At 26.7% G+C, this 125,082-nt stretch overlaps 6 protein-coding genes, 1 long non-coding RNA gene and 2 other non-coding genes across 16 annotated transcripts in view; 4 read left to right on the top strand and 5 right to left on the bottom strand.

The window, feature by feature from the left end:
* The window catches only part of LOC114121022 (thrombin-like enzyme bothrombin), a 2,979-nt gene extending 2,265 nt beyond the window's left edge, over positions 1-714 (top strand). For 2 of the 3 annotated variants that reach the window (XM_027983164.2, XM_050205994.1), the window contains exon 4: positions 54-714. In XM_027983164.2, the coding sequence (XP_027838965.2) occupies positions 54-690 (637 nt within the window). In that variant the 3' untranslated portion in view covers positions 691-714. The remainder of the gene's footprint in view (positions 1-53) is intronic. The other variant, XM_050205995.1, reaches the window with a different exon arrangement.
* A 4,504-nt stretch (positions 715-5,218) lies between these two features.
* LOC126552042 (uncharacterized) lies at positions 5,219-7,577 on the bottom strand. Of its 4 annotated transcripts, XR_007605899.1 has the most exons (7): positions 7,191-7,577; positions 6,941-7,091; positions 6,488-6,805; positions 6,336-6,434; positions 6,151-6,235; positions 5,979-6,091; positions 5,219-5,353 (listed from the first exon to the last, which is right to left on the bottom strand). It is a non-coding gene; the product is annotated as an uncharacterized LOC126552042 (long non-coding RNA). The 4 variants fall into 4 exon arrangements; XR_007605897.1 differs by lacking the exon at positions 5,219-5,353 and having other exon boundaries at positions 5,551-6,091; positions 6,151-6,248; XR_007605896.1 differs by lacking the exon at positions 5,219-5,353 and having other exon boundaries at positions 5,551-6,091.
* Positions 7,578-13,132: 5,555 nt separating this feature from the next.
* On the top strand, positions 13,133-22,312 carry LOC114121008 (ATP-dependent zinc metalloprotease YME1L). 3 transcript variants are annotated; one of them, XM_027983143.2, is made up of 15 exons: positions 13,133-13,677; positions 14,434-14,553; positions 16,394-16,640; positions 17,074-17,187; positions 17,363-17,545; positions 17,812-17,906; positions 17,990-18,080; positions 18,529-18,681; positions 19,893-20,025; positions 20,091-20,193; positions 20,253-20,478; positions 20,558-20,709; positions 20,785-20,931; positions 20,996-21,157; positions 21,417-22,312. In XM_027983143.2, exons 1-15 carry the CDS (start codon positions 13,645-13,647, stop codon positions 21,546-21,548), a joined length of 2,091 nt encoding a protein of 696 aa, XP_027838944.1. In that variant the 5' UTR covers positions 13,133-13,644; the 3' UTR covers positions 21,549-22,312. The 3 variants fall into 3 exon arrangements, with proteins under 3 accessions (XP_027838944.1, XP_027838942.1, XP_027838943.1); XM_027983141.2 differs by having other exon boundaries at positions 17,074-17,229; XM_027983142.2 differs by having other exon boundaries at positions 13,134-13,677; positions 17,074-17,229; positions 17,824-17,906.
* Positions 22,313-30,803: 8,491 nt separating this feature from the next.
* LOC114121016 (uncharacterized) lies at positions 30,804-33,361 on the bottom strand. The gene is made up of 2 exons (XM_027983154.2): positions 33,193-33,361; positions 30,804-32,392 (listed from the first exon to the last, which is right to left on the bottom strand). Exons 1-2 carry the CDS (start codon positions 33,205-33,207, stop codon positions 31,451-31,453), a joined length of 957 nt encoding a protein of 318 aa, XP_027838955.1. The 5' UTR covers positions 33,208-33,361; the 3' UTR covers positions 30,804-31,450.
* Positions 33,362-49,274: 15,913 nt separating this feature from the next.
* Positions 49,275-91,284, top strand: LOC114121007 (muscle calcium channel subunit alpha-1). The gene is given in 41 exon segments (XM_050205587.1): positions 49,275-49,965; positions 62,145-62,488; positions 63,168-63,273; positions 63,355-63,494; positions 63,562-63,650; positions 65,199-65,351; positions 66,333-66,538; positions 67,644-67,747; positions 67,875-68,041; positions 68,433-68,529; positions 68,649-68,794; positions 68,904-68,977; positions 69,489-69,640; positions 69,709-69,919; positions 71,034-71,154; positions 71,909-71,994; positions 72,062-72,177; positions 72,238-72,320; positions 72,387-72,498; positions 73,159-73,288; positions 73,348-73,523; positions 73,573-73,675; positions 79,695-79,802; positions 81,448-81,500; positions 81,677-81,823; positions 81,890-82,091; positions 82,179-82,448; positions 83,368-83,451; positions 83,526-83,741; positions 83,850-83,955; positions 84,032-84,408; positions 84,524-84,728; positions 84,792-84,925; positions 84,995-85,096; positions 85,172-85,276; positions 86,775-86,813; positions 86,932-86,983; positions 86,986-87,031; positions 88,951-89,135; positions 89,646-89,773; positions 90,616-91,284. Coding segments are annotated over 40 exon segments (5,589 nt in total). The 5' UTR covers positions 49,275-49,965; positions 62,145-62,216; the 3' UTR covers positions 90,802-91,284.
* Positions 91,285-92,331: 1,047 nt separating this feature from the next.
* LOC114121030 (5S ribosomal RNA) lies at positions 92,332-92,450 on the bottom strand. Its single transcript, XR_003592172.1, has one exon. It is a non-coding gene; the product is annotated as a 5S ribosomal RNA (ribosomal RNA).
* A 2,666-nt stretch (positions 92,451-95,116) lies between these two features.
* Positions 95,117-96,640, bottom strand: LOC126552826 (uncharacterized). The gene has a single exon (XM_050207859.1). It carries the CDS (start codon positions 96,391-96,393, stop codon positions 95,440-95,442), a length of 954 nt encoding a protein of 317 aa, XP_050063816.1. The 5' UTR covers positions 96,394-96,640; the 3' UTR covers positions 95,117-95,439.
* Positions 96,641-99,563: 2,923 nt separating this feature from the next.
* Positions 99,564-99,682, top strand: LOC114121029 (5S ribosomal RNA). The gene has a single exon (XR_003592171.1). It is a non-coding gene; the product is annotated as a 5S ribosomal RNA (ribosomal RNA).
* Positions 99,683-104,422: 4,740 nt separating this feature from the next.
* Positions 104,423-106,141, bottom strand: LOC126552825 (uncharacterized). The gene has a single exon (XM_050207858.1). It carries the CDS (start codon positions 105,700-105,702, stop codon positions 104,746-104,748), a length of 957 nt encoding a protein of 318 aa, XP_050063815.1. The 5' UTR covers positions 105,703-106,141; the 3' UTR covers positions 104,423-104,745.
* Between the last annotated feature and the right edge of the window lie 18,941 nt (positions 106,142-125,082).

Raw genomic sequence — 125,082 nt, 5'->3', positions numbered from 1 at the left:
TAATAAACACAAATCATTTAGTCAAGATTTATATAATTCACGTATTGAAATAGTAATCCTATAAAAAACACATGGCAACAATATTTGTGTACGATACCAGGCGAGAATACGACTTGTGATGGAGACAACGGTGGTCCGATGATTTGTAATGGCTTGCTATATGGAGTATGTAGTTTTGCAATAAATTATAAAGGTGATATAGAAAACATATGTGGCAGTGAAAATCTTCAGACTGTCCACGTGTTTCTCCACTATTATAAAAAATGGATAAATTATGTTATAAAATCGAATATACTGTCTACATCGACCGCATCTAGTATACCAGACACTACGGAGTCACAGGAAACTACGGAGTCACAGGAAACTACGGAGTTACCGGATACAGAATGTCCAAACACTACGGAGTTACCGGACACAACGGAGTTACCGGACACAACGGAGTTACCGGACACAACGGAGTTACCGGACACAACGGAGTTACCGGATACAAACTTTCCAGACACTACGGAGTTACCGGATACAGAGTATCCGGACACTACTGAGTTACCTGAAACGCCGAGTACTCGGAAGTCTAAGACCAAAAAACCAAAAATAAAAAATAAAAATGCTGGAAAATCAATTACATCACTCCATAATAAACTGTTTACGATTTCAGCATTGCTAGTTTATTATGTATTGTCTTTTAATTAAAATTAAAATCAAATTTTAAACATATTTTTTTTTGTGGAAAATTAAATAAGATTACATATTGATTATTATTAAGTATGTTTAGTACTCGAATTTCTATATAATTATTAATTTAATAACGAAATGCTATTTTTTTTTTATTCTGATCGAAAAAAAAAGTAATATAGGTATTATCAAAGTAAGAATCAATAATGAATAAATATTAGTAAGTTTAGCGGTGGTTTAAGTTAATATATATTCTAAAGATTTAAAAAAAAACTGTTGATTGAATATTTTAATAAAATTGTTAGACTTATAGTTGTTATCATCTTTCAAAAAAATTGTAAAATCTGAAAAAATTGTAAAATAGAAATAAAAATCTAGTCACTTACAATTAGGACTTAAAGTCTATAATATAGATAGTATTTACTAATTAATATAGAATACAAAGATAGCTATGGAATATTGGAACAATAGCGGTAAAAAATTAAATATAAAAATAGTTTTAAAAAAATATATATTCAGAATACTGTTGTCTGTCTCATATAATCTAGCCAGATATAATTTAGCATTAATAAATGGTAAATTTATAACATACATATTATTAAATGTAGTTATTCGTGAAAATTAAAACACAATAAAAAATCATAAAGATAGATACCGGTAGTTATTTGAATGTCTCTAAAAAAATATTACCTGTCCAGACTTATTTTTCATTTAAAAACTTCAAAAACACTGCTCAAGGTTTTCCATTACTAACAAGCAGTAGCATAACCGAATGAATGCCTAACCATAATTTTTCTTTAGTGGAGGAAATGATTTCATTGAATATATAAATTTAGCTAGCGTATACACAAAAAACAATGGTATTGAGTTAAAAAAAAAAACAATAATAATAATAATTTACGTGTTCAATAATATTAAGAAAACAATATAGTCCCTTAAAAATGTATATGATCAATTTAATTATTAACTAATCTGAAAGACTGGAATTATTATGATTATATTTTATTTCGGTATTTATTTATTTTTTATTTGCATGCCAAAAATTATTTGTGAAATACGATTCATATAATACCAAAAATTCTATAAATATAAATTTTTATTTGTATACTAAATTAAAATTTCAAAAAATGAAACAAGCGAAACAGAACTTTATTATATCTTATTATATTTAATTAAATCGATAGAGGTATACGGCTTTATTATGGGTACTCGAGTATAGATATATATATATTATATATACTCAAATATACATATTATGTATAAATATGTTGGTGTTCGATTCGTCGGGGAATGGTAAACTCCTAGAAATGTAGCGTAATCTCCTACAAAAAATTAATACCGCTCGTATTGCTATAAAAAAATATCAGTCTTGCAATATATTAATTATTAACACATAAAACAAAAATTGTTTGAAAAATATAATAAAAATGTTAATAAAACAATAGTCATAATCATTTAATCCTAAAACAAAAATTGTTTGAAAAATATAATAATAATATTAATAAATCAAAAATCATAATCATTAACGTTTAAAAAAAATTGTAAAAAAAGTCAATATTTTTTGAAATAATGAGTGTTGGTTGATAAAAGAATCACATGTATAGTAGGTAGTGCGTATCGTCATTAAATTCCATTATAGATATTCAACGTCAACCTTGTAGTTCGATTTTGCATTCTGCAGCCTGTCTCCGTCGACTGCTGTTTATTTAATATATTTTAGGTATACATCATAAATATTATGCACAAATACTGGTGAAGATGACGAAATAAATATAAAAGCAGATATTTATTATTCAAAAACGATAACACGTTTCGAGTATAAAACGTAATCACGGTCGACTTTGACAATAATTGTTGGTCTTTACACTATGTACATAAGTAGGTATATAACATTGTAAATTGTAATCTCCCGCAGCATTATGGACTCGCGAACTGACGGAGCGTGCGATTGGATGATAATAAATAATAATATTTTTATTACATGCCGCGATTAACAGCAGTAAGTTGAAAATTTGAATGAATTTTTATAATAATATATAAATATATTTATATGTGTGTGTGTGTGTGCCTATAGCGTGTAAACGTACAAATAAATTATAATATATTATTAAATATTGTAATAATACTATATACTGCAAACGAGCGCAAACCCGTCACTGTAGTTGGATTCACGATATCTGTGCAGCACAACGCGGGTGTACCTATATAGGAGACGTAAAGATGATATTATTTTAAAGAAAAGTGGGTGTTCGGATGATGGAACGACAACGTATAAATAAACAAATAAATTAAAACATCAATGCGTACAACGTTATCTGGAATAAAATCGTGTTTATTAGTGATTTTTTTTTTTTGCCGTCCAATTCGTCTGAATTGTTATCCGTTTTGAGCCTTGGCATACGGACCACATTACTGAATACATAATTTATTATAATAATATTATTTCAATATTTGTATAGGCGTTAGTCGTATCGTATTCTACTCGTATTACCATACCTACACGTTGTCGAACTAAATGTCATCGCTTGTTTTTTTTTTTTTTTTTTATTAACGACGTGAAAAAAATAGATCCTTTTTGTCGTGATGAAACTCTCCGTCGTTACGCAGATAGCAAAGAATAAAATAATATTATTATACTACATTACAATTTATACCGATAACGGTTCTGCGTGTATGGTCCAAGTTCGGGTTCTCGAAACGAGATGCTGTGGTTTTTCTCGGGGCTCTTGCAGTGCCCTTCTAAACAACATTTTTCAATCCATTTCATCCTATTATTCTACACTATCCAACCAAAAATAATAAGTATAAAAAAAATATGTACCCAACTGCATGATTTATAGTGTGTAATATATATTTTTTAAGTTATATTTATACAGTGTAATAAATAATAATAGATACTTATAACTACACTAACTAGTTATTGCAATATTATTATAAATTATAAATAACATGATAGTTAAAAATAATATAAATTAATTGAAAAAATTAAAATTCCCTCGCCGTGTTTGGTTAATGTAAAATACATTGAACGTCATTATATAACTCAAACAATTTCAGTTTGAAAAGCAGTTAGGTATGTTAGGTAGTCTGCATTGGCCATTGACTGTATTTATGTATTCAATTTTTACTTTTATATATTAGCAATATCCATTATAAAAGTATAAAGCGCGCAAGTTTTTAAAACAAAAATTAATTTAATTAAATGATAATAAGGTAAGAGTGATTTTTATAATAAACCAGCTTAGTTTATAAATCAGAGATTTATCGTTAAACTCAGTCTTTTTTTACCATGAATAACACTGTTGTCTGTTATTGTTTATTTCATTTATCATATAGTAATATTATGACATGTAAAATAAGATGATCAGCTTAACATTTGTTTTATCTCTCCAACTCATAATATGCAACATGGCAGTAAAATCAACTTTGTGTTGTAAGCTTTAATATTGGAGTGAATTTAACCTGTTATTAAACTTATAGCTAATAAATGTGTTCTTACTTTGGGTTTTTTACGATATTTAAATTCTTGTGTTTCCCTTTATTGCTTAAATCATAGATATAATATAATATAATGCTTATGATTGAGTAAGTTTAAGTAAGTAAAGTAAGTTCATATTAAAACCAAATTAATTGTATGTTTTACTGAAAAGTAAGTCGCGAAACAGTTTGGCGAACTCAGTTGTATACAGCAACTATGGAACGCGTAATAAACGTTATAACGCGAAAGATCGGGATACATGTAACAGGAATGGATGTGGTGATCATTAAACGAGCAAATGCTGACACTCGCGACTCGCCGTCGCCGCCGTTTGCGTCGACAGTGTAAAACTGCAGAATAAGTAGCGGCTAGTTCATGCGATCCTGGTACCGTCGACTCCCGTTTCGTCAACGCGAATCGTCATCGAACACATTTTTCATGTAGTCGGGAGAAAACGAAAAGTGACCGCTGATGCGAACGCTCCCGTCGATATCTGTGATGGCTTTTTTTTCATATATATTATATATAACACATCTTTAAATCTTTTTATTTTTATTTAACAATTTTGTTCACTCGACCAATGCAGGTCCGTTTGTCAAAACGGGTAGGTACCGACCTATATTCAATTGAAAGTTAGGTTTAAATTTTCACTAACAAGTTAATAAGTTCATTGAGTTCAGTGGCGTATCTACTCATAGCGCACAGTGCTCGTGTTTTGCTCTCGCTCGCCTGGGCTCATTCGCACTCGTGCTCATATATAAACGCAGCTTAAGATTTCGTCAAGGGGGGAATGTATGTAAGAAAACATAATTCCTCGACGGGAGGGGGGGGGGGTACACTTACCATCACAACCGTTTCTAAAAATGAAAAAATATTGAGAATTTATATACTTACTATCAATATACAATAAGTTGGTACTTATTACTTATTACTTACACATAAATGTATAAAACTGTATTCTTTTGTTTTGATTATTTAATTTTATTTAATTAATTTTTTATAAAATAAAAAAACCCATATGAATATACAATCGGTGCACTCGAATTACATAAAAAAAAAAAATACAATACAATACGTAGTACCTATTAATATAAATATACAAATTTATATGTAGGAGTAGGACTAAAAAAATAAAAAATAGTGCACCGGCCAGTACTCCGAACTCAAGGGTCCTAGACACCAGGGCATCAATGTAGCTAGGTACTAAAGAAAGGAAACAAAAATATTATTTGTACAATGCATATAGAATTACTATTAAATATTATTATTATCGACATGTTATACTTATTATTAAGAATACATATTATTAAATATTATAGGCTTATTTTATTTTAACCTACATACTAATCTGTTGCACTTTTTAAAAGACAGAAAAATGTTCAAGAAAAAACCAAATGAAATTTATCTACATTTTAATTTAATAGTTTTCATATAAATCATTTAAAAGTAACACCTTTTGTTTTCTTATAAATAAAAAAACATTAAATAATTAAAAAGATATTTGTCATAAATAAAAATTAATTATTATAATAATCTGATTTTGAAATTTTTTGATTTACTGTAGCACTTCATTTTTTTTTGTTTGGCATACTCTCTACAATATAATTAAAATTCCATGCTAGTTCAGTTCCAACTGAAATATTTGATAATGCAAAGTATGCTATCCACGGAAATCTAAGATCGTGAGTGTCTACAAAAACATTCTGAATAAAAATGTTTGGATCACAGGCATGATTGAAATAACGACCTATGTTCCCACTGACCTTAGCATCCAATATATAAACACCATAGTCTTTATCTAAGTATTCTATTATGGATCTGTGCTTACTTTCAAATCTTTGTTGGATATTTAGCTTGGACAATTGGTGTTAGTGTTTTGTAAATTTGTCTTTAATGAAATTTTAAACATATTCACACTTGTCTTACTCTTGATTGCCCAACCTGGAGTACCATTAAATTATTAGATTGATTATTAAAATTAATAATTTATGAAAACATACATTATTTTTTATGAAACCAATACTAATTTTCTTGGCTTTTTAGCCTGATGATTAATTTTTTCTTTATTAATCCACTCCAATGGTCCTATAAATAAAAACTATTTCATATTAATCAAGTATTTAAATTATTACTAAATATAATACAGTTTTATTAATAATAATAATAGTGTGTTTTTCAACAATACCTCAGCATAGTATTTTTTAGGTACCTATGTTTTCAATCTTTTTAATTTTTTAAATATATGTTCAGGCGTAGTAGTGGAGACGGATAACGTACAAAATATCTTTAAAATAGAATAGATATTAGGATATAATATATATTAATATATTATATTACTCGTAGAATCACATTAGATGAGAGTTTGTAGTCCAGTTTTAGGCAAATTAATTTTAATTGATTTCTGTCTCCATAACATAAAAAATTTCCAATTGTGTATTACATTTATTTATTACCTCAATAAATTTCTGAATGAGATAAAAATCATTGTTGAAGTTCATTTATAAAATGTTCCAAATACGGTACCTAAAAATACAATTACCTATCTAATAATAATTTTCAGCATTTAATGTTAAATTTTTATCTGTTGACAGATTGTTTATCTTTTACATAATATTTTTACAGTCAATTCCAATATTCAATTTTTTTAGAAATTTCCTAAAAATATTTATTTAAATTGTAATATTTTAATAAAAGTAATAATAAACAATAAAGGTAGACATATGTTTACTAATTAATTATAAAATTGATTTTTAGACACTCTTTACTTTTAATAATTATAAAAATTTTTACCTGCGCTTGAGAAAATATTTTATTTAATCCATTGGTACAATTACATCTGATGGATTTTAATTCAGTTACAACATCTACTTCTTATAAATCTATTCTTTCTTTTTGCAATTGTTTTTATATGGGTAATCCAAATGCAAACATTAAACAATAACTAATAACATATGAAAAAAAAAAACATTAGAAACTTTTACTAAATATAAAACTATTTGTTTTAAAAATATATTTCAAAAAATTATGTTATTAGTATTACCTTTATAGTATATACAGTTATTATAAATTCAGAATCAATTGCTTTTATGTGTAAACTACCATCTGTGGCTGATCCTGAAGAATCTTTCCAGGGCGAAAATATAATGTCTAATGCTTCCATAACAAATCCAAGTAACTCAACAAGCTTTTGAATATTGAATACTTTGCAAGAATATGCGCTTGTATACCTTGTATAATATGGTCTAGCATATTACTCGCATCATCATACCCTTGGCCATATAAATTATTACAGTTATCAGTTAAAACGATAAAGCAGCCAGACTGCCAGTCATTACTTTCTTTAACAATTTTTTTTGACAATTATATCACTGCAAACTGAAATTATTTCATTTTGTATATTTTGAGGTATAATATATTTATTTCTTCCTTCTCTCTGTAATAAACTTTTTAAATATTTATCACCATAACTACAATTTACTTTAATACACCTAGCTTTAAAATTACCATGATTTATATCTTTATTATACTATTTAGTATCTGTAATATAATTGAATAATAAAACTAATAGTAATTTATAAAAACATAATAATAATAGTTGAGACAATCCTAGATTAAAGAATCATTTAGTTATGGAACACAATACATCTGATACATAAAAAGGACCCATTTATACTCTCAAACTTCAACCATGTTATATTCAAAAACTGTCTAATTACCTTTTTTTTTTTTTTGTGGTATCGAGGACTGGAGGAAGAACTATGGTGCCAGTACTTCTCCTCCAGCCCCATTGTCTAATTACCTACAAATTATTTTAGTTGTAAATAATTTTTTTTGATGTTTTGCCTTTTAAAATAAAAATAAAATAATTACCTATGTGTTATTACATATATCATACCAAAAAATTAGAGTAAAAAATTGCTAATGAAATGAAAATAATCATTTAAAAGATTTTTGAGTACTATAAAGATGTAATATTATGAATAAATTCTAAGTTAATTAAAATTAATTTTCATTTCTTTTATTTAAATAATTTATTTACTTGTTGAGGAATTGTTCATACAACATAAAATAAAATGAACAAAATTATAAAAATACATTAAAACTATATTGGCAAATAAACAAAAATTATTGTTTCAAAAACTAAAACTAAAAGTTTCTTCTTACAATGATAATTTAAAACAACAATTTATAAAATATAAATATTTTCTAAATATTCTCACTTCTCAGTGAAGAAAGAAAAAATAAGTATTTTTTTTTTTTTTTTTTAAATGTCTTTTAAAAATGGTTGTAAAACTACATGGAAACTAATAAATTGTATTAATGATAATACATTTTGCACCAAAAAAAGTTTACATCATAATTATATAAAAATATTCAAATACAATAATTTTAACAAGAAATCTTAAATAAACCATAGTTACCAGACTTTCATATACTAGATTTATAATGCAAAATAATATTTAATTTTTTTAATTAATGGATATATTACATAATACATAATATGTATATTAGTTGTGAACGAATAAATTAGCTTAAGATCTCTTTGATATTAATTAAAATTATTTTTAAATCATTCTGATCACATTCACTTTGACTGTAACTAACTGACAAAATAATAACAAGTATACATTTTTCATTATTAATCTATTTTATATAAATTATATACCTATATACTTTTTTACAATCTGTTAACTATAAATACTCCAGTTAAAATATTTCTTTGTATATAATACCTATATTAATTAGTTCTACACTTTGGCTATAAATAATATAAAAATTCTACAAATAATATTTATTAAATTAAACAGAAATTGTAAATGCACATTTTAATCTTTTTGTACCTACCATTTTTCTTTGATGACAAATCATATGGTATACCATTTTAATACAGTAGTATCGCTTATCCGGACTATTTATATTTCATACTTTTACTCATATTGTATTATTTATATTTTCAAGATTACCCATGATAATGATATTATCGTTTCGATTAATAACAATAATAATGTGTAGTGTAAAATTGTGAATCAATACACTTTTAATTTGTATAAATAGATAAGGTATTTTTTGAAATATATTTATTAGTAAGAAAAAGAATGTCATTCCAATTAATCCAGATTTTCAATAATCGGGTTGGAGTCCGGTCCTATCTAGTCCAGTTTAGTGAGACTCTACTGTAATATTATTTGATGTTATAGAACTAATTCATTTGTATACTAACACTACAAACTTCTTTATTTTAAGATGAATTTACATGTTTGCAACTATTTTTTATTTTATTGACACATTTCTAACATTTTTTAATTTGTTGCAAAAAATACTTATTATAATCTTTATTTTCATGTAACAGTTTAAACTTGATGTGGATAATTGGAAAAAAATATAAATAATTTAAACTCAATTAGTGGGTAAAAAATGTTTGTTGTATTTTAAGATCTATTTTAAATCAGTACTTACAGAGAATAATTTTTTTAATAGTTGTACTAAAATAATTATGTTATTAATCCTTAACTTTTACTTACATACATATTGAGATTAATTATAAGTACGGTTAAAAAAATTACATAAATGTATATTTATTGTTTAATGTATGCCTTTGTCTAACAATTTCTAAAAGTGATGCAGTACAATATTTTTGTTTCATACTTAACAATTTAATAATATCAAAAATTAATTTATAGGTGATTTTTAACACTCAGAATAAAACATTTTTTATATTTTATAAAACACTTACACAATAAACACAAAAATAATAAGAATATTATTAAATAATATTTGGATATTTATATTTGCTATATAATAAAATTGGTAATGTCTGACAAAATTAATTAATTTGTAATCAAAATATAAAATCTAATAGATTTATATTGACATTTATATCAATATCAAAAATCAATATATTTATAGTCACACAGATATCGTTCTGCATCACTAATATTAAAACTGTACTTCTAAGACTTATGAACTATAACTACTGCTTGTAATAGTCTGTTATTAAATTAAATATTATTAATTCAGTTTACTGTAAAAATTATACAAAATAAATCATTAACTTTATGTTTATCTTACATGAACACAACTATTAAATATTGATAGAACAATAAAGTATATACTAAGTATTAATAAATTTAAAATGCTTAGTATCTATCTACATTGAGCTAACAGTTCAGTGTAAAAGATATATTGTAAAGTCTGGTCCTTAATTTTCCACTAAGAATACAACTATTGTATTGAGCATAATATAAAATATATGTTTTTAATACAATGAGTATTTTTTTATTTATACATCATTGCATTTACAATAAATTCCATAGATCAGTGATGGTGAACCTATGATATGCTTGTAATTTAATAATACTTTTTAGTAACAAGCATAACTTTTAAAAAAAATACCATATTATATTATAATATATTTAAATTGTTTAATAATTAACCATCAAACTTATTCTTTTTACTTTTAAATTATTTACGCAACAGCCAACAAGCTATTATTTTAATAACATAATATAGAAAAAACTAAATTAATCAATATATATCACAAATAAAATGTAATCAACAATTTGTATTTACCTACAAATATAAAAATAGTTCACCATCTCTGCTTAAGATAGTAGATACTTATACATAATATACAAAATTACTTTAAATTAGTCTTCAAATATGATTATAATTTACATATAATATATATTAGTATTACTATAACATGTTTATTTATTAATATAAATATAATTTTTTATGGTTAATAATACATTATTAAAATAAAATTGTACTTTGTAATTGCAGTGTATTAAGAAATATTTTTTAGTATAATAAAAATAGTTATGAAATATATATCTAATTAAAAAAAATATATTTATCAGGATTCTACTTAAATAAAATACCTTGTTTTTCCAGTAGTATACTTATTGATTATAAAAAAAATATAGGTATTATTAGAATAATTAATTTTAGGAAATAGACATAAAGTGGGTGTCAAGGCATAAATTGTTTTTTCTCTTTGATCTACTCACAACATAAACAAAACAAATTCGCACAAAATAATTAATTAATATTTTTGTGGAATCACAAAAATTAAGAAGAATAATATTTTCGATGGTAGACATATAAATTTGTTAAAAAAATAGTCTCAAATCAATTGAATATAAACTTTAATTTAAAATTCAAACATAAAAAATATGCCAAACTTCAAAAGCATAAGAATAAATTTACAGGAATATGTTCTATTTATGCATGTAGGTCTGAAAAATAAAACAATGTTGTATTGGCATTCTCTTTATATAACTATGTGATATAAACTAATTAATTCAATAGCATTTATTTACAGATGTTTACAATTCTCATTATTCAAAAACTGTATTATAATGCAGATATTTGGTGAGATTCTAAATGAGATGCTTACATAATTTAATTTTAACTAATTAAGATTCTGTATAAATTATAAATATTAAATTTTTTGCTTAGTTTACCAAAAAAGTTATACTTAGCTATTATTTTAAATTCTGATAAATATAATCTATTTAAAAAAAAATTATTGTATTGCTGCAATCATAGGCGTAAACAGGTGAGCGAGAGGGGGCAACTACCTCCTTGATATTTTGTAAAATGTATTTATTAAGTATATTTAGTATCAAGTATCTTTAAGTATACGGTATATCAACATAAAATAAAGTTTTCCCCCCATAAAAATTGCCCAAGTTACGCCCATGGCTGCAATCTTTAATAAAATCTATAGATAGTCATAAATAACTAAAATGTTTTTCATATTTAGTGTTTTGTAAAAAGTATTGTTTATTGAATAACAATATTGATGGCATTAACTTACAGAAACCGAGGTAGGTAGTTGTTAATCATATTAGAGTAGATAGATTACGACCTAGTTTTTGGAAGAAAAACAATCTAGGTATTTCTGAAAATCTTAAACATGAAATTTGGCAGTACATAGTTTGAAAACAGATCTTTAGTCTTTACGAGTCTTTGACATTTTTGTAAGGAACAGTTTTACTTGTTCCTTTGAACACAAATTAGTGGTAGGTATTCTGATGTTTTGACAACTTAATCGGGAGTCCATATACTGGTGTAATTGGGCAAAGCGAAACTTTCATCAGGTATCTGTCTTTCGGGAGCCCGTTCTTGTGTGGCGTGGGCACAAACACGACCGGTATACTGTACATTTGGAATAACATTAGGATTTTCAAGTGGTACGTTTGCATGCATCGAATTCGTCTCATTCTCATTTACGCGTGAAGATCTGTTCAAAATTTCGCGAATAATATCATTAATATCGTTCGGTGGTTTGGGCCTCTTGTTATGGCCACTCGATGACGGTTGTGATCGTTTCATTGTCGTCGGACAACACTCGATCTCGTGGAACTTCTCAACGCTACGGCGATATCGGCGTCACCTCAATAAATATGGCGGGTCTCGTTGTCCGGTCGCGCGTACCGTGTGATTCGGTATCGCAGAGCGTTGCTCAGGTAAAATGTCCGTCGACGATATCGTATATTTATTTATCGATATCGATATTTCGTCGGCGGGATGTACGTGTTACGAATAAAAAATAAAAAAATTAAATTAAAAACCTGCACTCATAAGATCATCTCTTACACAGCTGCAGCAGTGCCGACGGACGACCCGCGGGCACGATACCGTTCGTAAAACGTATCCGAGCGACCGGGCAGTCACAATTGGCGAACAGCAGTTCGAGACGTTTGGGGCTTGGGCGCGCGGTCGGTGGTCGGTGCTGCCCGGTGGTTCGCGGGTACCACGAACGTTCGGTCGAGATAACAGAGAACGCGGTACGCACAGTCCGACAGCCGGTCTCCAGCACGTTTCTCCGTGTCATCGGTACGGCTCGCGCGCGCCATCTGTCCGCCGCGAAATAATCGTACTGCACGTCCGACGACGCGGCGATTACACCATTGTATTTCACTGTTACGGGCCGTGTGTTATCGTGTACGTGCGACCGTTCTTATCAGCTTCGTTTGGTAGGAGCGACAGAGAGAGAGTGTGAGTGAGAGAGCATTTTTTTTTCCGTTTTCATCTTTTACTAGGTTAACGCTTACGCGGAACGGCAAAAATATTATATTATGCTTGTGCTTAGCACAATAATTATTGCTCTTGCCGACTGCCGTAGCGACTAGTGACTTAACTCCCGCAGTCTGCACGCCACCACCGTCCCGTTCGTTTAATTTGTCGTACAAAATTGTATCTCGTGAACTTAAATCGTTTTTAACCAGTTTCGTCCGTGTCGCCGTCACGCGTTTTTCAGAAGTACCTAAATACCGATTGGTTTCTCTACGATTTCAGACACTGTGAGCGTCGCCGATTGAATGTTTCCCGTTGATTGTGAAAATACTATAGTATACTATAGTTTTCGGTCGTCCGCTACAATCAACAACGTTCAGTCGTTATAAACATATTATAACATTGTCTTGGTATTATTAGGTACCTAGGCTGGTACCCGCTACCCACTACCACTTAAAATATCTACAATTATGTTCACACTAGGATTTACCATACCTACACAGGTGAGTTGCGATAACCAAAAATATATAATCTTGTCTAATTAATATGAAATTGAACGTTATGTATCATTGGTTCAGTGTATGCAAGTAGAGAACAAACTACAACAACACTCTTCAGTGTTGGGCTATAATAACAGCCATTAGATGTTTTCATTGTTTACAATCGTCTTTCTCTAATTTTTCAGAACTGAATTAGTATAATAAGTGACTGAGCTTTCCTATATTTGAAGGCCCTATTTTTAAAAAATATGTAACTATTTGTTTGTTGATATTTTGGGAACTTATTTGTCTGAGGGGATTATAGTTCTCTTAGCCCGTCCCTTTATTCCAGCTCTGCTAATTTGTGTTGTGTTTAATAATTCGTTCAACAGGTACTTAAATGGTTATGGTAACAAAAGACTATAATTTCTAATTATTACCTTGTTTGTTGATTATAAAACTAAGGATATTATTTTAAGTTATACTATAAAGTTTAACTAATTGTTAGTTATTTAAATTCAATATGTAGGTACCTTGGAATTGAATTTTTTTTTAAAAAAAACAAAATATCTGAATATCCTAAATATCTACTTATTTACTTAGTGTAGTAAAATGTTGAGTAATATTATGCAATATCTACATGTATATATTATAATAAAAATACAACAAGCTAAAATTTGTTTTATTTGAGCTTTATAATTTTTCATTATTTATTAATGTTTAGGTTACCTAATAATAGCTATTAAATACTATTAAATATTATTCATTATATCTTTTTAGGTAGCTGCGGCATTTCCACTTAGAATCACCATTCAAGGCCAAAAATCTAATTTAAAACAAAATAAAATTGATGTCAAAAACAAAAGTGTTGAAGATATATTGCCAGACTATGCTAAATCGGTAATTATATATTATTTAAAATATTTAGTAATACTTGTAACTTGATAACTGAGTGCTCTATTAAACGTATGAAAAATAAACAATTTTTTAGTACACAATAACATAAAAATAATAGTTAATATTATACAGTAGAACCTCAATTATTCAGAGTAATGGTAGGGAGGGCTTATACGGATAAATAAAAACCACAGTTAATCAAAACTTTTTATTCATTTATTTATTTATTTAACAATATTAAGTGTATGTGTGTGTGTATGTATTGTTTTGTTATAAACTTATAAAGTTATGTCTGGGCTTAAAACATGTAATAATTAATCTTTTTTAACCTTATTTATAATAGAGTCTACATAATATGGTTTAATCAATTATTATTTTTATCGTTCTTAACCTATCTATAATACAATATTATGTACTGTAATATTTAAAAGAACGAGCACGATTAATAGAGGCTCTACAGTAATATATTTAAATATTATTAGGTGTATAGTTTGTATTGAGTAATACACTATAACATAACAATATAAACAAATACCAAATAAGTAATTATACTTAACGTTTAAATTAATTTATATTAATTGATTAAGTATTATCCTTTAATACAATAAGTCTGATTAATTTAATATGTCTACTGATACCTATAAAACTATTTTAAATTCTAAATGAATTGACTTAATGTATTGATTTTACAATCAGTTTTTTTTTTATATATCATCATCAATTTTAGAACATGCTAAGATTTTTAACTTTGAAAGTGGCTTTGATAGCAAATCAGATGCAATTGATACTTGGTAGGAAGGGGTAAGAGAGCTAAAATAAAATAAAAATTACAATATTTTTGTAAAAATAGGACAAATGGGAATTTTTATGAAAAATGTTGTTTTGTGTGTGTAACTAACAAATAACCGTAGGTATTGAAATTTTCATCATATGATTTTATTAGTATTTCCCATGTACGGTATGTATTTCAATTTTTAATCTTTTTTTTTTGTAAATATATTGGTAAAAAAATAATAGGTCAAGGAGTTTGAAAATTTAATACAAGGCTTCTTCTAAGCTATATTAGGTATTATAGCTATTTATAAATATTACCATTAAAATAAAAATTAAGTTTAAAATTGGACACAATTAGATATTTAAACTAAAAATAAATTTTTTTTTAAAAAAGTTTGAAACTTTATTGTATAATAATATATATTATTATATTTTATAAACACAATTACATTTTCAAACGCAATATTTTCAGTAAAATTTAATTTAACTTATTGTAGTCTTACTAAAAATATATTAAATTGAATAGTAATATAAATAGGTATAGGTATAATAAAATATACAATATATGGGCTAACAAGCTGTGTTCTCTTGACATTATTTTTTGTTAGTTCTATTTATCACTTTTCAAATTTTACACATACATTACATTGACTTACTCAACACCTTCTATACAACACAGCGGTTACCTACTTTCCTTTCATTTTTTCTTGAAAATTTTTATTTAGATAAATCGTTTCATGAAAATGCTTTGAAAAATAATAACTATAAAGATATAAAAGTTTCACTATTAAATTCTTTAATGTGTGGAAACAATATCTCGTTGTAAATCATTATTTTGAAGTGTGTTAGAAAGTATAAGAATTAATTTAACAATTACTTTTAGTTCTTGGTTCCTATTTTAATAATTATTAAAACAATTATAATTGTGTAAAAATGATTATTTTATATCAGAATATATCATTGTTGCATAAAAGAGAAGAGTAATATTTAATATTTTTAAAATTATTTTAAATCGTTTATAATTGTGTTTATTATAGTTATATTTCTGTTTAATTTGATATATTTTTAGCTTTTAGATAATATACCTGTTGAAAAAGTGGAGGAGTATTTAATAAACAGGCCCACATTTACTGTTCATTGTAAAATGAAGAAACATCAAAATATTGTACGTTTGTTACAAAAAACAGTGAATAAAAAACTTGGTCTAAAATGTCATCATACTATGAACAACACGAACAATCATATTTTAATTGTATCAAATACGCGTGACTCAACTGCTAAGCACTTCTTACATCGTCCTAGACCTTATTTCACAGGTAAAAGTTTATTTTTTTTTATAAATATTGATGGTATACAACACTTAAAACTTTAATTAATAATTCTCAACCATAATTTTCTATTTAACTTATATAAAAAAAAAACACAATATCCTTCTATTTGTTTTTTTTATTTATTACTTTACAATATAGTATATAATAGCTATATTATAGCTATTATATTAATTATAAAATAAAATAATGATTACACACTTGAAAACAACAAGTCTATGGTGTAACACAATTTTCAATGATTGACATTTTTAAATATTATAAAATCAACTTTAAATTATTGAAATAAAATTTAAAAAAACAGATATTTTTTAAAAGTCCATCAAACGCTTTTTTTTGTATTAATCTATGGGATTAAATTTGAATTTTCTAATAAATGCCATTTAAAAATGTAGGTACTAATATAAACTTTTTATCTTAGATGTTCAATTCAGAAGTTTTAAGACTGAACGTATTTCTAGTAAGGAAAATGATGAAAAAATGATAAATCGTTTAAGAGAGATGCTTTTACTTCCCAAAGGAAGTGATTTGAAAGGTACTAATTTACTTTCAGGCATGGAATTTAATAAATTAAAAGGTAAATAATTGTAGTTATGTGTTAATGTGCATAGGTATATTTTGTATTATTTTTATTTAATTTAAACTAATACACTTTTGAAATATTATAAATTAAAATTTATTGTAGCCATTTTATGTATATTTTTTTGTAGACCAATTAAAAAGTGAAAATCTAAATAAAGAAGAACTTGATAGATTAAAAATATCTTTTGCGGAAGGATATCTAGTAGCAAAAGACCAAAAGGGAAATACTACTAAATCTCAAAAATGGTGGAAAATTGTTCAGTCTTCACTTATAATTGGATTGTTAATTAGTTCATTGATTTCTATTTTTGGTAATACATAGTTATGATAATAAACTTAATTATACTTGTATTTATAGACTAAGAGTTAAGATTCATCTACTATTGTAACAAATTTACAAAAGAGCAGTAGTAAATTTGAGTATGATTAGAATAACAAGTAGTAATGATCAGTGATGTAACTGAATTTGCTTTGTCGATGAAAAATAATAAAATAATAAAAAAAAAAAAATGCTATTTAAATTATTTAGAATTTATTAGATTAAGTTAATTTGTTTTATTGATTAATTTATTTTTAGTGATATTAACAGGAACTGTGTTCAAGATTCAAATCACCAATCAAGTTGAAGTGAATTCTGAAGAAATTACAGTGACTTTTAATGATGTTAAAGGGGTAAATTTATTATTATGAAGTAATAAAATAAATTTATTTTAATGAAATGTATTTATTTTGGACTGTTTTATTTTTAATTTCAGGTAGACGAAGCTAAACAAGAGTTAAGAGATATTGTGGAGTTCCTAAAAAATCCGACTAAATTCTCATCTTTAGGTGGCAAGTTACCAAAAGGTATTATAAATATTTAAATGTTACATTCCAATAGTTATAATACTTATGAGTTAATGTTAATGAGTATTGAGTAGATATTGTATATTATTGAATACACATAAAAAAAAAAATATTATAGGCATCATTAGTACATATTATATAAATTTCACTTTTAAATCTATTATTAAACTTTTAAAATAAATTTCAATAATTTTTATATAAAGATATAATTAAAATAAACAGATTTTTTTTTTTTTTTTTTAATTTACTTATGTTAAAATTAATTGCCTTTTTATCATGAATACCATAAAAAAATTGTTATACAATATTTATACTTTAATATTGATTTAAAAAATATAAAAAATTTATATATTTGTGTAACTTAAGATCAATTTTCAACATAAGTATTATAATAGATGATAAAAATAAAATTATTTTCCTATTTATTAATAATAACTATAAATTAAAGGTGTATTACTTGTTGGACCACCTGGAACTGGTAAAACACTATTAGCTAGAGCTGTAGCTGGAGAAGCAGGAGTACCATTTTTTCATGCTGCTGGTTCTGAATTTGATGAAATTTTAGTTGGACAAGGAGCTAGACGAATTCGTGACCTTTTTAGTAAGCATTAAATATTTTATTTTATTTTACTCAAAAACCTTTTCTAATTTTTTAAGAGATTAATTTTGTTTTATTCAAACAATTATTGTTGCTATTTTGATTAAATTTACAGACAATTACTCACCTGAGAACTAACAACTAAAATAGAATTTCTTAACAATATGCCTTGAAATCATTTAATGTGACTCTATTGTTCTGCAAATATTAGTATTTCAATAAATGATGTAAATATTCCCATAATTATATTTATAGTAGGGTCCATTAATCCAAAATATGTAGTTATCTGAATAAACTTAGAATTATTGTGCCACAATATTTAGAGACTTGCACAATAAAAATCATTAAAACAATTATGATAGTGTTTAACACATGTATGTTGCTTAGATATAATTGAATATACCAATCATATTTGTCAGTTAAGTGTTGTATTACTTGATGATTGTTTCACACTACTATTATTTCATTTACATTTTGTAAAAAAAAAAATAACTGAACATTTTAAATGAGTAACTTGTATAATAATAATAAATTTTAAAAAATAGAGCTCGTATTAATGCAAAGTGCATTATTTATTGGGTGTTCTACGAATATATTAGACATTATATTCCTTGAACATAATTAGTTTCGTGTAACAAGCTAACAAATAATTCAAAGGTAATATTCAAAAGATATTATTTATTTTGCTTTAATAGTTTTTAGGTTATTTTTTATCTGTACAAACAAGTAACAATTATAACTTGGTCACATAGAGATAGGTACATCTTAATTAAATATATTTCCAGTATGTATACAGTTTCCAATTTTGATATTTTGGTTTTTTATTCTTCTTAGTTTAGTTAAGATGAAGTGTAATAAATAACTAAGGTTAAACCATAATTTTTCTGTCGCTTGTGTAATCGCGTGTTTGTTAAAATTGTCATTTTTGAACAGCATTATTCTGTTAAAATGGCCATTTTAGAGTATTTTTTGTTAATTTTTATGATATTTGAAACTGGGCCCTTGTTAAAGGTAATCTGAATGATCTCTTTTTCTTATTCTATTTGGATTAATGAGACTGTATTATAATAGTTTCAATATTTACATTATAATATTAATATTATATTGATATACTTTTTATTGTATATATCTGATTTTTTTTATTAATCAATTATTTTATATTGTATTGAATAATACATGATTATTATTGTAATTTATTTATTATTCCATTTTAGAAGCAGCAAAAGAAAAATCACCTTGCGTAGTATTTATTGATGAAATTGATTCTGTTGGTGCAAAAAGAACAAATTCTGTTTTACATCCATATGCAAATCAAACAATAAATCAGTTACTAACTGAAATGGATGGGTAAATTATTTGTAATCATATTATTTTTTTTCTACTAAGTAGTAAAAACTGGTTATTTCTCCTAGGTTTCATCAAAATCAAAATATAATTGTTCTTGGAGCTACTAATAGGCGTGAAGATTTGGATCGTGCCTTGCTTCGTCCAGGTCGTTTCGATATTGAAGTTGATGTAAATTATAATTTACTACATTGGCTCTGATTATTTTTTTTAATTAATTTAATTTTTAGGTTCCTCTTCCGGACTATGCGGGACGGAAACAAATAATAGACTTATATTTAAAGAAAGTACTTAGCAAGGATATTGACGTAGATCTGTTGGCTAGAGGAACTAGTGGTTTTACTGGTGCTGATATTGAAAATATGGTTAACCAAGCAGCTGTTAAAGCTGCCAGTGATGGAGCTAAAACTGTATCTATGAAATATTTGGAAATTTCTAGGGATAAAATATTAATGGGTTATTATTTTTATTATAAATAAATATAATTATAGTCTATGATTTTATGTTAATTTAACTTGTAAATATAAAATTTTAGGTCCAGAAAAAAAAACAAAGATTCCTGATGAGGAAGCAAATACAATAACTGCATACCACGAAGGTGGACATGCAATTGTTGCATATTTCACTAAAGATTCTCATCCACTTCATAAAGTTACAATAATGCCAAGAGGATCATCGTTAGGTCATGTAAGAATTATTTACTTCAAAATGACATTTTATAGTCTCTATTGTCCATATTATTCTTCTTAATTTATTTTATAGACTGCATATATACCAGCAAAAGAAGAATACCATGTTACTAAAGCAAGAATGTTGGCTTTAATGGATACAATGATGGGTGGACGTGCTGCTGAAGAATTAATATTCGGTCCAGAAAAAGTTACAACTGGTGCTTCAAATGATTTAAAAGTTGGTTTATTTGAAATAACTTTTATTAGAACAATATTAGCAATTTATTATTGATTTTCTTTAGCAAGCTACTAATATTGCGACTAGGATGGTGAAAGAACTTGGAATGTCAGATAAAGTTGGACTTCGTACACACGAGTCTCATTCAAATGAATTAATGAGTTTTAATGATCTAAGTCCAGCTACAAATGAACTCATTGATAACGAAATCAAAAGAATTATGCAGGTAATAATCTATTTATAAAATATACAGGCATATCCCATTTGAATTCATTAAAAATAAAACTATCATAAATTTTGTATTTCTAAATTTGTTCAACAACTCTTATTGAATTTTATTTCACCATAAATCATAATTTGTTTTTTTATTTTTATAAATCAACTATTGTTTAATAATCATATAAACTAATTAAACATAATATATATGAATTTATATGTACTATAATTCAATATTTTTAACTAATTAATGTTTTTATACTTTTAAGGAATCATATGAACGTGCAAAAAGTATATTAAATACTCATCATAAAGAACATAAGCTTTTGGCTGAAGCATTACTTAAGTATGAAACATTAGATGCAGAAGACGTTAAAAAACTATTAAGTAAAAAAGCATAATGATATAAAGTTATAATTTTTGTTATTAAGCTTTATGTTTTTCCTAATAAATAAATAAATAAATAAAGACAATGTCAAATTATTAAGAATAGAAATCCTATTCGCAATAATGATCATGGTTTTTTTTTTTGTTGTTGTTATACAATGCCTAAGCCATTATTTTAAGTTGTTATTCGGTAAAGTATGATGTTAACTGTAATTACTGAGTTAGATTTATTTTGGATTGTAAACATTTATAAATTATTAAATTTAATTATTATGTATTTAGTTTTTGACTAGATCTTTTAAAATATTATGTTATATATTTTATTTCTTATAAATTATTATCATTAGTTTATCAAAATTGACAAATTATGTTCACTTTTGTTTTATCTTGTTTTGTAGACGAATTAAAACAGTTAAGTTTTAGAGATCTAAGAAACATACTATAAACTTTCTAATAGGTAAACTTAAAACACACATATATATATTATTATTATTATGTTTTTAATGTAATTCCTAGGACTTATATCGTTTGCTATGGTTACCCAAGTTCTAATGTTTAATAGGACATTTTGAATTTTCCAAATGTAAACAATTCACTGGTTTTTAATCGTAAATAGTCAATTAGTTTATACTAGAATGTACACAAGTTAATCGGCATCGTTTAAATAATAAATTTAATTAATTTTTTTTCTCAATAACCAATCCAGCTAATTGGTCTGATCCTGTATTTTTTTCACGTGAATAAAAACAATGTTTAGTACAACATTTAAAAATTGTAATATTTGTCTTTATATGTTATTATAATATGAAGGAGATATCTGTTTTTTTATTTATAATAAATGATTTACCTAATTTAGAGGTATCTCCTGTAATCAAAATGGTTTATACTCGTAACATCATATTATTACTTTTACAGCTATTACTATATCAGTAAATAACTATGAATTTTCCAATATTACATTAAAATAAATTTATCTAAAACATTTTTGGTTTAGTATTTCTACCAGTCATTTATATTAAACAATTGTCTTTTTGCAAAAGGATTTCTTTACATAAAAATCTGGGGCTAGAGCTCGGATTTTAAAACAAAATAATTAACAAAAAAAAAAGCATACAATTGTTTGAAAAAGTGAAAAATCAATATATTTATTTTTTTATAAGGCATGACCAAAAATAAACTTAAACTAGGTATAAAATGAAATTTAAAAAATAATTAAAAACCAAGTATTTAGCTAAATTTTCAGTTGTGAAACTGATTCAATAATCAAACAAAATAATTTTATACATCAAAAATCAACACTCACTGAAGTGATTAGTGCATACTTCATACAAGCTGTTTCATTTAAACAAAACCCATAAAAGTGCTTGGGTTTTGTAGCAAAATAAATCCTTAAAAAATAATTTTATAAGTATTTAAAAAACAGCATTCATCAAATTTAATTTAATAAAAAAAACGAATTTATAACCATATTTTTGGTCAAGTTATTTTCGTTAAAGCTCATCCCATTTTGTGCTTATATATTTTTATATATAGAAAATTACCTTTCCACATCACATGGAAATTGATGCATATTTCATGTAAACTAAATCATTTATTTGTGTATTTATAATAATAAAACAAACAGAGTCTTTACACAAAATGGTTTAAATTACAGTAGTCAGAGAATACAATTGATTATAAAATAAGTATAGTACACAATGAAAAGTATTCAAAAATTAATGTGAATAATAATTATGAAACTATGAAGGTAATTAACAAAATACAATAAAAGAAGCTAGTGTAAGACAATACAAAATAAACTTAACTAGTTGAAATTAAAAGTACAGCTATTACCAGCAACCATAGTCGTATACTTTAGGGGGGAGGCGAGAGGAGGCAACTGCCCCCTTGATATTTTGCAAAATGTATTTATTGGGTATATTTAGTCTCTTAGTATCTTAAAGTATACGCTATATTGATATAAATTAAAGTTTGCCCTTCCAAAAAAAAAAAAAAAATTCTCAAATTATGCCCATGCCAGCAATCATTAACAGATTATCAGGAATATTTAATACATAATTTTTGTCAGAACGAACAGGATAAAATAGCTCAAGATTTCTAGTGTTTGAGGAATTTGTTTTAAAATTAACCTAACCAGGACAATCAATAAGTGGGAAATTTCGATTTTCGAGAGCAACTGTAAACGCCTAGTTTTAAGTAAAATAAGATTTAAATAATTTAAAATATTATCATATGAGCCATGTGGGGACCTAAATATGTTGAATTTAAAATACATAAATTGCAAAAAGTTATTTTGTACAGATTCAATATTATAGTTTTATTTGGACTTATTAGTCCAAATTAATGGGCATTATTCAAGATTCGAACGAACTAATGAACAATAAAGAATTTTTAAAGCAAAAAGGATCACAAAAATCTTAACATGACCGTTTGATAAAACCAAACCCATTGGCATACCCATTTTTTTGTATACCCATTGCTATATTTTTCATTAATTCATTGTGATAATAAACATTTAAATTAGAACCAAATATTATACCAAGATCTTTAAAATTATAATTTTAAATAGAATAGTTAAAGATGATTGGGCTCTTGATTAAATTAAAACACATAACTTTACATTTTTCTATATTTAAATACAGATTATTACTTTCACACCGATTTTGTAAGTTGTTTAAATTTGTTAGTAAATCAGTAGCATCTTGATTATTTTTATTATTTATAATAGCTTGGTATCATCAGCAAATAAAAAAAATTCAGACTTTTTAATAACATTAGGTAAATCATTTATGAAAATATCAAAAAGGAGAGTTGACAAGTGGTGGCATTGGGGAACACCAAATTAAGGAAGCTAAAATTTAGATATTTAACTATATGAAAATGGCCAGATGGAAAGGAGCGAAACCAGGAACGCAAAGAATCAGAAAATTCAAAATGCTGTAATTTATAAAACAATATTTCAAGATTAACATGATCAAATTCTTTCAAGAATTCTGTATAAATAATATCAGTTTGTGCACTAGAGTCAAATGAGTAAGTATTCAATTTTTCACTAAAAATAAATTAGTGTACGATAGTCAAGATGATATAAACCATGTTGATTTTGAAAATGGAATGGAGAACAATAGGTTGTTAATTTAGATGAAATTAAATTAGAAAATAGTTTAGGAATAACAGATACTTTAGAGATAGGTCGATATCTAATTTGAAATTGATGATGGGTCGTCTTTCTTAAAGACTGAGGATACTAGGAAAGTATGATACCTATATTTAATTGTCAAATCTTTTTCACCACTGAAAAGGGACGATTATTGAGTTGAATACGGTATGTCTTTAAAATGTCTTCGTTGCTTCAATGTTCTTTTAACTTGTTATTTTGATATCATTAAATGTTTGATCAGATTTAAGTTTTATTTTATAAAATCTTACTGTTAAAATTTGTAGAACACTGTACTAATTGATTCACATTTACTGATCAATCAATAATAATAATATTATTCAGGGTGATTCTTTTATCAAACAACACTCATTATTTCCAAAAGTATTCATGTTTTTAAAAATATTTTTTTACATGGTTTCAAATTGTTAAAAAAACAACATTTTTATAAAAAAATTATATTTTTAAATATTTTTTATCCTTATAATTTTTTATTTTTTTATTTTTTTGAATGACAACATAGATTTTTAATTTCATATTCCAAAGCAGAATAATTTTTTGAGTATTTAGATACATAGAAATCGAATTTAGGGTGAGTAGTTTATGAGTTATACTTATTCAAAGTTTAGACAAGCGGAGTAGTGGACAAACATTTTGCGGGGTAACCCCGTACCACTCCACTCCGCGGTTGTATAATATATGTATATTTTTTGTTTATTTAAATCAATGATATTATTATTTTTTTTTATTATGATAACTTTACAGTATTATTTTAGTTTCACAAATAATTTATTCGTCATTATTGAAATTGAATAAGTTTCGTTTCATTATATTAAATACAACAAAAATATAAGTATTAAAATTATTTTATCATTGAATTATTTATTTTAATGCACGTTCAATTTAATTATTAATCTTATTGCCATTTCAGAATCTCCGCTGAAAACTCCACTAATAATAATCATAAATTTAAAGATTTTTATTACAAAAATCTACGTAACAGCGATAATAATAATAGTAATAATAACAATACTAATACTATCACACTATAAAAATATATAATATGATAATTACTGTAAGAAAACCCGTTAATAGTTATATTGATTCCTTCTGAAGATAGACTATATCGAAGAGCGAGACTTTTGACACTTACCGTAGTGCCTATAGTTGCTTTAGTTTAAATTTTTCTCTTAAAAATATGATATAGGTACATAGAAATAAACTACAATAATAATAATAAAAAATGTTGTGTAAACAAAATAACGACCATAGGTATTAGGTCAATAAGTATATGATGTATTATACATCGACGATACCTACCTATTATTATATATGTAGTAAAATGTCACTTTCCAAACGAAGAAAGTTGGCGGACAAGCTGTCCACAGTATAGTGTAGCCTCTTATAATAATATTGCCGTGGAATTTATTAAGTAGAGGTATCCGCGTCCTACAATATCCTGCAGAACTTCAAAAATTCTAATCCCGTAACTATAATGCCATTAACTGCAGTTATATTATTTATTATTATCACGATTTCGGAAACGGGTAAGACTACGTTACCTAAAAGGTTATAGGTACTAGGACCTGGCTATCGACCTATGTACATTATACATACATAACACAAATTACCTTGTATCATAGTTCTTACACTACGTTTAAACGTATTTGTGAATAGGTACTAGGTAGGCTGCAGCTAAGTACTAGTTGATATACGAAGTTTAAGGTTTACAGAAAATAAAAACCTTGTAAATCAATAAAGATTTCTTATTTAAAATAATCATTATAGACTAAATAGTTAGATCTAAATAAGTACCTACAAGTCGTTATACCCATACTAACTACGCCTACTGGCTACTGTGTGTAGGTAACTAGATGCAAACAAAAAGATTATACCTATTTTAATACTTCACGCATAAAAATTTAAGTAGGAACTCGCTTTATTATATAAAGGTATTATAACAAAATATATAATTATTAAAATTTTAAAATCATATAATTTTAATCTCACAAGAGAAAATCAGAATATTTTCATTAATTATTCTTTTATCATTCATTCACTTGTCAACATATTATTAGCCATTATAGGAGGTATATCATAAATAGATTAAAAATACCTACCGATAACATTAAAAACTTTAGTCACATTTAATAGAACAATAAAATGGATGAGAGCGGGTAGCGCGTATATATCTCTCAAAATGCAAACTTGATATTTATGTCACTGAATCAGCAACAGTAAACTCGCTGAGTTTAATTAAATACATTTTTAAGCATCGGGTATTATTGAATTACAATTTAAAATGTTATGAATTTTTAACAGCAAATTTTTTCTGCTTTTTAAATAAATAAATAATTAATATGCTTTTTTATTTTTATTTATTGTTATCCTTTAAAATCCGTGCCCTACTTATTACTTATGAAGGACATTAAGTAATGTTCAAGTCTTACTTAAAAACAAAAATAAAATCACACTTAGTTCGAAAAAACTAAAAAAAGTCAATTTGAATTGTTTATTATAATTAATTTAAATAAAAATAAAAATATGTTGTTTATATAAAAATTATTTGTTGTATAATACTTTTTACTAGACTTACTAATTGCTACTACTTGTTAAATAAACTTTTATTCAAATTGCAATTCATTATTTTGAATGCCTGTAAATATTAATAATACGAATACTGTTTTGATAATGATTATACTATGTTTTTTTTTCTATAACAATTTGTGTATCTAGATTTTTAATTTAAATTTAATTTCTCCTCTCATTTGTACTTATTACCTATAGTAGATATAATTTAAATAAATGTAAGCAATTTTATAATCTCTTAAAACAACTAAATTATGCCAATGATAATAAAGAATAAAAGAGTGGTCAAGTAAATAACGCTCTGCTGTATAGTATGTCACTATAACAGATGTATTCAATTTGAATCCAATGATAGGTATCATTGTACACGAAAAACGATTCTGAACGGAGATGATTTGTCAGTCTAGGATATATTTTCCAGTGGATGGTGAAAAAGATGGTTTATGTTTTAATGACCTAAATACCCCAAAATTTAAATTCTTTTATAGTTATTGTAGGCCAAATTTATCGAAAATATTGTATTACATTTTCAACTTTTAGCTACTTATAAAAAAATTTTTATGAATTGTAACTACAAAATGATATTCATGATTCTAACGAATTGTTGTCAATATTTGAACTTCAAATGCTAATAAAAAAAAATTGAGCCTATGTATTTTTATATTGATATGTATATGTCTTATGGCTGGGAGTCATTCTGTTAATTTGTGCGACACCGAGAATGTTACCAGTCAAGACGGTGATTTTTTATATAACTATAACATATATATATAACATAGCATCCGATTGCTATGACAAGACATTATACAATATACATGTACCGATGTATTTGCATGTAATGTAGATACTCTTAGATTTTTTTTTAATCACTACAAGACTAACTTATGAGGAACTTTATATTAAATTTTCAAGTATTTTGACTCAGCCAAACAATTTTACCGACATTTATAAAAAAAGAAAACCAAACAAAAATGAATATTTCAATGCCTATAAATAGCCTTAAAATAAATAAAATATTTTGAAAATTAAATTATGCAAAGAAAAATCCAATCTAAATAACTGGTGAAATTTTCAAGTACCTACGACTTATGCTTTTTGAATAATAACAAATATTTAAAATCGTTTGAGGATAAATCGTTACCGTTACTCAAATTTAAAATTCAAACGCTTATCAAATTTTTCCTATATTGACGTTTCGAGTTTTCTCTATAAGTATTCAAAGAAGACCTATGCAAAAATTAGTGTTGAATTTTTAACCTTAAATATAAACGCAAAAAAATATATGATTTTTAATTACAAAATTACTTACATATTTTCGTGATTTTGACATATTTTATAAAAATTTGAGTTAGGTATATACACGCTTAAAAAAAAAATTGTGACTAACGATTTTTGATTTTTTTTTAATTATAATAGGAAATACGTATAAGAAACCTTTTATTAAATTTTCAAGTTATCAACATACTATGATGTAATTGTACATAAAATAATAATTTATAACATAATTGAATTTTTTCATTTTTTTTTTTTTATTAGTTGTGATTGATTCTTTATTAAAATAATACCCATTACATAATTTCATAACAAAAATAACGTAGCACCACCTTACTTTATATTTTTTCTCTTTGAGAAAAATAATTAATAGTTCATTGTTTTATTGTTTTTCCCACTCAAAAACTTATAGATTTTTCTTTCACGATAAAAATATCAAGATACGTTTTTTCTAGCGATAGGTTTATTTTATGTTGATCTGGTGCAAGATGAGTAAGCCTAGATGATAATAAGTTTAGAGATTTTCCTTTATGTCTCCAAAAAATATTTAAAAAACAATATACATAGTTTTTGTTCGTACCTATCTACATTATAAACGTTAGTAGGTTATAGTATATTATAGTTATAAACTTATAAATTATAATTTGACACTAGGTAGTTAGATAAACGGGATAAAAAATAGGTGTGTATGTATATAATAGCTATTAGATATTATACTTGATGTATCAGAAAATTATTTATCTTTACTTCTTTAGCAAAAAATGTATTGTTAAAACTTAAAATAGATAATATATGAATAATATATGATAATATATTAATTTGTGATAGCATAATATTTTAAATTAAAAGTGAGTAGTAACATAGGTACAATTGTAATTTGTTTTTTATATTTTGGTTAACTGTTTGTTTTTTATTCTTTAAGATGATAAATGATAACACACGTACCACTGGCGCGTATTTAGTCTCTATAAATTAGACTCACATAGACATTTTGCGTTTAGTAGAAGAGTAGAACCAATTTTAATTTTATATTAACTAATTAATAGTTTTATTGTTAAGTGAATTTTTCTATGTCATCAAATTTAATGCTAAGAACATTATTCAGTCTAATTATATGATGAATATAGTACCTACTCACTTTGTTACTGATAGTTTAAATTATTTTATTGTTCAATTAAATTTAAATTAACATTGGATATAAAACTATTCAAATAATTTCTAGCTCCATCATAACAACGTACCTATTTTCATTTTTATTAGAATTTCAATTTTTAAGTTAGTTACAAGCATTTTAAAATATTGTTATATTTTACATAATTGCCTATAGGCTATACTTAAAAAATAAAATTTCAAAAACAACTTACTGGCATATTTTTTACTTTAAGTTTGATGATATTATGATCAATATGATCTTTTAATTAGCCACCAATTCATTATAATATAAAAACTATAACGATACTAAACTCAAATTTGTGATACGTTTCACACCTATTGGAAGACGGTGACAACAAATGTAGGAGGAATATCATCTTAACATCTTATGATCCCGCAGTAGTTTTTATATATTATAATATTTTACATTAAATTACTTATATTAGTTCATTGTTGTTACTTGTTGATGTGTTCTACATTCATACAACGTAAAATTAGTAATTAAAAAAACCTTGAGATGTTCTAACAAGTTTGAAGTTACCACATTTATTTATAATTTATTTAATAATTTACCTATATATTGCGTAAACAGTAAACAATTTTTAACTTTTTCTCCAGTTGAACACGAATATTGAAAAACATTATACATTTTGGGAAACATTTAATTTTTAATGATCACTATGATATTATAACACTGTTATCGCGAATTTCCCACATAAGTGTATAATACATAAGTGTTAAACTATTGTTTAGTATTCTACGTCTTTTTAGAATACCTACTGTAGTGGAGTATCTGTTACTAATTTACTATTTATATGAATTTTAGTCTAATAAATAATATCGATCGTTATTTGAGGAAAAAGTCACAAGTCGTATTTGAAGGAGGGGTGCGTGACTGCAAGATATATCATTAATATTATTATTCTTAATTATTATGTATAATTAAGAATATTATGTAGATTTCCATTACCACAGTAGGTACGTTGGTAATATAAGTCTAGCAATTATGTAGCGTACCTACCTAATTAGTAACAATTACTAATAAGCAATAATTATTTGTGTATAAATTTATATATATATATATTGTAAATAAAAACAGTTTTATTTATGGTATTAAATTTTGTTTTTGAGTTTTATTGAGATAAAATGAAAATATGTTTGCTTTAGTAGTGCACACAATATTGTTATGCGCTGTACGTGCACATAACAATTTAATATAAAGTATATAATAACAAATAATAATAATAATAATACAAAATAATAATAATAGTAATGATGATGATGATGATAATAATAATATTGACTATTAAGAATACAAAATGAGTGTAATGTAATATATAATATTATAATACGTATTGCATCGTGTACACGACAGACCGCGATGAACCATATATTATTATATTATAATATCATACACTTCACAATAAAGGTAAGTATTATATGGGTACCTAACCCGTGATTGTGTGTGAAGACGTCGCTCGTCCAGTTGGTTCTCGCACGCATAATACGAATACATAATAATATAATATATTATATACAACGTACGTCATTTATAATATGTCGTAATAATCTGATTCGATGACTGACGAGTGATTAAATTGTGCTTTTGGGTTTCGGATTCGGCTCGGTTACACGATATATAGTATTATGGATAACAATACAATTTAGATTATAATATTTTTAAATAGAACGTTTTCGGCGTAAAGATTGCGACTACGTATGATGTGTTTATCATCGTCGTCATAATTATTTCTTGTATGAGTCGAACGAGTGACCGTGTCCGTAAGACAGACCGGATGACAAGGACGAGGACGAGAGTCCGTAAGACGATCCGTAGGAAGATCCGAACGACGGGGCGGAGTATCCGGAGTATCCGTATGAGGATCCGTAGGCCGGGGCGGCAGAGTATCCGTAAGAGGATCCGTAGGCCGGGGCGGCGGAGTATCCGTAAGAGGATCCGTAGGCTGGGGCGGCGGAGTATCCGTAGGACGAACCGAAAGCCGGGGCGGCGGAGTATCCGTAAGAGGATCCGAAAGCCGGGGCGGCGGAGTATCCCAACGACGAAGCGGCGGAGTATCCGATGGACGAGTAAGCTGGAGCTGCGGCGATCACTGGAGTTGGGACGGAGACTGGCACGTGTTGTTGGACCTCGACTGGGTACGGTTGTGGGACGGAGTATGGCACAGCGCGGCTGACTGGGTATGGGACTGGGTGTGGTACACTGACCGGCACGCTGCGGGGCACGTCAACGGGGTATGGGCGGTCGACGGTGACTGGGACTGGGTGTGGCACGCTGACTGGGACGGCTCTGGGCACGGACACTGGGACGGGGTGAGGGACGGACACTGGCACGTGACGGGTGACGGGCACGGCGTACGGTTGTGGCACGGACACAGGCACAACCTGGTCGGATTGGCTCACTTTGACTGGTACAGCTTGGGAAGCGTAGCTGGCACCGTAACCGGCACCGTAGCCGGAAGACAGACCATAGCCGGATGACAGACCGGAAGACAGACCGTATCCGGAGGACAGACCGGAAGACAGACCGGAGTAGGAGGACACTCCGTGTCCGTAGCCCAAACCGTACGACAAATCGGCGCTTCGTTTGTTGTTGGTCTTGGTTTCAGCAGTCTTGGTCACCTCTTCGGCTGCGCAGAACCCGATCAATGCCAAACCGACGATGCATGCCTGAAAAATGAAAAAAACCGTTCGTCGATTAGTTCTAAAGCGCTATAGTTGATCTCTGTGGTGCAGGAACGCGTATATTATGGAAATATAATGTGTGCCATGATAATCATATACTATTATACACGAACACGGTTGACGTTGGATCGGAGCTAGCATATAACCTACCTATTTATCGTAAAACTGGTGGAAATAATGACGATTATAATTTATTGATAAGGTATAAGGTGAAGCGAGTATTGGGGTTTGTATAGTTTCGCTGTAAGTATAATTTAAATCAAGCCCAACTCTGCGTCCCTGCGCAATGTTATATGGCCACCATTAAGGCCACAAGTCGATTGGCATAGAATTTAAGTCATACATATAAGGTATCAAGGAAGAGAGACGGAGGTATTATTTGAAAAAGGAAAGCTCTGGTAGGGTTAAACACATAGAGGTTTTTATACTCCGATTTTTAAATTCATTTTAAATATTGCCAGAAAAATACTCAAAAATGTGTGCTAAATCTTAACGTTTATACAACTTTTGAAAATATAGAATATTTTTTTAAATCGGAGTTTATTATTATACTACCTATATATGCACAAATGATACATATGTAGTGATCATAATTTAAATTAAATAAAAAAATCATCGAAATCTGGCTATTCCACGAGGCGTGAGAGTATTTCTACTGTACGAGACGTTTCGGCTTCGACACACACCTCGTGAAGTGTACCGTGAAATCGATGACTCTACCGGGCGATTCGAACTATCAGTATGAGATATGATAATGATAATAATTATGTGTGCTTTGGTCTTACCTTAAAATGAGCCATGGCTGTGTGATGCAGTTGCAGACGAAACGATGTATTACGATTTGTATTGTGTGCTGGTGACTGCGATGGATCCTCGGAGTGAACTGATGACAAACGATCGGCTGGCCCTGGCTTATATACCAGTCGTTCGTTCCCCGAAAATTGATAAATAGAGGTAAATCGTCCGATCGCAATTTTCGTTTTTGCCCCTCCCGCCCGTCCGGTGACACTTTCTCCGCATCGAAAATCGGTCGGTGTCGCGCGATTATATTATAAATTTACAGGATTACCTATACCTACACAAATACATAATATGATGTATACGTCGTTATTGCGAAACTCGCGCGACGACTTTTTGGCGACCAGTTTTTTTTCCCCGTCCGCAAAGAAGACGCCGTGTCGTATTAGAGATGTACGCGGCGGCGGCGGCGGCTGCGACGGCGGTCTTCATATCGTCGCCATCCCCCGAGACGCGTGTTAGGCAATACTTAATGTTATTTTGTTCATTATATGTTACGATGATCTTCACTCTCGGTCGATCTCGTGCAGTTTTTTTTTCGTTCATTATTATTATTATTATTATTTTATTTTATTTTATTATACCGCTCCAGAGCCATCACGGCCACCGAGATCGGCTGCAAACGCGCATTCCATTCGAAAACTATGCAACAGCGTTATGTGTCAAATAGTATTTTTTCAAACAATAGACGAAGTTTAACCGATTTTATTATATTATGATGTCGTCGTAGTGTTTGGATTTTTATCGAAACACACGTCGTAGGTACAGTAAAATACAAAGTGAAATATTTCTTACATTATGTGATTTTTATTCGTGGTCCTATTTATACATACGGTAAAAAGAACGACAGTTCAAACTATTTGTTTCAATCTCGATTGTAATATATAACGCAATTCAATATATTTGTAAGAAAAAAACATAATCTTCTTAGTAAATCGCAGCGAAACCGCAATAATCCATTTGAAAAACAGAGGTTTGTATCGCTACATCATGACAACACTATTATTAAGGGGATTTAAATATCTCTCGATTTACTCAATAATGCCTAAAATCAGAATTTTAATAAGTATGTTTGGTTAACATTATAAATAAAATAACCATAGTTAAAAAAATTATTATGTACTTATATTTTATCTTAGACAAGTTAATGAATATTCGTAAGTGTTTATTATTGAATTAAATTTTTATAATTTTTGATAAATTAAAATGGTAGGTATTATTTTAATTTTTATCCCTGGAAAATAAAACAGTCATTTGTTTAACTACTCTAACTAATGATTTCTCAAAATTTAAATACTTATTTTAGTAGTAATATATTAAAGTTTCCTGTCATAGTATTACTAAATAACTTAAGTATTACCTACCAACCACTGTTACAATAAGCAATACTATTAATTATTTATTAATTTAATGGCAATGATAATTTTATTTTATTGATATTTAATAAAGTAATAATTAAGTCATATTTTAAGTACTTGAGTAGGTAACTAAGTAGGTAAATAATACTAATTTTTCAAGTTTATATTAGTTATTACTTATAACTGATAGGTAATAAAATATAATAAAAATTAAGGTACAGTGTACACGTTTGTTGAACTCAATGCTAGAAAAGTTAAATGTTTTGTAAAATTTGTGGGAACAGCTCTTGCGAAATCATAATTTACAATTTTCTCGTTATATTATTCGATCAAATGGAAATAAAGTTATTTGTTATTACGCATCAACATTTGGCCGACAAATTAAATAAAAATATTTTTTAACACAAAAGTGTTTTATAGACTCATTAAATTTTACAATATACCTATAACAATTAGAAAAAAAAATCAAGTTTATAATTTGTTGTTTTATAAAATTAATAAAAATAAACAACTTTATCGAATTAAATAAGTCTTCAATTCGAATAAAAAATTATGTTATAATAATTTTAAAATTGAAAAAAGAATAATTATAATAAGACATCTGGCTTAGCTACTTAGGTATTTATGTGTTAAAGTTATTATAATAATTTATCTAAAACTAATATAAATATAAAATATATAAACAAAACAATATGATCTATTCAGACGGTTCAGAATATTGCTTGTATGTATTTAAATTGAGCTATTTGATAAAATAAAATAAGTTGGGGTTTAGATTAAATTACTACCTTTATGATATGTTTTTACCAAATAATATTATTCTATATACAGTTGTCCAGTCATATTCATTCGTAATATTTGATTAAATGAACAATGTAGTTTATAGTATAATATACTGTACTGTTCTTGGCTTAGATATGTACGTACTATGTATTTATATTAATATGATGATTGTAAAATGTTTACGCCAACTCGAGAAAAGTCTAGAAATATAGTTTTGAAGAAGGAACTATGCCAAGTTTTAAGCTTTTTATTAGAGTTAATTACTATTATTATTATTATTTAAAGAACATAATAACTACACATTTTAAAAATTGTATAAATTTATATACCTGCATAGGTACTACTTTGCTGGTAATAATAATGTTAAGTGTTAAAACGTATAAGGAAATACAGTATGAATGTTTTGAACTCAAATTGAAAATACAATTTGTTATATAAGTATAGGTCACATCCATGTTATTAATAGTTCAAATACAATAAATATTTAAATGATAAAAAATATAATAGAATATTACTAAAAGATTAACTTAGTTGTTTTTGCATTTCTAATAAGTCAAATTCACGTACAGATATGACATGACTACCCAATTAGATTTTCAACTGAGTACCTATGAGCATTGTTGGATTTTTTCTCGTGCCAGAAATTCGTTCCAAATATTTTTTTTATTGCCCAGTAATGAATCGACTAAAAATTAAATACGAGTGGTACTTTTGACAAGTTATTTTATAATTTTTGCAGTCATAATATGTATAAAAAAAACTCATTTAAAAAATGCTAAAACTGGTGCAATATTTAAGTACGGTATAGTTAAAACTTTTGACCACTTTTAGTTTAAGCGAACTCATAATAGTGCAATGAATATGAATGTAATGTTTCTAATATAATTTTGAAATGTAAAATAATAATAATTCAGTTTTGGCTTGTGCGAGTTTTTGCAGTAGGTATCTTATAAAGTTATAAATTTTTGAAAATATACTTGGCTTTATAGTAGGTACTATAGAATGGTATTTGGGTTATAGATATACCCATATACTATAAAAATATTTAATATATAGAACTTTTAAACAACAAAAGAAGTTATTACATTTATATTTTGATAGTTTAATACCTACTATTAATGAATTATTATGTAATCCGTTTTCGATAGAATACAATAAAGCTTAATACGGGTTGATATTATAAATCATTATTATAAACAGCCAGTATAATATATGGGTACGCAATTCATTAAAAACATTTTTAACTCGAGATCTTCTTTTATAATGGTATAATAATACTGTTTTCAATTTTTTTGTTTTCCGATCGTGTCTAATAAAATATATATATTATGAACGTTTCGTGTGTAGGTATTGTGTACATTATGTTCGTCTGTTTGCACAGTTATCAATATAGTATTAACTCGACGACGTGTATATTATATACATATTATAATATAATACGTATTTGTGTGTATAAAGTATTATATAAGTACCTACTAGTATTACTGTATAAACGCATTTTGCCCTAAAAAATATAACTCTATTATAGGAGGACGGAAGTAGTCGGCAGACGATAGGTACACAAATACACAATATATAGCTAGGTGGGTGCTTATTGGATCGTTAGATAACAAGAAGTATAAATTCAGGGAATTATCGTGTCCGTATAGTCCGGTTTTATTATAAGTAAATATTCAGAGTTGATTTGACATTTTCGTGTAATAGCACTCGTATATGTTGCAGGTGTTCGCTGTGACAAGAAAGTTTAAAAAACACTATCAATATTTATGAAATGCACACAAATGCGTACAAGTATAATATTATATATCATACCATCTATCTAATATACATCGTAATTTATAATGTATTTATGTTATACAACGACTGAACGATTGTAAAGATCTCTCTTATATGTAGGTAGGTAGTTATTATCTATTACCGTAGATATCCTAACCTATATATATATATATGGTGTATAATAATGCCTCTGAAAAAATGTACAATAAAGTTTTAATCGACTTCGTGCGTTTATAATATATTGATAATATATTAATATTACTCATTTTAAGTACTTATCTACAGTGCATACGAATGTAGGCTTTTAGTCCTTACAATAACTGACGAGATAGTGCACGTCAGTTATTATTTATTTTAGAAAACACAAAATGTCATTATTATCGCAATGCCGTTTGAAAAAAAAATATTGACCTTATATATTCTTATATAATAATATTCTATAATATATAAAAAAAAAAAAAAAATGTCACTCGAAACTACCTACGTTCATATTATTACGGATTCAATTGAAATACCTACTTTAGATTGGTTCAATGGCAGTAATTCCAGTTTTGAACATATTACCTAATTTATCGCATTTTTGTATACCGTATATGATTAAATATTTTATGTATACCTACAATGCTGAAGATTATTGTTATTATTATTATTTTAATTGAATGAATTTCAATTTTATTGTAATTAATTAAAGTAATTAAAAACTATTCGAGTGTGTGACCATCACCGATTCCCGAAATATAATATTGAATGTAATATTTTATGTCATAAAAATGTGTGCATTTATTATAAATATATTCATTTTGGAATGTTGAATCGAACAAAAAAAATCGTGTAACCTCATTAAAGGATTTAAAAATAAATTCGACCTTAAAAATAATGAGCAAGGCATATTGTAATAATATTTGATGTTCTTGTTATATTAATTTATATTTCAAGAAGTAATGTAGGTATAAAATTAACATATCTATAATCTATTCACCAATATTATAATATTACGTCATCAGACTAAATATATTATTATAACGTAGAAAATAGTTTTAATGCACAGAAAAACAATTTATTGACAATATGGACGAATTGTGAAAATTGAGATATTTAATTTATAATTTTGGTAGGTACCTATAATCTGTATATTTCACTTACGAATAAATCTTACTCTGTTTATAATATTATTATATAATATTATATAGACATCAGCTTACTAAGATGTTTCGAGCTATTATTATTTTAATATTTAATATAGTCTAAAGAGCATAATTTATAAATATCAAATACATAATAAATCATCGGTGAAACGATTTCTATAAGCACGATTTAATTCCTTAATAAGAACAACGTAAATTCGTAAAAATAAAGTGGTTTTTACATTTAAGTTAAAATCTTGTACAGAAAACATTTTTTTTTTTTTTATATTATTTGTATCATAATTTCGTAAGAGATGGTTTTAAAGAAAACAACTTTACCATCACTCGCATAATTTTACAAACGAGTTGCTATTATCCTTGTGCATTTTAAATGTATATTTAATGCTGTACACCTAAGTTATATCTAAGAGTTTCTTTTTAAACATGTATAAGACAAGTCTGTTAAATATAAACAATTTTAATTTTAAGTTCTTTTAAAATTCAAATGAACTCAATCGTAGAAAATATCGAATTTGATGACTCATAAACTTATTTTAGTAGGTATAGTTAATAAATGCAAGGTATGGCCTATTGCTCTATAAGCATCTAAAAATAAGTACAGCATTTTAATTCAAAAGATGGAATTTTTCTTTTTATTCAGTAAAATGGAAACCTGTCTTAGACAGAAATTTGTATTAGTCTCATGACGTGATTTCGTTTAAGACAGGTTTCACTGTATATAATATCTATTTAAATTTACTTAAATATACATAATTAAACAAAGAAAGAAATAAAAAAAAAAAAAAAATCAAATAATCTTGTTGTATTATTTTTTACTCTGACCAATGTTTTCGAATTGTATACACTTACGATTATTCATGATTCGAAATTATTTTATAAATTAATATCGATAAATGAAAAAATTATAAGCCACGATTGAATTTCTAAGCAATTAATACTATTGATAGGTAGTATTAATACGATAGTAGGTACTGTGTAATACTGTAATACAATATTATGATAACCGTTAATATTATGATGAATATCAACGCGACACGAAGACCACTGACAAATAAATTTTTGTTAGGTTTCCCATAAATTACTGTTTTTTTTTTAGGAAACAAAAAAATATCTCATTTCAGATTTAATTCAAATTTTGTTTCAATTTTTTTTTATAGGTAATCCATTATAAGGAAAAATAAAAACATTTATTTAGAACATCTGTTTTCAACGAGATAATAATAATTTAAAAATGGCCAAATTCACTTATCACCACTATTCACCCAATAATCTCACTCATCGATCATGGTTATAGACGTGTCTTTTGAATTATTCTACAGATACGACCAAGAGTCATTTTTTGGGTAGTTCCTTACAAAAAATCAACTTCTCCGTTTAATAATAATAATAATAAAAAAAAAAAATACAAAAAAATTAGTTTTGAGTTAATTTAAATACGCAGGTTTGACCATTGCAATAATAATTTCCAAACACGAAAACTCGTCCATAATCTGTTCATAATAATATAATATATAACATATAATGTTTTATAATATATTATGCAATAAACATATATTATAAATGGAACGCTGTATGGCTGTATAAACGTTAACAAAATAATATTAATAGATGAGCACATTCATTTTTATAGATTACGTGTACAAATAACTCGTTATTTTAATTAAATTTAAAAAGTATGTAGTTTTTATAGCCATTTAGATAATATTATACCTACATAATACTAGACATGATTTAAAAGACCTAATGAGTAATCTTTAAAAAAGAAATTTTTCAAACATTCTGGTTTAAAACTGTACAGGATTAGATTGATATTAAATATTTAGATATTAATTTTAAATTAAGTGGATACGTATATTATATTTTTACGTATGAACTACAAAGTCAAAATTTTGATGTGTATTTTAAAGTATTTAAAAGTTTTAAGTATACTAAGGAGTATTCTTTATTATATATAATTATTTTTATCATACGCAACTACGCAAGCTTATTATTATTTATTGAGATTAGCTTTAATTACAAAGCCAAAGCCATTAGCTTTAAACGTATTAAATCAAATTACCTGCAATGTAACCAACTAACCAAGACTCTCCATTTGCATTTTAAAAATAACTTTTATTTTTCAATATTCATATTTTTTTTTTTTACTGTGTTATTAGATGAGTAGATATAAATTAACATTAAAATTAAAAGCATAAGTTCACTGAAAGTGAGTAAATGGATTTTAGCTTAAAATAATTGTATATTCATAATTATATAAAAAAAAATATGAAGAAGATGAAAAAACTCGATTTGATTTTGTAAAATATATTCTACATTAATTTTAAAATCGCTGTTTTAGTTAATAATTAACATAGTTACGATAGACTATACATTATACATATTATAAAATGATTAATTACAGTCTTATATTTTATAATTATAATTTATTTTATTGTTTATCTTTTAATTATAGTTATACGCATGTACTTTGTTGTAGCTCTATTATCGATACTCGATAGATATCCTTTAAAAAAAGGTGTATATTATTTAATTTTTGGTCCAAAAAACAATTAATAAAATGTAAAAAAAATATATTGAATTCAAAGGCAGTAGACTAAACATGATCTAATTATTAACCAACCGTTTGATACCTTTTAGAATGTATATTTTAAGATAGCTTCTATCATTAAAAATTTAAAAATGTCATAAGTTCTCGGGACCATTGATTAAGACATTCTTGTATTTATAATATTTTTTATTTTTTTTTATTTTTTATGTAAAATCATAAATATTTTTATTGAATTTATCTAAAAACAAAAATATCTTATAACATTAGACCTATGCCTATTACCTATACCAATACCTTCAACGATGACAAAATTATTGTACAAGTAGGTAGATGACATTACTCCAATACAGAATAGTGCATAAATAGTACTAAAAGCGTATTTTAATTTTATGATTTGTATGGCATACAAAATATTTTTAAAATGTGTAGTGTGTACGTATACTAACACAGTATAATAATACCGTACGAATGAATAAAATTATATATTATAGTAAGTAGGTACCGTGCAATCTTGTTTCAAGTACTGTAGTATATGCATATGGTGATTATTATAATATGGAACATTTTTAAAATATCTGAATGTCGAATTTATATTTGTTTGTATATCATTGCTATTACAATTTGTCATTCAATTTTGAATTGTACGACCACATAACAATATAAAAAAAAAACCGAAAAATACAGTGCAATGCGACATTCGATATATTTTTTATAATAATATGTAAACCGTCCAGGTCAACACTTTCTAAATCAAATTATACTTTCGGCAAGTGCGCGTACTGATAATATTCAAATTTATATCAATAGTATTATATATTCTGAATAATATACCGTCAACTTGTCACTGAAGCTTCTCGATGTTATTTTCTTAGTATGAAATTCGTAGTTTTCTATTTATGTTAAATTTTTGATTGACGTAGTTGTACTTCGCTTGTTTATATTTGAGAAAAGATGTACGAAAACAGTGATGGACATTTACTATTAACGAAAAAAATATACACATAAATCTAATTTAATTGGATTTTGAAGTTTCTTCATAGAAATATGTACAACTAATGTATTTGAATTATTTTATAATATGATTTCAATGAATACAAACTGCAAGTACCCTTAACAGAACACAAATAAAAGCTTTTTTTTTGGAAAATAGTATTAGTAGTTTTAAGTTGAGTTTAATATTGATAGAATCTGAACAGTTTGAGTAATTTTTATCAATCGTATAGTTCCAACGTATATATTACATATAGGTAGGTATTATTAATTTGTCTAAAATGTAATATACCATCATAAAACATAAAATTATATTCATAAATGATAAGATACATGTTTTCAAAAGTTGTAAAAACCACAAAGTTAGTATATAATATGTTCATTGTTCATAGTGCGAGGTATACTGTACTTATATTCGTAGTTTATTTCAATCAATTTATCTAAAAACTTAAGTTTTACTTTGAAAAATGAAAGTAACAGAAACATTTTATTTGACCGGCGTGTATTAAAGAAGATCTATTGAAAAGTATAAGTAAAAAGTTTGTGAAATATTAATGGAAAAGAAAAGTTATAGAGTATAGGTATATTATTTATACACGCATATATATGTTATACGTGATCAGAAAATATGAACAATAAACAACTTTATTTTATACAATAACTCAAACGTAAAAAAATGTGAAAAATTATTAATTTTTTTTAACTTAAATATTGTATTATTGTATTATAAAATTAAAATAATTTTTTTCATAAAATCATAATATTGTCCGCAAATTTAATTGAATTGGAAAATGTTGAGAATTCGTAGTAGAATAGTTAATTAAAAAATGTTACAAATTCTAAAAGCATTTACACACTGAATATGTACCTGTAATATTTTTTCGGGTTTTTAATAATATGTCCATGTTTCTATTCAATGCTACTTGCACGAAACTAGTTATAGAGTTACCAGTTTCGATGTGGAAGTGTTACAGAAATTCCGGTGCGATATGGGAAGGACGTTAAGGAATGAATCAGACGGTATCCATTTAATGACAAGGTAAGTAGTTTGTATTTCCTTTGATGCACTACTAAGGTACTACTCATCGAATTAATTACTTGATTAAAATTTTTAAACCATAAATAGATGTTTTGTCTCATATTCTTAAATATTACAAAAAAAAAAATTTGGGTCTACACTTATCAACATTTATAAATTATTCAACAGTGAATTGTGCTTCTCCAGATAAATAAATGAAAACAATTGTTTATGGAAATAGTAGAAACCAAAGTAAACCTAGGTATTGACATTAAAATCATATAATATCGACCAGCATATCGGAATGAAAATTTAACCGATTTATGTTTTAGTTTAAAATATTTGGCGTATTATTGCCTATTTAAAACTCCTTGTAAATGATGATGCGTTTAATATATAGGTACCAAACAGTCGCGAAACTTTATTATTTAAATCGTATAAAAATTGATTATAATTTTAATTTATAACATTTCATGGTTGTAAATAAATATATATTATTAATTATGCACTGTATTAAATAAAATATATACATATTAATATAATTAATGACTTTTCAATAATTCTTGTTTTTTCATACAAGTCATGTAGGTACTCGGACAAAAAAATATCGTCGTACTTTTAAGTTTAAGTTTAAGTTTTATTGATTTTATAGTTTACTTGCTATGTAATCCGGTTTTAACCAAACTTAAAATAAATCTTTTATTGTATTATTGTTTTCCGTTTTTCTTTAGCTGAAATTTATGATACAGTGATTAATAGTAATTAATTAAAAGTAATTAATATCGTTAAGGTTGGTTTCGTCTTTACGTTGCCCGTAACATATATATTTTAATACGACAAAAATTTAAAAAATAATAATTTCAATTTGTTGGGTAATAAACTAATAAATGCATTTAACTAAACAACATTTTTAACTTGCTAAAAAAAAAATACAAAGAAAATATAAATTTCAAATTTTGAGGGGCATAAGTGTTTTAAGCAAATTTGTGACAAGGTTAGATTTATGACGTTATTATTTATTGGCGATTATTGAGAGAGGGTTATTTTTTATATTGTGGAGACTCCGTCATCTACTCATCTATAGTACGCTCTATAAATTCTAATTATATATCTACGTTTGTTGTCAAATGTCTCAAATGTCGAAGTGCCATTTCATTGTGCATCACGGGGCGCCAAATTTCTATGTACGCCATCGATGGTTATAATATCAATTATAATAATGGTCGGTAACACGATTCAACGGTTATGGACATTTGTGGCGACTACACCTCGTTAATCCAATTAGTTTTAACTCTTGACACGTGTACAAGGGTCATTCTCGATAGAAAATCCGTTTAAAACATTGGTTATTTGGTAATTTTTCGTACTTCAACAAATATAGCTTTCAAGAAAACTATGTAAATGTTGTTTCGTCTCATAAGAGTAATCCGAAAGTCAGTGGTAATAATGCGTCAAAAAAAAAAAAAAAAAAAAAGATGACTATATCTTACTACAGACAGGACCGTACACGTTTAATTATCAACACTGCAATAAATGTTCGTGGGGGTGGATTTTAGTTAGTGATTTAGTTATAATTTTTTGAAATTAAAACACACTCCACACGGCTATGCGTTAATTTGCTATTAATCATTATTATTTTTTTTCTTACGTCGTGTTATGTGTTTTTGATACATACAAATGTTAACTAGGCAACGATAATAATATAATATATTATAGTTTAATTCGGCATCTACGTCCGTATAACAATAATATTTCACTGTGTACGCGCGATGTCCTCCGGCAAACGGACTACGATCACTTCGGATCGATCGGCGGCCGACCGTCGCGCGATGCTGTCGATCTCATCCGCGGTCGCAGCCGACGGCGACGACAACGACAACGACGACGACGACGACGACAATAACTCCGAATACGGGTTGGTACGAGGCGGTGGAATAGTGCTGAAACGCGGACGCCGATCGACGGAGTTGCAGGGTCGACGGCTGCGGTACGTTGGCGGAGACGCGGGCGAAGATCGCGGTCCCGGAGAAAACGACGAGTCGGACGACGAGATCGCGGACGGAGCGTCGGAGTCGGACTACGAGACCGCGGACGGAGGGTCAGAGTCGGACTACGAGACCGACGGAGCCGGGTCAGACTCGGGTGACTCTCCTCTCAGGTCCGGCGACGGTATTAAACGCGTCGCCCTGATTCAGAGGATGAGGTGTATCTGCGTCAGTGACGGCGAGTCGTCCGCCGGCGAAACGACCGACGACTCGACCGCAGCTGCAGCGGACGGCTGAACGGGTCCCGCGTGGGCGAGCAGCGACGAGCGTATTTTATCACTTTTCAACCTTTTTTTTTCCCGTTTTCCTAACTTTTTAACCTAACCCGATCGAAAACAAAAATAAATAACCGTTTTATGGTATAAAGCGTTTTTTAATACTACCGCGACCGCGACATTGCAGACTTCCCGCACTGTATAGTCACACGCGGCGAACCCTGCTTTTATACAGGTATACTATATATTAAAAAACACGCGATAATATTATCGATCGATAAATTGGCATATCGTATGTTATATATTATCATATCTCAATTTTTCTCGATCAATTAGTTTTAGGAAAGAGTAATTGGTGCAAATATAAATAATTAAATTTAAATTTTGAAATATTTTCGTATATTTACGTATTAAATTACCTATTATATATATATATTATACGATACGTTGATACTGAATTATAACTATAAGTTAATAGGTAACAATGAATAATAATAAATAGTGTAATACTATAATTAGTATATTATGTGACAATGTTTTTGGCAAATATTATACTTAGTAATTATTGTGAATAAAAGAAAACACTAAATTAAAAAAAACTTAACCTACACACAGTGCTACAAGTGAATAAGTATATCTACCAACTATACAGCAGAGCAAATCAGAAGTGTTTTACGTTATATTATGTTATGTAAATTATTAACGTGAATGGAAAATTATAAATAAAAATGAGCTATAAATATACATGTCATCTCGTGAACAAATTGTTAGTTAAGTTTGTGACGTAAATAAAATACAAATGCCGTGATGCATAAACAATCACTCATATAGTTAAAACGAATCAATAGTGAGCTTATGGTCACTCAAACATGATTGGTCCATTAAATTTTAGTGAACCATTTAAATGAATCATTATTATTTTACGCAACTCTGTACAGATAGTATATAAGCGAAATGTTTACTCTAATTTTTATTAAACTATATAATATTATACATAAAAAAAAATATATAACATCAAATATCAATTAAACTGAATTTTAATTATTAGTGAATATTGTATTGAAGTTAAATACATAGAATAATAATAAAATATTTGATATAAATACAATATTTGCTAATAATTAAAATTCATTATAATTGATATTTGATGTTCTATATTTTTTTATACATAATATTATATAGTTAAGTAAAAATTAATAAAAATTTCGCTTAGAGTACAGAGTTGCATAAAATAATAATGATTCATTTAATGGTAATAATAATAATTTAATCCATCGTATTCTGTATAAATTATTTGAAATATTATATTATAATATTATAATAAAATAATAACTCATATAGTATAGCATTATAAAATTCAATGTTATAATATGTACCAAATATTATATAATGTCAAAATGAATTGCGCATCGCGTTCAATATTATTTATATATATTTATAGAGACTGTATTAATAAATGTTATTACTTTTTTGCTTATTAACTTTGTTTTGTATGTTTGCTTTTTATCGGGTGAATTATGATGATATTGAATATTTATACATGTTTTGTAAAGTTATCGTTCCGCTCTAATAAAGTGTATAAAGAGTATATAATACTGAATTTCCCTGCTATAATACTATACCCAGTCAGTTGTAAAATATTTATTTTACTCATTTATTTTTTATTTTATCAATTTTGTAATTGTATGATTTTGATAATTAATATAATCGTGCCTACATTTGGATTTATAGCAGTAGGACTCTGTTTTAATTCGTTTTGGCGGCGGTTTCGTTAAATAACAAAATATCATGTTGTCTCAGCACAATATTATTCTCGGACATTACCAATATTATATGGAATTATTTACTAAATTAGTAAAACATTTATTTTAATATTATATCTCTGTGCATTATGCTTTTATAATGTTGATGGCCATCTATAGACAGGACAATTTTTTTTTTATCAAAAAATAATAAATTACATGACTCATAAAATAATAAATTGGGACAATTTTTATTTACGTTGTGGTAGGTAGATGAGACTACGGATATATATAGGATTAATATACAAATAATAAAAATATATGTTAGTTTACTTGTAGGTGTACTAAGTAAGGATTATATTGAGCTACCTTATCTTTTAGCGTATTAAGTAAATGATTGAAAAACAAATAATTACTCGATTAGTCAATTCATAAATTACTTTTAAATTATTATGGACATATTATGTAATCTTGTAGATGTGTCCCCTCATGCGCGAATGACGTGTACTGCTCTTGTTGACAAAAACTTTTACCTTACAATAGGTTGAAATCATGAATACTTTTAACATTCTTTTATTCTAACATAATACACTCGTAACACGTACACATATATAGTATGGCCCACATTTAGAATCATATTGGTAATCAAGTTATGGAATTATTTTCAAGTATTAAAAATTTAATTAATTGTATAAAGGTAAAACAAATTTAAAACAAAATAGAAAATATACTTTTACTACCCACTCTAGTAATAATTACAAGATGAAAGATATGGCAAGTCGCCACTTTATATCACGCAGAAAACTTTAAGAAATATCAAAAGGTAACATTTAAAAGCTCGCTGCAGAATACTACCCACAATGTGTTCAAAAAGTTTTTGATATTATTAAACACGAATCAAATATAAATGAGATCAAATTTTTTCTCAATCTGAAACTGTGCAAAATGTGCTTTATAAGAGTTTTACTTAAATTAACGAACTAGAAGAAAAAATTAACGTCATTCTTGCAGGGTCTGAAGAGGTAACATTAAAAACAAAATAAAGTGATATATTTTCTCTAAAAGTACTACTCAAAGTTAATAACGTATTAAGAGGTCCGTTTGATCAAATTTATACCAAGACTCACTAATATATAATTGAATAAGGCCGTTTAAATACGTCCCAATAACTTCAGTTAATGTTAAACGATCATTTTCAATTCACAAACATTTAACGTCCATATATGAAAAAAAAAATGTTGAAAATATTGAATGTAGTATTCAATAACTATAATAATTAATTTTAGTAATAAAGAATTAAAGTGCATTTACTTATAGGTATATGGTTAAACTTTAATTTGTAACTTTTGTTTTAAGTTAAAATAAATAATTCTTAAATATTATACAATATATTATCTTTCACACTTTCATATTGTTAACTGAATATTAGGTACCTAAGCTAACATGGCATATTTCAGTAAATTTTTAGTGCGTCCGCGGGTGCTCCGCCTAAAACTACTATGATGTATTATAATATACGTCACGCTATATTTTATTGCTCGCGGCGATGTGTGACGGCACCGACGGGCGCGGTATAGGAGGATTAGAGGAGACTATAGCAGTGTCGTCGACGAAGTCAAGTCGGTACCGATTCGTTACAATTTCCATAGAATATGAAAATTTCGGAAAACCGACGAGGACGCGATGAAAAAAAAAAGAAATCGATAGACATACGATCGACCTCAGCGTGTAGGTACAGCTGGAGATGCAATCGCGGGGACGCTGCACGTTCGCGTATACGACGCGATGTTTGATTTCGATCGTCGACAAAAAGCAAACCATATACATTATTTTTATTTTTTTTTTTCAACGTAATATGCCTAATAATAAAATAAATAATATATAATGCGGTGCGCGTGCTGCGATATTTACCGCGGGCACTCGAGTCGACGGGCCCGGCGGCGTGCGGTATTTATAAACCGTCCGGTAGGAGTTTATTAATATATCGCCGTTTAATTCCCAATACGTCGGGACGCTCGGAGGGAGCCCGCGCGCGGACGTCGTTCTCGGTTCCAGACGTCCGTCTCCAGATCGGCGGGGACGCTCGGCCGTCCGTGGCGGCCGCCGTGGAGGTGGCGGTGGAGGTGTCGGTGGAGGCGCGAAGGGATGCGAAGTGCCGTGCGAGACGGCGGCGGCGGCGGCGGAAATCCGAAAAGAATTCGTCAAAACGTTACGGCGACGCGTGCGCACCGCGGCGCCGGCGACGGCCACCATCGGCGTCCACCCGCCCGGCGGCGGAGACGAACGGTCCGGAGCAGCGCAGCAACACGGCCGCTCTGTAACGGGGCCACCCGTCGCATATCGTAAACGAAACGGTCGCGCACGCGCACGGCGAGCGCGTTCACCCCGCCACCGCTACCCACGTCCTCCGCCGACGGATTAACGGCCACCCGATAGTTTTATTTAGAACTTTGCCGCCGCGCACTGTTGCGCCGACGACGACCGTTTTGCCGTTTGTTTTTTCGTCCCGTTTCTCTGTAGGTACCTCTACACGACATTAATACAAGTACACGAGATACGTCCTGCACGGTCGTTGCCGCCGCCGCCGATATAAAATAAATCAAAATAAACGATATAATATTATTTTCTTTTGCGAGGGATTTTCTTCATCCGGCGTTCGACAATGTAGACCGGCCGTCGATTTTACCGGGCCCCGACGACCCGCGACCGTCGTTTCGTCGAGATCCCGATCTCACGTCCAGCTTTTTTTTCTTTCCTTCCTTCCCTCCCGCCGTCGCCAATAATTTATAATATAATTCATTCGCCCGTGACGCGCGCCGACGATCATCTCCCGTGTACAGTAATAATAATAATAATAATATTGTCGTCAGCGCCCGTTGGACGCGATCGCGCGCGCGCACGTCACTCATCCGCGGAACGCTGCCGACGGTCGTCGTCGTCGTCGTCGCCGCCGCCGCCGCCGCGCACCCTCTACCAGCTCTTTCGCCTTCGCACGCTCGTCGCGATATCATATTGGACACTCGCCGTCGTACGATCGCCCGCGGCTGACGCCACTGCAGCAGGACCGCCGCCGGCTACACGACAACGACGACGACGACGGTAGCCGCTGCTGCTCCGCCAACTCGCCGTTCCGAAAAAGGGTAGGCCAAGTCGTGTGTTATTTATTAATTTTTTTTTTTTTAACTACTGTTTTTTTTTTCTTTTATTTTTACAACCACCGTAGTTATACGGTTGAATAATAATATCGTCATAGACGACGACGGCCCGCAATCGTTTCGTCCGCTTTCCGAATATCACATCGTTATCACACATATCGTACCTTATTATAATCACCTGCATCACGTTCGAAATGGAAGCCGCACACCGTTGTACTATTATAGTAAGACACGCGGACCGTATTATCGGGCATAATAATAATATTATACTATAATATATTGTTAGAAATTTCTCTCTGACGATCGTCCGGATTATATGGGTACCCTTCGCGACATCTTGACGGTTATATAATTAAAATATTACGATCGTTGTTGAACGTTTTACGTCGAGTGTAGGTCGAACGACGGGGAGATAAAAAAAATTGCATATTATGTACTGTCTGCCTGCCGCGGCGGGTTTCGACGATTTTCGTATGTTGTGCACACGCCGTGAGTCTCGGTATTAGAATTGTCGCGTGCGCATGTCCGCCGCGAGTCCTTTTTGAGCGAACGCGCCGAGTCTTAGTCGCTTTTAATTAGGTACTTATCTAATATAATATAATAATATTATATAGTGAAACTCCTCAATAGTGGACACACTCGGTCACCAACATTTTATCCGATAATTGAAGGTGTATATTAAGGTGTTAAAGGAGGTTTTGCAATATAACATACCTTAGGTATACAATAAAAATAATTATTTGCATATTCAATTATTATACATGTATCTATGATTTGATAAAATCTATATCTTGAAACATCAGATGATGTTTCAATATCGTGTAGCCGTGGAGGTACAGCAAAAATCGCTCGAGTAGCATAAATAATAATAATAATATCGTTTGTCTCGCTCCCGCGTTTTTACAGTAGTATACCCAATACCCACAATTTTGAATGTAATTGCACGATCAAATTGATACCAAAATAATATCAAATTTCGTCGATCCAACAACAACAACAACAACAGTATTAATAATAATATATAAGCTGCCATAACGACACACAATCGATCACTCTATACGCTTAGTACTTACATTTTTTTTTATGTTATGATCCGGAAAAGATTTTCTTTACTCACAGTTTCGTAATGTTTTATAGTGAATCGTATGTTTACGATTCTCACGAACGCTCAATCGTTTACTTTTTCTCCACTATATCCGGCTTATAGCCCATTGGTACCTATTTTTATGATACGAAGGAGATTGAATCCGCTTAAACGTAATTTTTAGCTATAGGTACTATGATCATCAAAATTCATGATATGAAATAAAAAATAATATAATTTATAAAAGACAAGAACAATTGGAGCTGTAAGAATGAGTGATATTTATATTATAGACTATGTTTAGTATAGGTTTGAGTACAAGTCAATGTTTAAGGCGTGCTTACGTTTGCTTACGACGTTTCATCACAATTATTTTTGAAGTTTTCTCAAAATTTATTCGGAAGTCAAAAAATTCCTGCATGCAACTTTTAAGTTCTTTTAGTGCCTCGAGTATGATTTGAGAAAAACCCTATATAAATTTGAATTCAATTTATCTTGCTTAGCTATAAATCTAACACACCATTATCTGCTACGTATCGTTATTTTATTTTTTAATACAACAATGGCACAAGTGGTTTTATTCGTTATTACCGATTAAACAAACTTGTAACTAATTTTATATATTTTTTTTAATAATATACATTCAAAATAAATGCATTAATTTTCACTTGTATGGCTCATTAGAGAATAATCAATTAGTATTTAGTTGAAATTCGTCTTTTACCTAACCTAACGTCCTAACCTATATGTATAACAACTAATAAGTGTCTAAAAGTAGTAATTGTGTGAACTTTATATTTTTGAATTTATTCTAGATAATATAAGTGAATGACTTACAATTATTTATTTATATATCAAATTATCAAATAAAGTTTATTAATTAAAAACAATAGTGCAGGTTTAAAGAAACTTGAAATATTTATAAACGAGAAAGTTTGTACAAATTAACTACCTATACTTAGAAATTATAATATTATTTCATTTATTTAAAATACTGATTTGATAAGATAATATATTTTGTCTTGTTCATTAATAAATTAATAAGCAATTGAGATTCCTTGAAAAATCCAGACAAAATACCAATATTAGGTAAATAGGTAGGCATTAGAAATATAGTTTGTAAAATAAAATAAATCAAAAAAATAGGTACATGGAACTATAATGCTTTTATTTTTAATTATAAAAATATTTAGTTAAAACCATTTTTCGAGTATAGTTTATACAAGTTAATAAGATAATGAAAGGCGTGTATTTAAAGTATTTTAATAGAATTTATTGTCGGTGCTACATATACTACATATAGCAAATAGTATTGATTATTGTCTAAAAAAAAAAATACAACAATATGGTAGATACCTATAAACATTTATATGTTTGGAAAATATGGGTAAATAGTAAATATACAGAGTTTTATACTGTAAGAAAACAATGTGGGTAAGTAATATTTTAGATTCTGAACGAAGTGATGAATGTATTGATGTTACAACGATGTGTGTATGTGTTTTTTTTATTTCTGTGTACAGCATAACATATCGAAATAATGCTTCAATTTCAAACTTTGGGGGTGGTTTTCGATGGCAAATTGAACATCTTTGGTGCATTATAAAAGTCAAAAGAAAACATTTTCCTACAGTTTTAAAAAAAAATCGGGAAAAGCGAAAAAAAAGTGACGGAAACACGGGAATTTTTACGCAAAACCAGTTTTCGACCGAATCGATTTTTTTATATGGTTGTAAATAAAAAACTAATAACTGTAAATACTTAAAATTTTCACTAAATGTTTATATAAGCGTTATCTATGTATACAGTTAAATTTTCAAAATATTTTGAAAAAATTTGGGAAATCAAAAAAACTTGAAAATTTAATACAAGGTTTCTTATGAGATGTTCTTATTGTAGTTAAAAAAGATCAAAAATCGTTGGTCAAAATTTTTTTAAAAGCGTGTTTAGTTCAAATTTTTACAAAATTTGTCAAAATCACAAAAATGTGCAAGTAATTTTGTAGTTGAAAAATTATAAAATGTTTAGTGTTTATATCTAAGGTTAAAAAATGCAACACTAAGTTTTCCATAAGTTTTCCTTCAAGTAGCTAAAGAGAAAACTCGAAGCATCATTATAGGAAAAATTTGAAATATGTTTGAGTTTTAAATTTCTATGAAATAACGTAACGATAACAATTTATCTTCAAACGATTTTAAATATCTGTTATTCAAAAAGTAGAAGTCGTAGATACTTGAAAATTTCACCAGTTATTAAGATTGGCATTTTCTTTACATAATTTAATTTTCAAAATATTTCGCTTATTTTTAGGCTATTTATAGGCATTTGAAATGTATAATATTTATATTTTTATAAAATAAATATCGATAAAACTGTTTGGCCTAGTCTTCTAAAGTTATCTTAAAAAAATTATAAGAATACGTCATAAGCTCAATTTTTTTTTTATTAGCATTTGAACTTTAAATATTGACTAAATTTTGTTGGAATCGTGAATATTTATAAATTCATAAAAAAATTTTTTATAGTAGCTAAGAATTGAAAATTTAATGCAAGATTTTTCATAAGTTTGGCTTACAATAATTGTAAAAAAACTTAATTTTTGGATTATTCCGGCCATTAAAACATAAACTTCCTTTTTCACCAACCACTGAAAATTATATCCTTAAGGTGATAAATTGTTTCCGTTCAGAATCGTTTTCGTATACTATGATACCTCTCATTGGATTAAATTTAATACATTAGTTATAATGATCTACTATACAGCAGAGCGTTACTCACTTGACCACTTTTTTTTTTCATATTTTGTCTATATTATTAAAACTTATTTTAGGAATAGTTTATCATGTAACTATTTTCCATTAAAATTGTATTATCAGTATAGTAGAAGATAATAATATACATTTTCGTCTAATACTAATATTTTTAATTTTGTCATTATCATAAAAAGAAAAATAGATTTGTTTTATTTAAATATTAAATGTATTGTATAAAATTCCCCAATAACAATGTTTACAATATTTCATATTATGCGTGTTTACGTAGTTACGTTATTTTAATTTAAAATAAGACATAGTTAGTTTGGAGTATATAACAATTAACTACCTATACTGCACAGTGTACAATACTTGAAATACTTAAAGTTTTTTTTTAAGCTCTATTTTAACTTAATACTTGTGATAGACATCATCTTATAACATTCAAATTACGATATTAAACACACTAACTTTGAGTATACCGGTTCTAAATTTATTTCTGTAAAAACATTTTATTTCTATGAATACTGTGCTATTGGAAATACGAAAAAATATTTTTGAACCAATTTAGTGGAAACGTACCTAACAAGAAGTACCACTGATTCACCGAATTGGTACCTACGTATAAGAACTATATTTATAAACATTTGATTTATGTAAAAATAATTATTAATTGAAATTCTATAATCATTTAATATAAATAGGTATACAAAAATATTATGCTTAGAATACATATTTTATTAGAATAATGTTGAATTTTGAATTAAAATAAATTATTTTCATCATTGATTTGTGTATAAAATTTAAATTCATTACGATTAATTTAGATTTAATAATAAATAATAAGACCCTACCTATCGGCTATATCTATAATTATCGTCGAATAATACAACTTTAACTGTAACGATAATATTCAATTTAATTTAAAATAATAAAATAATTTAATCATTAATTTGTGTTTAAGTATAAATATTACTCCAAGAAATAAATATAAAATTGAATATATTTCAAAAAAGAACTTAACGCATGACTCACTACCTACTCACTAGGCTTGCCACTTGGCAGCTGGCACAGAGTATTGACATTTTAAATCTGAAAGCGATGAATCATCACATTCTGAATACAATTTAATATGGAGATCATCCGCTGATGATAAAAATTGCATTGCATTTTAAAAACAATAAACAAAATAAAAATAGTTTATGAGAGATTTTCAACACAATTAAGGAATTATAATTTGATGTGGATAACTTCTATTAGAAATATCAAGTCTTCATAAATTTAGTAATTTTCAACATAAAATATTCTTTTTCAATCATTTTTTTTATAAATTTGATTTCAGACTCAGCGCTAAATGTGATGTTTCTATTTTAAAATTGGACAACATATCGAATATAAGTTCTGAAGTTCTAATTTTGAGTTTTTACATTTATATAAGTGAATTGATTAGTAATTTGATAACATATTATCAAAATTTTAATGAAAAAAACATTATCTGTGTTCTCTTGGTAGTTATTACAACATTAAAAATGTTGTGTTATGAGAATTTTTAAATTTTCATTATTTACATATTCATAATTTGTTCAATGTTAATGTATTGTAAAAAAATATGAAGAGGACAAAGATGTTAATACTTTTAAGTTTTATAATGATTCAATTCGCTTCCATATTTAAGCTAACAAAACAAAATTGAAACTGCTGAATGTACATTTTGGTATGTTGTGCATTAATAAGACAGACCACACATACGGATATGAGGTCCTCTTAAAATAAAACAAATATTATTTTTAGAACACTATTTAAAATATGGTTTTATTTTTAAAGAAAATTTAAAATTCGTTCAAAAGTTCTTAAATTTATGTTTTTTAAACAACGGAAGTATAATTTTTTTAAAACTAATATGCGTATTAGATTCTGAGTGGAGCAATAAATAATAAATATTATATTTGTGTTACAACGATGAGTGTTTTTATTTTTTATTTTTCCTGTTTTTATTTATTGAAACAATAAAAATGATTTTATTTTTATATTTGGTGTTGATTTTTGGTAATAAATTGAATTTAGTCAGAACTTTGAGGGATCAAAAATAAAAAAATAACCAAAAAAACATTAACGCTATAGCAATTTTTGATAAAATTATTTTTTTTTTGTTTGTTCATGATTCAAAAACGATAACCTTAAAACCTTATAACCTAAAACTTGACATTCTTACCAAGATAATCATAAGTCAAAATAACTCTTTTTGAGGTACTAATAGATATTTAAATTTATTTATTTTTAGTTTTTTCTATAAATATCCATAAAATATTCCAATTTTAAAGTGATATTGATTCATAGGTAAACTAAATTGGTATACTATTATAACATTGTATGAATTTATATTATTGTAGCTAATAAATAAATATTTCTATTATAATAAATGCAATATTTTCATAAAAATTAAATCAAATTTCCATAATACTAATAGTAACATAAACCAATTTAATGGCTATATCAAAAAACATACCGTGAAGTGAACTTAGTGATGTAGGTTGGCAGACCATCATCGCTCAAAATCGTTTTTCGTTTACAATGATATATCATTGTATTCAAATTTAACATATCCATTACAATGACCCACTCAATAACAAAGCGGTACTCACTTGTCTACCTTTTTGTTTTTTAAACTTATTTGTATATTCCTCATTAAAATTGTACGACTATAAAAAAAATAATTCAAACATAAATTCAAATATTGGAATTTATTTAAATAACTTAAAAGTTTAGTTTAAGGTCCTACCAATAATACTGTATAAATAATAAATTTGTTTTCAATGAGTACCACCTACTAACATTTTTATAATATATCATATCAATTGTTTTAACAATAATTTTCTATATTATTTCGCTGTGAGTATGGTTTTACATAAATGGTAGGTATTTACATTATTTCCACCATTTCATGTATAGGTACACGACTTTCAGAGTTTAATACTAATATTTCTGTGGACCTGTAGTAGTCGGTAAATGTCACTTCATTGAGCTCATTCATATATATAGTCGTGTTGTTTTTGAGTATCTCTAAATTATTATATGTAGCTACAAAGTCATTTAAAAAAATACTGTTATGAATTTGTGATGAACTAACCATAACTTAGTGTATGTAGTGTGGTTTTGTGGACTTTTCTTCATGTGAGTTTGTTTATGGTGAATCGATTTTTCTCTTACCTAAAGGCTAAAATAATATATGCACAGTCCTCAATATTATACTTCTTAATATCGCCTTAAAACTTTTAGATTCATCAATAGACACGCCCAGAAATTCAAGTCATGTATATTATAACTTATCAGTTTTCAGTGGTGCATTTAAAAGGGTGATAGAGGCAACCTCCCCCTAGGAGGTAGGTTTTCTATTTAAATCATATTTTATATTATTTTATAAGTCTTTATATTTAATTAATAAATATAATAATTCATTTCTTTTTTTTTTTAAATATTTTATTATTACATTTTCATGCCAAATGTGTACAAATTATTAATTATTAATTCTATCTTTGCCTATTAGTATTGCATCTGTCAAACACAGCTTTTTCACGCTTTACATATTTGATGGATAATATTATGTATGATGTCAATTACTAATATTTGATTTTAGATTTTTGATATGAATATTATCTTACATTCATCGTCAAAGAAAAAAAAAATAGTACAATATTGCTTAACGGGTATTTTATTACTTAATGTTTAAAATTCTTTAACTTTATCTATTGATATTATTGACACATTTTTAAGCATGAAATAAGAAATATAAATTAAGTTATTTTCTATTTATGTGGGTACTTTTTTATTAGGACAAGTTCCTTTCATCTAGAATTTAACACTTAAATACGCCATTGTCAATTTCAAATCTGAAATACTATAAATAAAGACGTACTGAAAAAATAATTAGTCAAGTAAAATAGTATGCGAATGAATATTATTCTCATATTGAAATAATTATATTCGTGATAGGTTTTGGCAGTACAGTATTAATAATGAAAACAATTTTAAATTCTGATCAGAGCGTAGAGTGTATTGATTTTACAATAATGTCTGCTATCTATTGTGTATTTGTATTTGTTTATTATTTGCAGTGGTACTGTGATAGGTTTATATATTACATTATTCTATATTTTACATACTTGGGTGTATACTGTATATGATATTGCATTATATTGGAATTCACTTAACTGATTTTTCTTTTTTAACTAATACATTTTGAAAATATTTGATACGTGCCTGCGAGTGCATATTGGCTTTTATCTTTTGTTATTTTATTTTCCTCATGCACACAAACAGTGTGTAACCAATTTTTGTAGTTTTCCATAATTTAACGAATATACTATACTGGTAATTTAACAAAAGTGTATGATATCAATACATTAAAAGAATATAATTTTGGAATTTCTAAGATCATTTGATAATGAGTGAATGTTGCAGTGAAGTCAATTATTGTTATTTTGTTAAAATTTAAAAATTACACTTCAAGATACTTTAGATTTTGATTTATTTATTATTTTGAAAATGTTGGTCAATTTTTCTGGTCTTTTTTAATACACTGTATAATATATTTTTTAAATTTTACCTATTTTAACACAACGATTATATTTTACACTGACTATATCTTGATTCACGATATTCTTTTCATCAATATTTTTGATTTAAATTACATTAAGATGTATTGTATATTACTGTACTACAACTATTAATCTATGGAGTTATTCTATACCGTATTTTACGATTCTGAACGAAATGAATAATGTATTGATTTTACAATGATTTGTGTGTTTTTATTTTATTTATGTGTACAGCATAACATGTCGAAATGATTCTTCAATTTCAAACCTCAGGTGGCGGGGAGGTAGGAAGGAATTTTCACCAAATATTTATATTACCTACCTAGTTATTAGTGTCATCTATGTACAGTTACATTTTCCAAATAATTTGTCTTTTTTTAAGTTATTTATAGACAACTGAAATTTTCGATTTTTCAGAGTAATTTTTTTTGAAATGTCGTTAAAAAATTTTGGGTGCCCAAAAAAAACTTGAAAATTTAATAAAAGGTTTCTTAAAGTTATTCTTCTTGTGGTTAAAAAGAAAATCAAAAATCGTCAGTCACTATTTTTTTTTATAAGCGTTTAAAGTTCAAATTTTTACGATATACATCAAAACTGTGAAAATTTACAAGTAATTTTGTAGTTGAAAATACATAAAATGTTTTGTATTTATATATTTAAGGTTAAAATAATCAACACTAAGTTTTCCTTCAAATAGCTGTATAGAAAACTTGAGACCCCTCATTATAGGAAAAATGTTATGAGCATTTGAATTTTAAATTTTTACGAAATTGCGTAACGATAACGATTTATCCTAAAATGATTTTAAATATTTGATTATTCAAGAAGCATAAATCATAGATACTTGAAATTACATTTCATCAGTTGTTTAAATTGACATTTTCTTTACATAATTTAATTTTCAAAATATTTCGTTTTATTTTAAGGCTATTTATAGGCATTTGAAATATTCGTTTTCGTTTAGTTTTTTTTTTTTATAAATATCGATAAAAAATTTTTGCAGAGTCAAAATACTTGAAAATATAATACAAAATTCGTTATAGTGATTCAAAAATTATAAGAATACATAGGCACAATTTTTTTTTATTAGAATTTGAAATTCAAATATTAACAAAAAATTGTCAAAATCATGAATATTTGCAAATTATTTTGTAGGTATAATTCATAAAAAAATTTTTATAAGTAGGTAGTTAAGAGTTGAAAAATTAATACAAGATTTCTCATAAATTTGGGTTATAATAATTTTAAAAGAATTTATTTTGGTGTATTCAAGCCATTAAAACATAAACCACCTTTTTTACCCCCCTCTGAAAAATATTATATCCTAGGCCGACAAATCATCTCCGTTCAGAATCGTTTTTTGTATACAATGATACCTATCATTGGATTCAAATTTAATACATTAATAAATTTTGCAGCAAAGCGTTTATCACCCGACTTCCCTTTTTTTAAATTGATTTAAAAAATATTTTAATTTATAAATAAGAATCTTTTTTCTCAAACCACATTTTCATTAGGTAATAAGTTTTATTTTTTATGAATTTGTTAGGTATTGTACTCTAATTATTTAAAAACATAATTTTTATACATATATGTTAACAGTTTATTGTTTATCTATTAATTTTCATACATATTACACATAATCAATTTTTTGGTTTATTACAATTATGATTCTATCTGTAAAAAAAGTTAACATTCATATAGTTATAACTTTATAAGTATACCATTAATACGTGTATTATACTTTATTTGTGAAACTCTGTCAAACAATAATTAATGAGAACTAACAAAATTAATAAAAAATATCTGTAGGCTGTCATTGACTAACTTTTTTCTATAATATCTAATATCTATATAACATTTAGAACTTCTCACTCAAACATAAAATTTTTACAAAATCAATAATAATATATTAAAATACTATTATTTATACACTTTGTAAAATGTAGTTAATTACATTTGTATTTTTTTTCCAATGACTGGTCAGTATAAATAAATTAGATATTAAATATTTTTATTCCTTTTTCGAACAAGGTTAATATTATAAAACCACAAATTTGAGTGTTTTGTCATTTATTTGATCGTTTACCAGTAACTAACACTTCAAGTGTGATTTAAGTATTTAGTTTATTATTAACCATGTGTTGAACATAATTTTAAACCTAATTTTTAAATTTTTTTTTATCCATTTAAAATTATATTTAGTCTCGTAGAAACTTAATTTTTAATTTAATCATGTTATGGTAATATTATGTATTAACATAATATTGATGTGAATTTATTTGCGTATGATAAACCTTTCAGGGAACACGATTGTATATATATTTTCCTAATAATAAAGGAATCCATTAATTACATTTTGATTAAAATAAACTTCAACGTTGTCAAATTTATAGTTACATAATTTGCAAAATAACATAAGCATGTTAAATATTTTTTTTTTTTAAATCTAAAAATATTGTAAGGTTAAAAATTAATAATTTGCACTCAATAATCTGCAGTGTCACAGTGAACTATAATTAAAAATCATCGTTAAAATAATTGTAAAATAAATATAATTTAATTAAAATATGAAAATACTTAATTATACTAGATACTTACTAAGTATAATATAGTTACTTATCATATATAATTTAAAACATTTTTCTTGAAATTTATATTGCCAATTGAAAATAGATAGGATGTATCAAAATATTTTTGTGAATTTTATATTTATTATATCTGTTAATTGATGTTTCAATCATTATATTAGATTCATTGGAAGCGACATTAAAAATCGAAAAGATCTATTTTATTATGGATGTGTGTTGAAATTGAACACGTTTTTTTCTTTGTTTTAACTTGAATCTCCATTAATATTTATATAATTACATGTATTGGTGGTCGGTGGGTAAACACTATAAAATTGGCCGTAGTACGTTTTTTACGAGCTTTCTGTACCGTTCGTTGTTCTTTAGATTTATTTTATTTTGTTAGTTATAATGGTTTTATACTTGTGTACCATTGTAAATTCGTACAATTTGGCTTTGGCAACATCACATAAAAATAAAATTAATTTAACGTACGGAATCGTGTTACGAAAAAAAAATACTGCTGGTTAGTAGCGTACGCAATCATACTCCACCCTTCGGTTATTATTAACTAATAATTTGTAATTAAAATCGATAACTGGCAGAAAATATCCACGATAAATTACATAAAATAAATAAAATACAGTATAATTTATACTCTGTTGCCAAGTATAAATATTTGAGCTGCTTAATGTTCCCACTTAAAGTGAAATAATAATTTAATTGTAACCAAACAATGACAAAATAAACTGTGCTAGAGCAAAAAAAATTATAAATAGTGTACCTTATTATTTTTTACACACTAATAAATATACTACATAAAGATAAATTAATAGAGCATTGTCAAATGCATCTGATTTTTTTTTAAAGAAGCAAATTGGACAAACTATAAAATAATTATTTTAATTATTTATATGATTTAAAAACGTACTTTCTTTGAATGTGAATATGATATTATGATAGAAAATCGACATATCAAACGAACCGATTATGTAATTATGTTATAATATTTTTTGAGGTAGACCACATTTTAGTTAACAAATAAATATTACCGTTATAAATTTAAAACAATTTTGAGAAAATGTTGTTCAATTAATATATAGGTATATTATAATTGAATAAATATATGATTTTATAAACTAATTCTATTTTATATTTATAGGTAAAATTGTGGAACATGACTTTATTAGGGTAATATTCATTACTTCTTTCTGTGTATTAAAAAAAAAAAACTATGAGTGTTGTAAATGACAACAATGCTGATCCTAACGGGGTGTCAAATAACAATAGTAGCAACAATGCCACCACAAACACCAATAATAATAACACCACCAACAACAACACCAACAATAACAATCCGGCGAACAATAATCAAACCAAACAGGTAACAAAAAGACCTATTCGAAGACTTGGAAAACAGCTCCCCGACAGACCGCAAAGAGCATTATGTTGCCTATCTCTCAAAAATCCTCTTCGGAAATTGTGTATTGGTGTAATCGAATGGAAGTATCCTTTTTATTCTTTACGTTTGTCGTTTACTAATCATTTAAAAAAAATTATTTCAGAATAATAATTATTGGTAATTACTAATATTTTAATAATCTTTATATATATATATCTGTATAGTTGCTGTATTGTGAAATTTTCGTTCAGATTAAATTTAATATTCAATTTTAGTATAATGTAATCAGATTATAAAACTATTTAAAACTTTTTATGAAAATATATTTGAAGAGTAGCATTTTTGTTGGTAGGTAATATACCAAAAATAAATAACAAGTCTAATATCAAATAATATAACTTTCAATAGATTTCTACTTTCTAGAACCCCTCAAAATGTGATTTTAATATTACGAATTGTTAATGATTAAACATTATTGAGCACAAATATTTAATACAGCTATATTAGAAAAAAATGTATTTATTAATTCACGTTTCATAGGTCTATTTTTGTAAATTTTATATGTTTTGGACGAAACACTTATGCAAAATTGAATATACTAACCAAGTGTCCAAGTTACATATATTTTCTATAATAGTACAAAATAGAATTATCGAAGTAGTATATTATTTAGTGTAGATGAAAAATTAAAATCTTCTAAAAAAAAAAAAAAATTGAAATCTTAAAATATGTATGATAACAATTTATATTTATATACTATATTTTCTTAACAAATGTATTAAGACCATTTGAATACTTAATTCTAATGACTATATTTGCTAATTGCGTTGCTCTAGCAGTATATACACCATATCCATGCAATGATTCAAACACAGTGAATGGTTATTTAGTAAGTACAACTAATTTTTAATTTAATAAAGACTTATACCCAATATACATTTTATTTTAATATAAATATTATGACTTTTAGGATAGAATTGAACGAGTGTTTTTAGTTATATTTACCGTTGAATGCATAATGAAGATTATAGCATACGGGTTTGTTGCCCATCCAGGCGCGTATCTAAGAAATGGCTGGAATTTCTTGGATTTCACAATTGTTCTGATGGGGTAACTTGGCTATGAATAATATATTTTGTAATTTAATATATTTCATTACTATCGTAATATTTTTCAGGGGTATCAGTATAATCAACGGATTTGATGTAAAGGCGTTGCGTGCCTTTAGAGTCTTAAGACCATTGAGATTAGTATCGGGTGTACCAAGTAAGCAATTTTATTTTACTTAACATTATGTACTGCAAATTAATTTTATCATTTAGTATACATATTATAAACAAAACCGTTCATGCTCAACTTCTTTTTATACTTTAATAATGAATAAATTCAAATTCTGAATATTGGAATTCTTATATGCACTTAAAGACTTATATAATAAGTAATTATAGTTCAATTGACAGAATCGTACATAACTGAAATTGAAAAAGCCATAGTAGTTCCAGTCCTTGAATATACATAATATAATTCTTGGTAAATATGTTTATTCAAATAGTCAAATAATATTACCTACTTTATATAATGTTGTCAGTTATTTAACTAAATATATTTCGGACATTGGAAAATAAAATTGATATATAAAATATTTAAATAATAGGTTTTCCTAAGTCTAATAACATGAGGTATTATATTAAATTTTCACTATTATTATAATCAGATTCCAATTTACCGATTCATAGGCCTAATAGAATTTAAAATTTTTAACTTTTTGAATCATTAAATAAAATTATATTATTTAATATACAAGAGTCAAGAACGCTATACATTTTCAAGTGCACCTACGCTGAATAACATAATATTTAGGTTGTATATTATAATTAAACAATCTAAAAAATATAAATAGGTATATATTTTTTTAAATAATCTAAATTTTTGATTTTAATAAAACTATATAATATTGAAGTTTTCACAAACACTTTCATGCTTTATGTTTTAAAATCTTGTCAATAATACCGTCAAAACTCAGGATTAAGGAATAAAAAAATATAGTCTCAAATACAACTAATTTTGTTTGCTTGTTGTTGGCCGTTGGATACCATAATATAGCCTTCCATAAATATGGCCTTGTGTACTCATAATATATAGTATATATTATTATATACTATAAAAAAAAGTCTCAGAAATTAATATTAGTGCATATTTTATGTATATTATTGTACATAATGTATAAATAAGAAATATGACGTGTTAAGTATTAATATTTGATGGGTTATAAAACAATTTTTGACAAGACGATTGTAAATGTTTTTGTTTGAACTTCATGTCAAATAAATTAAAGTAATTATATAATATTAGACTAAAATTTTACTATTTTCATTATTTTTTTATAAGACTCAAGTAAAAAGTGTATTCTAATGTCTGGAAAAATAATTTTATCCCATATTATTTTATAAGCTAGTGTTCAAAATCTCACATACTTACTGTTACAGTACAATACAGTATTGTAGGTACTTATTTCTTTTAAATTATTTAAATGCAATGGTATAATTTTAAATTATAGACATACCACCCAATGTTATAACACAATATAATTTATAATAATTAATAACTATCTAGTCTATATAATAGAATCTTATTTTTCACAAATCGTGACACAAAAACTTTACAACTTTATCAATTAGATATCAAATATTATATATATTACATATGTTTATATTTATATGTTGAAACTGTCGAATACATTTAATATACATGGGGGTATGCTTAATGAATAAAATATTAAAATATTATTGATACGTTTTATTTGTTTATTTACAGGTTTGCAAGTCGTGTTAAATTCTATTTTACGGGCCATGGTACCTTTATTACACATAGCACTTTTAGTTATATTTGTTATCATCATATATGCTATTATTGGATTAGAGCTATTCTCTGGAACTTTGCATACCACTTGCTGGGACAATGACACAAGTATTGTTTTATAAATTTATAATTATAATAATTATCATCTTTACTCAACTTTTTTATCATGTAATTGAGTAATTTAATTCTAGTATAGAAAATGTATTACGTGTAATATGTTTAATTTTTATTTATAAAAAAATAATTACTAAACTAATAACTTTATTTTCCATTTTTTGTTGATTAAATTTCTTGGTAACGGAATTAGAGGAGGACTTGAAGGATAAACACCTCAAAGTTCCCTAAAATATTATTGGCAGATATAAATAAACTTTTAGCTTAATGAAAGGGGCTACTGACAATGCAGTAAAATCTTATTAAATAATAATAATAAAAAAAAAAAATCATATTTCATGGTAGATACTAGATATACACGAAATTTGATATTAAAATACTCTCGATTACTTTCCTGTAGCTTTATATTAATGTATACTTTCATAAAGTAACAAAAAAAAAATAATAATAAGGCCAAAATAGGTGTATACCTTTACGGAGTAATTAACTAATCAGTATTTTTATTTATTTACATAATATTATATAACAATATAATATAGATGATAAAATTTTAGAATTGGGTAATATTATTACATATTAGTAATATAATAGTATTATTATGTGTACATATCGTAGTTGCTAAATATCAATTTCTAATCTATTAAATAGAAATTATATACAAGTAAGAAAAATATGTAGGCACTAATTTACTAAGAGATATAGATATTATAACCTGAATATAATATAATAAATTATTAATTATATTTACCTATCAATTAGTGACACAGTAGAAAAATTTTGAGGATAAATCATAACACTTGGCAGTTGGTCTTATTATCATTATTTTTTTTATCTAAATTATATGAAAAATGACTGTTTCTAACGTCTACTAAGTAAAGATTTTTTCATAATATAGAAACTCATAAAATATATTTTTTTAAATTATTTATAAAAAATTAATAAAAAATCTAAATGTAATTTTAATTTATATTATAGTGATGGATAGCCCTCATCCATGTGATGAAGGTAATTATGGAGAGATTAGTGGTTTTAATTGCGCTAGTCTTGACGGGAATTTCACCTGTCGTGGACCTTGGGATGGACCAAATTCTGGAATAACCAATTTCGACAATTTTGGGTTGTCTATGTTAACCGTTTTCCAATGCATTACTCTTGAAGGATGGACAGACGTTTTATACAGTGTAATAATTATTTAATATTTAATTATTTTACATACATTTAAAAATATTTATATAATAGAAATTAACTCAATATACTTTTATTAAAGTTTAGTTAATTTTTGCCGTAGAAATCATATAATTAATTATAGATTTAATAAAAACTTTATCATGAAATATAATACTTCATGTATTTTGACATGTGTAATATACTTATGTTATTAATTATAATACACAATCTAGTTTTATCACATGGGGTATACATATTACACATGCAACGTTTTATACAAACTATTTATATTTAATGATATGAATAGTTTAATGATAAGTTTTGTTAAATTATTATAGGAATTTGTTGATCATGTAACTCCACCAAATATATTTTTATAATAATCAAAAGAACTAAAAAGACCATATTCACGTTTTTATAATAAATTAATTTATGAAACACTATTAGTGTTTTGTTCGATAACCTAATTTTCTATAAAATAAAACAGTTAACTTATTTATTAACTAAAAATCATTATTCAAATATAACTAAAATCACATAAATATTAGATACTGATTTTATAGATCGAAACAGAATAAGGAATATAATATCTCTACTTATATGATATTGAACTATCTACATTCTACATGTTTTCATTCTTTGTAATTTTTAAAAATTACTTCTATTTTCAAATTTGCTTGAAAATTTTGATTTTAAAAATTTAAATATACATTATAAAATATTGGGTAAATAATATCTATTAGGTATTTGATTCATGCATTTTAATACATTTAAAAAAAAAAAATCGTTAAATGATGTTCTAAACCAATTTGTTAGTTTGTTTATTCCAATTTTTCCAAGACTCTCTAATTGTATTTTGAATACATTTTTTTCTCACATTTTACTAATTTTAAAAACGTGTTATTTATTTATATTTATTAGTAAATCTCTTTAATTAATTATTTATACAATATTTATTATAAAATTTCTTTAAAATTGTATTATAAAATATAAATTATTAAAAACTTCTGCACTATACAAATATATGTTAGCATAGAATTAATAAATTAAATTAATAATATTTGTTAGGTATATGTATTTTTAATTTAAAATAATATTTTGACAAATTATTATATTTAGATTGAAGATGCATTAGGAAGTTCATGGCAATGGATATATTTTGTTTCCATGGTCATTTTGGGAGCTTTCTTCGTAATGAATCTTATTCTTGGTGTGTTAAGCGGGTATGTTATATATTTTAAAATAAACAGATAACAACAGCTATAAATAATATGACTATATAAACTATAACTTCTAATAAAATAGTAAATATATTATAACAATATGTAAATTAATGTTAACAAATTTTAGAGAATTTTCTAAAGAGAGAGAAAAGGCAAAAGCTAGAGGAGATTTTCAAAAACTTCGTGAAAAACAACAACTTGAAGAGGACTTGAGGGGTTATTTGGATTGGATAACACAAGCAGAGGATATTGAACCTGACGCTGATGATAAAGATGAATCTTCTAATCAACAAGGTAAATTATTATTTCCAAATGTGTGTATAAATCCCATTACATTTTTATACCTTTTTTTCCCGTTCAAAAAAATGTAACTAAACTAAACTAAACTAATAAAACGTTACGGTGGGAACTGTTAACCACGATATTATTACCTGTTACCGTATTTTTTATTTGCTAATTTTAAATAATCCATACATACGTGAGGGCCTCGAATCGTCTTGAATAGTTGGTCTTCAATCCGTCGTATTCTCCTATTTGATCTTAATTAGGTATCCATTAGCATAAATTATTGCTTGCATGATGGTTGAATTATTTGATTTTTATGTTTTGTATTTTAAAAATTGAGTGGTAAAATTGTAAGCTGTGAATCCGTAACTCTTAGATTATTATTATGTGTTTTAAATAGATAATAATGCAAATGAAAACAAATCAACCAACGTGGAACGGGATGAAGTCGACTCAAGTAAATCGTGGTGGAAAAAGAAACGAAAAGACTTTGACAAGTTTCGTATTTAGTTTTATTTATTATGTCTAGTTTCGTATTTAGATTAATTTCATTAATCAAATTAAAAAATTACATTTATATCAATAATCCAAATTAATAAAGTACTCTTTTTTCTAGGATTAATCGTAGAGCTAGACGTGCTTGTCGTAAAGCAGTAAAATCACAAGCATTTTATTGGTTAATTATTATTTTAGTGTTCTTAAACACTGGTGTTTTAGCAACAGAACATTATAAGCAACCACAATGGTTGGATTATTTTCAAGGTACATAGTTTAATATAGCTGATATTATATAAATAAAATATTTGTTTAAGATTGATCATTAGTATAATGCATTATAATAAATATCAATATGTTTTTTTTTTACTTGTAGAAATTACAAACGTCTTCTTCATTACTCTTTTCACGTTAGAGATGTTATTAAAAATGTATAGTCTCGGAATACAGGTAAGAATATTTCATACAGTTATACACAAAATAATATAGGTATTCAATACATAACGTAAATTATAACCATGATAATAGTATTATACGTTTAGGAGTAAATGGGTTCAATTACTTAGGATTGGTGGTATAGAAGAATGGTGGTTTTAAGTATGGAGTAGATAAAATAAGATTATGTACGAATGGATGAAGTGAAGAGAAACATCAAGTATTTTGTACGACGAAAAGATACCGTTGAGATTAAAAGGTAGAGTTTATAAAGCAATTGTGAGGCCAGTCATGATTTAGATCGAAGAAGAGATGTACAGATAAAATAAAGAATTACATTAAAATGGATAGTATGAGTAAAGAACAAGTTGGGGACCTTTAGAGGTATAAGATAAAGGTGACCGATACCATGTAGTTGAGAGCAAAGGGTAGAACAATATACGAAGACACTTCGTGAATAATAAAAAAATATTGTAATTTTAAGAACATAAAACTTTTTGGTATCAAATTATTTTATTATTTTTAGGGATATTTTGTTTCGCTTTTTAATCGTTTTGATTGTTTCGTTGTCATTGGAAGTATAACTGAAACGATTTTAACGCGAACTGAACTAATGTTACCACTTGGAGTATCAGTGTTACGTTGTGTGCGACTACTCAGGGTTTTTAAAGTTACAAAGTAATATTTGATTATATCATAACAATATTAATGAGTACTGAATAATGTAATATTATTTTATTCAATAGGTACTGGAGGTCACTGTCAAATTTAGTGGCCTCGTTGCTCAATTCGATACAATCCATTGCTTCTCTGCTGCTTTTACTGTTCCTATTCATCGTAATATTTGCGTTGTTAGGGATGCAAGTATTTGGTGGAAAGTTTAATTTTGATGCCACAGATTATAAGCCACGTAGTAATTTTGATACATTTTGGCAAAGTTTATTGACCGTATTTCAAGTAAGTAAATAATATATTAATTATGTTTGTCCCTATACATTACATAATACACTAACGATACTCATAGTGTTTGAGAACTGTTCATTATTAAATACTAATTAAATATTAACTAAATAAGGCAACTCTGCAATTTCTACTCATTATATATAAACCCATCCAGACATGATTATTATGTTTTATATATATATATTTTTATTTAAATTTAATATTTAATGTTAGTATTACGATACTCGACAGTTATATTTTAGCAGTATTGCCGCAGTAACAAAATTTACATACGGACAATTATTATAAAAACATATAAAAATATCCTTATGGAGTACAATGAGGAAAAATCGTTTCTAAACGGATTATAATGCTATAGAATTACTTAATAATTATTATAAATCACAAAAAAAATTAATGTAATACCAGAAGATATTTTAGATCTCTTTTCCAAACAATAACCTAGGCGTTTACAGCTTTCTCTACAATAATATATTATATAAATTAATTTAATACATTTTAAGTTATTTTTCTATGTATTGTAATATTTCAATTGTTTCAAACTTTTAAGTTTAATTATTTTAGTTAAATTAAATAATAGTTTTAAATTTTTCATGTTAAAAAATTTAAGCAATACTGTATTTAAACATCAAATCCTAAAAATTATGTTTACAAAATTAATATGAAAAATGTTGAGACCCTTCCCAAAAACAAATCCTAGATCTATCACTGCTTAATACATATCTATAGAGTATTCTTAGTTTTATTTAAGTAATTTAAAATTTGAAGAAATACAGTCACAAAAAATGTACTACCGAATACCGATTTTTAAGTGAACCCAAATTTTAATAAAAATTGTATACATTTATTTATAACTAATAATTTTTTTTAACAAACCCTAATTTTGAATTTTTCTTAACTGTTAAGAGGTATATATTTAGGTATCTATAATCTACAGTTTATTAAATATATACAAAACATATTAGTATTAAGTATTAATCAATGTAAATATTTAATCTAGGAATAATTATACTTGAATGATATAAATCATAATCTATGTTTTTTTTATTATATTATTATTATTATTATTAATTCGATATTTTTTTTAATTTACTTACATATTTTTTAGATATTGACTGGTGAAGATTGGAATGTTGTGATGTATAATGGAATAAAAGCTTACAATGGTGTATCATCACCTGGTATTTTAGCTTGCATCTACTTCATTATATTGTTTATCTGCGGTAATTGTATCCTTTGACAAATATTAAAATATGTTCTATGTAATCATGGACTTAGAAAAGATTTGTATTAATTTATAAATAACAATACATTAATTAGGAATTTAATACTATTTACAGTTTACACAATAGATAGGCATTTTTTATACAATTGTAAATTAACATATAATTAAATTATTGAATTAAACTTTATAATAAGCCAAAAGGCTATAACTCTACGATACCTAACATAATGTTTTTTAGACTTTATAATACAAAATATTATGAAATAATTCTCTGTAATATGTGTAATATATAATTAGTATTTATTAATAATTTACTTTACGTCACTGTTTATTAATAAAAGCTTTTTGCTTACATCCAATGTAGACATACGAGAAACTTTATCCTTACAAACTTCCCTTCGGAATGGAAATCTAATTTTTACTTTTTCATAAGAATAGGTTTGACATATATATCCATACACATTTCAAAAGTGATCAAGGAACAACAAAAAAAAAAAAAAAATCAGTTCTATTCAAATTTATGATTTCGATTAATGTCTTAAACTTTTAAACATATCTTTTGATAATATGATTAATTTAATTAATTTAATAAACTATATATAATAGACACCTACCAAAATATTTACCTACCTACCTCTTATTAATTAGTTAAAATACAAAATATAAAGTTTGTGTGACTACCTATGCATGTCGCTCAATTATGGAAGAACAATTTTTTTTTTTAATTCAACTACCTTAATTATATAATAATATATCAGATATACTGCTAAATGTTTTCTTGGCTATCGCTGTGGATAATTTAGCTGATGCAGAGTCTTTAACCGCAATAGATAAAGAAGAAGAAGTAAGATTTTCAAGGTATTTTTCTCAAGTATAACATAACATTCATTAAATTTGTTTTTATCATAAAGCAACCTGACAAACAACAAAAATCTCGAAGTAATAGTCAATCGAAAGAAAGAGATAACGAATATCAAGGAGATAATTCTGAAGGTGTTTCTGCTGAGGAAGAACTTTCAGATGAATGGTATGTGACCTAATTTTTATTTTTTTTTTAATCTATCAAAGTTTTATATTTTTAATATAGTTCGTCAAGAAAAGACTACGAAAGTGACAGTAATATAAAAATCGATTTAGAAGGATTCGATTTCGAACCAAATGGAAATCCAGGTTAAATTATAAGACTGCGTCACTTTATAGCCAACAAGTAATTATAATGGTACTTATTTATTCTAGAAAATGAAGAAAATGAAGATGGCGTCCGTCCAATGGCAGAATTCAACAATGCGAATAAAGGAATGCCTATTCCTCCTGCTTCTTCATTTTTCATATTTTCACCTACCAGTCGGTAAATAACTTATTAATTGTATAATTTTTATTCAACTAGGTAAATATAAAAAAGTATTATTAGTATAGCGAACAATTGCAATAATATGTCACAGCGATAAATTTGAAGTTATTTTTTCTTTACATAACTGTAGACTAAAGAGAATTAATATTTCATTTTTACCAGTAATTTTCTATTTTATTTAAAATAATAAATATAAAAATATATAATTAAATTTAAAATTATAAAAGATTAAAATGTTGAGTGTAAACGAATTAACATTTTTAAAATTAAAATATAAAAATGTATTTTTTTTTATGTATTGGTATATTAATAGAGAAAATAAAAATTTTAGAATCTTACAACCACAAACTATTATTTTCAAAAATTAATGAATTCAATGTTAAAAATAAGCTACAAATAATACTTAAAATATAATATAACCGAAAATTCACCTAGCGGCAACTCGTCTAAGGATCAGCTTTAGACAGCGCATATTGCATATAGTTTTATAAACTAATAATATGTATTATCATTAACCCATATACGACATATAAAATAAAATTTTTCTGAAAATGGCATATCTATAACAATAACAACCTATACTTTGAGAAAATTTACTTTTTTTATTCAAAATTGATTATATTTAATATTAATGAGATATTTTTATAATTTGTTTAGGGTTCGAATATTTTGTCATTGGTTACAAAACCATACGTACTTCAGTAATTTTATACTAGTATGTATTATGGTTTCTTCAGCATTATTAGCTGCAGAAGATCCGTTAAAAGCAGATTCAGAAAGAAATAACGTAAGTAAAACTATACTTATCTACTAAAAAATCTTATAATTACATTTTTTTTCTCAAAGGTTTTAAAGAAATTTGACCATTTCTTCACGGCAGTTTTCACTCTTGAAATCATTTTTAAAATAATCTCATACGGATTTGTTTTGCATGATGGAGCATTCTGTCGATCATTTTTCAATCTCTTAGATCTTTTAGTTGTGGCCGTTTCATTGTTGACGGTTATTTCTAAAATGGCAAGGTATGAAATTTAAAAAAATTGAACAGTATATACTATTTTTAAATAATAGTACCCAAAATTTTAGCGCGGGACCAATGTCATTAGTAAAAGTCTTAAGAGTCTTGCGAGTACTCAGACCTTTACGTGCTATAAATAGAGCAAAAGGACTGAAAGTAAGTACAAATATTACAAAGAAATGTTTAAGGAATTTTTTTTAATTACAACATATTGTTAGAGAATGTTTCAGTATTTTTTTGATATTCTCTTTAATGAGTATTTTGTAAAACTACATTCCTTTTTCTTAGATATCTAAATATCTAATTTATCTAAAAAAAAAAGATGATTAATAATTTACGTGCTATTAATTTTTTATTATTATTTTAGTAGTCAGTGTTAAATATTTTAATATTTATGAATTCAAGGAAATATTTTAAATTCCATTGATGTATTTAGGTATTACTCATATTTTATGATGTAGTGAAGTATCATTGATTTGATGGTACACATAAATCATAAATAAATAGAATCAATATTATAGCGTTAAAGTTTATATTGATATACCTAAATACTAAGTTGTCATAAATAATCTGTATTTTGTGTAGTCAAGTTTTTGTATTTTAATTTAGAATGAGTATCTAATATTGTTATAGCTTATAAGTAACTAGAAAATAGTAGAATTTGTAATCATTAGTGTTTATGAGTTACCTAGTCCAAGTTTGTTATAAAACCTGTGCTATTTAATACATCTAAAATCATATAATATAGTTTAATAATAATACAATTCTTATTGCAGCTAATTAATTTTGAATAGTCTTCATCGGTTTTTTTACAATGCTTAAATAATAATAATAATAATAATAGCAATAATATATCGATACTGTTAATATTAATTTTAATATAGATCTTTATTCCAATTTACTATAGAACCTATATCATATAATTTTAGAAGCGCTTTACCTATTAATAAATTTGATACCGTAAAAATACTATTTTTTTAACTAAACGGGCAAACAATTAATAAATAAAATCATTTTAATTAAATATCATTATGTTATTGTATTACACAAAATTGAATAGTATAATTTTAAACGATATTATTAATTATATTGCAGTGTTTGAATTATGAAATCAAAATGTTTTCAAAATTATATTCTATATTATTTCTATATTATGTCTCACAATATTTCGTCCCTCTCTCATCCACCTACTATGCATATTATATGTATGAATTATGATAATTATAATACTAACTCCTTCTAACTTAGCCGCCTTGCCTTCCGTCAAAACTTAAAACTTACGTAACTACATAAATACTTAATGAAGGCTTAAAATTAATCTTTTAAAGCTACTACATTAATTAGTTCTATATTAATTAGCAGTCCCAAATTTCTAATAAGCATCAAAATTACTACTTTAATTTTTTTATCTTAAGATAAGTAAACCAAAAAATGATGATTTTGAAAAATATAGATTAGAATCACCGTGGTTCTATAATATTTTGAAATCATATTTAAATAATAGAATTATTAGTTATTAATTTGTAGTTACTAAAGTGTACAAGCACAAAATGATTCTATATAAAACAATCCAGAAAAACGATTCCGTGCAATAACCTGTTAAATCTCACAGAACTCAAATAAATTAGTATAGTTTATCAATCATACAAACAGTGGCGGTTATAAGGAGAGGCGATAGATGGTTCGCCCCCACCTTGGGCTCTTCCTTGATCATATTTTACGTTTTAACTGGGGATAGTACTTATATTATATTAATCTATCTGTTTTTCTGTTGTCTATGAATTTTGATTAGAATATGTGATAAACATACTGATTAACTTGGTATAGAAATCAGTGGATACACACCAGGGGTGAATAGGGCTATTTTATGTTACCAGGAATTAAATTTAAGGACCCAACATTTTTTTGCTCACTTCGCTCACTCTACATTTATAAAACAAGTATATCTTCCAATATTAATATAGATAACATTATACGCTTTGCTAAGCAAAAAAATAGGCATATGGTTTTATTATAATTATTAGGTATAAGATAAAAGTCACTAGTCAATACATACATCGTCAGACTTATTCGTAAAAGTTCTATCTCCATATTATTGTCTATTTTTCGGGAGGGACAAAAAACGTGTTATTGATTCAAAAATAAGAATATATATTTAAAATAAATGTGTTTTTTAAATGTATTTGATGGCTTTGTTAATATTATTTTTAACAAAAAAACCCAAAACATCAATAACACTCTTGTAACAGGACTTAGAACTATTTCTTCAAAAAAAAAAAAAAAAAATGGATAACATTTTTTAAATAAATGACATTATGAATACGTAACGTCGTAACCAATAAGTATAAAAACTAAATACCTAAATAATACAAATTAAGAACAAAAATAAAAGTTGATAAAATAATATTATCATTGACAACAGTTCATAAAAATAATACATATTTCTCTCTATGTAAATAGAACTTTTTCTTAAAAAACAAATCGTAAAAAAAAGGTATGGTTTTTTAGGAGAAAGAACATTTTCGCTCTATGTTGTATGTTTGTAAACACATTCACGGGAGAATAAGTTATTATTTTTGAGCTAGCATGCTTTTAAACGATGAGTTAACATTAATTTTATTTGAAAAATGCATAAACAAAAAATTGCATTTTTGGTGTTAAAACTTTTACGAATTAGTCTGATGATAATAGGGTATATCATTTATATCTTTTTTTTAACACATTAATATTATAAATATATAAACATTATATAACTATAATTCATATTATGTACATTGTATATTATAAGTTTATTAGTATATACTATTTATAATAATGCTCTGGGGGAGGGTTGACTTTATTTTCGCCCTCCCCTTGAACATCATGTATAACCGCCACTGCATACAAATCGTTACAATCATTAACTAAATACCATTTTTTTTTTTTTTTTTAATTAGCTTAAAAATTTAATTTATTTAATGTTTAAAAGAGGTGAATTTATTTAATAAATGTATTAAATTATTTTACCAATGATAATCTATATAATGTTTGGTCTCATAAACAATAGTATAATACTATTCATTAATTTGTTGCCCTTTGTGTACTCATTATATAAGATTAGTAGATGATATTTTTAATATAGTATAATATTTAAATTTAGTTTTTATATGTTTTACTATATGAAAAAAATTAAAATTTGCGTGAATAACAAATAAATATGTATTGAATAATTTCGGTCGGTGAAGATGTAGTCTTAACTTATATAACTCATATTATAATAGCTTATCTTATGAACTATCCAGCCATTTTTCGTAAAAGGTATTCGTTTTTTTTTTTGTATAGACATATAAAAATAATTTTTAGATTCTTAGATTCTGAACAAGACCATAAGTATATTAATTGTATATGTGTTTTTTTTTTTTAAATAAATTTGTATCTTGCCTTTTATAAGCTTTTCAAATTTTTTAAATTTTTTTCAACACATTTTGATTTACTTTTTTTCTTGGTTAAGAAGCTTGAAAATATAATACTGTTTCTTATAAGTTGTATTTAAATACCAGTTTTAAAAAATATAAAATTAGGCACAATTTTTTAAAAAGTATTTGAAGTAGGTACTGATTTTAAGTTTTAACAAATTTTGTCAAAATTGTTTTATAGTTGAAATATTACCTTAATTAGTTACAAATTCATTACTTGTACTTATTATTAAATAATCGTTTAGTGGTGCTTAGTATAATATAAATAGTATGTAATAGTAAAAATATTAAAAAAATAAAATAAATAAATAAAAGTAGTACTTACTATAATTAGTAATTACATTACATATATTACATTCTTTTATTTTAAATTTTTATTATTTTTATATGAATAGGTACCTACTTTTTTATTAAAAATATCTAGAATCCGAGTAATTTATTACATTATAAAATCTAAGCACCATTAAATAATTACATTATTTATTTAATTACCTGTATGATTTAACTATTAGATTAGATATTGGAATTATGTATGTATAAGGTATGAGCTTTAACCCCCTCCCCTGTGGACCCATTTAGGTTTCAGTGATCTATTCAATGACGTAATATACTTGAAGCTTCTAAATTAACTTCCCTTTGTTTTTGAACTAAAATATTCATTCGATTGCATTATAATTTATAATATTTTAACGTTACATAGAAATAGTTTTATTACAATTTTTGATTATGTTATCCATCAGATACTGACCATCTTTTACGATACTGTATTAATTTTATATTCATAAATATATTATATAATATATATATATGTGTGTGCTGATCAGCCATACTTTATGAGTTATAAGTTATAACAAATGAAGTAACACGAAATGTTTAGCATGTAGTGCAATGTGTCATTGTTGCGGTCAAAACGATCGGGAACATAGTGCTGGTAACATGCCTTCTTCAGTTCATGTTCGCTGTAATCGGAGTTCAATTATTTAAGGTACGACTGTTAGAGACATACGTACCCAAATTTGCGTTCCTTGTAATGTTATTGTATTGACCCACAATCCCTGATATCCTATTAAATTTTTTATCTAATGTCATTTTCCGAAACAAACATTTAACCATAATAACTATTATACCTATGAATTAGATAATTAACCGGCGTCGTGGTATTTGCAACAATCTAACAATTAATGATCTGTTTAAAATATAATATATGTTTGAAAAATTACACAGATGGTTCCGATAATAATTTTGTTTTTATGTAGAATTGTTGTGTTTTAATTTATCATAAATATAATAAAAACAAAGAAGAAAAAGCGTTGCTATATTCATAATAACGATCTACACGATATTAAAATTTCAAGTAAAATCAAATTAATAAGTATTCTTAGACTCGAAAAATGTATATTGTACATTGAAATAATTAAATATAATTATATAGGTATAAATGTAAATTTTTTACCACACCAAATATAAGTTGTATCTTATAAAAAATGTTTTTTTTTTTAATTTATATATATTTATATATTAGTACCTAAGTCATTAATACGTTGGTGTTGAAGTAAGTCATGACATTTTATAAAAATTGAAAACATTGTAATTCAAATTGGATATGTACCTATATTTTAATTTTTTGCATAAATATAATATTGTAATTTTATGTTTATTTTATAAATATTATTATACAGCTACACATTAAACATTTGTGTATGTGGAATTGCTTCATTGTTATATTAGTAGGACACTATAAAATCAAGTTTTTTTAAACCAAAAATAAGAAAAACTTTGATTTTAGAATGGCAATGGCCTAATATATTTGTTGACTTGTTAAGAACTTAATAGATAATAATAAAATATTATCCAATAAAAAAAAAAAAAATTAAGGGGATTTGATCCTGGTTTAATTAATTTGTCTATGTATAATGTATATTTTACCTATCATAGTATTATGATTAAATTTCTCAAACGTATATTAATTCGTCAAGAATACGCACACACGCACTTGGAAAATTGCCTATTCTGAATATATTTTAAGATGGTCTGTATCAAATCCTCTTAACATAAAATCATTGAATCGATTGACAATATAAATTTAATTATTATAAAATCATACATTTTTAATTTGTTTTAGTTAATTGTATCAAAGCAATTATAGTAAAATTGTTATTGTCAACTTGTCATAACATGTAAATGCAATAAACACTAAGCTAGTTATGTTTCAAGTTTACATTATATTATATTAAAATGTATTGATATTTAGTTGATTAGTTCAAAATGTCAATTATGGTATACCAACATTTAATTTTAAAGTGCACTAAGAAAAATAAAATTTGTAAGTTATTCATAATCTTTATATATTAATATTTTTATAATAAAGTTTTTATTGTTCATACTTAATATTTCTTTATAAAATAAACTTATAAAGTTATATTAATACTTATTATTTTTTATGTAATAATACACTATAAATTAGTATTTACATTGTTTTAATTTTACTTTTCATATTTTGTATTTAAAAATAATTATAGTTTTTTATATTTTTAGGAATCGAACATCCTCTTAATAAAGTTTGAAAAAGTACTCATTGATTTGTTTTTTTAATTTTATAATTCTAGTAATTAATGGAAAAATTGTTAAAAAATTGTATCTAGGTATTGTATTAATGTAGACTCACATTGTGTAGACCACTAGTTAATTATATTTATTTGATAGTTTTCCTTTTTTTATAGTATGTAGTGAAATGCGTGATAGTTGCAATTAAGACCATCGGAAATATCATGCTGGTTACATATTTGCTTCAGTTCATGTTTGCTGTCATAGGAGTTCAGCTTTTTAAGGTAATTCCATAGTTTTCTGGTACAAATAATATTCTGTAGAAATTGTTAAAAACTTAAATTATTATGTAATGAAAAAAATTTATTTTGTATACAATTTTATTATACTTAACGTTTTATGTACTTACTATAACCTACTAAAGGTTTTAGTTGGTTTAATATTTATTTTATATTGTAGTTCTATCAATGCAATCGTATGTAGTTTAGTTAATATATGCATTTTTAATAGCTAATATTTATTTGGCTCATGTTTATTGATTTCTGATGGGCAAAAGTGTTTAATTTATTTATTTAACAAAACATGACAATTTCTAGTAAATAATTGTATTAGTATAGGGATTATTATAAATAAGACTTATATTTTGTACTTTTATTGATTTGTCAATGCAAATTTTAGATATCAAAAACTTAATTTTCGCTTGTTTTATTCACAAAGTTAAGCTAAGTTATAAATTAAAAATCATATGTCTTTTATTTAACAAATTATTACAACCTTTATAACTATAATAGATAATTCACACTAAAGTTATATAGCACTTTTGCATAACAGATAAAATATTATTTTGTAATTATTTTTTAAATTAATAAAAATAGCTAAATAAATTTGTGAATACTATAGAAAATGTAATTCTTTAAGTATACTGCATGATCATATTTTGTGCACATTTTTTATATCATTTGATAACATTTTTTACACGCTATTTTTTATACTTCAAATAATGTTTTGCAAATACTACCATAAAGTATTCGGCAAACTCCACCACAATTGTGTAGTCTATTTATGATATATTTTCTAAGTGTATCTATATTGTAATTTTAATATCGTGTAGAACCAGTTAGGGAGCATGAAACTACTGGTAACGCAGTATATTTGCTTGTATAAAATATCTTATCAATTATTTACCTTCAGCAGTATTGTCAAAAATCTATATTTAATTATAACCCACTTACCCATATACTACATATACTATGATAACAATAATTATAATATTATGTAACTTAATTTATGGTAACTGCAGAAGAAATACCCTTGTAACAAGGATTCGACTACAATATTATGGATTTTGTTTTACATCTGTTCAATTGGAAATGATTGCTAAGTTAATCAAAAATACCAAAATGAAGATATTTTAGTATAGTTGTTTTTCAACTGTAAAAATTGATTCGTATAAATTAACGAATCGTAAATTTCACAATAATGCACTTCGAGCCTGTTTTATAATATCTACTTTTTGAAGCTTCAATTTTGTTCAATAATACTGATCTATTGTTGAAATATGACACAAAAAGTATAATAGTAACAAAAGTTCATATTTTCAATGACGTTTGGTATGCATATTAATGATTTTAAAATAACTATAAGAAGTATGAGGTATGGGTTATAACTTATAATAACATTTACCTACTAATAATTTATAAGACTAGTAAGTTGTAATTTGCATGTTTTTATTTGTTGAACGCACGTTGATAATAATTTAATTTATTTACATCCTTTTAATGTTAAATTTTGTACATAATCCGTATTATTTAGTTTGATTTTCACAGTATTAATACTTGAGTCCTTTATCTTCAATCTAAACATTAAATATTTTTATAATTATTTTATGTATAATAATACAATGTTTGAGATTTGTACGTATGATTATAGGGGAAATTTTTTTCATGCAATGATCTTTCCAAAACTACAGAATTTGAATGCCAGTTAGTATAAAATATAATTTAATTATTTCAAAAATAAAATATGTTATTTCACATAATTGTTGAATTTCAATAATTTAATTTATATTGCAAGATACTTATTTAATGCTTAAGATATTATTATTTATTAGTACCTACCTAAATGTTTCATTACTAAGTCAGTAGTTTTCATTCAACAGAGGCTTATACCTAAAGTTCGACCATGGTGATGTCGATACTCCTAAAAAAGAAGATAGAAAATGGGAACGTAACTCATTCCATTTTGACGACGTAGCCAAAGCAATGCTTACTCTCTTCACTGTATCTACCTTTGAAGGATGGCCTTCGTAAGAATGAATTTTTTTATCTCTAAAAACATCGGTTCATTAATGAAATGTATATATGTGTTTTAGACTTTTACAAAGGTCAATAGACTCCAATGAGGAAGAAAAGGGTCCGATACATAACTACAGACCAATCGTTGCCGCATATTACATCATATATATAATTATAATAGCGTTTTTCATGGTGAATATATTTGTCGGTTTCGTTATAGTTACGTTTCAAAATGAAGGAGAACAGGAATACAAGAACTGCGAGCTTGATAAAAACCAAGTAAATACGGATACATTTACAACTATACAAACACTTATTGACAATTGTATATATCATAATTTGCTTTTACTTATAATATATTTTTAGAGAAACTGTATAGCATTTGCACTGAAAGCCAAACCTGTACGTCGTTACATACCCAAGCATCGATGTCAATACAAAGTGTGGTGGTTTGTGACGTCACAGCCATTTGAATATACCATATTTGTGTTAATTATGGTAAACACCATTACACTTGCAATGAAATTCTACAAACAACCACAATACTACGATAGCATCTTGGATATGTTAAATTTATTTTTCACTGCTGTATTCGCATTGGAATTTGTATTTAAACTAGCGGCTTTCCGTTTTAAGGTATGCATGATTAATTAATTTTTTGTTCACTCCTGAGAAATATTAGAATAAAATTAACAATTATCCTAAAAACTTAAGACTATAACTAAGATACTTTTTTTTTTAATTTTCGAATTTGTTTTTTATATAGGTACCTATTCAGTTCTATTTATAGTCTATATAGATGACATACATAAAAAATGTTTTATTACATTTACGCTTGTGAATGCTCCTAAATATTTGAAGTATTAAGTTTTAAACATATTATTAGATCATTTACATAACTTATTTAATGATTTACCATAAAATGAAAAGATAATATACATTTTAACTATTTTATATGATTATAATTTATATTCAATTAATTTATATTTAATTAAATTAAAAACCAAAAGCAATTGAATTAATATATTGAAATATTAAAATCATAATAATTATCCAAGTATATAAAAAAATCATACTTTAATTATAAATATTTTTATTCATTTTTAGTTAATTTCGGTATGTACCTAACTATTTCATGAGTTAATAAGTGAAATGAAAAAATATTTTTATTTACTAACTTTACTTTGCATAACATTAAAAAATAAATATATTAGGTAGGTACTTATAATGATACTCCCTATTTGAATAAACAAATGTATAACAATGTTTAATTTTTTTTATACATATACTTCTATAAAAAAAATAAAAATTACCACTTAATATTAATAAGTTCAATATTAAATAAAATTTATTCTTCGAGTGGTTTTTATTTTATTTAGCACCTACACTAAACAATAATATATTGTTTTGTGTTAAAACAAATTATATGTATTGTTCTTTCATAAACTTAAGGTAAAAATCTAATTTTTAATGGAAAAATTGAATTTTTCCTAATTAATTACGTTTTCACTCTTAAGATTATACATAGTTATTTTTTTTTTACACTGTTTTTCAGAATTATTTCGGTGATGCATGGAATGTATTTGATTTCATAATAGTACTGGGGAGTTTTATAGATATCGTTGTTGAAAATTTATCCGTATGTACCTATTTTTATAGTGTGGTTGTAATTTTTCAATAAGTAGGTATATTGTCTGATGATTTTTTTTATAGCCTCCTAATATGGCAAACGCTCCGAAAAAAAAAGAAAGAAAATTGTCGATTAACTTTTTTCGACTATTTCGCGTTATGCGTCTTGTTAAGTTATTAAGTCGCGGTGACGGCATAAGAACATTGTTGTGGACTTTTATAAAATCATTTCAAGCTCTACCATATGTCGCACTACTTATTGTGATGTTGTTTTTCATTTATGCTGTCATTGGGATGCAGGTAATAGTTTAAATTAATTATAATATTATTATTTTGATAATATTTTTTCTTTGATCTACGAGTTTATTTTAAATTTTAAATATCGTGGAATAAAATATGTTAATACAGATTTTTGGAAGAATAGCAAAGGACACTGAAGATTCTGCAATCCATAGAAACAATCATTTCCAAACATTTCCTCAAGCAGTTCTAATTCTTTTTCGTTCTGCTACCGGTAAAATGATTTACTTATTTAATTTTACGTTGAGCTTTAAATTGAGAAAAAAAATTATTAAGTATTTTGTATATAGGTGAAGCTTGGCAAGATATTATGATGTCATGTGCTTACCGACCAAACGAAGTATTTTGCGATAACGAGGCCGATAAAACTGATGATAATTGCTGTGGCTCTGACTTTGCTTTTCCATACTTTATTTCATTTTACGTGCTGTGTTCATTTCTGATCATAAATTTGTTTGTCGCTGTTATAATGGATAACTTTGATTATTTAACAAGAGATTGGTCTATACTTGGACCGCATCATTTAGACGAATTTATTAGGTTGTGGAGTGAATACGACCCTGATGCCAAAGGTAGAATAAAACATCTGGACGTTGTAACTCTGTTGAGAAAGATTTCACCCCCTTTGGGATTTGGTAAACTATGTCCACATCGAGTCGCTTGTAAGGTACTTAATCTTTAATATTAATTAATGTTAATATTTAAATTTTAAACTAATCATCACTTAACATTAACTTAAAAATGTATTGAATGTGACACAATTATATTTAATCAATATTTAGAGACTGGTTTCAATGAACATGCCTCTAAATAGTGATGGCACAGTGTTATTTAATGCGACATTGTTTGCTGTCGTTAGAACATCATTACACATAAAATCTGAAGGCAATATTGATGATGCCAATGCAGAATTAAGGGCTGTCATCAAAAAAATTTGGAAACGAACCAGTCCAAAACTCTTAGACCAAGTTGTACCACCTCCAGGAGGTATAGTGTTTTTAATCTGTTGGTTTTTTCTTAATATTTATCAACTAAAACGTGTTATAATAGTTGATGACGAAGTCACTGTGGGTAAATTTTACGCAACATTCTTGATTCAAGATTATTTCCGACGATTTAAAAAACGAAAAGAACAGGAACTTAAAGAAGGCGATAAAGAAGCACGTAATACTGTCACTCTTCAGGTAAACATTGCTATACATAAATGGAAAATTCATAATTATTTTTTACACTTAGCAAATATTTTTTTATAGGCTGGTTTACGAACTTTACATGATGCTGGTCCTGAAATCAAAAGAGCTATATCTGGAAACCTTGATGAACTAATCGACGATAATCCTGAACCATCACATAGGGTATTTATTTAATCATGCACATTTTTTGTTTATAAATATGAATATACATTTCTTAAACCGTTTATAAATTTGAAGAGAAATCATACGCTCTTTGGAAGCGTTTGGTCATCGATGAGACGTAGGACGGGCAGTTTAAGACGGTCATTTAGAGTAAGCAATACTCATTCGAAAAAGAAGCATGTAAGCTACGCACTTGACAGACTGTGATTTCAGTTTTTCATCAAACTCGATATAAAACTAACAGTTTTTTATGTTGTCATACTAACATTCACTAAATATATGCGCGTAGTTTTAATTTTTAGGCTTAACGTTGAAAGTTAGGTTCTTGAAGTAGTTGCTGCTGTTGCTAGAGAACTAATAATTTATCGTTAATATAATAATATATTAAGACATGACAATTTAATAAGCTTAATATTATATAGTTATAAAATGCTTTATATTTGCATTTGAAATAGACTTTAGATCCTATACACAAACGCAACTAACTTTGCTGTATTTACTAACGTGATTAATTGTGTGAATAATACAAATTATAATTCAGTTATTCCTTATTTATCATAAATAATAATACGTACTTAACAACGTAGGCATTATTTCTAGAGAGTACCACCTATCGTACTAAACTTTTAAAAATAATAGTGCATACTGTTATTATTATCTATTTAAAAACACTGAAAAAAAATAATTTCGGTAAACGTATTAATTCAACAATATTATTTTTAGAATTGTTTTTATAGATAATAATGGTAACTTAAAGTATTATAATAATTAAAATTTTAAACTGTTTGTTGTACTTAACACGCAGTAGAATAAATAAGCTGATCCTGGGACGTCGTGGGATAAGGACGAGGATGAGGGATGAGGAATAAGGTGCCAGGATAGGATTATTTATTCTATTATACACAATAACTTTCAATAGTTAATACCTACAATAATGCATAGGTACCTAAGTAATATAGTATATATTTACAATTTATAATTTTATCTGAATATGTTTAAATACTATGTTTTTAATATAAATATCATTATGATCTATGAGCTTCATATTATCTTACAATTAATATAAAGCAATAATTCAATTTAATATTTATTAAATAATGTTTTCAATTATTTAACCTAACCTTGTATACATCAATGTTAAAATAATACAAGCATTCTTCATAACCAATTAACCATTCAATTAGATTTTAGTTACCCATATGAAATAATTATGTTAGATTAAGTAGTTAAGTTGTTATAAGGAACAACTATGTTGACTTATTTTACTAAATTAAACAAAATATTTAGTGTATTATTCAGCGTTACTTCAACAAACTACGTAAAATAATTATTTAATAGTTTATGATTTTTCACTTATTCAATATTTGTATCACAGACTTAAATAATGTATACTCTACCGAAAAAAATTATAAATTAATTAAAATATTCCCATACCATTTGTGCATAGGTACTTGAATTAATAATCATAAAACAAAGTTATGAAAACTTTCAAATATGGATAATATATGATTACTGTTGTTCGGCTAAAAACTAATCGTTTGTTACGTAGCTAAAAAATGTACTAACTCACCGTGTTCAATATATCAATATAGTTACAGCTGTTTATTCATACATTTTTATAATATTTATATACCTACATAATTACTTTTTAATATCACAGAAATTATAAATTTTTCAGAAAAATTACTTACAAGTATCAGGAAGAAATGTGACAAAGGTATTTCCATGATCTATATAATATTATTAATTTCATTTTAACGTTATTACTTATTTATATTATTAATAACATATTGACTAAAAAAAAAATTAATCGCCCGTGGGTTCTTCTACTCTAGCTATCTCCGTCGAGTTCAATCGAAGTAGATTATTTACCAGGCAACTATACAAAACACAGCGAGATACCAAAATTCAAAATGGATCTGTTTCACTACATAGGTAAAATGTTATTGAAATTCATAATATAATATACAATTTTATGATACAAAATCAGAAACCAGTAGGCTATTAAATGTTATAATGCTACTAATTTCCAACAGTGTTGTAATAGATTTTTGTAAACGTTGGTAGGTTAGAACACCTTCCTAAAATGTAAATACTTCTGTTTAGACTTTAGACTTGATGTTTCTGTATTAGTGTACCAAATATAATTTATTAATTTAAATTTAAAGTATTGAATACACATGAACACAATATTTCTTTTTGCATTTTATAAGCTGTATACATTATCATTATGGCGGAATAATATTATGTAGGTACCTTATATAGATGCAGTAATACTATAGTATTGAATACTCAACATAAAGTTTTTATTAACATTAACTGTAAATATTAAAGAATTATTATTTACTTATAATATTCTATCTATAAAATATAACGATCAACTTATCGATAATTGCTTAGACATCAATTAAAATATTATTTTTATACTATTTAGTTACAATTTAGAATAATTTCAATTTTATAATGTTATTAATTATTTGTTTGATGTTTCGTTGAATTTGAATTATTAGTATACCTACAGTTATTTGAATAATATTGACATTAAATTATATTTTGATAAATATGAATTTATAATAAACCAATAATTAAATAATATTTAAAAAAAAAAAGTAATTTTTACATACTCTTAAAATCTTAATCTATCTTACAGAATTAGGTATAATACAGATTTCTATAAAATAAAAATGCATTTTGATTTCCTTATATTATTTATAAAATATGTCCATCTTGTTTTTACAGACCATTAAAATAGATGTAAGATAACGGTATAATAATACAGGATATTTATTAAAAATAAAAATAAGGACATAAATAAATAAATAATTTTATGTAGTACAGTTAATACCCAATGAATAGGTTTAGTAAAATATCGATGACGCGACATGTCGCTAGATATATTATTAAGTTTAAGAGACACTCTCAATTCTCTTAACCAAAGGCACTTTTGTCTTTTAGCCAAAACAAATAATGAGTATGATGTACAAATGACGCAAGATTATATATGTATGTATATTTCAGACGTTTACCCGTTCAAATGCGTAATTTTAATGGTAAGAAATAAGCTGTTTTTTAGGGATCACAATAATCTTAACACACACTTAACTCGGAATAAGTGATTCTTCTTTGATTTTTACTTTATGTAGTTTCTAAAACAAATAACAATTAATGTATATTAAACGCTTTTATTGTTACACTATAATTAATATAATGACACTGCCGTTGTGGAGTTAACTGAACTTGTTTTATGGTATGAAAAGCAAAATATATAACATGATTTACTCTACCTATACTTAATTCTATCTTTATGATACCTAAATTTAATTTACATTATATGCTTAACACTATATTCACCATAGCCATAGTTATTTATTGGTTTTGGGTTGCGATTATAGTCACATTTAAGGCAAATTCATAAATATAAATACTTCATTATACCAAACTATATAGTGTAACTACGACTGTACTTCTCGTTTAAAATATGACTTCTTTTCATTTATATCAGTTTTCAAAACTAAACACTTTCTTTGGCTGTCGACTTTTATTTAGTATACATAGATATAGGTGCGATTATAGCAGCTTGTATCATCTATAATATAATCTATCTACCTATATACGCATATAAAATGTAACACGCGTAACAGCCTTATTATAATATAGCTTTAATATTAGTATAGGATTTTTTTTTTTTGGTATTTTGCACTATATACCTACTTATTTGTTATTATTATAATGACTTGAACATATAACATATACGTTTTTTTTTTATCTAATATAATAATTAACTACTGAATGATAATGCACGTAACGCTAACATTGACATTTCTGTTGCTTTTATTTTGAAATGCTACCATTAGAGGATACCCCTTTAACAACGATTGGCTAAACAGAAGTCCCGATACCGATGATAATATGTCAAACTTCAGCGGGGATAACGTATACCTGCCCATGCGAAAACGTAATGCTGCTAGATTGCTATACGACCAAAATAACCAGCGAACGGTGCATATTATGCATCAACGCGCTTCATTTCATTACAAAGGTATAACTTATCACATTTTTACTGTGATGCCGTGTAGCTTGATTAAAACAAAATGTATACATTTTACCGCTACAGTATATATAATAATGTAATATTTATTAAAAGTACAAATTTTAAAGGCTTTTAAAAGTTATTGATAAATTGCGATATAAGTAGTAATTATGTTTTTATATGTACATACCTATTATATTTTTGCACGCACAAAAAATATATTATGATATTATTAATGTACTTGTATTTATCTTAAGTCGGCCGTAGTACCTATTAATTCGCGAACGCGATATTTCTTAAATATTTAGCGTACGGACACTAATCGCCTTTTTAACGCTGTATTATATTATCCAACAGTATAATTTTTGATTTAAAAATGTTCACTTGATACATATATTTTTTATATTTATTAAAAGCCTTTTTATTTGTACTTTATTACCTTGATTTCAATCACGAACTTCGTAAATCAGTTTGTGGTTTTAATCATTGCAATATAATTTTGATTAATTGAATATATAGATAATAAAGAAGAAAGGAACGGAGCCATACCCCTAACCAGGTTATCACATTCTGTACCTGGAAGCCCCATAGAAGATAGACTGAATTCAACCGAAGTTATTGGATCTGCAGAAAGCCTCGTTGGACGGGTATTATATTTAAACTATTTATTAGATGGTAATATTTTATAATTTTCAATGATTATAAGAAACAATGTACCTATAGATATAAAAATCATAAGGTATATAAATATACAGTTAATTCTAAAAATTAAAAACTTTTAAATCATTCTAATTTCAAATATTTTTTACTTTTCGTTAATTTTAAGTTACCTATATGAAATAATATTCCATAGTTAGTTTAGTATATAAAATTTATTTATATCATACAAAAATCTGTATACTAAAGTTCCTACAAAAAAGTATTAAATATTTAATAGAACTGAAATTCCTATATTAATTCCTATATATATATATATATTCCTATATATTATTAAATACTTATTCATAATACATAATAAAATGTGCGTTGTGAACATTATAAATCATGTGGGTAAATTGAAATTTCTAATGCAGTGTCTATAAGTTTACACTTAGCTAGTAAGTGTGTAAATTGATTATAATTCAATTATTACAAATATTTAAATTTTACAAGCTATATTTATCTCGATCCGTACCAAACTACGAACATGTCAATTTTAATTTTATACATTTTCAAGACAATAATATAATATAATATATATGTTGTCAATTAGTTCAATTAGTTTTTCAATTGTGTATTGTCAACACATTGCATAGTATGTACTATGTACCAACTTATATTTACCATTAAAATTGTTTACATCGCGTAATTATAAACAAAAAAACTAATAAAATATATGATAAACGATGGTTAGTAGGCGTTAGCTTATACTTAATATTTTCGTTTTTTTTTTTTTTTTGTTACATTTTTAGTGATATAAGTATTAAATTTAATATATATATATATTTAGATATTAGCAGAGCAAGGCCTTGGCAAATACTGTGACGAAGTGTTTGTGCAGAATACGTCCAAAGAATTACGCGAAGCATTAAATATGACCAGAGAGGAAATGGATTCTGCTGCACATCAGTTACTCACTCGAGAACAACATGGCCGTCCCATATCCTTCCACGAAGAAGACAGTAATTTTGTCTAAGATATTTTTCCTTCCTATAGGTATACTAATTATAATTAAAATAATTCATAACATTAATTTAATAATAATAATCATTTTTCACTTCTCTGAGTCCAATTCAAGTGCCTCACAATATAATTTTATCGGTGTTGTTCGGCATATGTGCCGTATAGTCATATAGTTTATTTATATTATTATATACTTTTGAATTTAGTTATTTTATTTACACATTAAGATTTTATCGATAAACGTTTTCCATGTTAACTAATTATGTAAATAATTATTTTTTATTAGACGTTATACTATAGCTTATATTTTTTGCTTAGTCAATACACATTTATTTTTTATTTTTTTGGTGCTGAAATTTTACGATTATATAAATGCTATGTTATATTATATTACATTATATTATATTATATTATATTATTATATCTATGTTGCAGCTGTATTTCTTTTTTTTTTTTTTTTGTTGTTGTTCTGATTTAATTAAACGATTATTTGCAATTAAGAGTAATTTATGAAATCAAAATATACTCGTATACCTATATTGACACATTTAAATACAATGTATAGATAGGAGCCTAATATTATAACTTCAACGGCTCAAATATTACAAAAACATGGATGAATCATTAAAAAATCATTATTTTTATCATTTAAACCAACATCAGATATGCCTACGACGTAATAATAATAATATTAAAAACAATGGTAAATAATTGTATTGTAATTAAAAGATAAATATAAAATACATTTAAATAAATTTAATTAATGATGATTGTAATTAGAAACCTATAGGCTTGTAGTGAAGACAATAGTTCTTATTTGGCAATAATACTTAAGTTCTAAGGTATACAAAAATAAAACTTTAATTGAAATTGAAATTTACAACAAATAAAATAGCAGAAGTACAATAAATTAAAACAATTTACAAAAACTGTGTAGTTACATACTATTCTAATCTCATTTTTATCTTAGTCTTATAACATATTTTTTATATGTGTATTATGATTACTCTTAAAAGATTTTATAGAAGTATTATATAATATATACAAACGTATACCTAAATTAACAAACAATAATACCTCTCTTACCAAATTTGGTATTAAATACAATTTTAACTATTTCGTACGTACCTACCATAACTATATGGTAATAATTAATTGTCTAATAATAATATGTTGTACAAGTTTAAAATAATTTTATATAAATTCTAACGACGGAGTTAAGTTAGAGTTCTGAATAAAATATTGTCGAATACTTAAGTCAAACATTATCCTACACTGATATTATACTATCAAGCACGTTATTTATATTCACATGAAACATTTATAATTACATTAACATAATGCTTGTATAATGTATTAATAATGTGAGTGTATAAGAAAAATAAATTTTCCAAACATTGGCTATATGTCTAATAAAAATATTTTATATAACTTCATTAAATCACTTCGTGATTCGTAGTAAATAGCATTAATGATTTACATATAAAAATATTAAATACATAATAGATAATATACTATAATTAATCCAAAGACATAAAAAAAATGCCAACGGCACGCAGTGTTCCCAAGCGGTCACCCATCCAAGTACTAACTACGCCCGACGTTGCTTAACTTCAGTGATCGGACGAGAACTGGTGTATTCAACGTGGTATGGTCGTTGGCGATAGGCCTTTGTCATCAGACAACAAATATTTTTCACCTAGGTATCTTTGTCGTATACAAATAGCAATACTTAGACTAAAAACGTATACCTACTTTTATTATAGAGTGTAATACATACATGCCTAGGTACCTACCTATTTTTTTTTTAGATCTTTAATTCAATTTTTTCAACTGAAAATTTGCACTATAGAAGCCTCAATAGCAAAATATGGTCAAATTTTGTAAGCCATAAATAAAGCAAAATAATAATAGTATCCCGATGACATTTTTGACTAAGCTTTATTTTAGTGTAGGTAGGAACAGTCCAATTTTACCACAAATTAAAACTTCTTATTATTTTCGAAAAATGTTTATAATATAACATGCTATTAAAACACAACATAGGTAATAAATTTTAATAGTTATAGGTATGTAAATTCACTAATTACAAAATATACATCAAACATAGGGTAGCTCAATAAAATATTTCTAAAATAGTTTACGTTTTAGTGTACAAGCTGTTCATTTTCATTTACCTATCTTAAAATCTTAATTTACGTTTAACTCAAAAAAAATTATTGTTATTCAATTAAAAAGTAATATTATAATATAATATAAATAAACAAACAAACAAACAAACAAACTATAAAGAAAGGTGCAAGTACAAACTACAAATGTACAAACGTACCATTTAAGTTTTTTGATAAACTATAGTAATAATAATACCTACTAATATATTAACATTAGACAGCGTAGATAAACATCACTTACTACCTAATCGTTATGGGGCTATAATTAAATTCCAATTTTTGTGGATTATTTAAAAATTACAAATTACATAATGGATTTGAAATGATTAGCATTTCATCGTTGTCAAAATTATAGGTACTATACCTACCATACAATTATGATATACCTAGACGTATAGTATTACTCTATTGAGTCTATGATACTATATAGATAATAGATACTATACGTACATATTCGTTACCTGAAAGCTAAATTTTTAAAGATAAATTGTTTATGCTAAAACAAAATATTATAACTATTACCATTGAGTATACATTTGTTTTTATATAGCATTTAATTTTAGTTTTAATTTATACTCAATGTTTTAAATGATATGGGTAAATTAAAATTTCATGAAATTTATTTTCTTGAAACATTTCGTAAAATATTTCATTTCAATGAAAAATAAAAAAATTAATATTATATTTAAAAGTTTATAGCTTCATCAACTTGTAAGTAAACATTTTTATAAGTTAAATATAGTATAGTATTGTATAAAAAAAAAGGTTTTTAGAAATATTTACGCCATGCATTATATGATAAGATGGAGTTAAAACTTTTTTTTTGTTACATAATTTTGTTCTGTTTGCCATGTATCTATGCGGTAAAATAAAAATTGATCTAATACATTTTTCTAACGATTATTACTATAAGACAATAGTGATAATTTAATAACTCCTGCTTCGATATATTTTATACTATATACACACCTTCGTGCAGTTGTTTTTTTTTTATTTAGCTCGTGCCACGACCGTGGCGCTGGTGAGCGATAATGTTATAAAAATGAATAATAATACAAATATTTTGTTGCGTTGTTTAATAGGTGGGTATATAGAAAATACAACCTAATACTTATTTTTAAAGCTTTCTTAAACTTTCCATTGGTTTCACTACAAACAGGTACACAAAGGTCAAAAGACCACCAATTCCAACAATTTTTGAAAAAAACACACACACTTAACAAATCCTATTTAATTTCTGAATATGCTAACCACTTAACCAACTTAAATATTTTTTTTTTATTAGAGTTTAAAACAGACTTTTATATTTTTATATAGATTATTTTTCTAATCAATTAGTAGATTATAATATTAACTCAGATCCTAACTATACGTTCCCCAATTTTAAATATCAGTTAAGCTGATATTAAGCTTGTTTAAAAGTTTTAATTTTGACTACTAAATTAAATTTAAGTTATTTACAAAATATAATTATATTAGTTGTAATATAATATAGGTTAATAAATGACTGTAACAGTGTAACCTGATTTAGAGAAATAGAGATCGTTTACACTATTTAGGTACCTCGTGGCACTATTTAACTAAAAATATTTTCATGGTTGAATAATGGTTGATTAGTTAACTACTAAAACAAAAGTTTAAATCAGTAAATATCATTAAGTTATTTTTAGTTGATTACAATTTTTTTTTTCTAAAAATGCAGCAATAGTGTTCACTGTTTTCAAACGTTAATTGTTTTGTAACAATATGGTTAGGTTATAGTCAATGATGACAGATATAGTGCTGTTTTTCTTGTGTTTTGGAAGAGACTTTGTTAGTTTTTATATGTTTAAGTGCAGAAAATGAACTTCACTACCATCATAAATTGTGATTTGTCATTAATGGCTTGGATAAGTATTTGTATTTTGTACTTATTTTCATTTGTTTTTTGTACATAATTTTTTATAGAAGGAAATTAACATCTTAATATAAAATATATTATATAGTTCCAGTGCTTATTTTTATTTTAATGCTTATTATACAGTTACAAAGGAAACAATATGCGGAAAATATTGGTGTAATAAATTATGATATTTTTGAATCCAGACTATTTCATTTATAGTATATATATATTTTTGAATATAATTAATTGAAAAATTAAATGATATTATTCGCAAATTTAAAACTAGAACTGTATAAGAAATAACACATATTATAATCATAATAACTTTGATAATAAAATATATAGGTAATAAGTACAATAGTGTAATCATTGTGTTAAAAAACATGAACAATAATTTACGTTTGAAAATTATTCAATAATTAATTGCTTATTTATAATAGTATGTTGTATAAATTTAAAATAATTTTATATGAATTCTAACGACGGGGTTAAGTTAGAGTTCTGAATAAAATATTGTCAAATACTTAAGTCAAACATTATCCTACACTAATATTATACTATCAAGCACGTTGTTAATATTCACATGAAACATTTATAATTACATAAAATCTTCTCCATATTCATAACCATCATACCTTTGATTTATTTCATGTTGTCTTATTTTTTCGTCCCACAACTTAGCTGCTTCTAGAACTCCTTCTGTAACAGTTATTTCATTTTCCACTTCCACAATTAAATCATTTTCTTTTAAAAACTTCATTTGAATATCGTATTCTATGTGTGACCCATTGATGGCTGCTTGAGTACCCACGTAAACCTTAGAAATGAATTCATCTTCGTCATCAACAGACGAACACGGATGACTCTGGCGCGAAATTAAATCAAAAAACTGGTATTGATGAAGCAAATGTGCCTTTTTTAAAAATAGACAAAATTCTTCCTCTTTGTTTGGTATAAGATGAGCAAAAGCAGACGTCATCATTACTCTAGGATAGTTCTTACAGATCGTTTCCATCAGTTCAAAAGATACAATTGGATTTTTGGCTTTATTTTTAAGATATAAGCATGTCAATATTGGGACGCTCTCACAAATTCTGGATAAAGTCACGGCAGATTTTGAATTTTTAGCTTTTGAGACCAAATTATACATACTTCTAAGTGTTTGAAATAAACGGTGATCTGTTGGTGATAACTTCACAGTGATTTTGTCCAAATTGTTTCCTTTCTCGACACCTAACATTACTAAAAAAGATATATTTCTATCCATATCATTTTTATTCGGACTTTGTGTGGCTATATAAGATAGAATAACTTTAGGGTCGAATTCCTGTTCGTATTTTTCTTTCTGTGAATACGGTGGTATATAACGAAGCATTTCACCGAGAGCCCCACCAAACGAACTATAAAATTCAGTTGCAATTTGTATCTGATTTTTAAATGCACAGGTTACATTGTTTATTTCTTCATCAGTTACGGATTGTTCAGGTCTAGACTCATCTAAACACTCGGACGAACTTGTGGATGCAATTTCTGGTTCTTCTTTTGCAGACATGTTTCTCTTGACTGCAGATGGAAATTTAAATCGTAACAAAAACTACAAATTTTGATAGTTAAAATACAACTATAAAAATATATATTACTACACCAGGCAGGAATGATATTCGTAAAAAATAAGTATGTGTTATAATCTTATGACTAAATTATTAATATTATACGTGAAACGTAAAAAAATTAAACTGAAAATTGTATTATAACGTTATACGAGCGAAAGAGGCTGCTCTACTGAAAAAGTGAGACTGTCGGAGCACTTGGAACGAAGCAAACTGAACTATAAAATCATAATTTGATGATATATATACATTATACCTATTTACCAATTTCTGTACAAAATAACAATTGTAATATTAATGCAATGAGGGTACAACGGTTAATACTTTAATAACCAATAAATGTGTAATTATTTAATTATTTACTATTTTCAATTTTGTCAACAAAGTTATTAACAACTCACAATAATGTTGTATGTTTATATGATAATGTAGCAGTATATTGTGCTGGACGCAAGTCCATTAGGTACACCATAAAAATTCATTAATAATACATTATAATATTATATCATAATTACATACATGTAATTATTATAAGTTTTAGTAATAGTGCTGCAGTAGTCTATAATTCTATATAGTTGGAAATCTAGTACTATTAATGACGGTGAAGGGAAGCTAACTGCTTGAAAGTCAATAAAAATAAATGTATCATTTCTCTAGAACAAACATTATTAAAATCTCATAATATAGATAATATTACAATATTATTTTGTTTTTGTCTCTGTTTTTTTTTTTTTTTTTTAATACAATTAATTATGTTCAAATCACAAAAATTCACTAATTATTTTGTTTTTATAGCTAATCAAGTTTTCAATTAAAATACTTAAATTAATATGCCTATTTTAAATTTAAAAATATGATACAATATCCCTACAAAGTTGTTCTTACTATAATTTAGGAGTATTGAAAAGAAATATGCATAATTTTATTTTATTATCACTGTAAGTTCAATAATAAGAATAGTTCGTCTCTTTTTCTCTGAATGTTTTTTTCGTAAACCTATGATGATTTATTGAATTGATTGCGGTTCAGACAGACTGTGTAGCAGAAGCAAGCTCTTTATTGTTTCATAAATTATTTTTAAAATAATGGTAATCATTTACATGCTGTCCACTATAAGCACTTCGATAAAATTAAGGAATTACTTTAGTTAAAATACTTATGGTATATTTTTTTACAATATCCACAGTGATCGGTAAACGATTTATGTTTTAATAATCATTCTTAGTTTAGGATTAAAATCTGTTAATTTTTCTCTCACATAATTTAAAAATATATTACAATATATTTACAATATATTATATTAATAATATTTAAAATATAAATAAACAGTATACCTAGTTTAACCCAACGTGATCAATGATCAGTGATTATTAATACAACTTTTTAAATAACAACTACAACAATCAATCATTATCAACAATTTAAAAAAATCTGTAGTAGGTAACTAATTATTGAGTATAGCTATATATTATCGCATAATTATATTTATATAAAATTACATATACGCCAATTATTTAAGAACGAAAACAAAATTCACTATTACCCATTAGATTTAGTATAAAGTTCCTAATAAATAGTTCATATCCAATTGTTATTGAAAATTTGTAGTGACAATACTTTTTTTGATAAATCTTTATATTTATTTTTATTAATATTGTATACAGTACTATATTTCTACAGTACTAAAACGTAAACCAGAGGTGTGAAATGGCAAGAATCCGATCGACATGAAATTTTCTACCGTCACAAAGTCGCGACACGAAGCGCGTCAAACAGGCTATATGTATAAAAAAAGTATAGTATACATGACGTATATTATATATATACACATGTCTGTACCTATACATCATGCATATACATACATATAATATTATACATTATACATTTAGTGATTATCGTCTATAGTAGTATACAGTCAAATAAAATCGCGACTTATTATATAAAAAAACTATTACTATTTTGTGCTTTAGTAGCCAGAGCCGGATTTACGCCTATAGGCTGGCAAATTTTATAAGAAATGGAAAAAAAAATTTTATAGATATTAACCACATTTTGTTTTCTTGAGTTAGGGGTGACATATTTAAAAAAAAACCTAGGGCAGCACCTGTTCGAAATCCAACACTGTTAATAGCACATTATATTATAAACGCTTTTAAGAAACTAAATCATTCAAAAATAATAATAAGTTTTAACTTGTTGTAAAATTGGACGGTACCTACACTAAAATTAAAGCTTAGCGATACAGATCATTTTATGGGATAACTATAATTATTTTAATTTATTTATGGCTTACAAAATTTGACCATATTTTGCTATTGAAGTATTGAGGCTTTATAGTGCACATTTAAGTATTACTTAAAATCAGTCTAAGTGTCACCTTAGCGCTGTCTCTTAAAATTGTGTTGTACATTCATACTTATGGAATAGCTGTCACTTAAGAGATACTTAAAGTTAAGTGGTGGATAGACTACCCTTAACAGGCCCATAAACTATTTTTTTTTTTAACAGCTGATAACATAAAAATAATAATGGAATCAATTTGTTAAAATTGTTCACAAAATTATCGTTCTACCTTCTACAGTATATTGATTCATGTTATTTTTTTTTATTAAATTGTCCTACCTAAAGTATACTTAATATGGATGATATATCGAACTAATTGACTTTGTGCAGTTTACCAATGAAAATAATGCACCTAAAAGGTACATCAGAGATTAAGAAAACCCTATAGAATTCTTTTCTGATCTCAAATTTTCTTAAAGATACAGGTAAATATCTGTAAATATTTTACATTACCCATAATAATTATAAGATGAAATAAATACTTTTTAATTGATTCAACTGTACAAATAGTAAGTAAGTACATTAAACACAGATTGAATGTATTTTTAATTATATTTTTTAATTTAAGTTCTCTAAAGAAGTAGTTATGGATATTGTTATGTCATTAATTACTATTCATCACAATAATAATCATGGTTTGCCCATTCCACCTATTCTTAAACTCCTAACAACACTGTGTTTTGTATTAGTTTGTTGTATTATTTATTTCATATTTCTATAAGACAAAGATAGATGAGAAATATTTGTGTTCTGGTGACATATTCACATTGCCAACGACCATACCACGTTGAATACACCAGTTCTCGTCCGATCACTGAAGTTAAGCAACGTCGGGCGTAGTTAGTACTTGGATGGGTGACCGCTTGGGAACACTACGTGCCGTTGGCATTTTTTATTTTTTTAGATTAATCATAGTATATTATATAGTAGTACGACTTACGAAGTGATTCGATGAAGTTGTATAAAATATTTTTATTAGACATAGCCAATGTTTGGAAAATTTATTTTTATTTTACACTCACATAATTAATATATTATACAAGCATTCTACTATTAGAAGGTATTCAAATATTTTTATTTTTTACAAAATTAAAATATAGAATTTTTATTTAAGATTTTTTTAATAAGGTGGGAAAGTGTGTACCGTACTGATATACGGTATACCTAGGCGTTGAATAAGAGTTACTGTAGTGGATGTGTTCAATTTGAATTTAAAAAAATACAATATCATTGTACACGAAAAATTATTCCGAGTGGAGATGATTCATTAGTATTTAGTATATTCCACTAAGTATATTTCATGATGAGTTTTTTGATAGAGTTATTAAAGTAATTTTTTTACTGTTAGAATTGAAGTAAGTTAATTCCATTTTATCGAAAACATTGCATTTATTATAATAAGATAGTAATTCTTATACAAAAAAAAAAAAAGTATTGTAACTACAAATTTTCAACAACAATTGTGTATGAACTATTATTTATTAAGAACTTTATACTAAATTTAACGGGTACTAGTGATTTAGTTTTCGTTATTAAATAATTGGAATTAATGAAATTTCATATAAATATAATTATACGATTATACTCAATATGTCAGTAATATGTAATTTTTATTTAAAGAATTTTTTAATGATCATTGGGTTAAACTATTCTGTTTATTTATATTTAAAAAACTATTAATATAATATATTGTAAAATATGGTAATTTTAGAATCAATTTAATATACTATATTAAAAATTTTAATGGAGGTATAATAATTTAATATTTTTTTAGATGCAAACTTATTTAACCAATAGTATAATTACTTTTTTATTTAAATTGTGTGAGAACAAAATCAACAGATTTTAATCCTAAACTAAGAATGATTATTAAAACGTAAATCGTTACTACTCACTGTAGTTACTGTAAAAAAACTATCATTTTTTTAACCATATAGTTACTATGTATAATAATATTAATTATTTTTGGGCCATAAATATTTTGACTAAAAAAATTCCTTATTTTTATCGAAGTACTTAGTGGATGGCATACAAATGGCTATCATATTTTAAAAATAATTTATGAAACATAAAAAAGGTGGAAAAGTGTATACCGTTCTGATGTACTTTATACCTAGGCGTTGAAATAGTTAAGGTGGGTTTCCACTACATACGACTATACGAGTACGTGTAAGTGCATAGAAAATTATTTTCTGTGATTAGTTGGTATACATGGTAAGCTTTTGGTATAGGTACCAGAAAGTTTATACGTTCCAACCAAGTACAGAAAAGTATTTTTATGCACGTACGCGTACACGTATGTAGTGGAAACCCGCTTTTACTGTAATAAATGTGTTCAATTTAAATTAAATAAGATACAATATCATTGAATGATATGGAGATGGTCCGTTAGTAACTATATAACACTTAGTAAGTATATTTCATGATGAATTTTTTGATAAAGTTATTAAATTAGTTAATTTTACTGTTAGACGTACAGTAAGTCGATTCAATTTTATCGAAAACATTGTATTTATTATAATAATATTGTACTTACCTGCTACCTATATTGGTTTTATTAATGCCATATTATACCAATTTAATATATAACTCGAAAATTTATTTTATTTATTTTTTGTAAATACCACGATTCAATAAAAGTATATTTACAGTATAAATAGATAATATCTTAAAAGAAATCAAAAATGTGATTGATGCATATTATAATAAAATTCAAAATAATATAATATTGATTCGCATAAATGTTTTAAATTCCTATAAATAATGTTTTTAAAATATAAAAAATAATCAACATCGTTATACTTTATTGTTTCAATGAGTTATTACATCCCAAATTGAACTTAAAATATTTATAAAAAATAATTAACTCTACATATTTTTTAGATTATATGATTTCAGTATGTGAACTACTTACGTTGGATTTTATTAAATGCTTACGATCATAAAAATTTAATTTGACTTCTTGGTAGACATATTTTTTTTAAATATAGGTTTACAAAATATACCTATAAAGAATCTTGAATTAAATTTTTAGTGCACATTAAGTGCAGTATATACCACAGCTATGAGCTATCGCTTGGGAACACTATGTGCCGTTGGCTTTTTTTTTTGCAAGATGATCTATTACAATAGTTAATATTTTTATAATATATAAATCATTTATACCATTTATTATAACTTACAAAGTGATTTAATGAAGTGGTAGAAAATATTTTTATTAGACATAGGCAATAATGTTTGAAAAATTGACTTTTCTTTTACCCTCACATTCTTAATAATATAATATTATACTTGTATTCTACTATTAGAATAGGTATTCAAATATTTGTGTAAAATTGAAATATAGAATCTTTATTAAAGATTTTTTTCATTCATTTTTAATAAGGTAGGAAATAGGATATCGTTATATGATGTACGGATGGTGTTAGGTAAGTCATTGTAATGGATGTATTAAATTTTAATTTAATTAAATATAATATCATGGTATATAAAAACCATTCTGAGTGGAGACAGTTTCAACTCATATCACTAATATATCACACATATCACTAAGTTTATTTCATAATAATTTTTTGATATAATACACTTTACCTTTATTTATACTTTATACCTTATTATACTGTATTATAACAATTTGTATAACTTGAAATTACATATTATTTTTCCGTAAATGCCGTAAAGCAGCAGTTAAAGCCTATCAAAATGTTATTGCTTATAGATTATAGTAAAATTCATAATAATAAAATATATACATAACAGTTTTATGGTATATACCACAAATATTGTTTTTAAACAATATAATTATTATAACGTAGTCATTTAATGTTTAACTTTGATTTCGTCTAAATTTAAACGTATATAATTATTGTTTATACCTATACCTATCTATTAGATAATATGGTTTCAGTGTGAACTACTTTAGAGGAATCTTTTATTAAATTTTCAAAATCTATAAATAAAAATAAAAGTTTTTATATATTTCTAACTATAAAATAAATTGGAATTATTATTACTAAGATTTGATATGTATATTTATTATTTAGATATTAGCGAAAATAATACAAATTTTAATTTTGGCAAATACCGTGGTGTGTTTGTGCAAAATGCGACCAAAAAATTACTCGAAGCATTAAATATGACCAGAGAGGAAACAGATTCTGCTACACATCAGTTACTCACTCGAGAACAACATAGCCGTCCCATATCCTTCCACTAAGAAGACTAATTTTGTCTAAGATATTTTTCCTTCCTATAAGTATACAAGTTATAATTGAAATAATTCATAACATTAATTTAATAATAATAATCATTTTTCACTTCTCTGAGTCCAATTCAAGTGCCTCACAATATAATTTTATCGGTGTTGTTCGGCATGTGTGCCGTATAGTCATATAGTTTATTTATATTATTATGTAAATTTGAGTTTAGTTATTTTATTTACACATTAAGATTTTATCGACAAACTTTTCCATTTTAACTAATTATGTAAATAATTAATTTTTATTAGACGTTATACTATAGCTTATATTTTTTGCTTAGTCAATACACATTTATTTTTTATTTTTTTGGTGCTGATAATTTACGATTATACAAATGCTATGTTATATTATATTACATTATATTATATTATATTATATTATATTATATTATTATATCTATGTTGCAGCTGTATTTTTTTTTTTGTTGTTGTTGTTGTTCTGATTTAATTAAACGATTATTTGCAATTAAGAGTAATTTATGAAATCAAATATACTCGTATACCTATTGACACATTTAAATACAGTGTATAGATAGGAGCCTAATATTATAACTTCAGCAGCTCAAACATTAAAAAAACATGGATGAATCATCAAAAAATCATTATTTTTATCATTTAAACCAACATCGAGTGAGCCTACGACGTAATAATAATAATTAAAGGTATATAATTGTGTTGTAATTAAAAGAAAAATATAAAACTACATTTAAAAAATATGATTAATAATAATTGTCGTTAAAGCTTATAGGCTTGTGGTAGAGACAATAGTTCTTATTTGGCACTAATACTTAAGTTCTAAACTACAAAAAATAAAACATAAATTTTAATTTAATATTATAACAAATAAAATAGCAGAAGTACAATTAAATAAAACAATTTCAAAAACCGTGTAAATATGTAATTTTAATCACATGAACATTTTTATTTTAGTCTAAACATATTTTTTATATACGTATTATGATCATTTGTAAAAGATTTTATAGAAATATTATTTAATATAAACAAATGTATACATAAATTAACAATAAAATCTCTATTACCAAATTCGGTGTTATATTATTTATTTATTTTAAATACATTTTTATCTATTTCGTGAGTACCTGCAATAACTATGGTGCAAACTGAGGCTTTTTATATTAGAGAAATTCAAAAAAATAATATTTAATAAATTATTATGTATTTTAAATATTTAGATGAAAAATGTGTTATTATTTTTATTTTAATGCTTATTATACAGTTACAAAGGAAACAATATGCGGAAAATATTGGTGTAATAAATTATGATATTTTTGAATCCAGACTATTTCATTTATAGTATGTATAAATTTTTGAATATAATTAATTAAAAAATTAAATGATATTATTCGCAAATTTAAACCTAGAACTGTATAAGAAATAACACATATTATAATCATAATAACTTTGATAATAAAATACATAGGTAATAAGTACAATAGTGTAATCATTGTGTTAAAAAACATAAACAATAATTTTCGTTTGAAAATTATTCAATAATTAATTGCTTATTTATAATAATATGTTGTATTAGTTTAAAATAATTTTATATGAATTCTAACGACGGGGTTAAGTTAAAGTTCTGAATAAAATATTGTTAAATACTTAGTCAAACATTATCCTACACTAATATTATACTATCAAGTACATTATTAATATTCACATGAAACATTTATAATTACATAAAATCTTCTCCGTATTCATAACCATCATACCTTTGATTTATTTCATGTTGTCTTATTTTTTCGTCCCACAACTTAGCTGCTTCTAGAATTCCTTCTGTAACAGTTATTTTATTTTCCACTTCCACAATTAAATCATTTTCTTTTAAAAACTTCATTTGAATATCGTATTCTATGTGTGACCCATTGATGGCTGCTTGAGTACCGACGTAAACCTTAGAAATGAATTCATCTTCGTCATCAACAGACGAACACGGATGTCTCAGTCGCGAAATTGTAGCAAAAAACTGGTATTGATGAAGCAAATGTGCCTTTTTTAAAAATATACAAAATTCCTCCTCTTTGTTTGGTATAAGATAAGCAAAAGCAGACGTCATCATTACTCTAGGATAGTTCTTACAGATCGTTTCCATCAGTTCAAAAGATACAATTGGATTTTTGGCTTTATTTTTAAGATATGAGCATGTCATTATTGGGACGCTCTCACAAATTCTGGATAAAGTCACGGCAAGTTTTGAATTTTTAGCTTTTGAGACCAAACTATACATAATTATAAGTCTTTCAAATAAGCTGCGATAATATGGTGATAATTTTACAGTGATTTTCTTCAAATTGTTTCCTCTTTCAATACCTAACATAACTAACAAATATATATTTCTATATACATCATTTTTATTCGGACTTCGATTGGCTATCAAAAATAGAATAAAATTAGGTTCGAATACCTGTTCGTATTTTTCTTTCTGTAACCACGATGGTACATATCGAATCATTTCACTGAACGCCTCACCTGCAGACGAACTATAATATTCAGTTGCAATTTGTATCTGATTTTTAAATGCACAGGTTACATTGTTTATTTCTTCATCAGTTACGGATTGTTCAGGTCTAGACTCATCTAAACACTCGGACGAACTTGTGGATGCAATTTCTGGTACTTCTTTTGCAGACATGTTTCTCTTGACTGCAGATGGAAATTTAAATTGTAACAAAACTACAAATTTTAATAGTTAAAATACAACTAGAAAAATATATATTACTACCTACACCAGGCAGGAATGATATTTGTAAAAAAAATAAATATGAATTATAATCTTATGACTAAACTATTAATATGATACGTGAAACGTAAAAAAATTAAACTGAAAATTGTATTATAACGTTATACGAGCGAAAGAGGCTGCTCTACTGAAAAAGTAAGACTGTCGGTGCACTCGGAGCAAAGCAAACTGAACTATAAAATCATAATTTGATGATATTTACCTAATTTCTGTATAAAATAACAATTGTAGTATTAATGCAATGAGGGTACAACGGTCGACCGTTAATACTTTAATAGGTAGTCAATAAATGAGTAACTATTTATTATTTAGTCAACATTATTAAATACTAACAACTCACAATATTATTGTATGTTTATATGCTAATGTAGCAGTATATTGTGCTGGACGCAAGTCCATTAGGTACACCATAAAAATTCATTAATAATACATTATAATATTATATCATAATGACATAATTATTATAAGTTTTAGTAATAGTGCTGCAGTAGTCTATAATTCTATATAGTTGGAAATCTAGTACCTACTATTATTGATGGTGGAAGAAATGCTAACTGCTTAATAGTCAATAAAAATCACGTAATATTTCTCTCGAACAAACATTAAAATGTCATAATGTTACAATATTATTTTCTTTTTGTTATTTTTCTTTTTTTTTTTTAATATTTTGTTCAATTCCCGAAAAATTACTAATTATTTTGTTTGTGTACCTAATCAAGTTTTCTATTAAAATATTTTTATTTATACTTTTTTTTACGTATGTCTGTTTTAAATTAAAAAATGTGATACAATGTCCTTTCAAAGTCGTTCTTACTACAATTTTAGGAATATTGAAAAGAAATATGCACAATTTTATTTGATTATAATTGTAAGTTCAATAATAATAACAGTTCGGTCTTTTGCTCTGATTTTTTTTTTCGTACATCTATGATGATTTATTGAATTGATTGCAGAAGCAAAATTTTTGTTTTATAAATTATTTTTAAAATAATGGTAGTCATTTTTATGCCGTCTACCAAAGCACTTTGATAAAAATAAGGAATTTCTTTAGTAAAATATTTATGGCCCTAAAATAATTCAAATAACTATATACAGGGTGATTTTTTTATTAAACAACACTCATTATTTCCAAAAGTATTCATGTTTTTGAAAATATTTTTTACATAGTTTCTAAATGTTAAAAAAACAACGTTTTTATAAAAAAATTATATTTTTAAATATTTTTTATCCTTATAATTTTTTAAGTTTTTTACTTTTTTGAATGACAACATAAATTTTTAATTTCATATTCCAAAGCAGAATAATTTTCTGAGTAATTCGATACATAAAAATCGAATTTAGGGTGAGTAGTTTATGAGTTATACGTATTTAAAGTTTAGTTGCGCGGAGTGGAGTGGTACGGGGTTACCCAGCAAAATGTTTGTCCACTACTCCGCTAGTCTAAACTTTGAATAAGTATAACTCATAAACTACTCACCCTAAATTCGATTTTTATGTATCGAATTACTCAGAAAATTATTCTGCTTTGGAATATGAAATTAAAAATCTATGTTGTCATTCAAAAAACTAAAAAACTTAAAAATTATAAAGATAAAAAATATTTAAAAATATAATTTTTTTATAAAAATGTTGTTTTTTTAACAATTTGAAACTATGTAAAAAAATATTTTCAAAAACATGAATACTTTTGGAAATAATGAGTGTTGTTTGATAAAAAAATCATCCTGTATTATGCCTAAAAATATGATGGATTTTTTTTACAGTATCTACAGTGAGTAATAACAATTTATGATTTAATAATAATCATTCTTAGTTCAGGATTAAAATCTGTTGATTTTTCTATCACACCGTTTACAAAAAAGTAATTGTACTATTGGTTTCAAATAAGTTTGCATTAAGATCTAACAAAATATAAAATTATTGACTCCATTATAATTTATAATATAGTATATTAAATTGATGCTAGCTAAAATTAATGATATTTTATTACATATTATATTAATAATAATTAAAATATAAATAAATAGAATGGATTAACCACTTTAACCCAACGTGATCAATGATCAGTGTATTTGTAATAAATATTGTGTTAATTATTATGAATATTACGATGTGCCATAACAACCTATTTATCGTAATCGGTTTAAAGTTAAAACCTCGATTTCGTTGGCAACGCAGTGGACACTATGCTTCATGATGACTTGCGCTGCATATCACACGGAGGTACCATATATATACACTCACCTATACAACCGTTTCATTTTTTCGGCGTTTTTCTACTCTAAACGCCAACGCCGAGGGCGTAACAGCCATATTTATTCGTCGGGATAAATAATTATACATACGAACGCTCCGCAGTCGTGTCCTGCAGAATTCACGATCATTTAACGCAGCATATATATATATATATATATCGCATCGTCGTCGAGTTTCATCGTCCCGTCCGTGATCCGCGCGCTGTACAACATCGTCGTATATATACAATATGTATAATAGGTATAGATGTTATGTATACATACCTACAATACCATAATAATAATATGTACATTATTCAGCGTTCCGCGTGTGAGACATCACGCCATAATATAGCTGACAAACCTCTCGGTGTGACGTCCTCTTATAAGCGGTGAGAATCGATCGTCTGCGTCGGAGTACAATGTAATAATCGCCTGCATATTATAAAAACGACTATATAGTCACACCGAACACACACATATATATATATATATGTATATATTATAATATTTCTAATATATATATATAAATATTCGACAAGTGCGCCTATATAATATACATACCTTCCTATATATATATATAATAATAATAATACATACGGGGTAATACACGCGCGCTGAGTTCATTGTCGAAACCCGCAGGTATCGGACGACATATTATATAATGCATATTAGAAACGGGATCAAAGCAAACACCATTAGCCTGAACCTCCCGCGGACAACCCCGAAACGCGTCTGAAAGGACCCGAGCACAATATTGTTTACGGAGTAATTTTTCTTCCTCGTTCCTATGTTGATGTAATAATAATATATTATAATGTATAAAATATCATTATGTTATTATTACTGTATACCGTGCCTAGTGGATGTACATTATGTGACGCCGATCGGCTACGATTATATTTTCCTATTGTTATGTGTATTGGCTTAGGATTACAGTCGTGAAATCGCAGTCCAGACAACAGCGGCGAAAAAAAATAAAACCCCACACGTTAAAAAAATAAACACTATCGTGTGTGTCCACCGGTGTCCGCACGACAATTTATTATCTACACTACATCATTAGTGTGAGATACGTCTTGGACATAATGCACTCATACAATTTTTAGTATTATTATCGTTTTTTTTCCCTTTTCTATTTACACACAGTACAAATAACAGGAGAATAGGAATAATCTTTTAAACGTTATATAGGATATCCGCCCTCTGACAGTTTCCTTTTTCTTTTTCGTACAAAGTGCCTGTAATAATTCACGCAATGACAACTTAATCCGTTATAATATATTTTGCTACGTTTTTTGACAGGAAAACGGACAAAAACGTATCCGTATTTACACGACCTATGTCAAAACTACATCCGTATTATGCCGCCACATAATACGATTAATACGTTGTTATTATTACACACGTCATCCAATACGATTTAAGATTAATTCAAGTTTTTGGCGATAAAATAATAAATCATTATAGAATAAAAGCGCCGGCCGAGGGTAGTTACCCCGGCTGATTTGATTTATGCAACTGGTCACGCCGATTATACACTCTTGTCCGGCAAACATTTCCCATCGATAGTTTTTTTTCAATTTTTCTATTCTTTATTATTATCAGAGTGACATTTTAACGGGACAGATGCGCCTCGCGGGTCTGCTGCGGTAATACCGATTTCGCACGTTTTTGTACACGTATTTCTGTACAACATAATACTTTCTTCATTTTTCTTGCTTCAGTATAATAATATTATGATGAAATAGACACGTTTTTTGACCTTTTTTTTTAATTAATCTTACGATAGTATGATACCTATGCTCTCACGGTCTCGAGTTCGTTTCGTTTGATATCGCATCGCTTTTCAATTTACTGATAAATCGTATACTAAATAATAATAATAATAATATCAAATGTATCATGTATGGCTTAATATTATACAAGTGCAATTACAATTATAAAACTGGAGGTGTATTTCTATACTGTGTACTTATTAATTACACAACAAAAAAGTTGGACAAGTGGGTATGACTCTACTGTACAGTATAATATATCGAGTGCAGGGTCATATTATAGTAATGGTTGTGTTAAACTTGAATTCGCACTGATATATCATTATTGTTTACAAAAAAAAAAAATATATATATATATAATTTATACCATATTTTAACTTTTGAACCAATACCGGTTTATTACCGAAAATCAGTGTGGATATAGATATAGCCATTAGCCGGTATATAAGTAATACATGCCTTAAAATTAATTTACATGTTTTAAAAATGTCAATATGTTAAGTAAAATCCATAGTTAATCGTAAAAATATAGTTAGTCCCCCGTGAACAATATTTTTAAATTATAACAAAATAATGATATTCATTATTCAACTTTAAAATATGCAATTTCATATTTATTTGAACTTCAAACGCATGAAAAAAATTGTACTTATTTATTTTTAATAATTTTTAACAGATATAAGAACAATTAATGTGGAATAATGTATTAATTTTTAACAATTTACCAATCAAATATTTTTATGGGCATTAATAAAAATAAAACTAAAAAATTCTCATGCCTATAAAATTATATCATGTGTAGAAAAAGATAATTTAAATATTTGATGAAATTTTTAAGTATCTAGGTATTGACTACTGCAGTTATTATTCTTTTTGAAATACAACAAAATATCAATAAAATTGTTTGAGGATATAAATAATTATTTTACGGGTAAATATTATTTTGTAAAATTTTAAATTTTAATTAATGCTCATAAAAATTAATTTGGTTTTCTGATAACTTTTTTTTTTTACACAGATTGCAAAACTTATAAAATTATCTTGTATTTAATTTTCAAAGCCTAAGTATAAAAACAATAATTTTTATGAATGTCTATAACTACAAAATAATTTGTCAATTTTTGTCCTATTTATTAATTTTGTCAAAATTTTAATTTTAAACGCTCATAAAAAATATGGTAACTATAGGCTATCGATATTTTTTAATTTAGAAATTAAAAACGTATGAGTAGCTTTGCATTAAATTTTCAAGTATTTATTCCTTTCCGCACAATGAATAATTTTTACTTGACTAATATTTTAATAACTGTACAATATATATAAGTTTTCTATTATTTTTGTACAAAAATATACATCTCATAAAAAATTAATTCTTTCTAAGAATGTCCCCTCTTCTTAATCCATCGCCGCTGTTGAAGTATACGGTTAACGGTACAAATGTAAAAAAAGCTCTCCCGGCGAAAATAAATTCCAATTACGTCTGAAAGCAATCTAACAATGTCCAAAAAGTTTCCGATAAAATTGTTGGATATATTTCTGTTGTGATTATGCTGCTAAAATGTTATCAGTCACGTCATTTTCTGCATCGTAGATTATTACTTGCCTTGAATTGCTTTGCTGACTGGAGATGAATAAAATATCCTGGAATATATTTATACGTACGTTTCAAAAATACTCAGGCCACAATTTGCGTAGGTAGTATATATTATTATGATTGTGATTTGTGACCTTTTTCGTGGACACGATTTATTTACTGACTTCAGTGAAAACAAAACGACGTTGTTGTCTTACAATAATGTATTTATAATATTATTATAATTTATTATAGTAGTGTAAAGCACTCACATTAGTGAGAACTCAAAAATTTACATTTGCACGTTTATATAATTATATTGTTTTTTTTTATAAATCCAAAGACAGGCATATCTAAATGTATTAATATTATAAAAATTTTATAAAATTTGAAAAATTTTTGTTGGAAATTTAGTGATTTTTAAAATATGCTTTTTTACTAATAAACATATTAAAAATAAATACATTGATTTTACATTTTAATCTTGTGATCTCTGGGACCTATGGGTTGGATCATAAATAAGGAGACCATACATCCATTTATAACGAGACTTCCCGTTTTTAGTATATCTATCTCGTTGTCTCTTAATCTTCGAGACACTAAAATGTTCTATTTTCAAACGATAGACATAGAAATTTATTTTTGTTGACCAATTATTTTTTCTATTATAGAAAAAAGATTAGGTTTATTCAGAATTTTACTTGTTCCTGAAGTAATCAACCTGCTTATTAAAAACAAATCATTTGTTTTACTTGCACAAGAAATATACTAGAATTAATTTTATTTGTAATCATCAAATAAAAATAAAAATATCTATAATAAAAATTAGTGACTTATTAATAAGTGTAATTAATTAATTTCATTTTTTTATTTTGTAGAATTTTTTTTTTTTTATCTCATTTAATATTTTTATCAAAATTATTTGGTCATCTTAATCACAAATATTCACAACCTGAAACAGTATTTTATATTTAGGAATTCGTAGTTATTTTGTAATACGTCAATACCACTAATAAATATGAAAAGTATATACAGTATTATACTAATTATTTTGTATAATTTAAATTAAACTATAAAAATAATGCTCATAACATACAGTAAAAATCCATGAAACTAAAAATAAATAAAATGTTCATATTTGTTTTTTAAGCGCATCACGACTGCATATACGTTTAGTACATACGTATTTTTAGAGAAATGTTAGTGCTTAAGAGCTGTAATCTACTCGTCGTGTTATATACCTAAATAAAAAAAAAAATACTGAGTTATTATATAAAATACAGGTCGTCGTGACTCGTGGTTCTCTGCCGCGGCATATACTCATATAATGATTATAGAAAATCGTACTTATCGGAAATATTAATCAGGAAAATGTTGTTTGCGTGGACCAACGCGGTGAATGATGGTGAAATAGACACCCTGTACACTGTTCGGCGTCGGACCTCGTCTCGAGGCGGTACGCCTCCGACATGATAATATATAATATAAAATATATATATATACGGGTATGATGAATACAACCAGGCACGACAAGACGTATAATGTATATGATGTATAGCGCGAGAACCTATACCTATATAGCTGTAAGACACCCATACGTACATATATTATTTAGTATTATTATTGTTTTGTGTTTTTTTTTTTAAATTTTAGTTTTTAACAGTATTCGCCAATATAGCCGACGACGACTCCCACGCGCAATCTCCTAATGCAATACAGGGTGATTCTACAAGCGTGCTCACCACCGTTTTTACATTTAATAATAAAATTATTCAAACTGATTTTTGGAATTTTTTCAGTAAGTATTCATAATAAGGCCCATAATTTCGATTATTTATTATATTTATAAACCGTTTAAGGAGCAGTTAAAAACTGCATTTTTCGATATAAAGCAGATAATTATGTTGGCAATTATCTATTATTCTGATGCATCTAAATCAAAATTTGAAATAGCTATTACTTATTATGTGCAGATACCTATTATACCCACTAAGGATAATGGTCCTTAAAAATGGTTTTTGTAAAATATAAAATTGATGTTCAGTGGATCTATACATAGGTACTCGAATATTTTAATAAATTACAAAATATTTATGAATCGATATTAATTAGATACTTGAATTTCCAAATCTCCGTATAGCCGCTATATCTTCGGATGATGGCATCCTTAGCAAATAGTTAGTACTAATAGTAGATACGCTTAAATTTAAATGACTCAAAACTACTCGTTTGAATTTCGATTTAGATATACTCGTATGTACAGGTACATCGATATTTTCCAGAATAAGTCATCCGGACCAATAATTCACGAGTAAAAAAAGCGAAAAAAATATAAAGTCGGTATCGCCGCAGGACGCTCCTTAAAACATAATAATAATATATAAACTATACTTGTAAAAAAAAAAAAAAAAAAACACAAGCACCGTGTTTAAAAATACGACCGTTTATAATATATTACCGCGGCTGGCGGTATTCAAGAGTTTCAAAAATCAGAATTTTTGAACGAACGTTCGACGTTGAAAACGCGGTTAGGGACTCGGCCGAGCTGCACGCTCGGCGAATCACTCTGTATAACCCATTATATATAGGTGGTATATTATATAGTAATATTATTATTGTATTATATACCGAAACGCGAGACCGGAATTTCGTACGACGACGTCGTTAATTTGTTGTAACAGTCGGCCCGAGACCCCGCGAAAGAGCGAGTACGGCGGGAAACTTGCGTGTGTGCGCGCACGAAACGCGTATATACCTACGCCCGTCGCGAAACGATTAGCCGATAGATAGGCGCTCCCCCACCCACCCCACTGCACCCTATGTGGACCACGTCGACGGATTCCGTCAGACCCGTCCGGGTCGTATATTATAATATAAATTATCATGTCGTTTATTTAATAACGTTTTTCTTGACGAGCGATTATTATTATTATATCATCGTCGTCGTCGTCGTTATTATAATAATAATAATAATTATTGAAATAATAAAATATCATATAAATAATATTATAATATATATTATATATTACAAGCTCTGCGGTATTATACCGCTTCGAACGCCATCGTTTGTGATTATCAACAATGTTTAATGTTATTATACGTGTATTTTATTAATTATTATTTATTATACTATATAATATTATGTAGTACACGTAATATTATGATTTTGTGATGGAAACGTGTAGGTATACGCGGGTAACCCATATAGAGTGGTATATAATGGCGCTATTAGTACTGTACCACGTCCGAGTAACGTTTTAATATGTAAACGACGTTATAATATTATATTATAATGCCTATGAGTTATTCAGAGCATAACTTACAAGAGTATAATATTTATTTAAAAGCATTATATATAGGTATAAGTACAGTTTTATAATAATATGTTACAATCGCGCATAACAAACGTTTAGCTCCTTATTTTATTTGAAAAATTGCTTTTAATATTGCCTTAACTGCAATAATTATTGATTGCTCAAACATTCAAAATATTAGTATCATAAATATTATATAGACGGTAAAATAATCATTATTACCTATATTAGTCTATTAAACATCAATATACGAATAGGTAATTAAATTGTAATTAAAAATTAATAATAGTTTACTCGAGAAAAAAAACAAATTTAATATTTTCAAAAATGTACTTACATGTTTACTATGTATAAAATATTAATATGTATATGTGAAATATGTGCCCATAATTATTTTGGATAAAGCGCACGAGCACCCATTTGCAGCCCTGGACGTCTTGGCATAATATTAAACTGTTTAAAATAATTAATAATACCTACCTTTAAATTATACCACACGATACTAGATAATTGAATTATTAATTGTACTACACATTTTGTACTCTTTAAAAATTGTTTTTAACTTAAAATTTGATGTATTGAAGTATAGAACCTCATCGAGTTGCCCGAATTTCTTTTAACCGGACAGGGCAGCTCGTTTACGCTATACTCGTACTATGTTCTATCATTCTTGTTTAAAATTTAAACATAGTGTAGGTGTTTGCGGGCTGTATTGATGAGGTGGCCGTAAAAAATGTATAAAATGAAAAAACCCCTATTATTAAATATTTGCAGTAGTTATAATAATATACAATACGACGACGAGCGTGGTAGGAAAAAATTTAAATATGCATTTATTTTATATTACCTACCTATAATAGGTATATACGCGATGAGGATAGAACGACTTTGATGTGTATAATAAGTATATACGGTCGTAGCTGCAGGACGCGTATATGGTATATTATATATACCTAAATACCAATAAGATAAATCTTTCACTTGTGCGCAAAACGCTGTACGTATTATAGTTATAGAACAGAAAGAATTTGACCGACCTACATAATGCTGCAAAATTACATACCTATATATACCAGATACCTATAATGCTGTTCTAACCGTATGAGTTTTTTTTTTTTTATATACAGCGCGTGCATATTATTATATACGTTGTAATTTAATATGATAAGAATTATCTTCGTGTCATTTTTTTTTTCATCTTCGGCATACATATAGATACGTGTGTTGGGTGTGCAATGCGATGCAAAATGCAGTTCAATGAAGACCGCGTGTTATAACGAACGGAGATTAAAACATTATTTAAACAAACGAATCTATAAATCTTCGTTATTACAATGTAATTTAATTGTGCTCTTTTACAATCGAAACGCGATACCCCTTCGGCCCCCTCCCCGTTTTAGAATATCATTTAAACTCGTCACACGTGCGTTAGATAATATTATTATTATTTATCTTCCACAGTCATGACCAAAATGAAATGATTTCTTTTTTTTCTCGTTTTTTTTTTTCTTTTATCCCGTCTCGTTTTGTCTCTCACGCGATAAGTACGACAAAAATAATAAGCAATAAAATTTAACACCTATAGCGTGTATATAACACTACCTACCTATACTATCCGTGTATAGAATCGTCTAGCTCGTTAAATCTATAATTTGTTTATATTTTAATACAACTATCGTTGTGTGCATAGGTACCACTTATATATTGATGAAAAAAAAAATTAAACTGCAGTATAAATTTTATGGATCTTTCGATTTAATATTCTAAAATATATATAGTATAATATACTTATCATTTCATATTATAATTGCGGCAGCTTTATTGTGCTATATTCGCTTCATTTTATTACTCAAACTGTAGTTTAGATACAACTGACATATAAATTAACTGTATAAGCGTATAATAATTGTCGTACACTTATTACTATTTATATTCCGCGTACGAATAATGTGATTAAATAATTAATATAATATTTAATTATTGTATATTATAATAATTATTTAAATTCAATCCTGTATTCTCTTGTTTATCGTAGAGCGCATTAACTGTAACCAGTGTACATTAAATAATGAATACCTAGTTAATACTTACCGAAGTCATATTTATACTATATATAATTGCATATTCCGTTACTTTAATAATAATTGCGATGGAAAACAAAAATTTATGAAAAAAATACTCCTTATATTTACCTAACTATTGTTTGTGTATATTACCTTTGTACATCGATAATTGTTTTTTCCGAGTGTGCAATAAAAACATATTATTAAGAAAATATAGCTTATAAATACTACATATTTTATAGAAGCGCTTTAATAGCGTTTAAAATCTAGAAAAATAACTAGAGTACAATTTCGTAGGTACTTTTGTATGACGTATAGAAGGTATACCTACTTTCAAACGGTCGACTCGAATCGATTTCGAATGCCATCGGTTTTGAATATTGTTCTAAACGAAATTTAACGATGTGCGCGAAATCTCATTAAAACGCACAGTAATTATTATTCCGAGCTCGTCATCATATTATGTTAATCGCGTCAACAATAATCAACAAGACGATTATATATTATATTATACGTATAACGTAATAATTAAACCCTGCAGTCGCGTTGCGTTAACGTACATTATTGTTATAACATCTCAAAATGTGCAGTATATTATAAAGTATATTATACATTATATAAGATTTGATTAACTTACCGACATCACTCTGCGCGCAGTTACATATATTATAGAGCGTTTGCGTGATGTTTATAAATCGTAATAATATATCAAAACGCGTGAACACTAATCGTACAGCACACACTGCAGCACCGTTCCGGCAAACCGTGTATGACGAGGCCTAAAAAAATGTCGGTGTGAAATGTCATTGCGAGTACGTATATACACATGAATATTATAATGTTATGCGTATTTTATACATATATTATATTATTATATATAGTCGCTAAACAATGGCGTGGGTACGCATTATAGTGTGTTTTAGACGCGTATATAATATTGTGGCGGACGATTTTAATTTTTATTAGTTCTGCAGGTAGAAAATAATAATATATATTATACGACACCAAAAGCCGCGTCTCCGGAGTAGTAATAAATTTATATGTCGCCGACGTTGTCTCTATACGTAACGTAACGTATATATATATATATATATATATGTATATAGTGTATTATATACTTACAAACGCGTATTTGTATTATATTCTTTGATCGTTATACCGCCTACGGGGCAAGAACTGATTATCGTCGGAAACACGCGCGTCGGGCATTATAATAAATTACGGTGACAAAATGATTTCTTTCGGTCCGGAATCCGGATGTGTTAGCACTATTAAAGTGATTATTATTATTATTATTATTATGACGATGATATTTTGTATTGGTACTTATGTCTTATATTTATACGTGTTTTGATCGGTATCCGAATAAAATATATATAATAATTTTTGGTGAATCTGCAGCCGGCGCCCTGCATTACGTATTTACATATAATAAGTATACATAAGCATGTATAATGTATTCAATATTGATTTTATTAAATACTGCTGTTAATACGTTGACGTACTATATATTATTATGTAGAAAGATTTTTTTTTATGAATATATAATATGTTCTCGAATTTTCAATTAATTTTACTCCGAGTACAATGTTTTTGGATCGAATTAAAATAGGTACTTTGAAGTTTGAACATTATTCATAATTCTATTACGCACTGTGCGCAGTGATGGTTCAATCCAAACCGTAATTTATGTTTTATTATTTATATAATAATTAGAAGAAACAATTATAAATGAATTATATACATTTATAAATGATTAGTTTTGATTAGTAAAAATTATTAAATACAATTAACGAAACAGATGCGATAATAGAAGCCCCGACAGTGTGAATAGGTCATGTTATGATAATAATATAAATTATAATAACTTAGATAACTTATGCAGCAATTATAAGCATATTATAATAACTATACATAATATGTAACAAAAAATTGGCTTACGAATTATGAGTAACACTACTAATAAAAATTAATATCTTAATAGGTACATAATTATTGTCACCGCGAAAGATTAATAATTAAAGAATTAAATAAGCTGTTGCCGTTTACTATCGTCTTTATAAAATATTATGCATGTAATAGTGCACGTTCAACTGTTGCCCAATTATAATTGTTTTTTTTTTTTTTACTTGTAATGAAAAGATTAAGATTCTATGTGTCTATTATATTGGCCTCCCGCGAGTAAATCAAAATATCTACAATATATATATATCTATATCATATTCATATAATATGTGATATAGTGCCAATAGTGCCATTATTGTATATTATTATGTACTATGTTGATAATACATACCATAATAATTAGTGTAATCCATTATAATAGGTCGTATTTGTAACGGCTAGTTTCTCAATCTATCTGTGACCCAATAAATTATATTTAAATTTTAACCACGCCGACATCAATAAATATTCAAAGTCAAAACTCAAAAGCTATGTGCTCACATTCATCTGATTATCTCCAAAATCCAAACTGTATTACTTCTAATAGATATTACCATAATATTAATGTTGGGTATTGCATAATATGTAGGTACCTATTTATTGTTATATTATTATTATACATATATTAATTTCTTGTAGTGGTCTTGATAGGTACATACACTCCATACATATTATACTGCAGTAGTTCAATAAATAGGTACCTACTTCAATTTCTTTAAAATACTATAGTAAAAGATGTCGTTGAGGGGTTAACTGAAAGATAAATCCTCAAACGTTTTGTATAGACAAAGTTTTTTTTGTGCATTAATATCGTAAGTCGCGTAGTTCGTATTATAATAAATGTGATAGGTATAGAATTGAATATATTGAAACTTGAATAACGTTTACACCCTGATCCACCACACGGGCTTGCCACTGATCCAGGAATCTATGTTTATTAGGAGGTATACATCTTTATGGCTATCGTGTATGTTGCTATATTCGGTAATAAAAGTAATAATTATGTTACAATAATTATTGGTAATATTAAATCAAAGAGGTATTACCAACGGGGTTCTTTCTCAACATGATATTCATGTAATTTTAATCTTGTACATACAAATCGAATTTGCTTATTGTAATAGCTGTGTACAAATTGTAAAATTGTCTTAAAAAAAAAACTTACTTTTAACACGTGTATATTATAGTTTGTAATCATAACATAATGTTATAGGTAGGTACGAGGTAGGTACGGCAAAATACTATTTTTTAAATTTATTCTCTGTCCACAAAAATTAAAAACAGCTCCGGGAAATGTTAAAATGTTTAAAAGTATTTAAAATGTATTTTCTTCTTTACTATCATAATACTACAATTCTATGGAACGAATAATATGTCTTATAATAGATATAACAATAAATTCGTATAATTTGTTAGACACTTGAAGCTAGTATATAAGATTGATATAGGTATTAGATAATAATTAATATTATATACTATAACACCTTTGTTATAGAAACACTGGCACATATAAAGTAAAGTATGCAGTAATTATTAAGAATAGTAGTATTGAAATAAATATTTTTACATAGTTTGAATGTCGAAAAGTTAACATTAATTATATTTTAAATATTTCGACAATAAACGCATTTTCCATAGATATATTATGTACTATATGTTATCGGTACAATGTACATTTTTGAGTTCAAAATATTGAGTCTTAAAAATAACGTGATATGATCATTACCTAATATCTAACATAGAACGATTTAATCTTTTAAATTTATAGGTGGTCACCCAACGTTCACAAAACTACATAACTACAATAATAATTATTCTCTCAAATAATTGGTTAGTCGCCATAACCAATAAATACCATTTTTATCGCTTTATCGAAAGGAATAACGCGTGGGTATAGTATTCTCAACAATATATTATAATTACGTAAAATTATGAGAATCAAGAATTTCAAAATGTTCGTTGTTTCTAATTGTTTTTACATGATAATTAAAATAATAAAAAAACGATTTCGAATAAAAAAATGTTGTTGGTTTAAAAAAACCACTTTTTTTAGTTAAATCGGTATCTTGTAAAAACTTTTAATTAAATTATATAGCTATACAAATAATTTTATTGATGTCCCAACTAATGTATTATAGGTAGGTACTGAAAATGTTTTTAAGTTAAATATTTGTTGATTATATTAAATAAATGTATTATACACAATAATGAATAAATACAATATACCTGTATATACTTTACCTGTATTTAAATACTTTACTTTTATATAAAATGAAAATCTGTTCTTAACTATAATATTTTTAATGTTTTATTATATCTATTAATCTATCATATAATTATGTGAAAACGGTCTTGTTCACTAACCAACGAACTGCAATTAAGTTATACTATGTATGTATTTTAAAGGGTATACGTTATACGTATACGTTTTATAATTAGTAACTGAAAAATTGGTTCGCAGTAGGTACGTGAAATATTAAAAATGCCGTCGACTTAACACATACGGTCATTATTAGTTATATATATTAATAAAATGATCATAATATTCGTTCTATTATACTATTTTGCCACACACAGCTAATAGAAATTAAAATGAAAGTCTTTCGTCAGTTTTAAAATAGGTATAAGCCATAAGGCAAATACAACGGTTCTGAGTGAATTTCGAAAACATGGTTACACACTGTTTAGCAGCTGGCCAGACGCATTAAACTAAAAAGTGTATTGTTTGTCGGAGGGCAATAATAATAAGCATGGTGGTGCAAAAGGGAATAAAAATAATACACGACGTAAAGCATTTACGAGAGTACACTCATACTGCTGCAGGAATACGAAAATGCATAACGTCATACTCGTCCAAAATCAGCTATAGAGACATAATATAATATAGCCATCTGCTAATTAGTAATTGTCCAAAAACATTGAGTGTGCTGATGAAATAATAATAGCAAGAACTAAATACGTAGTTATTTTAATAAATAGTTTATAATATCATTAACTCTTAATCGTTAGAATAAATAAATGAGTATGAACAGTGTAATTATTAATAATTGAAGTATAATTCTAATAATCCTTAGATATAGAATAATGTATTATATTTAAACAATATAATGTTATTGTCCTTGTCGTTTATTTTTATTTGTTGTCATACTCTGCTGTAATAATAATAATTATATATACATTATAATATTCTATGGGAATATTAGGTATTGCCAAATTCGCAGATTTCACTCGAATTCTCTGAATGCCTTCGTGCGTAGGTTCTCTTTTCATTTTTATAAATAGGTATTGCGGTGACATTTTGGTTCCTGTAGCGATTTCTGTCGTTCTATAATAATTCACATAACGATGCATTGATCCTCCTTCTTCTGCGAATTCTTATTTTTACAGACCGCACGTATATTAATCATAAAATATCATACTAGAATTAATACTATACGACACATAATATTACGGTGACCGACAATACACACACGTCTATTGTAATCGGAATATCTCCGTACTTTTATGAATTTATCATGTACAAACGACCACGACGTACGTACGGACTACGTATACGGTTTACTCTGACCATACAGTGCGCGGCATATACACATATAGCATTATACATACATACGCGCGTTGTACGTGATTGTAGGTTGTAGGTAACAGTATATTATAATAAATGTGTGTAGATGCGAAGATACCGCGCGCGAAGACGTTTAAAAAATATCTAAGTGCATAGTTTACAAAAAAAAAAAAAAAAAACTATTGCTAAAATATAGGAGTTTTACGTGGTAGAATACATGCGACGGGGAAAAAATAAATTCCTGTTCTCCTATCGCCTATCGTTGCTGCAATATCGTCGGCAACCGTGTACAGCACGCGAATCATGCGAGTCCGGGACGTTTCTCCGGGGGGTTTCGAGTTTTGGAAAACGTCGATGGTTCCGGCCCCACCGACTGCAAGTACAATAACGCTAATTATTAATATACCTAATTAAAAAAAACGTCTCGATCGCCGCGTGCAGACTCGCGAAGAGTGTATGAAAAATTGTCACCCACACGCCGGCGGGTGCAGGGCAGGCCCTGATTTACGCATGTGCAGGCGGTGCACTAGCACTGCAAGGCCCCCAAATCTGAAGGGCTCCTTCCCATTCCGTATTTTTCTACCATAAATAAAAGATATTTTTAATGAGATTTAGTCACTATAACCTATTTAAGGAGGCTGCAGCAGATGTAGTTTTCATACTTTTAGATTAATATGCTATCGATATTAAATTTTTTATTAAAAAAGGCCCCCAAAATGTATAACGCACAGGGTCCATATTTCACTAAATCAGGGCCTGGTGCAGCTGGGTATTCGTAATACGATTTATCGGTGTGCGCGTGTGCGGTACGCGGTCGGGAGACGTCAACGCACATAAAAAGTCCGAGCCCCTCGACAATGACGGCGACGACGACGACGACAACAATAATTGTCAATATCTATAGACGTGATCGTACGCGTGTGTAATGTCGACGGAGTGTGACACCTGCGCGCGACAACGATCTCGCGTATTAATATTCCATACGTTTACACCGCTCTTACGGCATTATAATAATAATGGTACGGTCCCATTATGATATAATATTTAATATTATTATGCGCGTTTAACAAAGTAATAACACGACCGGCCGATACGATACGACGGGCATTATATCCGTACGGGTACGATAATAATAATATTATAATATTTGTATTATAATACGTATAAAATATCGGTATCACACGCGGCGTACACGCGCTCGCGCGCCGGCGCGTCGGCGGCCGCGGCTGTGGCGGCGTACAGGATCATGATCTGAGGTTGGCACGTACGCGCGTATATATATGTGTGTGTGTATGTATTATATAGACAAAGTGGTTTCAAAACGACCTCCACCGCCCGTAACCACCACCGCCGACGAACCGCCGATGATCGCGTGCGTGTGTGTGTGTGTGTGCTTGCTCGGCGGCCGCCGAGAGGAAGAGAAGTGAAATAAAAAAAAAAATAAAATAAAAAAAAAGAGAGGAAAAAAAAAACGGAAAAAAAAAAAAGAGCCATCCGAAAACCGGTATGTACCGCCGGACGCGCTTTACATGTCGACCCGACGCGTATATAATATTATTATATATCGTGTACGGCGAGAGAGGTACGCGTATATACACACAATGCGCGCGTGTGTGTGTGTCCGCCGCCGCCGCGCGTCTGTGGCCCGCGACCGCGAGTGCGCGTGCGTGCGAGCGCCGGTGCGGGCCGTTGCCCGCGCTCGTATCATACCTGTTGCACGCACACGGGCATACACCTGTTGCGCGTACACACATACCCGTCGCCGCCGCCGCCGCCGCATATACATACCTAGTTAAAACATTACAGTCATTAGATTCCATATATGCATATTACAATATAATATATAGCCCGCATGCTCGTGTGTTATTTATAATAATAATAATAATAATATATACACACGTTATATACGTATAGTGTACCGCGTTCGTGAGATGTGATGAGTATAAAAATATATAATAATATTATATCTATAATATCGTAATAGGCTCGCGCGAGAGGAGCGTGCGTGTGTGTGTGTGTGGCGGTGATTTTTTTTTTCGTCGAAAACCATCGTCGTCAGTATCGACGATATCCGTTTTGCCCGCCGCCCGCCGCCGCCGCCGAAGTGGGCATAATTTTTTAATAATATTGACGATTATAAAAATAATTTTTTTTTTATTATTATTATTCTCGTGTGTGCAGTTATAGGCGGCGGATATGTGCACATAATATACGTTTATTATTACTGTATATAGAGGCACCTCTGCGCGCAGGCATATTATACACACACACACACACACAACACAACATTATTATTACCATTATTATATACTGCAGTACGAGTGTTGTACATATTATAATAAATATTATAATGTGCGGGTATTATACCGCGCGTCATATTGTTTTTACACGACGGACAAAAAAAAGAAACAAAAACCCGGTTCGTTGAACTAAAATAATATTATATTACGTTATAATATTCAGGCATAATAATAAAATATTATTATTTTTATGTGAAATGCGAGCTTTTTGATAATAAATTATTATTCTATTTTACACGATTTCACGTTATTATAATATTATACTATTAGATAAATAATATTATTATAGTATAAGCCAAGTCGCACAGAAAACGCATTGCGCAGTACTCGCGTATTATATTATATATTAACAAAACAATATCCTATTATGCGTCCGTATACGAACATTACAATATGATATAGGTATAGGTATATTATATTATTATAAGATTATTACATCGTTACTCGACACACTTTAAAAAAAAAAACCACTCACAGTACTTATGCCTACCGCCTACCTAC

The sequence above is a fragment of the Aphis gossypii genome, chromosome X (assembly GCF_020184175.1).
Source record: "Aphis gossypii isolate Hap1 chromosome X, ASM2018417v2, whole genome shotgun sequence".
Lineage (NCBI taxonomy): Eukaryota > Metazoa > Arthropoda > Insecta > Hemiptera > Aphididae > Aphis > Aphis gossypii.
The sequence above is the reverse complement of the archived record's forward strand: the minus strand, read 5'-3'. Positions and strand labels throughout refer to the sequence as shown.

What these genes read in the sequence shown, in the direction of transcription:
- LOC114121008 (XM_027983141.2), top strand. Translation starts at nt 13,645, where the DNA reads ATGTTCACACTAGGATTTACCATACCTACACAG. An exon ending in TTACTAACTGAAATGGATGG is followed by an intron (nt 20,026 to 20,090) that starts GTAAATTATTTG and finishes TATTTCTCCTAG; the next exon opens with GTTTCATCAAAATCAAAATA. An exon ending in TAGGGATAAAATATTAATGG is followed by an intron (nt 20,479 to 20,557) that starts GTTATTATTTTT and finishes ATAAAATTTTAG; the next exon opens with GTCCAGAAAAAAAAACAAAG.
- LOC126552826 (XM_050207859.1), bottom strand. Translation starts at nt 96,393, where the DNA reads ATGTCTGCAAAAGAAGAACCAGAAATTGCATCCACAAGTTCGTCCGAG.
- LOC126552825 (XM_050207858.1), bottom strand. Translation starts at nt 105,702, where the DNA reads ATGTCTGCAAAAGAAGTACCAGAAATTGCATCCACAAGTTCGTCCGAG.